The sequence below is a fragment of the Sander vitreus genome, chromosome 21 (assembly GCF_031162955.1).
Source record: "Sander vitreus isolate 19-12246 chromosome 21, sanVit1, whole genome shotgun sequence".
In the NCBI taxonomy this organism is placed as follows: Eukaryota; Metazoa; Chordata; class Actinopteri; order Perciformes; family Percidae; genus Sander; species Sander vitreus.
The window spans coordinates 21,736,172-21,879,299 of record NC_135875.1 but is presented as its reverse complement, the minus strand read 5'-3'; the positions used below and the strand labels follow the sequence as shown (position 1 = coordinate 21,879,299).

Genomic DNA, 143,128 nt, shown 5'->3' with positions numbered 1-143,128 from the left:
GGGGAATCTCGGAGTCCCCCTACAGTGGGAGCAGAGCGACTGCTGCTCATTAGCTAATGTTAGCTTTCTAATTTCACCCACCTAACATGCCTTCATCATACACTGGTTAGCGAAAATTTGCCAAACTAAATTGTCACTTATCTGCCGATAGCGATGTGCTTTCCTACGATGTGAAAAGAGCGTGTGAATTCAACATTAAGTTGTTACATTTGTAAGGTATTTATTGTGTAACCTCTCAGTTGAAGGTTAAGAGGAAGTTACAGTAAACAGAGAGCTTTTATTGTGACGGTAAAAACGGAAGTGAATAAAGTGTTGCTGACGGTTGACTGTTTTGGGGTGATCCAACAAGAGATTATGATCCTCAACCTGAGGTCCATGGTGAGATGAATCATGATATAACTGCTGGAAGAGTTGGTGACAGTGGCAAGAAAAAGTAATATTATCGAGGCCAATCATGTACTGGAGGTATACTGTCCATATTGACAAATCGACATCCACTACCCTGTCAGGACCATCTAGTAAGGATGACTTTCCAGTGATGTGATTGGTAAGTGGTTGGGCAGGTTTTGATCATATCCTTCGGTTGCATGGACGGGTCTTCAATACCCCTGATCACTGTGTCGTGTTTTTATCTTTCGTCGACTATTTGGGCTCACACCTAAACACACCTGAAGCATCTCAGTGGAAAAAACACGCTGCACCTCAAAAGCTATCGAAAGCACTCCCAGCACCTCAAAAGCGATCTAAAGCTCTCCCAGCTGTGCGTTTTCAGAAGAGCGCCTTGTTTTCTTTTAGCTGGGAAAAAGGCTTTGGCTCATGACAAGGTAAAGAAATTGCACCAGTGTGCTACTCATTAGTGTGCTCATCATTCTTATGTATGCGATATCTCTGAACGCCTAGAGAGAATCACTTTAAATATGGCATACACAACCACTGGAGTCACGGATGAAGTCATTTCGATTCTGGAGGTCAATGGTCAAGGTTACTGTGCCATTACGTCTCCAGAACTCCATATGTATCTCTCCCGAACTGGTGAATCTTCTGGACACATTTGGCACTATTTCAAGGCACTGGCCTCCTAAGCCAGGGATTGTGGGTTCAAGTCCCATCTGGGGTGATTTTCAGCAGAGTGGCGCAGCGGAAGCGTGCTGGGCCCATAACCCAGAGGTCGATGGATCGAAACCATCCTCTGCTAACTGTGTTTTGCTGGTAACACAATTGTAGTCACTATGAAAGGGCGATCCAACAAGAGATTATGATCCTCAACCTGAGGTCCATGGTGAGATGAATCATGATATAACTGCTGGAAGAGTTGGTTACAGTCGCAAGAAAAAGTAATATTATCGAGGCCAATCATGTACTGGAGGTTTACTGTCCATATTGACAAATCGACATCCACTACCCTGTCAGGACCATCTAGTAAGGATGACTTTCCAGTGATGTGATTGGTAAGTGGTTGGGCAGGTTTTGATCATATCCTTCGGTTGCATGGACGGGACTTCAATACCCCTGATCACTGTGTCGTGTTTTTATCTTTCGTCGACTATTTGGGCTCACACCTAAACACACCTGAAGCATCTCAGTGGAAAAAACACGCTGCACCTCAAAAGCTATCGAAAGCACTCCCAGCACCTCAAAAGCGATCTAAAGCTCTCCCAGCTGTGCGTTTTCAGAAGAGCGCCTTGTTTTCTTTTAGCTGGGAAAAAGGCTTTGGCTCATGACAAGGTAAAGAAATTGCACCAGTGTGCTACTCATTAGTGTGCTCACTTCAGTGATGTATTGAAGCACAACCTTTGAGCTAAAGTGAGCACAATAAACATTTGTTGACCAAATGTTTGTCTTTTATAGTTCTAGTTTTTTTCCTTTTCTTCTGGACACATTTGGCACTATTTCACAGCTTTTGTCTCTAGTTCTCCATTCTGTCAGGGCTTTACTCTGTCTCTCCGACCTCTTTCTTTGTCTCTTGTTAGGTCTCGGCGCCAGCGCTAGCCGTGGCCAGAAGTATTATGCTTATGGGTCGTCCGTCCATCTCTACATATGTACGCACTTCCCATTCTTGTGAACGCGCTAACACAGGACCCCCTGGAGTGAACTTCTTGAAATATTGCACAAAAGTCCACTTGAACTCGCAGACGAACTGATGAGATTTTGGAGGTCAAAGGTTTAATGTCAAGGTGCCTGTGCCCTCATGTCTGTCCATCTGATTCTTATGAATGCGATATCTCTGAACGCCTAGAGAGAATCACTTTAAATATGGCATACACAACCACTGGAGTAACAGATGAACTAAGAAGTATTATGCTTTTGGGTCGTCCGTCCATCTCTACATATGTACGCACTTCCCATTCTTGTGAACGCTCTAACACAGGACGCCCTGGAGGGAACTTCTTGAAATATTGCACAAAAGTCCACTTGAACTCGCAGATGAACTGATGAGATTTGGAGGTCAAAGGTTTAATGTCAAGGTGTCTGTGCCCTCATGTCTGTCCATTTGATTCTTATGAATGTTATATCTCTGAATGCCTAGAGGGAATCACTTTTCAATTTAAAATGAAAAATAAAATAAATATAACGATGTACATTACAGGGAGAGGCAGAAATCCTAATGGGCTAATTTTATGCCTCCACCTAAAAAGTATTTGATGAAATTGATACCTGAGATGCCACATGCTGTTACAGCTGTATCAAACATTGATTAGTTTGTAATATGTGTCATTTAGTTAACTGGATTTTTCAACCAGCGGTTCTTGCATTAATCTCTTAATCAAGCTATGCAGAATAAAGGCTCTACTGAGATAGTAGTAGCCTACAATACTTAAGACCTTTCCTTTACACTGGTGAGTGTCTTCACGGTCATCTCAAGGCAGCAGGTATCTGTTCCATCTGCAGTCTCTGACTGAAGTGATGCTGTGCACTGTCAACCACAATTACACACAGCACAGGTGGTTACATTTTGTGCAGCCCACATCAGACTTTTTGTCAAATAACCTCAGAAACCTCCCTGCCGAAAAACCTGCATACATGTATTAGATGATCCGTTTACAAAGAATGCAATCCCAGATTTGGATAAGGAGAAAACACATCATGGGTTATGGGCCCAGCGCGCTTCCACTGCGCCACTCTGCTATAAACATGGCATGGGACACAAACCCTGATTTAGGAGGCCAGTGGCATATCCATTCGGCCACAGAGGCTTTACTAAATAAAGATTCACCTCAGCATTAGCACCAAATAAAATCTATTAATAAAGCAACAATAAATAAATAATTAAAAAAGTCATAAGTTTTATTTGCAAAGTGCCCATTTTGACATTTGAGGTATAGATTATGTCCAGCTTTTATGTCTGAACAATGCATCAACTTGTTTTCTTATGACTAACTGAATGTAAACCAAAGGCGCAGTAAAGGTCAACCTTTCTTTTTGATGCTGCCTTTTTTACAGGTAATTCATGTAATTGTTCAGTTCTTCCCATTCTTGTATTTCATACCTGTCTTATTTTATTCAAGCTGTTTTTATCTTCTCTTAATGAATGTTGATTATTTTAACTGCTCTTGCTATGAAATTTGCTACACATATCGAAGGTCCACACATGATAAATACTAATGACTTAAGTGACCCTCTTACAGTTACTTTAGTGCCACCAGCAGGACAAATTACTGTATATATTATTGTTTTATTTAAAATAAAATAACTATAGCAAATAAAAAAAATGTATAGAGTAAAGTTACAATATTTGAAGTACTTGTAACCGGCAGGTTAAGTCGGCCTTTGTCACGCCCCCACACAATAGACCAATGCAGTGAGTTCCCAGATCAGTGCCACGGAAATAAAAAATGGTGGTAAACATGAGCTGCATCTCATAGACCTTAAATTGACTCCTCGAGTCCTCCACTTTAGGGTGACCTGTCCCCAGCTGGAGCTGTCCCTAGAAATGTCCCCGGTTTTCACTGTGACTGACAGACCCGAAATTGGAATGAAAGAAAGAAAACATTGACCAAACATCTAGTTTTCACGCAGGTTCAAGACAGCCAGAGCAAGCGCTGCTCAGAGCTCAACTTCGGTAAAGTTAGACAGATATTCACAGATTCAAACTTCCGGGATCAATTACTCTACAGCGAAATGTTATTAAATCATAAACGACGCATCTTTCCTACCGTAGTAAGGTAAACAACGAGCTACAAACTTATTCTCATCAAAACATTCTCCAACCTGGAGAAATAACATTGGTCTCTACAAGCAGCCGGCGGTGAGACAGCAGTAAGACAAGTGCTTAGGGACCGTCTACAAACTAGGCTACAACACCGAAAAGACAATCAACAATATGTATTCATTTAATGATTAAATAAGGTAGTGTCTCCAAACTTACCTAAATTGTTTTCACATTTCTGTACTAGACCATCATCTGATAAAATGATTGAAGGAAGATCTTTGCAACTTTTGAAAGTTTTTTCAAAAATTAAAAAAAAGCAAAAAGAAATCAGCCTATTGTGAAAAATGATGATAGGCTTACTGGCATATAGGTAAGGTTGTCACTAAGGTAGCCATATATAAAGATAGTAGACTTTTCATGAAGTGCATTTTGATGACTAGCCAGGGGTTATATCTGAACATCTTAGCATTCTCATAGGTTTGACTTCCTCTATCCACTGTAGAGTTAATCTTTTAGACACCTTAGCTTTCAATTCTGAAATAAAAAAAAGCACAGCTTTTCCTATTCTCTGGATTTGTAAAACCATCAGCATGGTTGTGTACAGAATAACTCTTATCATGCAGCACAATGTTCAATTAAGCTTGCAAATTAAATACATTCTTGCTTGAATGTACTTGTTTTAATATAGAAAAATCAACTATAGGCTGTGGTGAAACAGCTGGCATTAAAACAGTTGGACTTGTAACCCAATCACTGAAACCGAATTCCTTTGTTATATCTGAGATTTTATTGTAAAAGACTTCCTTTTTTGACTTTGCTGCTTTCGCAACATTCATTTATATCCATGTTTGACTTAGTAGATTTGCCAAATAATTGGGCCTTAACTGTTTTCTTTTTAGTTGAAGTGGCATTTCTCCAACGTCCACCTGAAGCGCTGACAAGGTCGCTGACTTAACGACCCTGCAGCAATAACCTCAATGCTTGAGCATGAATTCTAACCAGCCTTTTTAAAGATGTTCTAGCAGCTGCTCCCAAAACAGTTACATCCGTAATCTAGTACTCATCTAATTAAAGCAACATTCTTTACAGCAACTCAATCAGCTCCCCAAACAGTGTCGTTTAGACATCTCATGGTATTCAGTACTTTCATCTTCAACCTTATTGATATGAAGGCATTTTATCAAACCATGATCCCCAAAATGTAAAAGTTTTCTCCCCTTGTAATCTTTGATTATACAACTTCAGACAAATATCTTCATTGACTTTCTTTCTTGTAAAAAACAGAACTTCCTGGAATTTCTTTACAATATAGTCTATAATCCTCCCTTGTTTCCAAATTCCCTTTTTCAAGGGCTGAATCTCAACTAGCACTGACTGTCTGAAGAGGGAGCCAATTAGAGCTGATCAGCAACAGCTGTGCTACCTGCATGATGGTTTTTTAACCTGGCATGTGGCACAGAAAACAGTTTCTCTTGGTGACTGAAGTGATGGGAGCTGTTTGGGCCTTTGTTATTTGTGCGCTGACTGTTTGGATTACCGAAGGTTGTTGTCTTTCTTCTGTTTGAAGCGTGTATTCAAATTGGTAGGGGAGTATAGAAAATTTAAGAGTAAGGTTAATTACTCAGTTCCTGAAATGAAATTTAGCTGCAACAAGTTTGTGATATGTGCCATCAAACAGCAGAAACATTTGATTAACCGCAACTGCATTGTCTTTAGGCTCGAGTTTGCCAGTTGGTGGCACAAACGAAAGACGTTATAATGGGCTGCAGAGGAGACTGGTTAGAGGTAAGAACATTCATGACGGACTCTTTACAGAGCTACTTATGGACACTAATTTAATTTATGTTGTACTACAGATGCGTCTCCCAACGATATCTCCATGAAGAAGGCCTTTAAACTTCTTCAGTCAATGGAGTCCATGTTGACGCAAGATGCTAAAAAAGGTGAGCAGGTTCTCTGAAACCCTTTTGGAAAAAATGCTGCATATGTGTGTAGAGCTGAGGTTCTTTGTGGCACAATATAGTTGATTTAAGTTATCTGGCTTTTCTGATGGGGCTCCCAACACGTTTTTAATTAAAGCTACATTGACCATACAATGTAGGGTATACAGCTGCTGTCTGCTCAAATTATTCAGACATTCATATTTAAACAATGCAACAATTGATGCTTACGGGCCTCGGCCTATAGCCGCATCACCGTCAGGCCAATAATGACTTTACAGGACACTTTCTTGAGCAATATTGCAGTTAAACAACACTTAACAGAAAAATAAGTTAATAATTAGTTTATATTGTGGGGTTAATTTGCTCTCAAAAGCAACAGGATTTCTAGTCCCTGCCAAGCCAGCCAACTTAAGCTACGTTAGCTTTGTAGAGCTCGTCGGATATCCTAAACTGAATAAATATAGCCCATAAAAACACAACTGCTGTGCTAGCTCAATATTGTAACAGATTCTGTCATGTTCTAAACAAACTCCACTGGAATAATGTCCAGTGAAGTCTTTTGGGGCTATCCAAGTCTTGAAAGCAATCTTAAGTCTTTGCTTTATTTATATATTAACAAAGAGGGGGGGAAGCCTTAGTGGTAAATTCTCTTTGCAGTGTTAAAGTCTAAGGTAGTTTAACTTGACAATTGCTGAATATTTTCTTTCAGCGCAACTGGAAACCAATGAAGTAGAAGCTGAGGCATCTGTTGGCCAACTGGAACATGTAAAATGGCCCCTGAACAGACCCCAAGAGCTCAAAACCTATCTGACGTCCGGGGATCGTCCCTTCGCCAACCTGACGTCGGGTCCCTTCGCCAACCTGACGTCGGGTCCCTTCGCCAACCTGACGTCGGGTCCCTTCGCCAACCTGACGTCGGGTCCCTTCGCCAACCTGACGCCGGGTCCCTTCGCCAACCTGACGCCGGGTCCCTTCGCCAACCTGACGTCGGGTCCCTTCGCCAACCTGACGTCGGGTCCCTTCGCCAACCTGACGTCGGGTCCCTTCGCCAACCTGACGTCGGGTCCCTTCGCCAACCTGACGTCGGGTCCCTTCGCCAACCTGACGCCGGGTCCCTTCGCCAACCTGACGCCGGGTCCCTTCGCCAACCTGACGCCGGGTCCCTTCGCCAACCTGACGTCGGGTCCCTTCGCCAACCTGACGTCGGGTCCCTTCGCCAACCTGACGTCGGGTCCCTTCGCCAACCTGACGCCGGGTCCCTTCGCCAACCTGACGCCGGGTCCCTTCGCCAACCTGACGCCGGGTCCCTTCGCCAACCTGACGCCGGGTCCCTTCGCCAACCTGACGTCGGGTCCCTTCGCCAACCTGACGCCGGGTCCCTTCGCCAACCTGACGTCGGGTCCCTTCGCCAACCTGACGTCGGGTCCCTTCGCCAACCTGACGCCGGGTCCCTTCGCCAACCTGACGTCGGGTCCCTTCGCCAACCTGACGCCGGGTCCCTTCGCCAACCTGACGCCGGGTCCCTTCGCCAACCTGACGTCGGGTCCCTTCGCCAACCTGACGTCGGGTCCCTTCGCCAACCTGACGCCGGGTCCCTTCGCCAACCCTGACGTCGGGTCCCTTCGCCAACCTGACGTCGGGTCCCTTCGCCAACCTGACGTCGGGTCCCTTCGCCAACCTGACGTCGGGTCCCTTCGCCAACCTGACGTCGGGTCCCTTCGCCAACCTGACGTCGGGTCCCTTCGCCAACCTGACGTCGGGTCCCTTCGCCAACCTGACGATTTGAGGTTTCTGCATTTACCTACTTGTCTCATTTTTACAAATAAAAATGAATCTGCCAGAAACCGTTTCCCCTTGCCATTCCTTTTATGCAGACCTCCAAACTAAAACAATTGCAGGAAATCACCACTGTTGCTGCAGTAAGATTAGTCACAACAATCCACAAGGCACGAGTGGTGAGTTTCCACTAGTAGGCTTTTGTGTATTTCAGTTTGATACTTGTTTATACTCTAAACAAGTTTCAAACTGACATCCTACATAACACTGCTAGGACTGAATATAGTGTGTTGAGAAGCCAGTTGTGTGGGAAAACTGCTCAATTCCTTGATACCTTCATGATACTTTCAGTAGCGTCGGTAAGTCAAAATATGCAAATTCCATGACTAAGCCAAAACGAATTGTTGGTCCAGCTCTCAATACTTTGTCTTCCCTAGGTCTATGGCACTCAGCCCCAAACCCATGTGTTCCTATCAAATCCATAAAAACGGGTTATGAAGGTAAATGTTAATTCCTTGATCTAAGAAAAACCTGAGCTTAAACAGCTAACACATAATTCTTGCTTTGTGGTACAAGCTCAAAGCAAGAATTGTTTCAAATTTTAAATGTATAAGTGATCTGTATAAATATCCCTTTCACAAAGTATAACAATTGTGATCAGAATAGCGCTTAAAACCCACCATGTGTAACATCTGAGCTGACATAGTAGTAGCAGCAGTAGGATATGCTACTCCAAGACAGGAATAAAAGGATACAGGTCATCTGTTTTTTGTATAAAAGATTCATCATATGAATTGTAAATGCAAAAAGCGTAAAAACATTCAGCCAGCACAAGTTTTACTCTTGAACATGCATACAGTATATTACAGTACTTAAGTTCAGCATTAATAGCATCCATTAGGGAGTCCTGTTTTTGAGGTTGGTGCAACAGGAAACCACAGCTCAGTCTTTCAGTGCTTTAGATTGATACTGTCGAACAGGTTCAAACTGAAAAACGAGACAAAACTTTAGGGCTAAACGGTACCTACTAGCTTTTAATGTGTACCGAGTCCACAATATGAATTGGGTCCATGTTGAGTGCTTCATAATGCCATTTCTTTTCTGTGCCCATGGTGGTCAGTCATTGATACATCAGTATGGTAACAACTGCTGTTATTTTATACTGCAACAGTTAGTCAGTCTTCAGTTATTTGAGCCACCTGCAGCATTTCCTCTACAGTTAGTTTTTCTCTGGGTTTCCCAGTGGTTTCACCCCTTCTCATCTCAACAATGTCAAGCTTCTCCCAGTCGGAGAAAGTCACTGGTTTTACTCCTACAGGCAATACAAATCATTTAGCTAAAGTCATTTTTTTTTTTAACAGATTTGCATTTAAAGAGTTTTTAATTTAAAAAAACAGTACTCAGTCACTACTACTTCTTAACCTACACCTGACAATACCACATTAATCAGATAATCTGTGTGAAAAAACTAGGCAGGGCTGATCAAATATGAATCAAGATTTTGTTACTGCATTGCCTAATTACTTACATGTTTTCAGAAACATTTTAGTGTACTGTTTATTTAATTTATATTTATCTCAAACAATCAATGTTGCAAAAGGAAATTAAAAACACAAATAAAATTAACCAAATACCAAAAAAATAGCAGGCGGAAGCATACAGCTTATTAAGTCCTGCCCCTACTTCACAATATTATATTACAAAAAAAATAGATACGCAATCTTTCATGTCTTACAATAACTTACAACAATATACATCAATACCTTTACATTACAATTCCATTCCTATGTTTCGGTCTATTCCTTTCTGTATTCGTTAAGTATTGCTTTCTTTAATCTATTTTTGAACTGAATGATATAATAGCTCTGTTTGATGTCATTGTTCAGTCCATTCCATAAGGTCACCCAACACACACTGAAACACATGCTTTTAACCGCAGTTCGCACAAGAGGTTGTTTGAACATACAATGTCCTCTTAGATGATATCCCCCGTCTCTTTCATTAAACGTTGCGCGTACGTTACATGGTAAATTATCTTTAACTTTAAACATAAATTGTGCAGTTTTGAATGTAACAATGTCCATAAATTTCAGCAAATGTGAATTCAAAAACAGATGATTCCCAATACCCAGTGTGATTTATTATCCCTATTGCTCTTTTTTTTGCAATGTGCAAATATTTTGTAAGGTGTTTTTGTAGGTATTTCCCCATACTTCCACACAATATATCATATATATAGTAAAATAAGTGTGCAGTACAGAGTATGTAGTGTATTTTGGTTCAATATGTATCTAGTTTTGCTCAATATACCAATACTCCTGGCCATCTTCATGCACATATGTAATGTGGGGCTTCCAGCACAGTTTGTGGTCAAGTACAACACCCAGAAATTTACTTTCTAGACTCTTTCAATTATTTTGTTATCAATTACTATTTTAACATCTGTATTTATAGTACAATTTCCAAATATCATGAATTAAGTTTTGTTTTAAAGATAACTTATTTGAATCAAACCAAAGTTTAACTAATTTATTCATTTCATTTGTGACCATTTCTAGCATCTGCTGCAAGTCATCACGCAATAAAAATATTTGTGTCATCTGCAAAAACACTACATTTTAGTACATCTGATGCTTTGCAAATGTCATTTAGGTAAAGGATAAACGGTTTCGGGCTTAATACTGACTCCTGTGGAACGCCACAGGAAATACTAAGGCTCACTGACCACTGAAATGATTACCCATTTGAACAAACTGACTCCTGTTTTCAATATAGTTTTTTATCCAGTTATAGGCCACGCCTCTGATGCCATACCTTTTCCATTTTTTTCAGATTTCATGATCAACAGTATGAAAAGCTTTTTTTTAGATCAAAGAAAATTCCCACTGCATAGTTTTTGTTTTCAATACAATTTGTTAATCTTTCTACTAACTCAATTAGTGCCATAGACGTTGATCTACCGGATCTGAATCCATACTGACTGTCCATTAGTAAATTGTTTTTAATCAATGAAATTATCTAGCCTTGTGACAGTATTTTTGAGAACTGATAAAGCAAGGATATCGGTCCATAGTTATTGAAAATATGTGAGTCACCAGATTTATACATTGGGATGACTTTAGCTACTTTATATATATATATGTGTGTGTGTGTTAGTGGGTCTACAATCCTATTACTTTTTTTTTTACTAGAGACATATCAATGTCATCATTGATATGCATCATACTTTTACTTACGATCTCTATACTTTCTTTGTTTTCTACAGTTCCCCCCCAAAAAAATGAGTATTTTTTTTTCCCCCACATGGTCCATCACAGAGCATTTCATCCCTGTGTACTTTATATCTTTGGCCAGTTTAGGGCCCACATTAACAAAGAAATTGTTGAATCTGTCAGCCACCTCATTCATATTTGTCAACGTCATGTCATTATCCTTGAAGTCCTTTTGTAATAATGGTGTTTATTGTATTCCATATTCCTTTCACATTATAGTTGTTATTCTCCAGTAATTCATTATAATAATCCTTCTTACATACCCTCATTATGTTAGACAATTTGTTTGTATATTTCTTATATTTTAACTCAGATTCTTTGTTCTATATTTTATACATTTCCTATAAAGGGTATTCTTTTTTTTTACAGCCATTTTGATTTGCTTTGGACATCCAGGGTTTTTCTGAATATTTCCTTTTATTGCAATATTGTTTTATTGGACAGTTTGTATTATATAGAGTTGTAAATATGTCTCTCCTGTACTTAATCTCATTGCACTCCCTTGTCCCAATATAATTACAATCATGAGTCACAAAGATTGGCAGGTGGTCACTTATATCATTTATTAATATTCCACTTAAAGGGTTGCTTTCCATATTGTTTGTAAAAATATTATCTATCAGAGTGGCACCATTAGATATTATTCTGGTTGGTTTTGTGATTGTTGGAAAAAGACAATAAACTCTTCCATCAATTTGTGTTTGTTGTGATTTAATAAGTCAATGTTGAAATCCCAACAGATACAGTTGACTTTATGCTTCATTATGCTGTTATTATATTATGTATATTGTATCCATTTTTTCTGTAAATATTTTAATGTTGGATCCTGGTTTCCAATACACACAACTTACTATGACATTCTTCATTTTTTCCATACATAATTCAATTGAGCTCCATTATATCATCAATGACTACTGCCATGTTTTCAACAACCTTGTAAATGAGATATTTGTCAACAAAAAGCACCCCCCCCTACACATCTGCGCTCTCTATTGACATAATTAAGTTCATATCCCTGTAACTCAAAAATCCAATCCATGTTTCGGCTACAATATTAAACTGTCCTAAATATTCCTTTATACTCTGGAAATTAGAATACAGACTTCTGCTGTTAAAATGAATGATAGCCGTACTCATGTTTAATATTACTGTTGAACTGTTGCTCTGTGTAATAGCCACAGTTATTTATTTTATCGTAAAAGTTATTTTCAGGATCATTAGTCTGTTCAATGTCAGGCATACTTTGGTCAGCGTCAGACATCTAGTATAATGAAAACTAATCATATTGTTAGACATGACAAAAAGCTAATGCTTCAATAATGGAAGAGTAAAATAAGCTACATGATCCAACTCCTGGGAATTTGATCTAGGTACTTTCAAACTTTTCGAACTGCTCAATGCTTCTGATACACAGAACTTTAGCCTGCTCTGGTGTGACATTTATTTTAACAAACACCTTGCAGTTGGAGGACGAAGTAGCTTCAATGTTCCCTTGCTTCTTCAAGAACCTTGCCTTCTTGCAATTTCTGCATTTGTTTTGGTTAAATGCTCATTAATATAAACATTTGTGCCCTTCAATTTGCGGCCCTGCCTGAGCAGGTCAATGTTATGATTTCTGTTAGGAAAGCGGACAATGACAACGTGTTTATATTTCTGGTGCCTTGTTGGGATAATGTGGCATGCCTCAATATTGTGTCTGCTTATAGAGATATTTTGTCATGAAGGAAGGTTGTTACCTGAGCCTCAGTTGAATCATCACAGTCAGTGCTCTCCTCCTCTCGCACATCCCCATTCAGAGCATGAGTGTAAGACCGTGGCCTGATCTTCAATCCAGTAATCATCATTCATTCGAGTGTACTGCTCCAAGTCTGATACACAAGCTTCCAAGGAGTTAACCTTGTTCTGCAGTTCCTCATTCAACTTCTTGAGTTCTGTGATTTCCTTCATATTTATTATAGTACTAGTTGTTTGGCAAAAATCGAGGAAGGGATGAAGTGACCCTGCCCGGAGGAAGCCCGGGGCCCCCGTCTGGAGCCAGGCCCAGATGGAGGGCTCGTCAGCGAGCGTCTGGTGGCCGGGTTTGCCACGGAGCCCGGCCGGGCACAGCCTGAAAAAGCTACGTGGCGGACATCCCTCTATCCCATGGGCCCACCACCTGTGGGAGGAACCGCTGGGGTCGGGTGCGCTGCCACATGGGTGGCAGTGAAGGTCAGGGGCCTCGACGGACCAGACCCGGGCAGCAGAGGCTGGCTCTGGGGACATGGAATGTCACCTCTGTGGGGGGAAGGAGTCGGAACTTGTGCGGGAGGTGGAGCGCCACCGGTTAGATCTGGTGGGGCTTACCTCTACGCACAGTCTTGGTTCTGGAACCATACTCCTGGATAGGGGTTGGACTCTTTTCTTCTCCGGAGTTGCCCAGGGTGTGAGGCGCCGGGTGGGTGTGGGGATACTCACAAGCCCCCGGCTGAGCGCCGCTACGTTGGAGTTTAACCCGGTGGACGAGAGGGTCGCCTCCCTACGCCTGCGGGTTGTGGGTTGGAAAAACTCTGACTGTTGTTTGTGCATATGCACCAAACAAGAGTTCAGAGTATTCGGCCTTCTTGGAGACCTTGAGTGGAGTCCTGCATGGGGCTCCGATTGGGGACTCCATAGTTCTGCTGGGGGACTTCACCGTGCACGTGGGTAATGATGGAGACACATGGAGAGGCGTGATTGGGAGGAACGGCCTCCCTGATCTAAACCAGAGTGGTTGTTTGTTGTTGGACTTCTGTGCTAGTCATGGATTGTCTATAACGAACACCATGTTCGAACATAGATGCTCATATGCACTCCCTTGTCCCACTATAATTACAATCATGAGTCACAAAAGATTGGCAGGTGGTCACTTATATCATTTATTAATATTCCACTTAAAGGGTTGCTTTCCATATTGTTTGTAAAAATATTATCTATCAGAGTGGCACCATTAGATATTATTCTGGTTGGTTTTGTGATTGTTGGAAAAAGACAATAAACTCTTCCATCACTTTGTGTTTGTTGTGATTTAATAAGTCAATGTTGAAATCCCAACAGATACAGTTGACTTTATGCTTCATTATGCTGTTATTATATTATGTATATTGTATCCATTTTTTCTGTAAATATTTTAATGTTGGATCCTGGTTTCCAATACACACAACTTACTATGACATTCTTCATTTTTTCCATACATAATTCAATTGAGCTCCATTATATCATCAATGACTACTGCCATGTTTTCAACAACCTTGTAAATGAGATATTTGTCAACAAAAAGCCCCCCCCCCTACACATCTGCGCTCTCTATTGACATAATTAAGTTCATATCCCTGTAACTCAAAATCCAATCCATGTTTCGGCTACAATATTAAACTGTCCTAAATATTCCTTTATACTCTGGAAATTAGAATACAGACTTCTGCTGTTAAAATGAATGATAGCCGTACTCATGTTTAATATTACTGTTGAACTGTTGCTCTGTGTAATAGCCACAGTTATTTATTTTATCGTAAAAGTTATTTTCAGGATCATTAGTCTGTTCAATGTCAGGCATACTTTGGTCAGCGTCAGACATCTAGTATAATGAAAACTAATCATATTGTTAGACATGACAAAAAGCTAATGCTTCAATAATGGAAGAGTAAAATAAGCTACATGATCCAACTCCTGGGAATTTGATCTAGGTACTTTCAAACTTTTCGAACTGCTCAATGCTTCTGATACACAGAACTTTAGCCTGCTCTGGTGTGACATTTATTTTAACACACCCCTTGCAGTTGGAGGACGAAGTAGCTTCAATGTTCCCTTGCTTCTTCAAGAACCTTGCCTTCTTGCAATTTCTGCATTTGTTTTGGTTAAATGCTCATTAATATAAACATTTGTGCCCTTCAATTTGCGGCCCTGCCTGAGCAGGTCAATGTTATGATTTCTGTTAGGAAAGCGGACAATGACAACGTGTTTATATTTCTGGTGCCTTGTTGGGATAATGTGGCATGCCTCAATATTGTGTCTGCTTATAGAGATATTTTTGTCATGAAGGAAGGTTGTTACCTGAGCCTCAGTTGAATCATCACAGTCAGTGCTCTCCTCCTCTCGCACATCCCCATTCAGAGCATGAGTGTAAGACCGTGGCCTGATCTTCAATCCAGTAATCATCATTCATTCGAGTGTACTGCTCCAAGTCTGATACACAAGCTTCCAAGGAGTTAACCTTGTTCTGCAGTTCCTCATTCAACTTCTTGAGTTCTGTGATTTCCTTCATATTTATTATAGTACTAGTTGTTTGGCAAAAATCGAGGAAGGGATGAAGTGACCCTGCCCGGAGGAAGCCCGGGGCCCCCGTCTGGAGCCAGGCCCAGATGGAGGGCTCGTCAGCGAGCGTCTGGTGGCCGGGTTTGCCACGGAGCCCGGCCGGGCACAGCCTGAAAAAGCTACATGGCGGACATCCCTCCATCCCATGGGCCCACCACCTGTGGGAGGAACCGCTGGGGTCGGGTGCGCTGCCACATGGGTGGCAATGAAGGTCAGGGGCCTCGACAGACCAGACCCGGGCAGCAGAGGCTGGCTCTGGGGACATGGAATGTCACCTCTCTGTGGGGGAAGGAGTCGGAACTTGTGCGGGAGGTGGAGCGCTACCGGTTAGATCTGGTGGGGCTTACCTCTACGCACAGTCTTGGTTCTGGAACCATACTCCTGGATAGGGGTGGGACTCTTTTCTTCTCCGGAGTTGCCCAGGGTGTGAGGCGCCGGGCGGGTGTGGGGATACTCACAAGCCCCCGGCTGAGCGCCGCTACGTTGGAGTTTAACCCGGTGGACGAGAGGGTCGCCTCCCTACGCCTGCGGGTTGTGGGTTGGAAAACTCTGACTGTTGTTTGTGCATATGCACCAAACAAGAGTTCAGAGTATTCAGCCTTCTTGGAGACCTTGAGTGGAGTCCTGCATGGGGCTCCGATTGGGGACTCCATAGTTCTGCTGGGGGACTTCACCGTGCACGTGGGTAATGATGGAGACACATGGAGAGGCGTGATTGGGAGGAACGGCCTCCCTGATCTAAACCAGAGTGGTTGTTTGTTGTTGGACTTCTGTGCTAGTCATGGATTGTCTATAACGAACACCATGTTCGAACATAGGGATGCTCATAAGTGTACTTGGTACCAGAGCACCCTAGGCCAAAGGTCAATGATCGATTTTATAATCGTTTCATCTGATCTGAGGCCATATGTTTTGGCCACTCGGGTGAAGAGAGGGGTGGAGCTGTCAACCGATCACCATCTGGTGGTGAGTTGGGTCAGGGGGTGGGGGAAGACTCTGGACAGACCTGGTAGTGCGGGTAAATTGGGAACGTCTGGAGGAGGCCCCTGTCCGACAGACTTTCAACTCACACCTCCGGCGGAGCTTTTCGTGCATCCCTGTGGAGGCTGGGGGCATTGAACCCGAGTGGACAATGTTCAAAGTTTCCATTGCTGAAGCTGCGGTGAGGAGCTGTGGTCTTAGGGTCTTAGGTGCCTCAAGGGGCGGTAACCCACGAACACCGTGGTGGACACCGGTGGTCAGGGAAGCCGTCCGACTGAAGAAGGAGTCTTTCCGGGATATGTTATCCCAGACGACTCCGGAGGCAGTTGCAAGGTACCGAAGGGCCCGAAGGGCTGCAGCCTCTGCCGTGAAAGAGGCAAAGCAGCGTGTGTGGGAGAAGTTCGGAGAAGACATGGAGAAGGACTTTCGGTCGGCACCAAGGTACTTCTGGAAAACCGTTCGCCACCTCAGGAGGGGGAAGCTGTGTACAGTAAGGATGGGACGCTGTTGACCTCAACTGAGGAGGTAATAGGGCGGTGGAAGGAGCACTTTGAGGAACTCCTAAATACGACTAATACGCCCTCTATGGTAGAGGCAGAGCTGGAGGATGAGGGGGGATTGGCATCAATTTCCCTGGTGGAGGTTGCTGAGGTAGTTAAACAACTCCACAGTGGCAAAGCCCCAGGAATTGATGAGATCCGTCCAGAAATGCTTAAAGCTCTGGGTGTGGAGGGGTTGTCTTGGTTGACACGCCTCTTCAACATTGCGTGGAAGTCTGGGACGGTGCCTAAGGAGTGGCAGACCGGGGTGGTGGTTCCCCTTTTTAAAAAGGGGGACCAGAGGGTGTGTGCCAATTACAGGGGTATCACACTTCTCAGCCTCCCCGGTAAAGTCTACTCCAAGGTGTTGGAAAGGAGGGTTCGGTCGATAGTCGAATCTCAGGTTGAAGAGGAACAATGCGGATTCCGTCCTGGTCGTGGAACAACGGACCAGATCTTTACTCTCGCAAGGATCCTGGAGGGAGCCTGGGAGCATGCCCAACCAGTCTACATGTGTTTTGTGGATCTGGAGAAGGCGTATGACCGGGTGCCCCGGGAGATACTGTGGGAGGTGCTGCGGGAGTACAGGGTGAGAGGGACCCTTCGCCCTTCTCAGGGCCATCCAATCTCTGTACGACCAAAGCGAGAGCTGTGTCCGGGTTCTCGGCAGTAAGTCGGACTCGTTTCAGGTGAGAGTTGGCCTCCGCCAGGGCTGCGCTTTGTCACCAATCCTGTTTGTAGTATTTATGGACAGGATATCGAGGCGTAGTCGGGGTGGAGAGGGGTTGCAGTTCGGTGGGCTGGGGATCTCATCGCTGCTTTTTGCAGATGATATGGTCCTGATGGCATCATCGGCCTGTGACCTTCAGCACTCACTGGATCGGTTCGCAGCCGAGTGTGAAGCGGCTGGGATGAGGATCAGCACCTCTAAATCGGAGGCCATGGTTCTCAGCAGGAAACCGATGGAGTGCCTTCTCCAGGTAGGGAATGAGTCCTTACCCCAAGTGAAGGAGTTCAAGTACCTTGGGGTCTTGTTCGCGAGTGAGGGGACAATGGAGCGGGAGATTGGTCGGAGAATCGGCACAGCAGGTGCGGTATTACATTCAATTTATCGCACCGTTGTGACGAAAAGAGAGCTGAGCCAGAAGGCAAAGCTCTCAATCTACCGGTCAGTTTTTGTTCCTACCCTCACCTATGGTCATGAAGGCTGGGTCATGACCGAAAGAACAAGATCCAGGGTACAAGCGGCCGAAATGGGTTTCCTCAGGAGGGTAGCTGGCGTCTCCCTTAGAGATAGGGTGAGAAGCTCAGTTATCCGTGAGGAGCTCGGAGTAGAGCCGCTAAGTCGAAAGGAGCCAGTTGAGGTGGTTCGGGCATCTGGTAAGGATGCCCCCTGGGCGCCTCCCTAGGGAGGTGTTCCAGGCACGTCCAGCTGGGAGGAGGCCTGGGGGAGACCCAGGACTAGGTGGAGGGATTATATCTCTAACCTGGCCTGGGAACGCCTCGGGATCCCCCAGTCGGAGCTGGTTAATGTGGCCCGGGAAAGGGAAGTTTGGGGTCCCCTGCTGGAGCTGCTACCCCCGCGACCCGACCCCGGATAAGCGGATGAAGATGGATCGATGGATGGATAGTTGTTTGGCTATGGTCACCAATTCCTCACCCATCATCCTCTATGTCTTTTTTAATTTCTTTTGTGGCCAGCTTGTTACCTTAAACCCACTGGAACACTGAGCTGTTTAGGCCTGGCTGGTGGAAGCTGGCGGCTCCTGGATCCCAGGCCTGGTGGTAGATGGCTGCTCCTGGATCCAGGGCCTGTTGGTAGCTGGCTGCTCCTGGATCCCGGGCTTGGTGGTAGATGGCTGCTCCTGGATCCCAGGCCTGGTGGTAGCTGGCTGCTCCTGGATCCCGGGCCTGGTGGTAGATGGCTGCTCCTGGAACTTGGGCCTGCTCTGCACTGCTGTGCTGCTGCTCTGCACTGCTGTGGATCCCGGGCCTGGTGGCAGATGGCTGCTCCTGGATCCCGGGCTTGGTGGTAGATGGCTGCTCCTGGATCCCGGGCCTGGTGGTAGATGGCTGCTCCTGGATCCCGGGCAGTGTTGCCAACTTAGCAACTTTGTTGCTAGATTTAGCAACTTTTCAGACCCTCTTAGCGACTTTTTTTCACAAACGCGACTAGCAACAAATCTAGCGACTTTCCATCGAAAAGACAGCGACTTTCTGTAAAAAAAAGTCCAGTGAGCACGTGAGGTATTTCTCTCCTGTGGCTGCCAAAACAGTCACCTCTCTCTTCTGTTCTGTGACTGAGGAGCAGCCCCTCCCCTCTCTGCTCTCTCCTCATGTGCAGCAGCACTGCTCACAGTGCGCAGGCAGGTAGAAAGGGGAGAAGGGACAGGGTGTGGGGGCCGGTGTAGGTAGGAGAGACAGTGGGGCGCAACGGGAGATAGACGCCACTGAGCTGGCCTGGCCCTGGGCAAGCCAGCCTTCTTTGAGAATTCTTTTTCCCTCCCTTTGTAGAATTTCTGTTTTTACTTCAAAGATAGGCTACCTAAGTAATAATTATAAGGTAAAATAAATTCCTGTATTGAATTTTTGATTATTTAGCTAAAGATTTCTATTTCTTTCCATATCCTTGCTGACACAACCACTAAGCTTTATGCAAATTATTGCGTAATGATGTCACACATATGCAAATGAGTGTATGATGTCATCTAGCTACTTTTAGCAACTTTTGGAGCTGGTGCTAGCTACTTTGATTGGAAAAGAGTTGGCAACACTGATCCCGGGCCTAGTGGTAGCTGGCTGCTCCTGGATCCCGGGACTGGCGGTAGATGGCTGCTCCTAGATCCCGGACTTGGTGGTACCTAGCTGCTCCTGGATCCCAGGCCTGGTGGTAGTTGGCTGCTCCTGGATCCCGGGCCTGGTGGCAGATAACTGCTCCTGGATCCTGGGCCTGGTGGCAGGCTCCTGGAACTTGGGCCTGCTCTGCACTGCTGTGCTGCTGCTCTGCACTGCTGTTTAGCTGTAACATGAGAAGGTTTGCTCCTGCCAGTCAGTAGGCGGTGCTTGGTTTTGGTTGGTTTGGTGCCACCCTAATCCAAGGAAACATGCTGGGCGAAAAAGAAAAGAAAAAAAAGGACTCCGGGGAATAAGCTCCCCAGAGCTAGGTTAGTAACAAGCATTTCTGGGACATGGATGCACACAAATGGAAAGAGAGAGGAGAGAGAAACTCAGTGTGTCAAAGGAAGGAAGTCCCCCGGCAGTCTAAAACTATAACAGCATAATTAAGAGAGACAGGTTAAGGAGAGGAGCCTGGTCGGGCTAGAACTCCCACCAACCGGATCGGGCTGTACTGGCCTGCCTGCATAATTATTATAAGGGATAATAATTATAGAAATAAACTATAATTTATCGAAGTGGAGAGTTTTAAGTTTACTCTTAAATGTGGTGTCGTGCCTGCCCCACGAACATAGACTGGGAGCTGGTTCCACAGGAGAGGAGCCTGATAGCTGAAGGCTCTGGCTCCCATTCTACTTTTAGAAACTCTAGGATCCACAAGTAACTCTGCATTCTGGGAGTGCAGTGCTCTAGTGTGACAATAATGTACTATGAGCTCTTCAAGATATGATGGTGTTTGACCATTTAGAACTTTATAGGTCAGAAGAAGGATTATGAATTCAATCCTGGATTTTACAGGAAGCCAATGCAGAAAAGCTAATACAGGAAAAATATGATCTCTTTTCTTAGTTCTTGTCAGAACACGCGCTGCAGCATACTGCACACCAGCTCACAAAAACGTGTAAATGAAAGAAGGAAAAAAGGGGGTATGACTGTAAACTAAAGTGTATCTTATCCTTAAGGGTGGGCACAAATCATGTCTCTGTAATGAGATGCATCATGGTTGTTGGGCTGTGGTGGGTGTGGATCCTCAATGTCCTGTTGAAGAAGACCCTGCTCATCTTCATCAACCCGGTCACCAGAATCTAAACAGATGTTGTGTAGAATGCAACATGCTGTGACTGCTGCACTGATGTTTGCCACTTCCTTCATGTGCAGACACTTGAGCCTCCTGAATTTTGACTTTAGGATGCCAAATGCATGCTCAATGGACACACGAGCTGCATTGAGCTTTCTGTTGAAGCGCCTTTGCCTAACAGTAAGGTGCCCATTATCCCTGTAGGGCTTCATCAAATGTAGCGACAAAGGGTAGGCTGAATCAGCAATATGTGCATTCCCTCTGGTACTAGAGCCTGAGGATTCAATGAAATGAAATGTGACAGATGTGTGTCGACCAGGGAACAGAAGTGATGGAAATGGGTTGACATGGTGGATTTTGAAATGTTAAATCGGTCTGCAACACCTCTATATGACTCCTGGTTGGCTAGAGTCCACAGGCAGGCAAGAACAGCGTGGGTTACAGGCAACTTGGTATGCTGTTTGTTTGTGTAGAATGGTCCCAACGTCATCATAACATCCTATAGCAAAGAAGAAATAATGATCAAATTGAAGTAGTACAAATATCAGTGATAATAGCCTACTAAAATGCTAAAATCAGATAACCTACCTCTACTTGTCCTCTTGACAGTCTGAAATTATTTTTAAAGTCAGTCACATTGTACAAAGGTACGACTTCCTCAACAAAATGTGGTATTTTTGGAACCAACCTAGGAGATAATGAAGCTGATTTAATACTTTATATGAAATAATAATCAAACCCTGTCTTAAACAGCGTAACAATTAAAATTATTATATATTATATATAATATATCCCTTTTAAGTGTTTTAATTTGCCAAGAATGTAGGAACATTTCTAAACTCATTATCAGGCTACATCATCATTTAGGAGCATCATCAAAACTGATAAGTGTTTTTACTGAAGGCTATCAGAAAAATTAAACCACTAACGTTAGGTTAAATGAACTGTGGCCATGTGTGCATTGTTCTTTGAAATATTTAGCGTTAAATCACCTTCTCTGTTGAAGTCCATCTTCGTGGATAAGAAGGGGCATCTCTTCATATTCAATTTCCTCAGCCATCAAAAACGCATATGCGATTTCCTCAACCATGTCTGCAAACTACAGGTAGCCTACAGATTACCAAACAGGAAGTAAGCATGTTTGTGACTTCCTTTATATGCTTTGAAGGCTGATGGAAAACGTGTCCGACTTGACAGCGGATTTTTGTCCCCGCCCCCTGCTGCCGCCGCCTGCTCTCATCCACTTTACAGGCGAGGCGCAGTTCATCTCTAACGAGCCTATTGTTTGAATGTAGCGGAAGGGGTTGGCTCCCTACATCATAATTTGGTTGATTAAGTTGTTTATTTTCCTTTTTGTTATTTTGTTTATCCACACTATGTAGAAAGTCACATAACTGATTAGCGACTACCTTATCAAGGATCTTGGAGAGAAAGGGAAGGTTAGATATAAGTCTATAGTTGGCTAAGACCTCAGGATCGAGGGTGGTTTTTTTCAAAAGAGGTTTTATCACAGCTACTTTAAATGACTGCGGTACATAACCTGTTAATAAAGACATATTGATCATATCTAGTAATGAAGTGTTAACCACGGGTAATGCTTCTTTAAGTAGCCTCTTTGGGATGGGGTCTAATAGACAGGTAGATGGCTTAGCTGAAGAGACCTTTAACACTAATTGTTGAAGGTCTACAGGATAAAAGCAGTCTAAGTTTATGTCAGGTCTTGTCGTTCTTTCTAGCGGTCCTGTGTTTAAAGGTGAACCGTTAGAAGTTGAGGGCAAAAGGTAATGAATTTTATCTCTAAGTTTTATAATTTCATCATTAAAAAAGCTCATGAAGTCGTCACTACTCAGATATAGGAATAGATGGCTCAGTAGAGCTGTGACTCTCTGTCAGCCTGGCTACAGTGCCGAAAAGAAACCTTCGGGTTGTTCTTATTTTCTTCTATTAGTGATGAGTAATAGTCTGATCTGGCATTTCTCAGGGCCTTCCTATAGGTTTTCAGACTGTCTTGTCAATCTAAACGAAATTTTTCGAGTTTGGTGGAACGCCATTTACTTTCAAGTTTTTGTGAGGTTTGTTTTAATTTGTGAGTTTGCGAGTTATACCAAGGTGCTAGTTTCCTTTGCTTCATCATCTTCTTTTTGAGAGGAGCAACAGAGTCTAAAGTAGTCCGTAGCGAGGCCGTAGCACCGTCTACAAAATTATCAATTTGGGAGGGACTAAAGTTAACATAAAGGTCCTCTGTTATATTAAGGAACGGCATTGAATTAAATGCTGTTAATTTTGTATAGTTGAGAAGTAAGATTTCAAAAGTTATTAGAGAATGGTCTGATAATAAAGGATTCTGCGGAAATACTATTAAATCTTCAATTTCGATGCCATATGCCAGCACAAGGTCAAGGGTGTGGTTAAAACAGTGCGTGGCCTTATGCACACTCTGACTGAAACCAATTGAATCTAGTGAGTTGAAAGCAATACTGAGGCTATCGTTGTCGACGTCCACGTGGATATTAAAATCACCTACAATAAGTACTATAAGGACTATGCATGATAAAAAGTCAGAGAATTCAGATAGAAATTCAGAATATGGACCTGGAAACAACAACAAATATAATTGGCTGTAATGTTTTCCATGTTGGATGTTGAAGATTAAGAACAAGGCTTTCTAACGAGTAATAATTTAGTTTAGGTTTAGGATGAATTAACAGGCTTGAATCAAAGATGGCTGCAACTCCCCCTCCTTGGCCAGAGCCCCATGGAATTTGAGTATTAATATGACTGGGAGGAGTGGCTTCATTTAGACTAACATATTATTCATGGCACAGCCATGTTTCAGTAAGACAAAATAAATCAATTTGATTATCTGATATCAGATTGTTTACTAGTACTGCTTTATAAGACAGATATCTAATATTTCATAGTCCACATCAAATGTTCCTATTCTGTTCTATCATTGCAGTGTTAGTTTTAATTCCAATTAGGTTGTTAAGTAAAGCGCTGCTTTTTTTACTTGTGATTTAACTGATCTGAGTCGGGGGACAGACACCGTGGTTATGGGACTATGAGTGGGTGACTGCTCCAACGGAAGCACAGAGAAGCGCGTAACATTGCACGTCTGATTACTGATTTGAACCTTGGGTTGTCATGATTTATGACCGATAATAGACTCGGTCAGATTTCTTGATATGAGAGCGGCTCCGTCCAAAGTGGAATGAATGCTGTCTCTCCTAATCAGACCAGGCTTTCCCCAGAAGGCCCTCCAATTAGCTACATAGGCCACATCATTAGCTGGGCACCACCCCGACAACCAGCAGAGGAAGGATGACATGCAACTATACATGTCATCGCTGATCAGATTTGGCAGGGGTCCAGAGAAAACTACTGTGTCCGACATTGTCTTTGCATATGTACAAAGTGACTCAACATTAATTTTTAGTGATCTCTGATTTGTGTATAACACTGCATGAAAAGTGGGATTTTCGTCAGTAAGCGGCACTGTAGATTGTCATGGAAGTTCAGGTTTACAGCTGTAAACGGCAATTTACAGGCAACACCAAAAACTGCCGTTGTCGGAAATTGACGTGGCCCTCGCTTGGCAGTCGTCCCCCCATGACCCCCCTCCCCTAATTCTAGGGGAGGCTTTAACATTTTCATTTAAAATGAAAATGCTGTGAGCTATACAAATGCAAATCAGGGTAGCAGCAGGGGGAGTTTTACCCCAGGTGACATTAACTTAATTTTAAGAAAATCTCTGTTATAAATAGATTAGGCTCAGTATAGCCTAAGGCTGAATCCCATTTCTCTATCTTACCCCTACCCCTTACCCCTACTCCTTAGTTTACCCCTAGCCCTTGGCCCTCGAAAAACGAGGGGTAAGGGGTAGGGGTGAAAACATACCCCTATGAAATGAGACGCCACTTGGTTACATCATCATACATACTTAGGTCTGTTTGCAATAAATATTTGTATACACACTGCATGGTGTGTTGTATATTTGTTTCAGTTATCACTGTTTTGAATGTCATTGATGTTCAGAAACACTTTCTTTGTTAACAAAAATCTGTCTTTATTGCCCAATAAAGTAAACATTATTACAACTATTACAACCATGACTTACATGTCACACACATATAAAAAAAAGGCACTCAAATGTATAAAACTAAAAAAAGACACACAAGACCACAAACAAACAAAAAAACTACAGCTATTCTGAAATTCCAGACCCCAGTCTGATGCCTGTTGGCCAGTAACCTTTCCCTCCATACCCCATTTCTTTCATTAGTGTCCTGTATCATAAACCAACAACAATGTACAGGTGCATGAACAGGAATGAATTACACGTTTACAATAATACAGTACCAATACAATAATGAATGGCTACAACATGAACGCAGAAGCTTCTGCTCGTTTTCAGCCCAGAAAGTGGATCAGCTGCTGGGTTTCCTCCAGCGTCCCTGTGTGATACAGGACGGTATATGTAAAGCACGTATCGATGTCTCCAAAGCAAGTAGTGTTATAATCAAACGAAATCAAACGAAATTCGCTGCTAATGGAGTTTAGTTAACGCTGTAGACATGCATGGAGTCCATTCAAGGCAGAGAAATGCAGGACTGTTGTTCAAATAAGCAATGTAGCTAATGTTAACGTTAACTTTAGCATTAGCATAGCAAGCTAGCGATTTTTAAAAACGTTTAAATTACAAATATGGTTGCAAATATATATGTACAGGACTGTGTAGAGCACAAAACAAGACTGTCGTAATTTTTAAATCAATTCTTTAAGCTGAAAATACGACCGGGCAGTCATGTTCCTTGTTGCGCAATGAATCTGGATACCCCTTGCTGTTCAAGTAAGTTTGCGTCCTTACTTGGCGTTAAGGGGTATTTAGCCCTTCCCCTTAGCCCTACCCCTCGACCAAAATGAGTATTGGGACAGCACTTACTCTCGTGGGAGCGCGCAAAACTAAGGGGTAAGGGGAAGGGTTTAGACAGAGAAATGAGACGCAGCCTAATTGTAGACTCTTAGATTTTAGCTTGAATTGACTTATTTAATGAAAGTATGCTAGATTAATTACTGTGTATGTCATTAGCAATGGCCAATGTTATGTAAAAAAGATACACAAAGCAATTTATTTCAACAATTAGTTTTTATCAGGCTTTGCCATAAAGGTAAAATGTGCATTCCATGCAAACAACATCAATCACCTAGAGCTCATCCACTGTGCATAGTGGCATGACTACAGTGACCTTTCTTTGGTCTTGCTCATCCAAGATTGTCTGGTGGAATGGAGACAGAGGCACCACTGTACAGTTTTAGTAAGTCTTTCTGCTGAAACCAAAACACTGTGCTTCACATAAATCATATCAGCTTTGTCATTGCATGATCCCAACCATTTGTCTTCTTAAAATACTGGCAAATTCAGCACCATATTCACATGTCCATGGCATGTGAAGCTGTTGGCTCGGCTTCATAAACTTTTTTTGGACAATTGTCCTATTATTATTAAACTTTCCCAGTATTCCATTAAAACTCACTGTAATTCACCTCCACACCTCCTACAGTCTGTGCACTGTTCGCGCCTTGCTGGTTAATCTGCCTCCTCTTTGTCTTTCTCTATCACTCTGCCCCTACCCTTGCCCTCACTGCTTTGATTTGAAAAATAGTGAAGGGAGATGAATCCTCCGAGAGTTAGAGCAAAAGTTTCCAAAGTATGGGAGTATTTCAGGCCAACTGGTAAAAGAATTGTCTGTACAGTCTGTCAAACTTCACTTGCTTATCACGGAATTACAACCACGCACCTAAAAAGGAAACACACAGGAGTTGTTCAAGATGTGCGGAGCATTTTAATTTTTTCCCTCCACGTCACCTCCGGGACTCCGTAAAAATGCGCCCACAGAAAACTTTTGAGAAGTACAACGACTGTCTTTTGATGTTAAACAGGCTACTTAGACTTTGGCAGTAATGTTTTAAACCCCACCATGCACGCAAGTCTAAACGCAAGCAACACAGAGCTGTGTGCCTGCTTTCAGCGCGATTCATTATTAGGCAGAGCTAATAAACGGGACCAGTGTAAGTTGCTTTATAAAAGTGTATTTGTTTTGGTCTTGTAATTTACAGGAAGCAGTACGCCGTCTTCACAACTCAGAGACAAATTGTAGCGGAGCAAGGGTAAGATTTAAAGAATATGCTCATTCTGCTGTATAAGGAAATAGATACGTTAATAGACCGATCTTAACTGTACATTTTGTTTTCACAGACTAACCTTGCCTCATGACGAGGCCATGACCTACTGCTCGGAGCTATGTCTGTAAGTCCAGATTTACATGATGTTGACAATGACGGCATTGTGTGTAAGTTTTCCTGTTTTCTCATTCCTTGTTTAATTTTACTGTGACTTATGTTTTTTATTTTTATTCATACTACTCTCATTTAATTGTTTTCCAGCTGCCTGTAATTATGAGACAGTAAGCAGGAGCTTCAGGTAGAAACAACCAGATCTTGCATCGCAGGCAGAAGCTGTGAAGACTTCAGCTCAGGGTCCAGCGAGAAGAAAGAGGGTAAGATATATCCGTTTTGGTCAATGTGACTATTTTTATGTGCATCGCGCAGTACTGATTACTGATTATTGATCGTTTTTACAGCTGCTGGAAGCGAGACAGAGTGTGCTGGATGGATTGTGCGTCTGTTGTAGATACTATCCATAAGGTATGAAATAATACACGTCAAAGTAATGGTAGACGCAATGTTATGAGTGTTTATGTTGTTCTTTGTTTGACTGTAATAAGAAGAAAAAAAGGGAAAGTAGCCAGTTACATCACGTCCGTTGCGTAGCCTGTAGGGGGAGCTTTTGGCCAGTGTCTCAGTCATTAAACTACTGACTTGAGAGCTGAACAGTCGCTATTGTTTTAACTCAAGTTATTTCTTCCCCTATTCAGGGGCTTAACATTTTAGCTAGCTTTTCAAGTTGCTAAAGTAAACCCATTTGTCACTCAACCCTTCAAATTACCCAGACAGGTGACATTGGGTGCTAAAGTAGCAACTGTGGGCTGCGGGATATCTGAGCACAGCCGCCTGCTATCTGAGGAACGACAACGTTACCAGAAGAGCTAAAGCCGCTACGTGGAGCTAACGCTAACACGGCCTGCTACTGCCCCCGTCACCGCATGGAAAATGGAGTCATCGGAGCTAGAAAAACTGCAACTGGAGGCCGTACAAGCACTATGCACGCTGTCAAGAGAACATCTCGAGGATTTATGTGACTTTTTGACTATTGCTGGTCCAGAGTTTGAGTGTGTAAGTGGCAAGAACAGAACTGCACTCATTTCACTCATAAGCAACCACCTGCAAAGAGAAGAGTTGGAGGAACTGGAGGATAAAGGTATGGCTGAACTCCTGTGTTTGATGGATCAAATAAATAAGGGTCAGAGTGTCAGTGAGATAACTGGACCAGCTCAAAATGACAATGAACAGACAAAACAGGATAATAAGCAAGATAAACAGCAAAGTCAAGCAAAAGAGAAAATGGAGGAACAGGCTAAATTAGCTAAGGAAATTGAGACTTTGCAACTGAGATTATCGCTGCTGCAGAAACACAATGAGGGTGAAAAACCAGAAAATAAGGCACAGACAGCCACGACCTACAGTAGAATGTCAGTTCCTTATACTGCTCCCCCTCCAGTCACTCCTCAGTCATGGCATAAAGATCTTAAAATATCTGGCCAGATTGGTGAGCCTGGACAGAAAGATCGCCTTACCTTTTTCAGCTTAGCACGGCAGATAGAACATGGTCTAACCAAGGGCTTCTCAGATGTTGAAATAGTGGATACTGTGATAAGAGCCATCGCTCCTGGTATGTAACTCCGCAGCTACCTAGAGGGGAAAACTGACCTGACATTACCCACACTGAGACGGATCCTCAGGTGCCACTATCAGGAAAAAAGTGCAACAGACCTGTACAAACAATTAAGTTCTGAAGCACAAGCTGCAAAAGAGACCCCTCACAACTCCGTCATCCGTGCCCTGGATTTGAGACAGAAGATCTTATTTGCCTCACAAGAATCAGGGATTAAAATATGACCCAGGTCTGGTCCAAAATATGTTCCTTCACACAGTGTTGACTGGCTTGCAAAGTGATAACATAAAACGTGACCTTCAACCATACCTTGAACTGCCAAATGTCTCTGATGAACTGTTACTGGAAAAATTTAACACTTCCTGTGCCTATGAGAGTGAGCGACAAGACAAGAGAAGAATGTTGACACCACAACGCTCTACAGCCATCCATTCTGCCCAGGCCAGTGACAGTCTTACAGAAAAGACAGAGAAAAAAAACAGTGCAGCAGACTAGCAGTAAAGTACAGCCTGATATTCTATCTGAACTAAAAGAGATGCGGTCCAACATAGCTCTTTTGTGTGACATGAAAGCAGAAGTTTCTCAAATTAAAGAATGTATACAGAAACCACAGTGCTCACCTGTGCAGCATCCAAATCAAGTAGAAATGCCACAAAACCGTGTCATCCGGCAAATAACAGTCCCACCACCACCACAAGTGCCACCAGTAGGACAGTGGTCCACGCCAGGTTATGACAACCATACCCAGTACAGCCACATGTTCACCACCCAGCCCTTATTTCCTCCACCAGCCCCTCAGCGCAGAAGTAAATGTTTTGCTTGTCAGCAGAGCAATAATGAGGACTGTAAGCATTGCTTCAGGTGTGGCAGCAACGAACATTACTCAGCTGGCTGCAGGATGAGAGGACCAAGACAGTTTAGAGGGGGTTCTTTAAACGGACAAGGGTCGCTCCAGCGGGACAGGGAGTGACTCACCCCACAAAATTGTGCTACCCAGATTTTGTACTACTGACTTGAGAGCTGAACAGTCGCTATTGTTTTAACTCAAGTTATTTCTTCCCCTATTCAGGGGCTTAACACGTCCTTTTTGCAGCCAGCAGAAGTACAGGGCAACGCGCCACAGACGTCTGCAAAACGGACCGAATTAAGACAGAATGCCGCCAGTTAAATTTTTTTTACCAGTTTACCATTTGTTGTGTAGGCTGTGTTTGTTGTGTGCTAATAAAGCTCTTTTTTTGAATACACATCACATTCCTGGCAAATTTTCCTTTCCTCAATAAATTCATGTCCTTGATGGTGTAACGTGAGGGTTCGGTATGTGGTGGTGGATCACTCTTTATGAGAATAAACAGTAGGATGGAGACGGATGACTTTCTCAAGCGGTACTTTACTGAACACCCCTCACAACAACAACACTTCCTTGTTCGGCCCTTCCACGTGACTGAACTAACCAATCAGAAGCGAGAACTTAGACTGAGGTAAACGTGAGGGAATCAGAAAGGCACATTCAACAGAATATCCTGACTGTGTTAATATTTACATATATGTAAACATGTAAATATGTAACTAATAATTGTGTAACATAAATATGTAAATGATTAACTGACTAAACATTGTAAATACATTTCTAGTAAATTAACTCAAATATAAATTATATTAAATTCTGAGCCTTACACCTTTCAAATAGGAATTAACTCCACTTCTAAACCTTACAATGGTAATAGTCCATTGCTTAATAATGACATATATATATATATATCATATATGATTGGTTGGCAGTGATCTGCCAACCAATCAGGAGTGATTTTTCTTGATTAAAAGTAGTGACTTCAGCCAATACTGAGGAAATTCAAGCCAGGCCAGACGTTCTCATGCCAGGACAGGTTTCCCTGCTATTCATATGCTTATTAGAGCCATTAGCACCTCCGCCGGATTTCTCCACATACGTCATGGTTCGTTTCCGACAATATGTAGCACGGACGAACGTCGCCGTTCACAGCCTGTAAATTGTCAATACGGGGACGATAATCCTACTTTTCATGCAGTGTAAAAGGGTATCATTACCACCTACGTGAAGTATGATCTTACTGTATTTACGGCTATTTTTAGCCAGAAGCTTTAGATAGGATTCTACATCGCCCGCTCTGGCCCCAGGGACACACACGACTGCAGCCGCTGGAGCCGCCAACTTCACATTCTGCAGTATAGAGCTCCCAATAACCAGAGTTGGCTTCTCAGGGGAGAAACTGTTAGAAAGGCGAAGATATTGGTGGTTAGCCATAGGCTCCAGTTTAGAGCGACCCCCGCCATGTGCGCTCCCCGGTTTAGAGCTAGCGCTACACTTCCTTTGGACAGTCACCCACTCGCCTGGCTGCTCGGGGCAGCAAAGTAGTGTCCGTGAGACGGGAGCACCGGAAATGAGACAATACGCTTACCGTAAACGTCAGCACGTAGAAGGACCTGAAATTCCTATATATATATGTCTATATATACACGCTGTATATGTGTAAATATGTATATGTGTATATATGTGTATGTGTATATGTATATATATCACTGGATGTCAGGTTGGCGCTGGACGTTAGGTTGGATGACCCGTAGCTGGATGTCAGGTTGACGCTGGACTTCAGGTGGGCGGCTCCGTCGCTGGACGTCAGGTCGGATGCCCCGTCGCTGGAAGTCAGGTTGGCGCTGGACATCATCTTAGTACATTGTGATATGAGTTTATGATAGCCAGTCTAATGCTCTCTTTTGTCCAATAGGTTGTTACAGCAGTTTTTGTTTGGATTGATACCATTTGTTACAAAGATTTGGTGCACAATTAAATAATAACCGTTTTTTTTTGTCACTGCAGAAGTGATTCAAATTGTATTACTTGGTAATGCAAACTGTAGGTCAGTGGTAGTTCCCGTAGAGGAAAATAGCTAATTCATTTTAAAAGAGCTGCCAACTTTCCAATTTAGTTTGGAGTAAGATTTGATATCTGTGTCTTTACATTTTATGAGTAGACCTTCCGTGACATTACCCACCGCAGTGGTGAGGTCATCCCAACTCAACCCCCAGGAATTTAGTTTAAGTTTAAAGAGTTCAGCAACCATTATTTACAATTTTAAAGCAAAAAATACATGGAAATCCAAATAATAACCAATGATGAATATGTATGTTTGATCACCAGACTTGCCAAACTTCAGACATCATAAATCTATGAATGATGCTGATTTTTAATCACACTGAGTTCACTTAAAAAGTTGAAACTGCCAACTCACTGAATTCTGTGTGGTGGTTCATGATGCTTTTTGACAATTTCCATTTAGTTAGTTTGTTAGTTTTTATTTTGTTATTTATTTTATGTTTTTTCAATTTAAAATGAAAAATAAAACAAACATAACAATGTACAGTACAGGGAGAGGCAGAAAACCCAATGGGCAAATTTTATGCCTCCACCTAAAAAGTATTTGATGAAATTGATACCTGAGATGCATACAGCTGCATGAACAGTAACATGGATTTGCAAACATTGATTAGTTTGTAATATGTGTAATTTAGTTAATTGTTGTAACAATAACTTATTCTAGATCTCTAATAGATCCTTATCATCCCCCCGTTCCCCCCCTTGTTTGGACCTTTCATTTGGGAGAACAAGCAACACAGGCGCCGATTTGTTTTCCTCCGTGGTTGCTCACGGGCGCACGCCCTTTAAAAAAAAAATGTTTTTGTAATTGTTCAATTCTTCCAATGCACTGTATTATTCTTGTATTTCATACCTGTCTAATTCTATTCAAGCTGTTTTTATCTTCGCTTAACTGCTCTTTGATGTTTTATTTAAACACTTTTAATTGTCTTGTTGGTGAAATGTCCATCCATCCATCCATCCATCTTCTTCCGCTTATCCGGGGTCGGGTCGCGGGGGCAGCAGCTCCAGCAGGGGACCCTGACGCCGCCTCTGACTCCGATAGAAAGAGACAGGATGAGTGGGGAAAACTGTGGTAATTGTAGCCTGTGTGTGTGTGTCTCTCTCTCTCTGTCCGTCCGTTGGTCTCTCCGTGTGCCTGATCGCGTGTCTCGCTGTGAGAAGTCAAGACTATGAACCTACAGTGAGACCTCACCCGCTCAACACGGGTAGGAGAGACAAGACCGCCACCGCGGTAGCCTACTGACTCGAAGATCCAGCAGATTATAAGTCCCTTAAGACTCTCCAGCTGATCCAGAATGCTGCAGCGCGTGTTCTGACAAGAACTAAGAAAAGAGATCATATTTCTCCAGTATTAGCTTCTCTGCATTGGCTTCCTGTAAAATCCAGGATTTCATTTAAAATCCTTATTCTGACCTACAAAGCTTTAAATGGTCAAGCACCATCATATCTTGAAGAGCTCATAGTACATTATTGTCACACTAGAGCACTGCACTCCCAGAATGCAGAGTTACTTGTGGATCCTAGAGTCTCTAAAAGTAGAATGGGAGCCAGAGCCTTCAGCTATCAGGCTCCTCTCCTGTGGAACCAGCTCCCAGTCTATGTTCGTGGAGCAGGCACGACACCACATTTAAGAGTAAACTTAAAACTCTCCACTTCGATAAATCTTATAGTAAGGGAGTGAGGAGTTGCAGCGTCCCCCTAGCCCGGCCCACCTGCTTCTCGTCATAGGCATCAGATTTATTTACCATATAATCAATAATATAATCAGAGTAGAGGGAGGCAGGCCAGTACAGCCCGATCCGGTTGGTGGGAGTTCTAGTCCCGACCAGGCTCCTCTCCTTAACCTGTCTCTCTTAATTATGCTGTTATAGTTTTAGACTGCCGGGGGACTTCCTTCCTTTGACACACTGAGTTTCTCTCTCCTCTCTCTTTCTATTTGTGTGCATCCATGTCCCAGAAATGCTTGTTACTAACCTAGCTCTGGGGAGCTTATTCCCCAGAGTCCTTTTTTTTCTTTTCTTTTTCGCCCAGCATGTTTCCTTGGATTAAGGTGGCACCAAAATCATGGTTGCAGCTGTCGCCGTGGTCCTGCTGCACGCCCTGCTATGCCCTGCTACACCCTACTACGCTCTGCGATGCTCTGCAGTGCCCTGCTACGTCCTGCTACGCCCTGCTACGTCCTGCTATGTCCGGCTACGTCCTGCTACGCCCTGCTACGTCCTGCTATGCTCTGCTGTGCCCTGCTACGTTCTGTAACGCCCTGCAGTGCCTTGCTATGCCATGAACTACTACAGCTACTATTTCTAGTCATAGTTCCATCATCTTTATTGTGAATATTATTGCCACTATTCATCACACCCCCAACCGGCACCTTCAGACACCTACCAAGAGCCTGGGTCTGTCCGAGGTTTCTTCCTAAAAAGGAGTTTTCCTCGCCACTGTCACACTAAATGCTTGCTCTTGGGGGAATTGTTGGGTCCTTGTATGTTATAGAGTGTGGTCTAGACTTACTCTATCTGTAAAGTGTCTTGAGAGAACTCTTGTTATGATTTGATACTGTAAATAAAATTGAATTGAACTGCAATGAAATTTGCTACACATATCGAAGATCCACAGATGATAAATACTAATAACTTAAGTGACCCTCTTACGTTTACAAATGACTGTAGACATTATTGTTTTATTTAAAATAAAATAACTATAGCAAATAAAAAATGTATAGAGGAAGTTACAATATTTGAAGTACTTGTAAGGTTAAGTCGGCCTTTGTCACACCCACACAATAGACCAGTGCAGTGAGTTCCCAGATCAGTGCCCCGGAAATAAAAATGGTGGTAAACATGAGCTGCATCTCATAGCCCTTAAAGTGCCCATATTATGAAAAAAACACTTTTTCTGGGATTTGGGGTGTTCTTTTGTGTCTCTGGTGCTTCGACAGTCTCCGGGTGAGCTGTTCAAAATCGGCAAAATCGTTGTGACGTCACAAGCCGAAACGAGCTGGCTAACCGCAACCGTTAGCTCGTAGCATTAGCGTTAGCGTTAACATGCTACCTCATTCTCAATAGCAAAGCACTGCTACAACACACAAGTTCACCATAATCTACAAAAGAACTACTTACATGTGCACCCTCATTTAGAAGTCTCCCAGCTAATCCTGCCTTGTAACTGACCGAAGTTGGAGAAACAGCCTTTCTTTTACTGTCTATGGAGCTAGCTAGCTGACATGATCTACATCTGAGCTACTGCACATGTGCAATCAAAGATAGTACAGAAGAAGAAGAAAAGAGGTCTCACTCTGTAGCTAAAACAGAGACCAGCTGAAAAGAGGATCTGCAGCAGTGAGAGAGAGCTGTGCAGTACAACAAAATATGGTGTTTTTTGAAAATTAAACCATGTAAACCTATTCTGGTACAACCTTAAAATACAACTATGAACCTGAAAATGAGCATAATATGGGCACTTTAAATTGACTCCTCGAGCCCTCCACTTGCCTCCCTTCCTTGCGTCTTAGTCCCTCCCACCGAGGAGGCAGGGGAGAGATGCGAGAAAATCATGGGAGGAGAGAGGCAATGAGCAAATGTGTTGTAGAGCAGAGATCTTCAACAGGGGGTCTGGGACAGAGTAACTGCAGGGAGGCCACCAAATTATTGTTAATTTTTTGAAAGTTTTTCATTTCAGAAGAATACTGTGCATACTCTATAACGTGAGACAGGTGCGTCGGAGGGGGATAAGACTGTCTGACTTGTAAAAAAGAAAATGTAATAGTAGGAAATATTTCAGTACTAGACCATTATCTGGCTAAATGAATGAAGGAAGATCTTTGCAACTTTTGAAAGTTTTTTCAAAAATGTTAAATGTCTTAAGATGAATCCAACAAATTAGCAAAAAGAAATCTATTTGTGAAAAATTATGATAGGCTTACTGGCCTATAGGTAAGGTTGTCACTAAGGTAGCCATCCACAGATACAGTAAATCCTAAGGATTCAATGTGCCACATGTATGTTTAACTTTAAAACTTGATTTATAAAATCATACCAACAATTATTTTAATAGTATTCTATGCACTAAAAGGTATGTATAAAGGCTATAGACAGTCCACACGTTATTGTATGCCCAGTTTAATATGCAACTTTAATGTATACAATATACATAGTAGGGGTCCCTGCTCCATCTCACTCTCAGTAAAGGGGTCATTGGCTTAAAAAACGTTGAAGACCCCTGTTGTAGAGGGATTAGACGTCCTTTCCTCTGAAGCGTCACACCTCGCCTATAGCTCCTCAATGATCCCTTGGCAGAAATAAGAGGGGTCATTTTAAATTCCAGGCATTAGTGGTTTACAACAATTTCTTTTAATCTTGGTTAAATGTTTTGTATATATTTTTTGCTGATTTCTCAATACATTCTATTTCTATTCCTGAATTTACATCTCCCTTTTAATTGTGGACTTGCCTGCGGTTGAGGGAACTAGGAAATAGGAAAGTATTTAAAAGTAAGAAATTGGATTTGAACCCCAAGGTATGGTACTCTTTGGGTCCCAAAATCCAAAGGTGGCATTTTAGACATTTGACCATAATATAATTTAGTGGAGACCTCTTCAGCATTTGTTTAATGTTCATGTGTTTAATTCCTTCACGTTCCAGTCCATTCCCCAACAACAGTCTTTCATTTGAATATTCAGGGCATAAAAGAAAAACATGATCCACAGTCTCCATTTGATTGCAGGCACCACATGTCCCAGTGGGATGTTTTACAAAAAGGTGTAGAGATGCATTTAACTTTGTGTGTCCCAGTCATATTCTGCTAAACAGACACTGTTCTCTCCTGTTCTTCCCCAGTACACTATATGAGCTGGTACCCATGAAAATTAAACATCAATTCCCGGTCTAATGACTCTATATAAAGATAGTAGACTTTCATAAAGAATGTACTGGAATTTTGATGACTAGCCAGGGGTTGAATCTTAACATCTTAGCATTCTCATAGGTTTGACTTCCTCTATCCACTGTAGAGCCAATTAAATTACCATCATTTCAGCTGCATACGCAGATAAATGGTCAGTTAATCTTTTAGACAACTTAACTTTCAATTCTGGAATAAAAAAAGCACAGCTTTTCCTATTCTCTGAATTCTTAAAACCATCAGCATGGTTGTGTACACGTTAACTCTATCATGCAGCACAATGTTTACGTAAGCTTGCAAATTAAATACATTCTTGCTTGAATGTACTTGTTTTAATATAGAAAAATCAACTATAGGCTGTGGTTAAACAGCTGGCATTAAAACAGTTGGACTTGTAACCAAATCATTGAAACCTAATTCCTTTGCTATATCTGAGATATAAAACAGTTACATCCATAATCTAGTACTCATCTAATTAAAGCAACATTCTTTATAGCAACTCGATCAGCTCCCCAAACAGTGTCGTTTAGACATCTCATGGTATTCAGTACTTTCATTTTCAACCTTATTGATATGAATTATACCTCTGGTCATTTTATCAAACCACGATCCCCAAAATGTAAAAGTTTCCTCCCCTTGTAATCTTTGATTATACAACTTCAGACAAATATCTTCATTGACTTTCTTTCTTGTAAAAAACAACTTCCTGGACTTTCTTTACAATATAGTCTATAATCCTCCCTTGTTTCCAAATTCTCTTTTTCAAGGGCTGAATCTCAACTAGCACTGACTGTCTGAAGAGGGAGCCAATTAGCATTAACAGCTGTGCTACCTGCATGATGGTTTTTTAACCTGGCATGTGGCGCAGAAAACATTTTCTCTTGGTGACTGAAGTGATGGGAGCTGTTTGGGCCTTTGTTATTTGTGTGCTGACTGTTTGGATTACCAAAGGTTGTTATATTTCTTCGGTTTGAAGCTTGTATTCAAATTGGTAGTGGAGTATAGCAAATTTTAAGAGTAAGGTTAATTACTCAATTCCTGAAATGAAATTTAGCTGCAAAGAGTTTGTGATATGTGCCATCAAACCGCAGAAACATTTGATTTACCGCAACTGCATTGCCCTTAGGCTCGAGTTTGCCAGTTGGTGCCACAAATGAAAGACGTGATAATGGGCTGCAGAAGAGAATGATTAGAGGTAAGAACATTCGTGACAGAATCTTTACAGAGCTACTTATGGACACCAAGTTATTTTATTTTGTACTACAGATATGTCTCCCAATGATATCTCCATGAAGAAGGCCTTTAAACTTCTCCAGTCAATGGAGTCCATGTTGATGCAAGATGCTAAAGAAGGTGGGCAGGTTCTCTGAAACCCTATTGGAAAAATGCTGCAAGTGTGTGTAGAGCTGAGGTTCTTTGTGGCACAATGTAGTTAATGAAGTTTAAGTTATCTGGCTTTTGTGATGGGGATTCCAACATGTGTTTAATTAAAGCTACATTGACCATACAATGTACAGCTGCTGTCTGCTCAAATTATTCAGAAATTTATATATTTATATTTAAACAATACAACAATTGATGCTTACGGACCTCTGCCTATAGCCGCATCACTGTCGTGCCAGTAATTACTTTACATGACACCCTCTTATGCAATATTGCAATTATACAACAGTTACCAGAGAAATAAGTAAATTAAACGGTTTATATTGTGGGGCAATTTGCTCTCAAAAGCAACAGGATTTCTAGTCCCTGCCCAGCCAACCAACTTAAGCTACGTTAGCTTTGTAGAGATTGCCGGATATCCTAAACTGAATAAATATAGCACATAAAAACACAACTGCTGTTCTAACTCCATATTGTAACAGATTCTGTCATGTTCTAAACAAACTCCACTGGAATGATGTCCAATGAAGTCTTTTGGGGCTATCTAAGTCTTGAAAGCAATACTTAATACTTGCTTTATTAAAAAATAAAATAAAGCCTTAGCGGTAAATTGTCTTTGCAGTGTTAAAGTCTAGGGTAGTTGGACTTGACAATTGCTAAATATTTTCTTTCAGCCCAACTGGAAACCAATGAAGTAGACGCTGAGGCATCTGTTGGCCAACTGGAACGTGTAAAATGGCCCCTGAACGGCCCCAAAGAGCTCAAAACCTACCTGACGTCCGGCGATCAGCCAGCCAACCTGACGTCCGTTCCCTTGCTCAACCTGACGTCCGTTCCCTTGCTCAACCTGACGTCGGGCGATCAGCCAGCCAACCTGACGTCCGTTCCCTTGCTCAACCTGACGTCGGGCGATCAGCCAGCCAACCTGACGTCCGTTCCCTTGCTTAACCTGACGTCGGGCGATCAGCCAGCTAACCTGACGTCCGTTCCCTTGTCAACCTGACGTCGGGCGATCAGCCAGCCAACCTGACGTCCGTTCCCTTGCTCAACCTGACGTCCGGCGATCAGCCAGCCAACCTGACGTCCGTTCCCTTGCTCAACCTGACGTCGGGCGATCAGCCAGCCAGCGTCAGGTTCCCTTGCTCAACCTGACGTCGGGCGATCAGCCAGCCAACCTGACATCCGTTCCCTTGCTCAACCTGACGTCGGGCGATCAGCCAGCCAACCTGACGTCCGTTCCCTTGCTCAACCTGACGTCCGGCGATCAGCCAGCCAACCTGACATCCGTTCCCTTGCTCAACCTGACGTCGGGCGATCAGCCAGCCAACCTGACGTCCGTTCCCTTGCTCAACCTGACGTCCGTTCCCTTGCTCAACCTGACGTCGGGCGATCAGCCAGCCAACCTGACGTCCGTTCCCTTGCTCAACCTGACGTCAGTTCCCTTGCTCAACCTGACGTCGGGCGATCAGCCAGCCAACCTGACGTCAGGTCCCTTGCTCAATCTGACGTCGGGCGATCAGCCAGCCAACCTGACGTCCGTTCCCTTCCTCAACCTGACGTCTGGCGATCAGCCAGCCAACCTGACGTCCGTTCCCTTCCTCAACCTGACATCCGTTCCCTTCCTCAACCTGACGTCCGTTCCCTTCCTCAACCTGACGTCCGTTCCCTTGCTCAACCTGACGTCGGGCGATTAGCCAGCCAACCTGACGTCCGTTCCCTTGCTCAACCTGACGTCGGGCGATTAGCCAGCCAACCTGACGTCCGTTCCCTTGCTCAACCTGACGTCGGGCGATCAGCCAGCCAACCTGACGTCCGTTCCCTTGCTCAACCTGACGTCGGGCGATCAGCCAGCCAACCTGACGTCCGTTTGACATCTGTTTCTGCATGTACCTACTCATCTCGCTGCTTTATGTAAAACTCAACTGATTATATTTAACGTTGTTTCTGATAAATTACAAACTATAAAAAATGATCTGCCAGAAAGCACACTGTTTCCCTTTGCATTCCTTTATGCAGGCCTACAAATTAAGAAATTCCAGGTAAAGGATCACTCTCGGATCAACACTATTGTTGCTGCTGTTAAGATTAGTCAGATTAGTTTCAGTTTGAAACTTGTTTATACTGTAAGTAACACTGCTAGGACTGCACATAGTGTATGTTGAGAGTAGCCAGTTTTGTGGAAAACTGCTAAATTCCTTGAAGATACCTTCACGATAATCAGTGTCGATAAGTCAAAATAGTCAAATTCCATGACTAAGACGAAACTAATTGTTGGTCCAACACTCTATACTTTGTCTTCCCTGTCTATGGCACTCAGCCCCAAACCCATGTGTTCCTACTGAATCCATAAAAACAGGTTATGAAGGTGAACTGTAATTCCTTGATCTAAGAAAATTGTTGAAAACGTGAGTTTAAAGATACAAGTTAACCCCTGATTCTCACTTTGTGGTACAGGCTCAAAGCAAAAATCTTTGAATTACCAACCATGTCATCTTAAAACCGATTTGAAATGTATACAAGTGATCTGTATAAATATCCCTTTCACAGAAGGTGTAAAGGTGTCCAGAATTTCTTAAAACCCACCATGTCTAACATCTAAGCTGACATAGTAGTACATATTTAGAATACAGCAGTAGGAAATGCTACTCCAAGACAGGAATAAAAGGATACAGGTCACATTTTGTATGAAAGATATTCATATTAAGTGTAAAGACATTCAGCCAGCACATTGTTTTTCATTTTTTACTCTTTAACATACATAGTATATTCCAGTACTTAAGTTCAGCATTAATAGCATCCATTAGGGAGTCCTGGTTTTTGAGGTTAGTGCAACAGAAAACCACAGCTCAGTCTTTCAGTGCTTTAGATTGATACTGTCGAACAGGTTCAAACTGGACAAACACTTTAGGGGTAAACAATGGTACCTACTAGCTTTTAATGTGTACCGAGTCCATAATATGAATTAGGTCCATGTTGAGTGCTTCATAATGCCATTTCTTTTCTCATTGATACCATCAGTATAGTAACAGCTGCTGTTATTTTATACTGCAACAGTTAGTCAATGTGCAGAGTTCACCTGTGAACAGATTCTTGTCTTCAGTTATTTTTGAGCCACCTGCAGCATTTCCTCTACAGTCAGGAGTTTTTCTCTGGGTTTCCCAGTGGCTTCACCCCTTCTCATCTCCACAATGTCAATCTTCTCCCAGTCGGAGAAAGTCACTGGTTTCACTCCTACAGGCAATACAAATCACATTTAGCTAATGGCATTTTTTTAACAACAGATTTGCATTTAAAGATAGTTTTTAATTTAAAAAAAATCTGTGAAAAAAAACTAGGCAGGGCTGATCAAATATGAATCAAGATGTTACTGCATTGCCTAATTATTACCTTGCATGTTTTCAGAAACATATTTTAGTGTATTGTTTAGCTGTAACATGAGAAGGTTTGCTCCAGCCGGTCAGTAGGCGGTGCTTGGTTTTGGCTTGAATGTTTTTACGAAGCAGCCGAGTCACAAACTTTTGTATTTCACAGCTTAACAGCACACTAAACAATGTTTCTGATGATTTTTAGGCGAGAAAAAGGAAATTCAGTAACAGAATCTTGATTTATATGTGATCAGCGCAGCCTAGTAGTTTACAGTTTGACCGCAGTCATTGACTAGGGGGAGCACCAGGGGGAGGCAGAGGAACATGATTTTTTTTTCACAGATTATCATGTGCTACTGTAAGGATATAGTGACAGTTTCAGCAAATATGACTAAAAGTTATTTTTTTATAAACGTGACCTACTTGGACTGGTATAGTAGATAGGACCATAGTTGTGTGAACTTTTGATCATGTCGAACCAGTTAGGCTTCTCCATCACTAGGAAGGAGGCATGTTTTCAACGTGCACTGCACTAGTACACATAATATACGTGCAGTACACATTGAAAACATGCCTGTTCGCAAAAGACTGATTGCTTGGCCTCTGGTATTGCTGCGAGAACCGCTCATCCAAACAACTCCACACATGACACTGCACTTTCTTTTGGTTCTGAGCTATAAACCTGCCATGACATAGTTGTGTTCAATATCAATGCTAGAGTATACATGTCGTTTGCTAACAGCGAGCTATTTGGGACCCAAAGATTTTAGGACGCAAAAGCGTTCATTCTGAAAGTTACATTGCTGACGCTTGCATGTTTGCTACAATGTAAAAATCTCCGGTCTCTCTTTCTTCATCTGTTCTTGAAAGAACTGTAGCGAGCAACGGAGAGTAAGCTTTCCCAGCATGCCATTCCACGGTTTAACAGTTCATAGTGGTCCCCTCTCACAATACACCACACAGTGTTCATTACTAAATATGTCCTATAGAGCTCAAGAGCTCGCACACGACACTGCACTTCCATGCATACTCAGCAATACACCTGCCAAGTGTGAAGTCGATCGGATGAGCAGTTGTTGAGAAAATCGAAGGACAATAATACATACAAACAGAAACTCCTTTTATTTTAGATAGATGTAAAGTGTCACTTAAATAATGTTATGGAAATCTAAACAGACTGTGATTATATAAACTTCCAGGTCAGAAAATAGGCCTCAACAGAAAGCAGTGAAACAACCAAAGAGACAGTAGAGTACCTCTCTTTTCCAGCAGAGCACAGATGCTTTGTGAACCGGTCTTGGCAGCAGATACGTCCAATGTTCCAGAGTCCATGTCCTCCACCATGGATCGTGCAGTGTCAAAACTATTATTCATAGTGGTGGCTATCACCCCAGTGGGGCCTGTTTTTAGCCAGCCACTACAATATAGACCTAGAAAGAAAGATGAATTCATTCAGTTTTTTCTTAGCAAGGATTTAGCTTGCTAAGTGCTCTTGTTCTTTATGGTATTTACTGAGTACCTGCAGCTTGTTCAATACGGCCCATGTTGTTTGGAACGATGGCTTTGCGGGAGTCAAACGGCACTGATGGATCGATGGGGATGCTCTTGTAGCCAATACTGCTAATCACCAGGCCACAGGTCACGTCCTCCACTTCTCCAGTGAGCACTGCCCGGGCTCCCTCGCCTGAGCCCTGGTCATACACAGGGAACCGACTTTAACCAGGCCAGTGAACTAAGCAGCTTGACCATGAGGGACTTCTTAATTGCTAAAACAAAAATCCTGTTACCTCCAGCCTGTTGACCCCAAGTCGGATGCCAGCTGTCCTGTTGTGGTCAGGGTCGGCCAGGATTTCAATGGGGCTCCGGAAGAATCGAAGGCCCCAGAAGCGGGAGGCCTTGTTTCGCTTCTCCTTCTCTCCTGGGATCTCCAGGGCTGTCTTTAACATTAGCTCTGTCAGACGCTTTCTGGGCCTCGGCAAATCTGACACAGCACAGACACTTAAAATGAACATCTGTCAGCTTTGGTTTTTCTTACATTTAAAGTAGTTACATTCAGAATTACTGTGTATTTGTGTCTGATCTCTTCATGGCCAGAATGGACAGGAGGAACAATCACAGCGACCAATAACGAAGTAGAAATATACATACAGGTATGTAAGTATTGTTTAAAGGCAAACTTCAAATAAAACAAAGAACATTTTAGGTCAACTGTTTTTGCTTGTATTAGACTAAAAAGTCAAGTCTTCTTGACTAAGACTCATTTATTATCGACTAAAATAAATAGACCACAGACCAGAATGTAGTTCTGTTGTGCTCTTTTTAAGCAAGACTCAAATGTTTTGTGTTGAGTTTTTGTTGATAAAAATCTGAATTAAGTTGACTTCTCATTTCAGGACTAAGACTAAATCTGAAGTCATTGGAAAAATTAACTCTGAACTCTGTGTGTGTGTGTGTGCGATCACGTGGCCTCTGCCTTGTTGTACATAAACATGGAAAAAAACGTGTAGGTGTGTCTGAGAAAATGTTTGTCATAGAAAACACAGAACCTACACCTCCACACTAAAGAAATGCACAATGTTTAATTATTTTGTAAGTATGTTTAAATCCACTGGTCTTCATTGATACCTGTAAGTGCATGCTTTTTGATGTGCTGCTTTAACCACGCACCAGTAACCACTGCAGCGCTGCTAATATTATTACTTGTAGGTTTAGCAGCACTGAAAACAAGACAGACACAAACCACCAGTTTCGTTTAGCACCCGTCAGTTACTGCTTATCGTGTTTAACAGAGAGAAGATCAAGGTTGTTATAATTAGCCATGAACAGAGGCAAGGAGACTGTGCACTCTGACGATTGCAGCATCAATCAGCCCAATGTCATTTCTCTAGCAAGGACCAAGACGCTGTATGGTGTTGCATAATTCTGCAGTTTCTTACACAAGCAGAAAACTTTAGGAACTAGAAAACATCTGTTCACAGTTTCCATTTGCCTCACCATATATGGACTATAGGTCTCAATGTTGCGGCTTTTAACCAGAGCGTACATTTCTTCCTTCCTAGTGACATTTACAGCTGTCTCTGCATTAATCAAAGTCATATTTCTTTTAAACTCATACTTTCAACACAAAGTATTTACTAAGTATTTACTTAAGTACTTACTGTACTGCTAGTTTTACTCTTTTCTGTTGTATTGCATATAATAAACACGTTACTGTATGTAGCCTATTGTGTTGCCTTAAAATGTGAAATATTGTCATTCTTGGGCCCTGGTGTCAACTGAAAGATAACAAATCCAGTGCAAGTCTCCACACTAGTTCAAGAATAGAGCAGACTGATGAGACAGTAAAAAAAGAACATGCCATCCTTCAAAAAGAGGAAAAGTATTAAAGGTCCAATGTGTAGGAATGTCTCCTATCTAGCGTTGAGATCATATATCGCAATCAACTCTCTCGCACCACGCAGTTCAAAGTACGTATTACAGCTACGGTAGCCTTCACGCTTCAAAAAGCCGGTCTCTTGCTCTTTTCAATATTCTTTTTCTTTTTTCTGGGCGAAGAAGAAGACTCCTGTTCCTGAAATTTGGATTTTGAATACGTGTGGGTCCTCCATGTTTCCGTCTTCAAAGTTGTCGGGGCCGGGAAGCTACGATACCCGTTAGCAGCATTAGCAGCACCTGTGAGTTTATCATGTGACAGCGAAAACGCGAAAGGCGGAGCAGTATGTCCTGTATGTCCCTTACCGGCTAACGTATTTCAAGATGGCGCATGAATATGGAGCATCTACCGCAGTTCATGCAAACGCAAATGTAAACTTTCAAGCCAATAGGAATACTTGGAATTGATGGTGGTGGTAAATATTCATGAAAAAGGACAAGTTTGTGAACAGGCAACACAGATTTTGATAATGAACAACTAAACACGTTACACACTGGACCTTTAAGATAATATTTCATTTCTTACCTTTAAGAGCTTCTGTGACACCCTCAAAATCAGCCGCCACCATGTCAGGTCTGGTGTTGGGCAGGTTCACCATTTCTCTAAGCTCCTGTAGACAAGGAGAACATAGCAGGGATGGTTGGGCTGGACTAGAAAACCGTTTAAAGCTGGAAGAACATGTCTCTCTTAGTAAACATGTTTGGGGAGTTTAAAGGGTAATTCTGGTTTACCACAACTTGATCTTATTTTTATAGTGTTGGCCATCATTTATATTGCTTATGGTAACATTGTACTCACCACAGTAATTGCTGCGATATGGGATCATTTTGGTACAGATCTACAAATACGTCTAAGAGGCACAAGCAGTCATCCTGTTCTCTAAACTATTGCTTACCTACCACGGGTAATGGTACTCCATGGGGTACTTTGGCAGTTACAGGGGAGAGAGAGAGAGTGGAGTAGCTCAACTCATTTGAAAAAACAATCGAACGAACAAAAAAGTATATCTCTAATTAACCATCAGGTAAGTCTATACCATAAACAACAAACTACCAGATACAATAGGCCAACTGCACAGTACACACCTCCCACCAACCTGCCATTGTAACACCTTGCCAATGAGCGTCTATGAAAACTAGAGGACTACACATCAAAATAATTAGCTGAAAGTAATGGATGAATAGTTTTAATATTTAGATGAAAAGTAATGAAAAAAGCTGAAATAATAAAATAATAGGTTAGTTGCATTAAAATATTGGTAAGAATTCCTCTGGAAACTGTGAACAGCTACAGCAAGTACTAGGGGTGGGAATCACCAGAGGCCTCACGATACGATATGTCACGATACGATATGTCACGATACGATATTACTGCGATTTTAAAAATATTGCAATATTCTACGATATATTGCAATTTATTACCTTTTTTCCAACATCAAATTTTTAGATAAGTCCATACATACCCTTATCATCTCCTCTGTCTGACGCACCCACCGTTAGCCTAGCTTAGCACAGATCCTGGAGGTAACCGACTCCATCTAGCCTACTGCTCCCAATAAGTGACAAAATAACGCAAAATAACACGTTCCCGTTTACATGTTGTGATTTGTATAGTCACAGCGTGTACAAATAACAAGGTCACATGAGACACAGACATCGTCTAACTGTATACATACTGGGAACTATTCTCAGAAGGCAAAGCACTGCTACTTCTGCTACTTGGGCGGAGTGATTTGCTCGCAGCACCTGAGAAGCCTCTGAGTGAACTCCAGGCAAACTCTGTGCTCCTCAAAAACAGTAGAGATACTACTAAGAAACAGCCCAGTAAACTGTACAATCTAAATCAGGCATACAAATGGGCTCCAAACAATGATGAACAATGTATACACACTTTGAACTCAGTTACACAAAAAGAGTTGACAGACAAACTGAAATCTCTTAAATCAAGAAAAGCTTGTGGCACAGATTGTGTAAAAAATTAAATGCTGAAAAACAGTACCCCCGAGTTACAAATTGCAATTGTTAAACTGTTCAACATGGTGCTGACATCTGGCTGGATACAATGTGCCTGTTCCCAGCATTAGCACAACACTTTGCGATGGTTAGCTTATTACCTGTGACGATATACAGTATGCTAAATGTAACGTCTCTTTCACATTAGCAAGTGACTGACCTATCTGGGTGAGTTTTGAGATGCCTGATGAAGATCGATGTTGTGATCCGTCCAAATCCATCATTTATTTTGGTGCCACACACCTTGCATGTAGCTGTTGTTGTGGCTTACAGCCACTGTTCACAAAGTTATTGAAAGCAAAACTAATGACAAAAAGGCACAACTCCCGGAGGACTTGGTGTCGCCATCGTCAATGCATTTTTTGATATGTGAGTGCACGCACATAGGCATAGCGCATGCGTTACGTTGCACATTATGGCAAAGGGCAGGGGACATGCAGCTTGTCACGCGTTTTCCCAACGTATATGCGGCAATAAAAGAAAATAGAAATACATGAATGAATTTTGATTGAAAAAGCAATAATTGCATGGAAACAGGTTGTTGACGAGTCCGAGTCAAGCTCGAATCCGAGTCAAGTCTGAAGTCTTTTGGGTCGAGTCGCAAGTCAAGTCTGAAGTCAGCTGTTTGTGCAACTTAAGTGCGACTCGAGTCCGCATCTCTGGTGTGTTCCCAGTGTAAGGGAAATCTTACATGACAACATCAGATCATTCATAGGTCACAGGTCAGGGGACAAGAATATTCGGCCAGTCTCTAACAACCAAACCTCTTCATGTATAGCTGTTTGTCAATCTACAGATTCAGAGAGTTTACGTAGGCAGCTACATGATAAGGGAATGTTTTGTGTCAGGGCTGTCTCATTTGGAGGTCGGTGGGCCAGCCACACGATTTAGTATCTGTGTTAACGGCACCTGCAATATTTTTGTTCAAGGTTCAGCTAAGGTAATGTCTCCAGCATGACTTTAAATACACAATCAGGAAAACAGAAACTTCCAAGTACTTAATACAAGATTGTTGCCGACACAAACCTTGATTGTGCAAGCAACCTGTATGGGTCCTCTCCTGCCAACAACCAGCACCCTACGGACCTGGCTCTCTGCCAGAGCTTCCAGGGCTGGCTGGGTGATGTCAGTCTTCTGCGGGGGGGAAAGGTGATATTTTGCAATTCTGTCTCTTCATCAACAACATTTTCCTCCTGAAAACTGGATTTCTGTGGGGTTGTAAAGTTTATGTTTATTTTGCTTCAAATTTGGTGTTATTTCTGATGCTGTATGTCCACAATTATGTAGTATGTAAGTTTTGGTATTTGTCGTTAGTAATTTTCCTTAAATTTACTGTTGAGGAAGTAAAGGTTCTGCAAATGGCACCTTATTCCTTGTCTGTAAAGCATGGAGCCGTGTGACACATTTTTTACTTCTTCATATAAAAGATTTCACGTTTGCTCCTTTTGCTGATACGCATCTTTGTTTTATATTTGTTCTCATCTTTATCTTTGTGAACATGCACATTCCCCTCAGTGTATCTCACGAGGCTCAAGGCTGTGTGTATCTCACCTTTAAAATGTCAATGGGAGACAACAGGACTCTTGCGACATCCAAAGCCACGTTACCTTGTCCGAGAATGACGGCTGTTTCACAACTCAGGTCTGGACTCAGCTGAATGGAAAAGATAACAGAGCGAGATAGAGATTTGCTGATAAAGGAGTAGAACCAAGAAAAATATGACTGATTTGATAATCATAACACCTGGCATTATCCACTTGAGAAATATTCACTTGACTTACACCGTCTAAAGGCATACCTCTCGACAGCTGGGCAGCCCGTTGTACCAGCCCACAAAGTCTTTGGCAGAGTACACACCGGCCAGGTCTTCTCCTGGCACTCCCATACTCCTGTTTCCCTCTGCCCCGTAACTCTACCATAAAAACATACAAAAAGCAATGCATAAGGATGCTAAGGCTTATTTAAAGTGGCTATATGTAACTTTCAGTTTGTGTTGATTCTAGCGGCCGCTTTGGACAATCGCAGTAGTGTTTTTACCACACCTGTTGTTGTAAAGGTCTTCTCTTTCAACGTGACATCATGACTTTGTGTAAACATACACGCCACCTTCTAAAGCCAAGTGGAAACGTAACACGCAGGACACGATCCCCGGTCTCCTGGGTGACAGTCCTGTGTTTTACCCATCCTCCACCCCAACCAACCATCTCTATGCGGATTTTCAGGCTATCATACAACTCGCTACGGCGTAAATTGATACGCAATCGCAAGGTAATGGAGGTGTTGATAAACACGCTAAAAAAACAATTACGCGTCTTGATAACACACCAAAATGGCATACGAATTGGCGTGTCATACATACATACGCCACTTACTGAGATCAGTCTGTCTCTTTACTATGCTGTATTGCCCACTGTGGATTACTGAGTTAGCGTTACCGGGAGGTCATATAGTCGCGATCAATATTTGGCTCAAACAGAAAATCATTCATGTACAATAAAAGAATATGTTACAGATGTAACATATTCGTTGCATTTCAAGTGTTGCATACGGTAACTTAGCCTACTTTGGATGTCACCTGAGCTAAACCGGATATCACTGTCGGACGTAATTTCATGTAGGCTACTGACGTAAAACCACACCGCGCATTGTAAAGTTATTTTATGAATGAAATGGACATATTAAATACCGGATGGCCAATTCGGGGTCGGTTTTGAATCATTTACAATCCCGTCGTCTGTCACTTTTCCTTTTAGTTTTTAGTTGTTCTTCGTTTAATTTCCCTGTGATGGCCCTGCCCCAGTATCAGCCATAACTATAACTGATATCTTATCAAATACATTTAAAATACAATCAGGCCTATAAAGAAATCTCCTGCTACCTTTTACCTGGCTGGATACGCTAACACAGGCTTTTCTGGTGTTACAAAGAAATCTGTGACCCTTCAAAATGTGTTACTGTAGCGCCGTGTACCTGCCGCAAATCATTCTGTGACTTTGCAGGAAAAATCTGACCCGGGCAGAGGCATTAATAAAAACTATATAAATATAGGGTTTTATCACTGTTAGTTTTTTATGATCATTATATACACAATTACACAGTTTCAGAAACATTAAAAAGTTACATATAGTAACTTTAAGCCCTGTGTTTTAATGTTCTTACCAGTACGACTGCATGGTAGGCTTGCTGCAGCTCTTTGATGCTCACATCCTTCCCCACATTCACATTACCGTAGAAGCTACAGCGCGAATGTTTGGCCGTCTGTGTGAATGTGTTGATGACGTTCTGTGAAGGAAGGTTCAGAATTATTTTTAGTCAAAAAGGTAAGATAACAGGATTTGGATTTGTACAGTTAAGTCAGTTTAATGAAGAATACAAGTTTGTGTATCTTATTATAACACAAAGGACTTTGATTAAGACACATGTGTAACGTGAGGGTTCATTATGTGGTGGTTGGAGCACTCCGACAGCTGAATAGGGACAGATAACTTTCTTTGGCGGCACTTTGCTGTTCTCCACACTTCTTTGACCTCCACAACAACACTTCCTTGTTTCTCACGCACGTGTAGCTGAACTAACCAATCAGACGCTAGCAGAACTTAGACTGAGGTAAATGTGAGGAAAACCACAGAGGTAGATTCATAACTGCTGATGTAAATAATTAAACATGTAACAGGGTTTTTCCTGCATAGAGGAATTTTTGCCGCCCTCCAAAGACGTTTTAGCCGGCACCAAAGGAAAATCAGTGCCAACATGATAAGAACTAAGAGGAAAAATAGCGATTCAAATCCTCTTTGACTGTGTTTAATTCCAATTTACCAAACAACAGTTAAAAAGCAGAGCATAAAGTTAAATAGGAGCGCTAATCTCAGTTTCACCGTCCAGAGTCTGGCTGTGTCGGACACTCCCGGTGATTTAAACGGTGTTATTTAAATGTTAATATTATTTTTTTTAAGCAGTTTGTTGATTGGGGTTTCACTTACTCAAGCATTATCGAAATTTTTTGTTCATCAAATTGTCAGAAATAACAGGCAAATGCATAGATTTCTGTCAAATAAGGTCACACAGACTCATTAGTCCCTTTCCGACCGGTGGGATTTTTGCAGTTCCTAGAACATAAAGTTCCTAGAACGAATGTGTTCCAACTGGACCAATTTGGGGATTATTAAGTTCCTTTGACCGCAGTTCCTGTAACTCTTTCAGCTCCTACTTCAGGGCAGGGTCTTTCCCTTTTCCGCATCTTTTTAATATTGTATTAACTTCACTGTTTAGCATGCCTTCTACTCTTGTAAACAGGTCCTAAGTTTATCTTTGCACTCTAAAGTTTGCTGTGTTGTGTTTTACTTTGATATAAATCAAATATTTAATAGAAAAGTGGGTTACTACAGTTATTTGTACATGCACACATGAAGGTAGGCCTACCTGTTTGACAAAAAAAAGCAGCAGCAGGTTAAATGGCTGTGGTATCACAATAAAATATTGTGGTGGTTAGATGGCTGTGTTATAATAACAAAAGGTCTTTTGTGTTCACACAGCCATCTAATCACACCTGTTGACATTGTTTGAACATGTTTGTGTTATCATCACAAAAGGTCTACACTGGCATTCAGACAATTTTGTCTGAACTCCCTTACCCCTCCTACCAGTTCGTATGGCCACTTGGCAAGTGCAAATGCAAATGAGGAAAACAGGTTTGGGGGAGAGTAGTTAGTAGAAACCCTGATGTACTGTAAATGAAACTACTGACTGTGTGAACACAAATATGTAAATAGTTAACTGTATAAACATTGTTAATATATTTTTAGTTTACATGTAAACCTTACACAGGTTACACACACAGGATGTCTGAGACAGAGACATTGGTGGCCCCGCCCGGGACAAAAATCAATATAAATGCACTAATTGGGAGCTTTTAAAAATACATGGTACAGACAACTAAAGAAAATGTAAAATCGTGATTATTAGGCAAGTTCTGTAAGCATAATGATTTGTGTGTGTGTGTGTGTGTGTGTGTGTGTGTGTGTGTGTGTTTGAGTCAAAGCATTTGGACTGATGGCGCAGTGAGACTCTATATTGAAAGCACAGGTTTTCCTTCTTATTTTTGCAAAAAATATAAAATAACATAAAAGTAATAATTATAACATAAAATAAAGGTTCAGCTGTTGTAACCAACTGATTTAGACATATAGTGGCTTAAATATCAGTTTGCGTTTTTGTCTGACTTTGAATTAAATTATATAATTAAACAAGGATGTAAGTGTAATGATCGTTGCTGTCATCTCACCGCTCTCCTGTCATAGTGATACTTTGCAGTAAAACGTACACACAGCTTTCCCAGGAAAATCTGGAGAATCTGGTTTCTTTAATCCACTGCCCCGATTACGTAAACCAAGTTTCTCGTATCAGTGACTTTTAGGAATGCCACATCACACAGTTATAAACTACTATTATGTGGAATGACTAATGAACTAATGTAACTGGTGGAGCACCTCTTTAAGTGTCAGAAATAACAGGCAAATGCATATAGATTTCTGTCAAATAAGGTAACGCAGACTCATTGTCTTCACTGTATGCAAACCGATGCTTACTGACGTGCCGTCGCCCCCCCCAAAGACCCATTCTAAGGCAGGAAATTATTAAAAATTATTAGGCAAGTTCTGTAGGAATAATGATTTGTGTGTGTGTGTGTGTGTGTGTGTGTGTGTGTGTGTGTGTGTGTGTGTGTGTTAGAAAGCAAAATGTTGAACTATTGCTTTTGCAAAAAAAAACTCCTATACACTGTCTTAATTGCAAAATATATTAAGTTTTTAAGAGTTGCAAAGAAAACCTCCCACACACTGTCTTAAAGAAAAACTCTCACACACTGTCTTAAAGAAAACCTCTCACACACTGTCTTAAAGAAAACCTCTTTAAAGAAAACCTCCCACACACTGTTTTTAAATATGGCAATTAAAAGGGAGGAAAATCATTTCTCCCTGCATGTGAACCATCAGTCCCCACCAAAGTTGTTTTGTTTTTCATTTTCACTTTAATGCCTGCAAGATACTGTTATGGCAGACAGTTTCTGGGCTCAACTAACTCAGCTCAACTTATTGTCACGTTTTAACTGGCATACATGATCTGTTGGGTATTGTCCATTAATACGTGCCAGGGACTTTTTCTGGCAGGCTTACGGTTGTCAATTAAACTGCCTTCAAACGGTGAGACTTATCTTTCATCACATACTACTACAAGGACTGAAGTCATTTGACTTGAGTTTCTTTTTATTTAATATATAATAATAAGCCAACTATAGTAATAGACACACCAAGAACTGAGAGGAGAAATCATCACAGCACAGATCAAAGAGGACAAACTGATCATGTCAGCATTATGAAAGCACTCTCACTTTCTATTAAGGTCAGCCTGCACCACAGTGGACTACTTCAAAATGCTGACACCCCTGTCCGTACTGTAAATAACCAAATAGTGTCTGTTCTCTAAACACATCTATTTAGGATCAAGGACCTTGACTTCAGGATGATCAGGGGCCACCCCAAACCTGACCAGACCGAAGGGGACCGGCAGCCGCTCATAAAGGTCCACCTCAACATCTTGACGGGCCTGGGAGGACAAAAGGAGAGAGGCACAACATGTACAACAGAATCTTTTTGATTACAGTTGTTGGATATTTGCAGTGATTGGAAAGAAGTCTCCTTTTTAAGAACATGACCCTTTAGGCTGAGTTACAGGACTTGAAGGAATACGCCACCGTTTGTTGAAACAGGGTTATTCACCGTCTCCTCTATATTTATATAGGTGAGCAAACGCATTTTTGTCTCAGTGCATGCATTGTCTTAGTCCGGCAGCGCCCCTGCTAGCTTAGCTTAGCGTAGTGAATGGAATCCTTTGTTGCCGGTTAGCAAGCCGTGAGTAAAAGTGAGCCAACAACAAAAAACAAACAACCTAATTACTTCTTGTGGCCTGCGTATTCAACGAGTACAAATAGCAATGCAGATTAAGACTAGACGATTTCCTAGGCAGATATTGATTTGGGACTATATTGGGTGGAAGCACAGCCGAAGCACTGCTACTTAGGCGCAGAGATATCATGCAGCACCTGAAAACCCCCCAACTTCCGTCAACATACCGGCGTGAATATTAGCTGGCTATTTTTCCTACAGTAGACAGTGAATGGCAATGAACATGGTGGATTTAACAATGTAGCTATGGCTGAACTTTGGCCTACTTTAGCATATAAAAATTAGCTCACTAAGAACCTGTGAACCACAATCCCAAACTGGCAGTTTCATTTTCTGTATATTGAATTGTTTACCTAAAGTAAACTTCTTTGACTTTTATGCACATCATTGTCTTTTTTATATATATATATTAGTTTTTCTAAAATTATACTTTGAAAAAATCCCAATATATCGCCTAACGCACAGTATCAAAATATATTGCAATATATTGAATCGTGACCCATGTATCGTGATACGTATCGTATCGCCAGATTCTTGCCAATACCCAGCCCTAGTGTACAAAGTAACATATTATACCTTAACTTTTTATTTTTAGCCATGCTAGAAGTGTGGCTCTATGGATGGCAATGTCCACTTTGGTTCAGACTGAAACATCTTAACGTTTATCTCAAAACAACATAATGTTTAAGTACAGCCTGTTGATCTTGTTATCGAATAAACCCCTTTGAAGAGACAAAACACGATTAAAAAGAGAGAAAATGATTAAAGACAAATTAGGCCCAGACACCTCCATGTTAGCTTGTGATGTCAGAGGTGAGAGCCATGTGCAGGCAATCCTGGGCCAGACTCTGACTGTCGTACATTATGTTAATGTCAAGTCTGAAGAGGGCTTAAGAAAGATCTGGGAAAGGGATTGTAATTCAAGTTTGGGAGAATAAAACCATGGAAGTACATTTCAGGTGCTCAGTTTAAGATGCAGCAGGCACAATTACAAACTACTGAATCTATACACAGGTAGCCTATTGTTATACACCAGTTGAAGTTGAAAAATGGGACCTGTGAATGATAATTATTATTGGAAGTATTCCTTCAATTTTGTTATTTTTATTTGACTTAGCCATTTCATGTCCACAGATGTCTTCTGTTTCCTGTTCTTTACGGATTTAAAAAGGTGCCTTGTTGTATATTATGTTCTTTATGCATTGGAAAACTTTAAAAAAAAAACTTGAATTACTGATGACAAAAAAGACATCAAAGAGCCACACAGCTCCATTTAAATAACACCAGCTAATGCTTTACAATAAAATGTGTTGAGAAATAAAGCTCTTTCTTTCTTTCCAATAAAATATCTGTACACAACCTAGGCAATATTTAGGACAACTTGTCACACAGAGATCAATGTGTACTGTGTACTAGCCTGATGACTCAAAAAATACCAGCTTGGTCTACACAAAGCAGTCTGCAACTTATTTCCTGTCCTACTAATACGAGGCCTGCACGGTTACGTAATGCTCATGTAAGTATGAGCATTTTTTTAAAGGCATATATTGAAAACTTAAGCAAACAAGAGTCAATCAGTCAGGCTGGGTTTTCTAAGGAAGTGCAAACCTAATTCTCCGTTTCATTTTGACCTGGTTATTTGTTCAAAAGAAATGTTGATAATTGTGAAGCGGATGTGGTTACGTTAACTTAGGCTAGGATCACATAGGCTGACTGATACATTGGTAGCTACTATTGGGTGTATTAGGTCATTGTAGGCAATGTTTCAAATCAGTGAGCAGGACTGCTTTATGGCAATATTGTATGTTCATAAAATATTCACAATAAAATATTAAAGTACATTAGTTGTCAGGTGTCAGTATCTAATTTTCCAGATATTTAACTATATCACAATATAAAATTATACTTTGATAGACGGTGTTATCCATACCGCCCAATCCTAATGCCTATAGATATTTTCCAACATAACCAAAACCGGTAAATACCTTGATCAAACTCTGTGCCGTGTAGAATGCTGCTGGACCGCTTCCAACAATACACACCTTTGGGCTGCAAGTGGAAAAAGAAGCATTTCCACTGCCATTCGTACCTGCGGAATAAGCAGAGGGTGAATGAGAGATCATTGCAATTGCAGCAAACAAACAAAACATTTAAGGGGGCTGTGGGAAGAAGCTGTAGGATGAGGGGTCACATATATACTGATACTGTAATAGCGGTAGTTTTAAGGGAATTCTTCTTCTCTCTTTAGACTCCTGGTTTGCTCTTTGGTCTCCTAACAAGTCTTCATATTTGCTACTGTGCCTCACCATAATGTATTCAGAATCTGCCAAATAATTACACTTGTATGTTCTTGGTTGCTGCTTTATTGATGTTATTGTATGAATAAGAAAATAGAAAAACAATGATGCTTGTATGAACAACTGTGCAGTCTGTACCCAATGATGATCTGCAATAAACATATTTTCAAAAAAAAAAAAAAAAAAAACACAGCAGCAAACAGGAAAGACTTGTTGTAACATGTCCTACTTTGCAACATTCCCCCAGCAGTTCGCAGCTACTGTTAACTAAGTTACGGTACTGGTTCATTGAAAAACTGAGTAACTTTAAGGCATACAGTTGTGCAATATTACATTTTACTGATAAAAGTGCTGCTAGGTACTCTGCGTATATGCCGAACTGCCAAGCGAAGTCAAGTCAAGTGGTGTCTCGTAGTTTCAAGCAAGTATGCAGCTTTCTCGGAAGGCAACTTAAACACATTTATAAATGACTAACTTTTGTACTGGGTTTGGCACGTGTTGTACTGAATGTACTAGATATAATCAGCGTTAAATACCGCGGCGTTAACACACAACTTAACGTTATGGTTTCAAAGTGCCTCACCATCATGAAATCGGCTTATCCATGCATGCCTACTTCTTCCTTTAGTCCACAACTTCAACCCGGAAAACATCATTTTATGGCCGCTCATCTTCTTCCCTGGCTACAAACAAACTTTCTGGCTTGAAACAAATAAATAGTTAAACCCACTCTGTTGTTTTCCTGGTATTTAGTAACAAGCTCCACATTGCTGCCTCTGCTTTGAGCTTTGGACAGTCAGCAGAACTGAGAGCAAAGGCCAAGGTGAAAAACGTCCATCTTTCCTGGGCTACGTGTTCGCAAAGAAATAGCTTAACGTTAATGATGCTATCAGTTAATTACATGTACGCGTTTCGAACCGCGTTTCTTTATTTGTACCAATATTAACTGTATCATAGTTACAGTGGTATCATCAACAGACTGTTTTCAAGGCTGCACCATGTGTTACACCCGAGACAGTCCGTGGAACACCGACAATTCAGTACGAAGGTTCCACATACTGTAAACGGGGCTGCTTGGCCAACTCGCATTGACCGTCACACTTTTCACACGCAAAGGATAACTAGCTAATTTATAACTGATAACTTGGGCTCACTGGTGGAATGTAAGTACATTTACACAAGTACTGTACTTTAGTACAAATTTGAGGTACTTGTGCTATACTTGAGTCTTTTCCTTTCATGCCACTTTCTACTTCTACTCCACTACATTTCAGAGAGAAATATTGTACTTTTTACTCTACAGTTCATCTGACAGCTTTAGTTACTAGTTACTTTACAAATTAAGATTTGCACACAAAAGACATGCAGCTTATAAAATACGATGTTTTATTATGAATTAAACCACCCAACAATATATAGGCCGTCAAGTACAGCTGAAATGGTAAACACAGAACTGTTTGGATCGTTTCCAGTTTCGAAAATGTGAGGATGATTCCGTACGAGTACTTTTACTTTGAATACTTTAAGTACATTTTCCTGATGATACTTACATACTTTTACTTAAGTAACAGTTTCAATGCAAGACTTGTAACAGAGTATTTTTACAGTGTGGTATTAGTACTTTTACTTAAGTAAATTATCTGAATAGCCTACTTCTCCCACCACTGCTTGGGCTGCCCTAGATACCTATGCGCGCGACATCCTACGCGTTAATGTTCAGAATTAAAAGCTGAAACTTGAGTGGAAATATTATTACAGTAGAAAACAACATGAACCAAAATGAAAATAAACTAAATTCTAAAAAAGCATACTTTGTGTTGTTTTATTTAACATGTTTATGCTTCATGTTTTTATAGTAGTACATTTCAGGTGCTCAGTTTAAAATGCAGCAGGCACATTTACAAACTACTGGATTTATACACAGGTAGCCTAAACACCAGTTGAACTTGTGCCTGTGAATGATAATTATTATACATATACATGTGGCGCACTTGGGCAAAGGGTGAGACCAGAAGGAGCAGGGAGAAGTTTTAAGGGATTCACAAATTTCCGTGAAGCAGTGTAAACACGCCTGTTGATGTGTAGATGAAACCGTGTAAAACACGTTTGCCATGCGTGTGGGCAGGCAGGTTTGATGCTGGTTGAACAACATTTAACCAGCTGTGCGTAATTGTGTGTGTGTGGGTGTGTGGGTGTGTGGGTGGGGGGGTTGGGGTTAGAATTCAAGTTTCAGTTCATGGAGCTGTAACAGTATGTGGCATCTCAGGTATTTATTTCATCAAATAGAAATGATCAAAAAGCATCATGAACCACCAAGAATTCAGGGAGTTGGCAGTTTCAACTTTTTAAGTGAACTTAGGGTGATTAGATAGATAGATAGATAGATAGATAGATAGATAGATAGATACTTTAGTCATCCCGAGGGAAATTTTAGAATAAGCAGCATCAGAGGTTATGATGTCTGGAGTTTGGCAAGTCTGCTGATTTGCCTATCTATGTATTCATCATTGTCCATAATTGATTAATGATTTGGCATTTCATCTATAAATGCTTTGGAATTGTGAACCTGGCTGCTGAACCTTTGAAAATTCCTGGGGGTTGAGTTGGGATGACCTCACCACTGCGGTGGGTAATGTCAAAGAAGGCCTACTCATAAAATGTAAAGACACAGATATCAAATCTCAATCCAAACTAAATTTAAAGTTGGCAGCGCTGCTGGTCACCTTTAGATACTTTTTTTTAATGAATTAGTTCTTTTCCTCTATAGGAACCATTGACTGACAGCTTACATTACCAAATAAGTAGTCTCGCATTGCCAGACCTTCCTCCACAGCGCTGCGGAGGAGGGTCTGGCTAGTCGACACGACATTCCGGGATGGGAGAAAAACTTGCCCTGGTTTATTGGCATTTCTTTTAACCAATCACAATCACCTCTGCAAAATAGCTGTCTGGATTTCCCCCTGCAGAGATCTGAGGAGCAGTTAACCATACTCCTCATAAATCCACCGGAGTTTAAAATGCCAACACAAAGAAAGCGGAAGGGTTCCAGACATCCGGACGGAATTGCCGTCGGCACCTGAACTATCCCAGAAGTGGTACGTCGTGGTTACAGACTACCAAACGTACCAACTACTGTGCGTGAATTAATTTGTCATGTGATAATCCAGTTTGACAACAACTGGCATTGTGTCATTGAAAGTTGTCTCCATAAAATAGAAATCTGAGCATCAAGACATTAAGACTGAATGGTGCAATACTAAGAAATATAATGTGAATGCCAGTTTGAGGTGGATTTTCTTTTATTCAAGCATAAAGATGGTGTTTTTTTTATCGCTATTTCAAAGACTCTTCAAAGGAACTGCAAAACTATACTATACAAATATTGAGACTGAATGTACATAAATTCAGACAGAAACTGGTTCAAAAAGTTAAAACTATTCATGACACAAAGGAAACACGTAGAATAGGTATCCTGCAAAAGTCAACAGTTTAAGCCCCTGTAATGTGAAATACTATATAGAAGAAAAATAATGCTTGCGCTGCACTTTTTTTACTAACACTCTTCACACACATTGCACCTATACACCCAACATTAGCCAGGATGTGGTAGCTCATCGCTTTTCTGCAAACAAAACACAAATTTATATAAAAAAGGAAATGAGCAAGAAGTGAGACACCTTTCCTGGGTTTAGCACATTAGGCAAGTTACTGACTCAAAATATATCTTAACCATCTGTTACAAACCCTCTGTGCAATACATACATACAATACATTAACCGTATAGTTCATTAATCTGTTTAGACAACAACTGTTCTAAAGAATGGCCATGTCATATCATTATCATCACATTCTTAGCACTACAGAATGCCCCTGAAATCCAAAGTAGGACTATGTACAGATGTGACTAAGTAGGGACAATGTTGAACTCCCTGCTGAGGACAGACATGCTGAGGCCGGTTAACTCTGGGTGGTTTTACAGCTCTGGCCGGTCTGAAGTTCTTTTTAAACTGTAGAAACACAAAAAAAAAGCAATAAATTGAAAAACTGTGGCATTGTACTTGCATTATTATGTGAGCAGGTCCATAGTATGGTGGCCGAGACGGTTCAACACAAATACAAAAGCCACAATACAAAAACAAAAGCTACAACACAAACACAAAAGATACAACAATAAACGCAAAAGATACAACAACAAACGCAAAAGCTACAACACAAATACATAAGCGACAACGGAAGTGAGTGTGTTGTTGACAAACGGAGCCAGCGGATGAAGTAAAGTACTTGTATGTTTGAGAAGTAAGTGAAACATGGTTCCTTGCTAATTATGACTGTCGCTGCGTGTCACAAATAAGCAATGTTGTTCAATATCTTTGTATTTCATATGTACGTATACTCTGCCATTTAGGCTACGAAGGAAAGTGTGTGTGTGTGTGTGCCTATTTGTAGGGTAATACTGAGGACATGCAGCAAAACCATAGACTGTACAAATGGTAATATACAGTCTATGAACAAACCCTTTTACATGGCTAGTCCACAGTCTGAATTCTATTTATTTACTTATTTTATTTTCCAGTAGTAAGCACGAAGCAAGGTCATTCATAAAATTCTGGGTTTATTTCATTCTGACCAACTGTGTATCTGTTTACTGTAACCATAACCACACACACACACACACACACACACACACACACTTTCCAAACCAACCGTATCGAGGGAATTTGCCGCTGGGAGCTGATCAATAACCAGATAGATAAGGTTAACAAGTTGCAAGCATGTAACAGTGGGATGTAATATTTGTGTGATTTAAACAGCTTCACTAAACGTGACAAACTATAGACTTTAAACATAGCACTTGCGCGTTAAAGATAACGTTATACCTGTAGCTTCGTAGCCTAAATGGCAGAGTACGTACACATGAAAATAAAAAAAAAAGATATTGAACAACATTGCTTATTTGTGACGTCACATACACGTCACGACAGTTATCATAATTAGCCAGGAACCATGTTTCACTTTATTCTCGTATATACGCGTGAGAGAGGACAACAAACATGTTGACCGATGAGCTGTTGTCATCATAAGCCTTGGCTTTAAAAGCCCAACAAGGCCCAAACAAAAGAAGCACTGAATGCAAAACTTGAGACTTGTTTTTGACTGTAGCTCAGAGACTTGTGAGCATCTCTGACACACACACACACACACACACACACACACACACATACTCATACTCATACATGGTCACGTTATGCATGCATATGCAAGTGAAGTATGCATGTACTGCATGTGTGAATTTTGGCCCAGACGGCTTCTCATTTATAGTAGTACTTACTCGTTTACGTCTCACAATCACTCCAACGAAGAGGAACAAAAGGACAGTGAATGCTGTCACACTAAAGGCAATCAAGATGAGATCCCAAATGTGATCCCTGCATTGTTCCTGTGGATCTCTCTCTGTGGAAATCAATGACAACACCTTCGTTAAAGCATGTCATGTGAATGTACAGTGTGTGTGCATGTTTGAACTCAAATGATTGGTTCTTTTTACCTTTCACAATAATAATGGTGCCATTGCTGGGCAGTTTTTCAGAATTCGCCATATCTGATATGAAGTATAGCCAGCTACAGTAATACAAGCCTGTGTCCTCCTGCCCCAGCAGAGACAGCTGCAGGGTAAACCCGTAGCCCTCCCGGATCTGCTGGTCTGGAGCTACGTTAATTCGGCCTACAAATTCTGCAGCTGTAGTATTCTTGTCCACTAGTCCGTTCTTCAAGGACAAGAACACAATGTCCCTTTTGTCATGAAAGGCCCTCTGCAGGTACAAGCCCATGGGCTCAGGCAAGGATGTGAAGCATGTGATCTTAGCAGATGAGTTGACTCTCATTAGAGAGATGGACGAGGGATGTTGAGAAACTGTCAGGGAAAGAAGGATTGTTACTGACTGCCTCGCCTCAAGTCTCCATTTATGGAGATAACATTACATATATCAGTCACACAGGCAATATTTCGCTGCAGAAATAGTTGAAATACTTCTGATAATTTAAGATTTTGCTGATAAAATCATTTTTAATTTGGGGGGCCCTGGTAGCTCACCTGGTCGACCATGCACCCCACTGTACTGTACCAATGCTCAATTCTTACTGCAGCGTCCCAGGTTCGAGTATGACCCCCTTCTCTCCACCCCCTGTCTTCATCTGTCCTATCAATACAGGCCAAAAAGCCCAAAAAATTATCTTTAAAAAAAAAATACTTTTAATTAAGTACAACTTCTAATGAAGGACTTTTACTTGTAATTCATTGTTGCATTTGTACTTAAAGTAAATAATCAATAAAGAGTAATTTGACCACCATTGCTTTTAGATACATTGCTCATAGAGCAAAAACAGGATGAGGCTGCAAACAAATAGGAACAGATGACTCACACTCCCATTCAAAATATCTTCATTGTTTTGGATATTACTCACACGCACACTCACCTGTCCAGGTGCTGAGCATTATGTTAGCAGGCATGCAGAGTAAGCCCAACACACAGTTCCACCAGTGGGCCTTCATCCTGCAAGAGTGGCTGCAGACGGGGTACCCTTAGGCTACCCGACTGACTGATAGGTTTGACTGTCACGCGAACGCTTAAAAAGAGCAGTGTGGTTTACAAAGGAAATTTGACACTGACTGTTGTTACTTGGTTTTTACCAGCTGTGTGTGGGTGGGTGTTTGCGTGCTGTGCTGCTTTAGATCAAAGATGTGGAAACGCTTGTTATTGACAGAATTTTATTTCAAGAGATGTTCCATCACTTTTAACTGTTACATATAATATACACACAGTATATCTATCATACTATATCACAGTATATCCAGCATACTACATCAATCACTCCTTTCACAGTAGGGCAGTTGGCATGTTTTTATAATAGAGAATGAATTGAGTGACATGAAAGGCTTTGCATTGCACTTCTATAAAGACTTGCAAACGGACAAAAATCAATCAATCAAAATCACCTGATTTTTAATTCCCAGTATGGGTCAAGCTCATAGACTGTAAAAATAATGGCCAAAGCTTCCAGGCAGTGAAGCCAATGAAGAAGTGCCTTAAACCTGCATTTTTTGCAGTCTGTTTCTATGAAAGTCTACAGGGAAATGACCTTACTTCTCACTTCTGCTTTATTACCAAAGTAAACATTTCCATAATGAGTTTGTGGTCTCAATCACCAGTTTTAAGTCTTCTTCAAAACAGCATGATGTTCTGTTCATTTTGTAAATGATTAGGGACATCTACAGACTGCGAGACAGAAAGTTTTTATTAGAGGATAAAAAACGCCTTTGTGCGTTGGTTTTGGGGACTGCTCTGCTCGGGATACTGCTCACGATTATCCACGCCGAGATATGTCCCTTCGTTTACAAACCGGTAGGTTTAAGAAATAACCCAAACTAATGTCTTGACTTCAACATGTGAAGTCATGTATGTCATGATTGTAAAAAAAAAAAACAACAACAGTGGCTATCTGTACATCTTTGCCAAGCGCAAACCAGTACAGAAGGCATCAATAAATTGTTGGGGAGGGTCATGCCTCTTTTCCCAATCATTTTGGAGGGTCATAGACAAATGTATTGCTGGCGAAGGGAGGGTCAAGTCTATTTTGACTAAAGATCCCAAAACTCCTCCGGTAGCCCCTTAAATAAAAAACGAACAGTCCCTTAGGCCCGTTCAAGATGAACTGCGCCTCGCCTGTAAAGTGGACGAGAGCGGGAGGCAGCAGCCGCGGTAACGTCGGGCAGTTTGCAGCCGTTTTCAGCAGCCTGCAGGCTGAACAGGAAGTCAAAGAATACCTCACATCCTGTTAGGTCCGATTCCAATTTAATAAAATGTTATCAGACCCATATATCAGCTAGTACACAGTCTCCAGTGGTTTTTATTATGACAGAGTAGCTGTCAAAATGCTCTACATGCAATCTGTTGCCAATGTTAATAGCCAACAGACTGTGGATGTTTCTCTGACTTCTAAACGTAACTATCAGCCACACTGCATGTGTTTGGTGCAGAATAAGCCTTTAAATCAGACAAATGGCAATTCAAATCCCTCCAACTAAAAAACAATAAAAAGTTTATATGAAACGTCATCATGTTGAGTCGATTCAGAACCAATCAGTTGTTAGATCAGATGAGAGCCAGGCATTTCCCAGCATACCCTGGGTCCGCCTGGGTCTAGCAGTCGGTGAAAAGCAACTGCGCTGCCTGCCTCTCAAAAGTGCGACCGCCTTGATCCCGTGAGGTTATCGTCGCCCACGTGTGCATGACATCAGAGCAAGTCGGACACAATCTAACCGGCAAGCATTGCGGCGGGGATTGCGGCCTAGCTCATCTCGAACGGGCCTACTGTTCCATTTATTTAAAAATAGATGATAAAGCAGGTGATGTTTTAGGGGCGTGGCTACGCCAACCTGTCAATCAGGACAGAGGCTTAGCAATGCTAACCATGGCACTGTGTACATCCAAAAAGCTGTGAACTTATTTGAAGTGTTGTCTTTGTTTCTATCTTGAACTTTGACCCTCTCACTGTGTGATTTCACTTCATCAAATACCAACATTTTTGTCGCCTAAAGATGTCTGGTTCAGTGTTGTGCCAACCGAGCTAGCCAGCTACCGCTAGCTTTAGCTGTAACTTAAGGGAAAGTTTGCAGATTTTCTGTACTTCCGTACATGCAGATGAATGGTGGCAGTACCTGGAGGTCCGTGTTTAACAGCAGGTAAATCTGCACTGGATGACTCTATAGAAGGGTGAAAAATGAAAATGGCAGTCCACAAACCAATGGGTAATGTCACTGCTGCTACGTCCACTAATCTTACAGTCCATGGTCAAGCACCAAAAATGCTGGATCCTTCATTTCCCACAATAGCGTCTTTTATTAGCCTTCCCGCTGCCTGATGAATGCCCAAGTTTTTCAAAGACCATGCCAAAGCTTGTAACGCAGGCTTTCCATTATACGTTTTGTAGTCTCCAAGCCCGAGCTGAGATAACCCTGATGACATCAAGGGGGAACCAATTTTAAACATCAGTATGTTTACAGGTATTGAGGAGTACTACAACAAAAGTAAGTAAGTAAGTAAGTAAGTAAAATGTATTCATGAAGAGCTTTTTACAGATGAAATCACAAAGTGCTTTACAGTGACATAAAAAGACTACATATTACATATTAAAAACATTATACATAATTAAAATTACATAAAAAAACAAAAAAGTGCAGACAGGTCAGCTAAACACCTGTCTAAAAAGGTAGTTGTTTTTTTTTTTTTGTTTTTTTTTTAAAGGTTGACAGTATGGCAGAAAATAGCCAGGAGTGTTGTGGGAAAAACTTATGAACAAGAAATATTTTTAACATACCCACAGATGGTGAAACACAAATTTGAAAATTTGTCAGGCAACCAGTGTACTCTCTGGCTCAGTGTCTGTGCCACTGTGGGCTTCATGAGTCTGTTTCTTCTTGAAACGTTTCAATATTTTTCTGCCTCTATTAGTTCTAAACAGGAAATACAGCATGCCCGAAACAATGAAGATGATGAAAACGCCATAAAACATGGCTGGCATGGGTATTGACCTGGTTTTATCTGGCAAGAAAAAAAAATAAATACTTGGATTAAATCAAATTTGTCCTGTATGTGCAAATACAACTTTCAATTTATAGAAATGGATAATAATGATTCACACAAACACTCACTCATATAAAAACCGGAAGCTACTCACCATCATGGGTGCTGTTGGAATGCGCTCTGTCCTTAACCGGCTGGATAACTTGTACTTCTATAGGAGATGATTTACCCCAACCGCAGTTTGTTTTGATGGAAGCGGTGTAAGTTCCCTTTTTTGTGACATTTGAGATGGTGAGCGACACATAAGTCGCATTATCCCACCTGTTGTATTGCATCAAGCTACAGGGTATGATGTCAGTGTTATTCCAGGAATAACTTAAACATTTGCAGTCCTGTGGTTTGTCTATTTCAGAATATGTTATAGTGCAGTTTAGTGTCGCCATTTCTCCAGCTTCAACTTCCACTGTTTCGTTGCACTTTAGTGACACTGGATGGAAAAAAAAAAGGGCAATAAATGATTTCCTTTTTTAAACTTCATAATGTATTAACAATATAACATATTCGTTTCTGTTTAAAATCAATATGAACTACCTGGAATGGATGAGGCACTGTTTAGTATAAAACTGGCAGCATAGAGCAGAGTCAGATACCACCACTGGCAGGACATCCTGGAAGTTGGTCTTCAGAAACTAAAAGAAGGGGGGGGAGGATATTACATATTAGGGATATTTTACAGTTTCTCTCGATTGCTAAGATACAATTCTTAAAACCCTCACCCATTTTCTCAAAACTGTAAACACAAAACCAAATTCTCAAACTTTATTCACAAAACACCTGACTCTGCTGGCAAAATCAAACAATGCTCTCAGATCAGACACACAGCCAGTCAATAACTAAACACTACAGAGCATTCAGTAGACATTACCTCAAAAAATTCGAGAGAACAGTGTCCAGGGCATGTAGTTACAGAAAAAAAAAGTGTTTACTGTAATTCATGTAGTACAGTAACAATATCTTGTACACCACAATACAGTATTCCAACTGCAAAAGAAAACAAAATGAAAGCAAATGACAGCAGACTAAAATATATTGCTCCTGTGGCTTATGTTCTCTACGATTGGCTTGATCACTTCAGTAGAGATATGTGCATACAATTTTGAGTCGTGTGTAAACGATGACAACTGCGTTGTAGTTGTGTTTAACGTTTGCGGCCATTTTGATTGCTGCCGACCATTTTGCATCACAGTGTGAAATGTGTTTTTGCGAGTGAGAATGAGTTTAGAGTTTTGCCAAAAGAGAGATTGATTCAACAAATGGGTTTAGGCCGCTGAGCATTTGGATGACAGAATGGGGTTTAACAGTGTTTTTAGCAATTCAGAAAAACTGTAATGGAGGGCCCCTGTACTGTCTCTGAGCGAGGCTTACCTAATGTCGTACTGAGTTAAAGATCGAGGAAAGTGTCAGGTAAATAACTTTTAGATTGGTGCATTTTAATCCGCCTGTCTTTATTGTAATATTTGTTCAAATAACCTTAAAGTGCCCATATTATGAAAAAAAACACTTTTTCTGGGATTTGGGGTGTTCTTTTGTGTCTCTGGTGCTTCCACACGCATACCAACTTTGAAAAAAATCCATCCATGCTGTTCTGAGTGAGATACGGTTTCTGAATGTGTCCTGCCTTCAGTCTCTGGGTGAGCTGTTCAAAATCGGCACGGCTTGTGACGTCACAAGCCAAAACGAGCTGGCTAACCGCAACCGTTAGCTCGTAGCGTTAGCATGCTAACGCTAATGCTAACGCTAGCATGCTACCTAGTTCTCAATAGCAAAGCACTGCTACAACACACAACAAACACAAGTTCACCATAATATACAAAAGAACTACTTACATGTGCGCCCTCATTTAGAAGTCTCCCAGCTAATCCTGCCTTGTAACTGACCGAAGTTGGAGAAACAGCCTTTCTTTTACTGGCTATGGAGCTAGCTAGCTGACATGATCTACATCTGAGCTACTGCATGTGCGAGTGCAATCAAAGATAGAAGAAGAAAAGAGGTCTCACTCTGTAGCTAAACCAGAGAGCAGCTGAAAAGAGGATCTGCAGCAGTGAGAGAGAGCAGTACAGTACAACAAAAATATGGTGAAAGAAAAGGGAAAAAGCCAAAAAGCACAATATGAGCACTTTAAATGAGTTTATGACATCTTACAAACAGGTCACCTTGCTTCCTTGCACCTTTCTGATATTTTTTTGGGTCATATGCTTATCTGCATTCTTGCTGGAAAGTAGACTGATCTTTCTGACTTTTGTTTTTGCACTTTACAAATAAGGCCCAGACAGGATGATAAATGATTACAGAGCAGTTTGGAAAAGGACCAACTTTGATCCTAAACCATGCAGACTCCACACCCTCACAAACAACCATACAATTTCAAAGTAGTATAAAACATATAACAACAAATTATATTTCAAAGTGTTGACAGAGCAGAAACAAATGACAGCCTCGCTGAAAGAAAAGCCTCCAATGAATTGTGAGAAAACTGTCCCAGCTCCTCAACACATCTGAGTCATGGATTCCTCATAAAGGCTTCCGTTTCCAGGTAATAACTAAAATATATATATATATATTTTTTTTTTATAAACAATGTCTTTTATTGAAGTACATTACATTATATATCAGAGCATTTCTTTCATTTTATGAAAAAAGTTAAGTACTACTGATTCATGTTTGTAGCTTTAGTGAGAAGTCTGCAGCAGGTGATCCCATGAAGGAATGACCACTTTTAAACAGAGCTGAAAAAAATGAGTAGCTAAAAGGCTAAATTATATATTATATTATAATTAAATAATTAAAAGGTGAATTGTGAAAATTGTGGGGTGGCTCAACTAATGCAAAAAAGAAAAAGAAAGATTTTTTTTTTCCCCGAATCGGATCAAAGAAATATAATCACATATTTGTGATAAAAAATAAATAAATAATCCAATTAGACATAGGTGTGATGCTGATCTTAAATGTATTGTCACACACCTCCAACCGTCCTCAGTCGGTTGGATTTTGAACCTCAAAGCCATGAGTTGTCATTAAGAGTGCATAAAAACTAGTTATGCAGGCAGATTAGTGACGGTTTAGATGAAATAATAAATGTAACTTGAACTGTAGTTAAAAGTAGTGAGTACACATTTGAACTAATCAGCCAAAAGTAATGGATAAAACTGTTGAAATAAGACCTAAAATAAATGGCTGCTTACATGTTAAAACATCAACATAATAGTCCAATCATGTATCCAATATTAGTATATTTGGCGTATGTACCTTTACATACATATTTTGAATGGAGGACTTTTATTTTTTTTAACACATTGTTCTAGGTCTACTTTCACTTTACAAAACGTAATCATGTCTTCAACTACAACTATACTGACTGGAGCCCGTCAGCAAACTCTGCATGTTAACCTATTCGGATCGATTACACCATCACCCATAATACAAAATATGCAAACATAATGCTATGAATGAGCTTTTAAGTGACTCGTTAACTTCTTCAATTGCAGAACACCAAACAAACGCACTGGCGCACACTTACCTCAAGAGTGCTTCTTTCCGATGGGAGTATTGAAAAGTAAACTAACTTCCAACCTACCCACCATGCCTGGGGGAGTTTGTGTAGTTATTGTGAAACTTAACGCATTCCTGCAGAGATTGAATGACCAGAGGGAGGTGAAGGAAAAGTGAAAGCGATGAATGAAGAGAGCGATGGGTAAGAATGTTGCTCCCAAATAGTCACTGGATGAATGTACTGTAAGTTTGTATATTTGAGCAGCCTACAGATATCCCTCATGAAAAAAAAAAACAAACAGAATTCTCATTTTCGTGAATGTTAATTATTTGTTTGGGAACAAACAGTGTGGTATGTAAATCACTTTTTTTACACTTTGGAATTGAACATAAAACGTCTTACAGCGCGGCTGTCTGCACTGTGAAAGCAGCTCTGTGAAAATGAGCTCTTAGTAGCTCCATCGTTTACAAGCAGCTGTTCTAGCCTCTCCAGTGTTAACTTTGGTCTTGTTGCTTTGCCTGTCGCGTTGTCGTTTTAATTCTCTGTTTCGCTTCCCTGGCGAGTAACCTCCCCCTGGCATTCGTCACGGTGCCAATAGGTGTAAGAGGGCGAAATGCGGAGGTCTGTCCCTCTTTGGCTAATGTATTTTAAAGATGGAGGCGCTACATGGCGGCCGTCATTCGAGCGACTCGCTCGTATGTATTCTGACTGATTCTGAACGGCAGATTCTACGCTTACAAGAATATTTTTGATTAGTTGGTGGAAGTAATTACACATGAACGAGCACATATTTGTGAAAGAACAAAAGTTTTTTTTTTTTTTTGCTAAGAATCAACTCAAAAAATTAAACAATGTAGGTTTAAAAAATTGAACCAAAACCCAAGATGACGTCCTCAAATGTCTTGTTTTGTCCACAACTTAAATAAAGCCTTAAACTTAAACCCTTAGTAAATTGCTTCTTTTGTCCGACCAGCGATCCAAAATCCAAAGATATTAAATCACCAATGATAGAAAAAGACATGCAGCAAGTGCTTACAATTTGAGAAGCTGGAACAGGCACGTTCGCCAATTTTTTATTTAAAACTTAACACTTACATAAGAGTGACATGACACTGTCATGAACACATGAACTCTAACCCTAACTTGTGATGACAAAAACCGAATGACACTTACTAAAAGAAGCGTTATGTCATGAATGTTTATGACACGTTCATGACAGTGTCATGTCACTCTTATGTAGATACCTTCAAGTAAAGTGTAACCAAAAAAGATATAGCGAATTGATTATTAAAATGGTTAATTCAGTATTTTTTTGTTTTAGCGCTACACACACTGTACACATGCAGCACCTTTGAAGGTTTAATCCAGTCAAAAGACAAAAACAAATGTACTCACTTACGTCTAGTCGTATTGAGATATGTAAATAGTTTTGGGTCATTTTTGCTAAGGTTGTATCCAAATACAATGAACATTTGTTGGACCATCCGCAGACCTCCATTTCAGACGTTTTCATTAGAACTTTAACATTAAAAACTCTTAAGTGTGTTTTGTGGATTACCGGCAGGCAGCGGTGTTTAAAACTGTGAACTCCACAGGAGGCAGAGGCCGTTCAGTGAACAATGACCACCAATGAATCATCCACAGAGGCATTTAAATAAGACTTTGCTTGTCAGAATATTTTAGCGCCCAACATGTGACATGTATGTTTTGACAAACGTGTGTCAAACAAAGAACAAAACCAACATATAACTTAAAAATACTAGGTGTTGGAATGGGAATAAAGTGATAATACAAATCAAATCCTCTTGTACCATTTAAAAAAATAAATGACCATGATTCTTCACTGGGACGGATTAACCAAACAAACTAAACCAGTTCACACATAAGCAAACACTCACTTAGTGTTATTGAAAAGGCCTTTAAGCTCTTGAAACCACAGCAGCTTCATTGACTGTTAGGATAAGACGATCCCACTGTTGCATAGTTATTATTGATGTGTATGAGAACACATGGTCTTGTCTTTCAGCGAGGAACAGTGGGGACAACTTCAACACAAAGTACAACAAACATCTTTCATGATTGGACAGTTGAGATTCGGAATACATTAGACTCCTCAAATGAACATTCAGTATGCACAGGTTCAGTTCACGAGTTCCAGTTGTGTCAAAAGCTTCTTATGCGTTTCCTCGGTGGCTTATTGCTCTTTAAAGGCAGGGTTGGTAACTATTTCCTGTATACACTTTTTTATATATTGTTTGAAATTCTCTTTACACCCTGACAGCAGTACATAACTTATGGTCTCTGAATGAGGAGTGAAAAAGATCCGTCATCTTTAGCTACTGGGATCCTGTCGCCGCACTGCTAACAGTAGTCATGTTTGTTTTAAACATCCGGTATGATATTATTAGGTGTTTGCTAGTCTTGCTTTGCCAGACGTTCCTCCACAGCGCTGGGGAGGAAGGTCTGGCTAGTCCACACAGCATTCCGGGATGGGAGAAAAAACATTTCTTTAAACCAATCACAATCCGTCATGGGCGGCGCTAAGCACTGGACAGAGCCACGGTGCCGCTGCAAAATAGCCTCTGGAAGGACCTTGTTTTGGTGGAACAAAAGTTGTTTTAGTCGTGCGAGAGAAAACTCAGACTGGACAGATAGTCTAGCTAGCTGTCTGGATTTACCCTGCAGCGATCTGAGGAGCAGGTAACCACAGTCCTCGGAAATCAACCGGAGATTAAAATTCCAACACAATGGAAGCGGAAGGTGACGGACATCCGAGCTAAAAGAGCGTGATCCGGCGGAATTTCCGGCAGCACCGGAGCAATCCCGGAAGTGGAACGCCGTGGATATAGACTAGGTGTTTGCTTATGAGTGAGACGTGAAGTAGCTTTGAATAGTAAACTTGCGGTACTTTCTCCGCTCTGCTCTGAAGCGGCGCCAAGAGCAGGGGGAGGGGTTAGACGGAGCCCCAAATCTTGCTCGCTTACCAACATTACCAACGCTGCCTTTAAGGTGACACAAGTAGTTGCACTTGCTACAGACCTCCTCATTTCTCACAACAGCTCGCAGATCAAGCCACCACCTGATCCTGTACCTATGTTTTTTGTTAACTATTAGCCACAGCTCAGGTGACATCACTGCTTCGCTCTGCATATAACATAGACCTGTGTGCTTTTCTGGAATCTGGATCTTCATTTCTCCTCAGCCTCAGGGTTTGGCACAGGAGATCCACCAGTGTTAAATAGACAGACATCACCCCCCTGTGGCTTAATGGAAGAACTGCACCAATTGATGGGGGTGGGGGAGGGGGGTCCGAAGTGCAGCCTGGCCCTTGGCTTGTCCTTCATGGTGCCAGCATGAATGATGAGATGGTCCAAGCTGAATCTGAATCAACCAAAGACACCCCCCCCCCATCATGTCTTCAAAGTAAATCAGGCTGTTTCCCCTCACCACTGCATGTGTGGGGGCTGTGTGTGGATCGGACTTCTGTACTGGGTGTGCAGGAGTGTGCCGGCCTGCGGGGAGTCCTGGCCCTGCAGCCAGTCCTGATAGAGGGTGTGCAGGGTGGGGTTGACCTCCGGGAGACGGACCGGCAGGCTGCTGTAGGCCTCCTCCATCTGCTGGACCAGGGCTTTATCCAGCCGGCCTTCCGCGTCGCTGGCTGCCTGACCGCGGCCGCTCAAGCACCCTGCGACAGGGGAGACACAAAGAAGGGATTACACCAGCACGTCCCAGGTGAAAGTTGCAGGGTTCATGCGCATTTTAACCAATACTTTTTCATGACTTCTCCATGACTATGTATTCCTGAAAATGTCAGCCGACATTATACAATAAGAACTAAAATCTGTGTTAAAGTTTGCCCTAAAATGAATGACATTGGTTCATAGTGGGATTCCTAACATCGCTCCCCGAACAGAATGTTGAGGTTAGGACGACGTGAAATACATTTATTAATCACATATTGTTATGCGGTGTTAAAAAAGAAAATTCCATGACTTCTCCAAAACTTTCTGGGTCTTTTTGTGTTTCCAAAACCTTTCCAGGCCTGGAATGTGCATTTTTTAAATTCCATAACTTTTCCAGGTTTTTTCGAAACGTATGAACCCTGAAGTTAGTACTGGCAGGATTCAATTTTAAAACAATATTTGTTTTTAAATCATGTTGGTGGTTGTCGTGAAAATATCACATCAGACTTGAAAAAGAGAAATCCCCGCACTCGTATTTTTCAACAATGATCTTAAACAGATAATGCTCCGCCCCTTCTGTATAGCCGGGTGCGCGACAATGTCAATTTCATATCCATTTCAATAATACATATATGAACTTTATATCAATTTAGTAATATTTAGTGACTCCACAACTTCCACTTATAGTTCGTTGTGGTGTTACCTCCGGGGCAGGACAGCACCTCCACCAGCTGGTAAGGCACACGCCCCTTCCTCATTCGGTGAACCAGAGTCTGGATGTTCCTGAAGCCGTAAACAGCAGCAAACTGCAGCAGAGTTTCCCCGTCCCGCTCCAGAGTCACTTCCTGGAAGTCCCGGTTCCTACCAAAACCAACACGGTAAACAGAAGGGTAGTTTTCAGACAAAGAAATTGTAATTGGTGTCCACGTCTAAACGTTGCTCTGGACGTGCATGGACGCTACAGTATATCCCAGCAGAATAAGTCACAGTGTCTCCCACCTGAGGGTCTTGTATGTGATCTCATGGACGTCCAGACCAAAGAGCTCTTTGGCAGCATGTTTGAAGACGTGTTCCAGGAAGCCTTCGGAACCTCGGCCCTCGTGCCTCACCAGCGCCGCGTCTCCAGTCTCTCCCAGCCTGCAGTGACAAGAGCGCCTCCGCTGTCAACGGCTTCCACGACGACTCAGCAAAGATATGCAATTGTGAGTTGGATGCTATTTTAAACAATTGTACGGCGGATGGACAAAGTCATCATCATGTGCAGTAGCAAAGACTATAATGAGGTAGTGGACATTCAGAACATCACTTTAGAAAAACATATATTTGCTGTCTTTAGACATAGTGGAGTAATGGCGTCCTGAGCAGAGAAGGAAGTCACACTCCCTGTGTGCGTTTTGTAACCTGAGCGTCACTGTTCTTTGTTTTGACAGCCGGCCCGGCCGCACGTGAGTCATCTGGCCGCAAAGAGACTTTGCCTAAATGTACTCAAATTTATCTTCACGTATTGGGGAGCAGTCTGTGAGAGCCGTGTAGAGGCAATCCCAGCCCGCTGTTTTAGCAATTTTGAAAGGAGCAATGACAATACTATGATCAGAATATCTTTTTGTAGTCGAACATAAGTCTAAGCTTTACTGCACTACTTGGATAATAGCACAGTACCAATCACAGGACCTGTATACACCAACAATTGGCCTGTGTCAAAGAATATCAAGAGTGAGTGAAAAGCAGAGTCAAATTATTTGAATGTTAAAACCAACTTGCTCTATATAGTTGACAGTGAGCGAGAGTGGTATTCATATAATTATGAATTATTACGCCATTTAGAATATTGTTTCTCTGTAGTTACTTATCCCAACTTGCTAACTGCATCCTCTTTTGACCTGCCCAATAGCACCATGTCCAATGTTATTATTGAGTTTGAAAAAATTCTGGTAGTATGTTTTTTTTTATTATTATTATTATCTTTTTCTCATCAGAAATAACTGATAGGATGACAACTAGTCCAACTACTCACACATGGTCCAGTGGAACTGAGTCCAGCTCCTCCACTGAAACCTTCCTCTGCTCCATCAGGTAATAGATCTCCCCTGAAACATCAAACATCACGGTTACAATTTTGGATAACCTATGGTCGGATTGCAGGGACCCAGGTTCCATTCTGCCCAAGATTATTTGTTCTAGGGGATGGATCCATCCTAAGCGGAATGGCTGGGTCCAAACTAGTTTAATGATAGCCAGACAGTTTCTTTTAAGAGGATGGAGGAATGAAGGGGTGCTGTCAATTCAGGAGTGGGCTTGTGAGATGGCTAGGGTGGCAGCGTTTTGAAAGAGGTCATATAAACAGTTTGCCAGGTTGGATGCCAGGAAATGGGAACGCTGCATGAGCCTTCTGGAGGGCTCCTAAGAAGCTTTGGGCTGGGGAGAGACGTGTATGATGGGCTTATGGTGTTGTCATTTATACATGTTTATTTGGTTCATGGTGTGTGTCTATTTTTTGTTATTATGCTATTGTATGGTCTTAAATATTGTAGTTTGTGTGTCATCTTTTCTTGATTTTTGTCTGGGTGGGTGGTGATGACGGGTTATTTCCTGTTTCAAATTGTATGTTTTGTTAAAATAATAATAAAAAAAATAAAAAAATCACTGTTACCGTTTGTTGCCGTTATTATCAACTAGTACAACAACTACGATGGCGGCTAGGGAAAGCTAATAGTGCGTTCTCAACAACTCGGAAGCTGAAGCTGGGAATGACGTCACACCCGAGTTGAATGCGTTCCATATACAAGTCGGATTTTCGTTGTTTTCATTAGCTCTAGCCAGGTTAGCTACTGTTAGCAATGCCAGTTTATAACAACGGCATTACGCCGTTGTCGGTGCATACCAACAGCGTAACATGTCCACAGATAGAAGATGGACAGCGTTGCGTGTACGACTGATTTAGGTAGACACAAAAAGGACAGCTTTCATAACTGTTGATGCACGGAGCAGCCATGTTGGATTTTAGCTCGGGGTACTCGGTGGCTGTCAGAGTTCCGAGCTCGGAAATCCGAGGTCAGGGGGCGCGTTTCAGACTTTGACCTCCGACTTCCGAGTACAAATGGAATACACTATAAATGAATTGTCTTGCCTAATGTGCAGGATTTGTGTGATCCCTTGTGTGTTATGTAGTGTGGTGTACATCCAAATAGAATGATGCATGTTTACAGTTGATCTCTACTTTTAAACTATCCAATACAATGAAAAATGCAAAGATAGTTTAAAAACAACTTGCATGGGGTTTTCATGTCCGCACCCAATGTGAGGTACCAAATAAGCTGCAGTGTGAGGTGTGAGCTGCTGCTTGTCTCAAATGCATCTTGACACAAACAGATCTCAGGTCTCAGCAGGACAGAATTAAAGGGGATGTGAAACCTGTTGGCCTGGGTGATGTGTATAATGTGTACATTTGCATATTTAGCTTCAGTGTTTCCCCTGGGCGGATGGGTCGGGGCGGGGGGGGGGGGGAAGTTTCTAATCCACATCAATTACTCTTCACATTGGCACTTGGATCCAACACACAACACTTATTCAAAAAAGAGGTGGTTCGCCTGTTACTCCCGTTTATTCTTTATGAGCACTATAGCATTTAAAAGGCCATTTTTTAAAATAGAGTCTGGCGCAGTGCTCACTCCATACAAAACGCTACATTACATCACATCCAGCAAACATCAAAGAGAACAATGAGGGCATCACTCGAATAACTTGAATATTCTCCGGTCCAGCTCAGCTAAAACACCGAGATGGTCAGTACGTTAGCGTGGCATTCACTATGAGCCTGTTCATAGCCAATAGGCTACCGACAACGTTATCTTTGTTTCACCTGTCCAACTGACTGTAGCAGGTCAGATAACGCACTCGACTGTGCCGCTGTTACAGACGTGAACTAACCACGGACAGCTGCCACGTTTATGGACACGCAGCAGTGCGTAAACCGCAGCGCGATGCTGAATGAATATGAGGGGGAAAACAACGGATATTTGGCGTTATTTTGGCATTATTATTGCAATTATAGGGGAAACACCGAGCTTGTTAGGGCGCGGATGTGACGTTGGGTCTCCCATATTCTTTTCCAATGTCTGAGACTCTCTACTATATGAGGAAAAGAAAAAGTCAAGGCTCATTGATGTCTGGTAATATAAGATTGTATAATGACAAAATGTGTTGTTAATAAGACTTTCTGAGTGAGTATCTCACTACTGTATGTACGCTACTGCAATTTCAAAAACACCAAACTCTAGATAATTAAAGCAGTATTTAACATAATCTTAAATTTGTGTGACAACTTTGACAAGATCCTCATAAGCATGTGCTAATATGATTTGGCCCCAGGCAGTGGTGTGCGTAATATTAAGAAGAGTGAACCTGAGGTGAGGACACAGTCCACATCTCTGGTCTCCAGCAGGCTGTTGTAAAACTCCTCTCTGACAGCCTCCAGCTTCTTATCGAAGCAGGGAGCCACAAACACGTGGTAGACTTTCTCTGGACTCAGCTTCTGCTCGGAGACGAGGCACACGGAAAGACAACATATCACATATCAATTGTTTTGTGCCGAACCTGGTGTATGAAGCATTTTACACAACACAATTTTCTATAGGCTCAGCGTGCCTTCGTTTTCTTTTCACTGATCTAAATAACAGAACATCTGTTATACCATTACTGGTATACAGTCATACCATTGCATTGGGAGTGGTGTGTTATGAATAGTCCACTGGCAGTGTTCATTTTTAACTATTATATCACAACCTGTGACAGCCAGTTGGAAAATAAATCGTGTCCCCTTTATTCATCAATTCATCAACATCTGGACAGGACAGAGTTAACCTACTGTACAACTTCCATCCTTATTTAAGTGATACTGTATTTCTGTATTAAGTATTTCCCCTTGAGATTTCTGTTCTGCATTCAGCAGATGTGGGGCTGCTGGCTCTCAGTAATAACCTGACATTTTACAGATCTAAAATAAATTTCTTTTAGGTGAAGGTTCATGAATGTATTGGTACAGCTCGCTATTTTTCAATTTGCCCCGACTGTTTTAATCTGTAACCTCCAGCTTTTACCGATACTGACACGTAACACACTAACAACTGTAAAAAGGTTAATTTTGATTTTTACAACCTGGACCCTATTTTCCTATGCATTGGTGTCTAGTGACAAATATGGACAAAAAGCTTTGAAATTGGTCCAGTATTGAGAGAGCTGGGAGAGAACCGGGTTACAATGTAATCCTATAGGGGCAAATGTGCACCGTTAATTTCCGTCCTCTAAAAGTGCTGTCTTTGCCACTGACAGGCTCACATTGTTACTCTAAGTGTCTGATAACATTATGAAAAGGATCCCTTCAGATCAACTCTTGTTAAAGAGTAATATTCTTTCTGTTTAACTATAAACCGCTCCAAAATTGGCATCGCCAAATGCACCAAAGTCCACTGAAATGAACAATACTTTTAGCGTGTATAGAGCCAGCATATTTCCACATTTAAATGGGTGAATTAAGGGTTTATTTCAACCAAACCAGAGTGGTGATTGTTGGAACAGCGGATAGACAAACCAAGAAGGCTTAGTTTTATAGTTTTATTTAGTTCTGTCGACTTTGAATGAAGTGTGTTTACGATGACAAAATTAGTGTTTATTTAAACGGAGTTGGGTGGGTTTGGCGATAGCGATTTTGTCTAACTGCGTGTCAATCACTGCTCGTGCACACACATTCATTCTCCCGTGTGGGGGGAGGGGCTTATCAGAGATGGGGAATCAAGTCTGAGACTCGGACTCGAGTCGCACTTAAGTCACACAAGCAGCTGACTTCAGACTTGACTCGGACTCGACCCAAAAGACTTCAGACTCGAGCTTCGAGACTCGTCAACAACCTGTTTTCATGCAATTATTGCTTTTTAAATCTAAATTTATTCATGTATTTCTATTTTCTTTTATTGGCGCATATACGTTGGGGAAACGTATGACAAGCCGCATGTCCCCTGCCCTTTGCCATAATGTGCAACGTAACACGTGTTATGTCTTATGTGCGCGCACTCACATAAAAAAAATAAATAAAATAAAATATTGAAATGGCGACACAAAGTCCTCCCGGAGTTGTGCCTTTTGTCATTAGTTTTGCTTTCAATGACTTGGTAAACAGTGGCAGTAAGCCAACAGCTACGTGCAAGGTGTGTGGCACCAAGATAAATTATGCCGGATCAACAACGTCAAACTTCATCAGGCATCTCAAAACGCACCCAGATAGGTCAGTCACTCACACGCTAATGTGAAAGAGACGTTACATTTAGCATATATCGCCACAGGTAACAAGCTAACCATCGCAAAGTGTTGTGCTAATGCTGGGAACAGGCACATTGTATCTTTATAGTTGTATCCATATGATGTGACAGACTTAGGTTAATATCACCAGGTCCGAGGGCTAGAGGGATGTGTTAAGTAGACCCCATAAAGTTATCCTACAATTGATTTTGATACTGTACTGTATGGATGGTAGCTACAGGACATGCTTTAAATTCATAAGATTTAACAATACAGTGTTAGGGACAGATCAGATGGCCAGAGACTTGAGACTTGACTTGGACTCGTGGCAAAAGACTTGAGACTTGACTTGGACTCGAGCTCAAAGTGACTCGACTTGGACTTCCAAAAAATGACTTGTGAACATCTCTGGGGCTTATGATACCGTTTTGGGTTTTAGCAGAAAAGGGGGAGGGACTGAGAAGTTGTCGATGTTCAAATTTTTTGGCTAAGTCCTGGATCTTCGCAATCCTACCTACAGCACCTTTAAACGCAAAGGATCTTACTCTTTCACAAAAAGGTCTATCTCTGTTGGGATCCTTTCCATAATGTTGTTGGACACAGATTAATAATCTGAGCATGTCAGTGGCAAAACAAGCACTTTTAGAGAACGTAAATTGAAGGTGCGAAATTGCCGGTTAACGTCACATTGTAGATTGTTTCGCTTGCTTGATACTAGACCGAGTTCACAGACTGTCTGACCATCAGTCACGTAGACACAAAAACTTAGGAAAATAGGGTCCAGGTTGAACAAAAGTGCTGCCATGTGCAATGTCTAACCGTACCATCGACATACTAAATGCTCACCTGCTGTTTAGAGAAGTAGTCTTTGACCAGACAGCCCATGATCTGCTGAGGAGACCTGGCTGTGCAGATATGAGGGGTGACCAAACTGCCCAGGACACGCTCTGAATAGCGGATCCACCCTATAAACACACACACACACAAGCACACACACAAGCACACAAACATTGTTAAAATAACCTTTGTTGTCTGCACTTCGGACTCAAATGTTCCTCATTTGCAAATATTATTACTGGATGAACCATCAACCAACCATAACTGAGCTGAAACCATTTGTCAATTAATTGATTAGTTAATTCACAGAAAATGAATAGTCAACGATGTTGTTAGTTGATTAATCATCAAGTCATTTATAAGGCAAAACCAATCAAAAATGCCAAGACTTTTCAGCCTTCAGCTTCTCAATTATGAGGATGTACTGCCTTTCTCTGCTTTACATCATTATAAATGTAATATATACTTGGATTTTGACTTGTTAGTTGGGACAAAACAAGACATATTGGTTCTGGAAAAATGTGATGGGCATTTTTAACGGTTTCCTGACAATGTAAAGACTAAATAATTAGTCAGAAAACTAATCAACAGATTCATTAATAATGAAAATAATTGTCCGTTGCACGTGTCCCTACAATAATGCCAGACTCCTGTGTGTGTGTGTGTGTATATATATATATATATATATATAGAGCTATAGGTCGCCCCAGATTCCTGGAAAATGAATGAAGTAATTTTCTAATGATCCCACTTCCCCAGCAAAGTCCTCATCTGGAGTTGAACAATGCCCCACTTCACGACCAGACTGGCAACCCTTCAAACTGAATAAATGGAAGTCTTTGCATTTGTTCCTGAGGAAAAACCATTCCTATCTCTGAGGAAGGGAGTGGTGAAAGAAGAGCTTTCTATCTTCCCCGACCAGCACACCACTGCTATCTCTACTTCTTAAAAGGAGCTCCCCTTAGTCAGCACACAGCATGCAAATTAACAGCCAGGAGCCCGAGGAGCAGCAGGAGAAAGAGGCCAAAAAGTTGAAAATTGAGGCAAATAATAAGAGGCCAGTTGCGTTTGCTAGAAAACCAGCTGACAGGTAGGGATGGGTATCGAGAACGGGTACTATACTGGTAGCGGTTCCGGACTGGTCAGTGCCGAAGTATCGATAAGCCTCAAGACAAACGATACTGCTATTTTTATGTAACGCCGCCAGGCGTCCCGTCGGGTCTAAGTATCTGTGAAGGATTTTTAAACTAAAACGTGATAGGCTACACAACAAGTAGCAAACTCCTTTGAGGAATAACTCAGCGCATGTGTGTGTATTATACACAAGCAAGTGAGTGAGAGAGAGAGAAAAAGAGAGCACGCGTGTGTGAAGTTAGCAGTTAGCTGTGAATGTAGCAGTGCAGTGTTTGTGTGAGAGACAGCAGTAAATATGATGCACTAAGGTTACGCTGCTCAGCTGAATTTAGTGTCAGCTGTTCTGACACATGAAACTCATTTTTGATTGTGTATAGACATTTGCAGCAATTACTCCTCCCTCATTATATATACAGGAAACAATTTAACTTATTTCTGCAAAAAAGAATAATCAACTGTTGAATATTTCTATGTCTTCATTTTTCCCACCAAATTATAGATGGTAGTATCGATGAGAGTATCGATAATTAGCGAGCAAATCGAGGAATAAATGAGTGCCGAGGGAGAGGAGAATTAGAGAAAAGGGGTGAGGAGGAAGGGAGCTTTACCTGGGCAGGAGGAGGTGAACATGGGCAAGGCGTGGGAGTCGTGGTGCCTCCTGCGAAACCTCTGAATAAACTCCTTCTGACTCTCTAAGATGCTGAAGCCTGCTGCCAGAGTGGTGTCGAACACATAACGCACTCCTGCGGGGAAAAGCCAGAGAGATGAGAACAGACAGTGGCACAGGGAGAGAATGTCGAGCATTTATGATAGACGCCAATGAGTCGGTGGAAGTTTCTACACACCAGTCATGAGGAAATGTCTTTAATGGTTTCAGGAAGCTACATGTTTGACTTTGTTAAAGGGATTTTTTCTTTTTTTTTTCTTTATTTGGGATGGGCAAGTTAATACACTTATTAGAAACACATTAGTAGAAATAAAAACACACGTCCTTCCAGTTTTGTTTGTTTTGAGTCCAGAAAAAGTGCACCAGTCATACGGGGCCAACGGAAGTACAGTCATGGATCGTGGCTCAGATTACGTTCATCCTTTGTGTTGCACACTCGCCTCTATTAACTTAAATTTCACAGCAATTGTGATAGAACAACATCAGTAGGTACTCATTATCCTCTTAAGGACAGTACTGACAGTTAGCCCGGGAGAAACAGAGCCAGATGAGGTCCACATGTTCACTTAGAGAGAACTCTGATACAACTTAAGTATAGCTAGAACAGGTTACATGAAACGATGTACAGGAACCAGGGTGGCCGCCTGCTGCTGCTGTCATAGAAATGATCACCAAAAAACAGTCAGAAATTAAATAAGTCAATTACAAAACAATATTACCAGTGAGATCAAATAAAGTCTGTTCTCCTGGGGGCTATGAATGAAATCCAGTTGTTCCAAATTTGGTTAAATGTGTCCTTTTGGATTCTTAATTGGTAGGTTAATTTTTCCATCCTACATATCTCTAGAGTAGTTCCAATCCAATCATCCAGGGTAGGCTGGATCGGGCTTAAAAAGGTCCCATGGCATGAACATTTCACTTTAGGAGGTTTTTTAACATTAACATACGTTCCCCCAGCCTGCCTATGGTCCGGATTTATCGGGTAACGTCAGTAATTATGACTATGCTAATTTAGCTAACTCGAGCTATCAACAGTAACAGTCCGTGGTTAGGAAAGACGAGGATTACCACCATTTGCTATAAATCGACCTGTGATTAGGGATATCTGATACCACAGTCAGCTAATCTCACTCGGTGTCTACCGGCAGGGATACAGTAGTGCACAGAATCCCCATGGTAACCACACATTGATCGCCTGGCGTTTAATTGCGTAGCGGTGTCCTTCACATGAGGAGCGTAGTAGACTACGCAGCCGAAGTGTCGCTCCCCATGTGAAAAGCCCTTAATGCTTTTTTTAAATTAAAAAAAAATAAATAAAAAAGAACTAGACTAACGAAAGCTGCCAAAATAAACCTATTTCTGCTTGAATTAAGCTAATGACGTTATGAGGCACAACATGTGAAAGAACAAAGTAGCAATCATCCTAGATCTGATCTGGATAAATCCTACAGTGGACATGCAGAGAAATAATTCATCATTTCACAGGGGAAAAAGTATATAACAATAGCTCAATTAACTACATAAAAAAACACTTTATTACTGAGTAGATTTTACAAGATGTTTTGTACTGTGACAGATAAACAGCGATGCATATGAATCCCACTCGCTCACCTAAACTCTTGAGGAAGGCACAGAGTTTGTGGGCAGCCTCAGTGATGTCCAGGCCAAACTTGACAGCAAAGAAAGGCAGAGACTGTGGACACACCGACGCTACCAGGACCTTGTGCTTCGACACGTCACACTTCTGACAAGGACAAAGAAACAGTGGGGGCAATGTAGGGCATTGCTCAAAGTGCAACAAGACAACTTCCTTGACTTTCTCAGGTTTCAGAGGCCGTTGGTTGCGCATTCTACCTTATTGAGTGCCAGAACCCGCTCCACTTCCTCCAGACTCTGCTGGGAGATCTTCAGGCTCTCCTCCTCTGATAGACAGCCATCACAGGACAGGCAGGCACTCAGCAGCAACTGGGATCCTTCATGCTCCTTATAGGGGGGGAAATAGAGGAGTGTGTTAGGGGGAGGGATTTAAATGATTTCTATCGGAAAGGGGTACTCCAGTGATTTACTTGTGGACTTCCATAAAGAGTCCAGTCCTTACAAGAGATATATTTTATATCTAATAGAATGGCCAAAGCAACAGAGATGGAGATATCTTGACTGTTAGCAGGGACCAAAATGAACACTCGCCAAGCGCCAAATGCGGGTACATTTTACGTTTGGTGAGGAAATGTCAGAGGGCTGTCGGCCACAAGGCGGGGAAATGTTTGTACCAAAATAGTGATGTTTTTCAGTCTTCATTTTGGTGAAGCTGCAGCTACTTTCTTCTGTTCCTTTGCTGTTTGCACATCAGAGTTTTTCCACACACACACACATAAATAAATAAATAAATAAATAAGACAGACGTGCTTATAACTGTATGTTACTACAGCTTTCACAACTGTTGATGCACGGAGCAGCCATGTTGGATTTTTAGCTCGGGGTACTCGGTGGCTGTCCGAGTTCCGAGCTCGGAAATCCGAGGTCAGGGGGCGCGTTTCAGACTTTGACCTCGGAAAATCCAACTTCCGAGTACAAATGGAACGCACTACTAGTAGTAGCATGCTGACCAAACCAGCCTAATATTCATATTCATTACAGTTCAATTGTATGAAACAATTAACAATATCCACTTTATATAATGCATAATGTTATACATGGGGAACCACTGTGATAGAAGACCTCTCTACCTCATGAGCCACCTCCAATACTTGATTTGTTTTTAGGGTCTGAATGAATTCATCAGCCAGAAATCATGTGATATTACATTTGCAATTAACACTTAAAACAAGCTTTTTACATGATCCATCATTTCCCCATTGCCAGGTATGACCACCTGTCGGTGCTGTGTGAGCTGATGCATGTGGCTCTTCCATCGCTAGCAGCCTGTCTCCAGACACTCGACCATGGGCAGTTCAGTGCTGAGGCCCAGAGCAGAGTAACTGAGAGACTGGGTATCCCCTCAGTGGAGGTAGAGACCATTGGGAGGTATGGTCCAACATTGTTTTATTAAAGTACCCTACACTGTCACTGTATCGTGTGTACCTCTACGTTAACCGGATTGTGTTCCATGTGGCCTTTAGGACTTCTGCAGACGACTCGCTGTTCCCAGGAAGGAAGCTGGCTGAGTTAACTGTGGAGCTCAATTCACTGCTGAACTCGGAGGACATACGTTTTTTTGAAAACAACATGTGAGTTATGGGCAGTGATCTTGTTTTTGATTTATATCAAGATCCTATTTTCAATGTCTCATCTCACCTGAAAAGAATAGTTTGACTTGAGAAATGAGAAGATCGAAACCACTCTCATGTCTGTATGCTAAATATGAAGATACAGCCAGCAGCTAGTTAGCTTAGCTTAGCATAAAGACTAAAAACGGGGGTAAACAGCTGGTCTCGAGCATGCCTTCATTATACTGTTACTGTAAGTTTGTTACTTTTTAAGCAGCAACAATTTAAGTAGGGATAGACCGATTATCGGCCCTGGCTGATTATCGTGGAGTTTTTTTGGCAGTTTGCAGATTATCTAACATTTTATTTGCCTCATAACCGATAAAGTAAATGAATTGAAAAGTGCACTACTTTGGCTCCGCTACAGCTCTGTGTCTGTCCCTCTGCTTCAGTTTCACTCACCACTGAGTCTGACTTAATATCCCACAACGCTATCTGACTATCTTTTACTGTGTATTATGTTGAAAGTTTCTAATTTATTAAATAATTGCTTAAAGCATTTAAAGATGCAGTAGGTAAACCTTATAAAACTAACTTTCTGTCATATTTGCTGAAACTGACCCTATGTACGAGTAGAACTACATGAAGCAGGTCATTTAAAAACAAATCCGGCTCCTCTGGCTCCACCTACAGCCTGTAGTGTGATTTGCAAAAATTCACCGCTCCCTGTTCAGATGCACCAATCAGGGCCAGGGGGGTGTCTAACTGCGTGTCAATCACTGCTCATGCACACACATTCATTCTCCCTTGTGGGGGGAGGGGCTTAGGAGACCGTTTTGGGCTTTAGCGGAAAGGGGGGGAGGGACTGAGAAGTTGTCCATGTTCAAAGTCCTGGATCTTCACAATCCTACCTACAGCACCTTTAAGCAAAGTTTTGTGTTGAGGTTTGTAACGTTCCAAAATCTTAGTCCTAAAGTTTTTCATTTTCACTGTTAATGCATATATGGTTTCAGGTTACGGTTATCGGTTTCAAGTATCGGTATTGGCCTTGAAAGACCAGTATCGGTCGATCCCTAAAAGCAGTATATTTTAAGAAGTAGTAAGAAATTGTTTAACATTTTGGGAAATACAGGACAACAAAAAAATCCAGCACATAAAAGCACAACGTTTTTTAGACATTGTTTTAACAATCGAGATATCACGTGTCAATTGCTGAGCTTTAGAGGTGCTGGCAGATTTTGTTTCCTTTGGACGGAGCCAGGCTAGCTGTTTCCCCCTGCGTCCACTCTTTGTGCTAAGCTAAGCTACAGCTTTATTTAGCATACAGACATGAGTGGTATCAATCTTTTTTTTTTTTTTTTTTTTTAAGATTTCTTTATTTAAAAGGGACAACGCACATTAATCAACATGAGCACAGACTCCAACATGTAAATGTGCCAGATTTAGCCATGCAGGCTAATTTTCATCTGCAGTCCCTAGCAGGTTGATGGCTTAAATCCCATCTTCTCATCTAACTCTCAGCAAGATAGAGAATATAGAGGGTATTTCCCAATATGTAGATTTCTACAACCTTTGCAGAAATAGACAACATTTTTATACTTACTCCTGTATACAAATAACAGCTGATCAACTGTATGCCTGTGCTACTGTAGGTATGTAAGAGGATGGTTCAGCCCCTACCAACGACAGAGGAAAATGGTATCTCCTCTCATCACCATGCAGATCCACAGCCAAGCATCAACGTGAGAATAATGTGTTCTATTACAGCTACACCTTGTGCACACCGGGGTTATTATAGTAAACTAAATAATGTCAATTCTATTTATATAGCGCCTGTCACGTAAACCCAAAGAGCTTCACATTAAACAAAATACCACATATACATTAAAACAAAGCATGAATGGAAATAATAATACACAACGAGACAATCAACAAAACCAAGTAAGACAGTGCAACCATACAATTTCTCTCTCTCTCTCACACACACACACACATATTTTGCCAGTTAAAAATATGCTTGCCCGGTGGGTTTTTTTTCCATTAACCTGCCAACTTGGTCATTGGGTTTAAAAATTAATTTCGGACACTGACTGTTCCTACACTTTACATAATGCAACTTGATACCATCTTTGCGTCCATGCCTGGTAAATGCACAAATAGTTTGAACTGCAAACAGTTGTAAAGAAGGTTTCTTTTACAAACTAGAGAGTTAAAATAACCTGGGGGGTATTTTCCAGACTTTACAAAGCTCCTCCCGAGCATCACATGACATTATACAACTGTTTTCACAGTCAAAGTAGTAGTCATCATGACGAGAAGCCTAATATGATTAAAATAAACTGTATGAAATAGGTGGAGTACCCATTTAATAAACAACCAGAAGAGGATCGCCTAAGCCAGACCAATCGATTATACATTAAACCTGGGAGTTAACAGCCATTACCTGTCCGTTGACTTCATCTCTCTCCTGGTGGGAGTTGGCACCTTCGTCACTCTGTTTCTTGCTGCACTGTGCGGAAGATCAATAAATATTAAATTCCTGATTGACAGCAAGACAACATTTTGTTCAGAATCAGCATGTATAAGACTGTAAGACAAGATTTATAAAGCAATGCAGTGATACTGATCCAGAAATGTACCTGTTTGGTGCAGTTCTCACACTTCTCTCTTCGCTTTGGCACGTTGACCTCTGACATTTTCCTTGGTGGTTATCTGTAAATTGAGGTTAATATCACAGCACCATTAGCTTCCCATTGTTGATCATTTCCTCACAGCATGTTCCTCTTGAAGCTCTGGCATGATGACTGTGTCTGCATGCCTGCTGCTGTGTGATGTGATGTCAACTCCACCCTCCTCTGACTGTCCCGCTATCCTATCACAGGCAGCCCTCTTATCATAAACACAACAGCTCTGTAATGGTGGGAAACTGGCAATGAACACAAACTAGTACCCTGTAATTACATTTAAATGTCTCGTGTTAATTGTATACACAGTGCCAACAAAAACAGCCACAAAAGCTATTAAAATACATTACACACAGGAGCTATCATCCTGTGAAAACCCTCATATATTATGAATACAACATGTCACACTCCCATGATGTAAAATACGAAAAATGCTGATTCTGGGGGGGTATTTATTATAGCTCGTGCTCACTTCAGCCCCGACTAACGTTAGTTCAAAACCAGTGTTGAAAACATTAATCATTTGTGACGTTAGCTAACTAGCTAGCTACGTCAAATTGTATGTAGCTAGCTAACTTAAATTGCGTTATGCGATTCATGCTATTGCGTTACGGCTCTTTTTTGGATGATAGGTAACGTTAACGTCAATAGTCACTGTGTTTGTTTAACTGTGTGTTGGCTTAACAGTGTGGCAGGCCCTGTGCTCTGTGCTATCATTGCAAGGTCGAACTCACCGGACGGTTTCTATTTCACTGCTCTTTCAGACAAAGGGATAAAAATGCAGAGGACAGTCAGAAGAGCAGCACTTGTATATATATAAAAAAAAGACAGCAGCGCTGATACAGCACAGCAGGTGAACTCAGCAGTTAGCTACTCAGCACTCTTTTACTTTCAAGTCAAGTCGTCTGTGAGCGGTGTCACCGCCACTGTTCGCTTAAACCTGCGCGGTTATTTCATCATACCGGTAACGTTATACAAACTAGCTAGTGCTTTCAAAGGCGTCGGGGCTTCTAACTAGTATTCAAGCCAGTCATGTCTATGTACGTCCGACTCCATTGTGTACGGTACCCCGGTATATCCAAGACGCATGCGCAAACGTAATAGCGATCTGCTCCGGAAGCGGGTTTTTTTTTTTGCCGAAATTGCCTGTTGAAGGCATGGGTGGGGACCAGAGCAGGGTCGTTTATAGCAGAAATCGCAAAAAAGAGACGAAAATGGTCAAAAGAGTTAAACGATTAAGCCTACTTCGATCCAATCCATTGTGTTGCAGGAAAACCAAAGGCATGCGTAGTAGGAAGAATGCACAGCCAAATTCTTTCCCAAAATTGTTGCATTTAGTTCTTTTATTTTGAAGGCGGCGAGAAAGTGAACCTGTCCAATCAGAGCAGACGGATCCAGGAAGGAAGTATCCCCTATGCAGAACAGTTCTTGCAATAATTTGAAAAGAACTTCCTTATAATTCAGTGCATGTGTTTCCTCGTACAAATGCTTAATCTGCAAGGCGAAAAATTACAGAAAGAAAAAAGAGTTTAAGGTAAGCGATACAAAATGTCTTGTAGTTGGTATCTTTATACAGTTCTGGTGAGACAGTGATGTTTGGGGAATTGTTTTCCATCATATCCAATTACCATCATCAGCAGGAGCATCTTTCTTGTCTTGTTGGGTTTTCAGATCGAATTAAAGGGTCTGTTCACCCAAATCGAAAACATGTTTAATGTTTTTCTCTCTATACCTCTTGTGATATGAAGCCATGCAGTTTGGGTTTCATGTGCTGAGATATTTAGACATCCACCTCTGAGACGTCTTCCCCCACCCAAATACTGTGGAAGTGGTTTGACTTCTGGAAATGTCAAAACAGCAATGTGTCTCTCCAGTAACAATAGTTTCTCCTGGTTGGGACTATTTCTTCAGGTAGGAAAGAGTTCCAATAGAAATTGTGCTTGCCAGCAACATCTCGGGTTTATCCTGTGTAACTGGAACATTGTTTCTGGACAGACCATGGCTGGATCAACCTGCAAGTAAATCCCACTCTCTGTGCATTGTATAGGCCTTACAGTTTTTCCTAAGGTAGAACACTGCCTGTGCCCAGTTCAATTTGATTAAACCCATTTAGAAATATGCAACAAACAAGCTCAAAACTGAAATAATGAAGATCTTAAAAGTAGATTTGAGGCTCTGCCTTAAAGTGTCTCCTCAAGACTCCCCGGTGATGAAACAGAACCCACATTAAGGCAACGAGTATGCCATTTATTGTGCTTTAATGGTGCATATTCCTTAACAATAGTCTTTTTATGGTAGACATTTTGATGCGTCATATTAGGAACGGTGGATTACTGGTACACTAAATTACAACAGAGTCATTGTTAGTGTTATTAGAAACCCATGTTTTTCCTAGTAATACCGGATGAGCAAGGCCTATTTCAGTACTATTTATTTTAAGAAAAAAAACAAAACGGAATATACAGCAAAATACATCAGATTGATGCATTTTGACTAGAGATGTTCGATACCGATACCAGTATCGGTATCGGCTCCGATACTGCCTAAAACGCTGGTATCGGTATCGGGAAGTACTGGAGTTTATGCACCGATCCGATACCACGTAATAAAGCCCTAAAGAAAATGTACGTTAAATTAGTTTATTTATGTTCTTTTTCCGTTATAACTGACTGTCAAACTGCATAATAACAGAAAGTTCTGTGGCATTCATGTTTCACAAAGAGTTTAACCTGAGCCAGACCGATAACAAAGATAGAAATCATATCACATCCCTACAGGGATAGTAGTATACAGTTGTTAAAACATAATAAAATATATGACACACTGGTACCGGATCGGCACTCGGTATCGGCCGATACGCAAGTTCAGGTATCGGAATCGGTATCGGGAAGCAAAAAAAATGGTATCGGGCCATCTCTAATTAATTAATTTTAATCTCTAATGTCTTAAAATGCCTCTTCAGAGCACGGCCTCAAGTTATGGTAATAAAGCAATTAGTGCTATTAGAAACTCCTGTTGCTCCTATAACAAATCAAAACATCTGCTGTGGAAAAAAAAGGCCTATTGGAATAGCACAAACATATACATTAAGGCTGGAGCTTTTAGGGTCCCTGGAGTATAGTTTAGGCTTAGAATAGGCTTTTTGTATGTATGAAGTAGAATATTGATATTTTTAACCTCTATTCAGATGGGATACATGACAGTAGAGGAGCACAGCTCCACCCTGCTCCACCTGAAGAGATCTCCGGGCATTCGTTCTTGGTCTCTTCTTGTCGGTAAGTGTTCATACAATCTGTACAATCAAATATAAAATACACATCCCAAACTAAGCCGTCCACTATCCCGTCAATATGTTCAAACTCTGTAATTAAATTCCTTAAATGATTAAATGATTCTTTGCACTATTGGACTATTGGACTTATTTGCACTACCAGCATGACACACACTCTCATAGAGCACCTTAACATAGAGCACAATACAATTGCCCTGTCACTGCAAGCGTCTCATGCTCATACAGTACATCCCTTAGTACATTCATGTGGATTTTTTATTTAGTTTATTTAGTATCTTTTTTTTTTTTATTGTCCATATTATTCATGTGGATTTGTTTGTTATTTGTTATTTTATCATCCTGTTATGATGTATGTGTATGTTGTGTGTGATGTCTTTAAGCTACTGGGCCCTTGAATTTCCCCTTGGGGATCAATAAAGTATCTATCTATCTATCTATCTATCTCTCTAAAACATCTCCTCTGCTCTCTGTCTGTATTGTCTCTAATAATAAGCCTCTCATTTTAATTGCAGGTATAGCTTCTGTTGGGCTGGCAGCTGCCTACTACAGCTCAGGTACACAAACTGGATTTACCTAATCTGTCGATCAATTTGCAACTTCCGAGTTACATCAGTGTACACATTAACTTTCCACATTTGCTTACTGCAACTCACAACGCTTTCCATTCTTATTTTATTTCATTTAATGTGTTGTGTGCATCACGCAGACAGCATCTTGTGGAAGCTTTTCTACGTGACCGGCTGTCTGTTTGTAGCCATGCAGAACATGGAGGAATGGGAGGAGGCTGTGTTTGACAAAACCAAGAACCTGATTGAGCTCAAGACGTTTAGCTTGTACGCTCTAGTCCTGACGTTGTGGAAGAAGGGTCAGGAGAGAGGTCAGTAACACCACAGAGCAGGTTACTCCGTACAGTAGTATCCACTGGCTGTTTGACAGTGGAGAATCATAGATTTTAATTTTTTATTTTTATTTTTTTTTTATTTCTCTCTCTCAGTTGTGTTGGATCTGACACAACTGTGTGACATCTGCGTCCAGGAAGAGAAGGTTCGCTATTTGGGGAAGGGCTACGTGCTGATGCTGCGGCTGGCTGCCGGCTTCTCCTACCCCCTGACTCAGAGTGCCACACTGGGGGGACGCAGGTAGGTCTGCTGCTAACATCTCTAACACATGTAAGTTATCATTCTTAAGATTGTAGTTATTTCGCATCCAGCACCACAGTCCTGAATTTACTCAGTAATAACTAGGGCTGGGTACCGAATGCAATCCTTTTTAGGCACGGACCAAATTGCCTCTGAAGTATCTGGTATAGAAAAAATGCCTCGTCATTCAATACCCAATTTAAATACCTTAAGGAGTAAATCTCATCACCGTCAGTGAGCCAATAAGCATGCAGCATGCTTCTACCAAGATCTAATAATGCTCGTGATTGGCTGTCTAACGTTACACGTCGTAGAGGCAGGCAGGAAAAACTGAGACAGGGCTCACTTATGGCTTTTTTTCACTGCCAGTACCAGCTCTACTCGGCTTGGCTCGACTCGGCCACGGTGCCCCGTCCTCCTTTTTCCATAGCAGATTTAGTAGCGCCTTATGCGTGAGGCGAGCGCGGCTGGTCGTCATAGCGGCACCGCAGTAAACTGCCGTGACCTAACGCGACACGCACACAGAACGTGGAAGGTGTGTTGTTGTTGCCACAGCCAGAAGACACATTTTGTTTCAAATGAAGCTGGAGGCAGCAAAAATAAACACAGCTGGCTAAACTATTTAAAAACGGCGGGTTTGTTCAGGACACCCCCGTCTGTCGCTTTCACGTCACCTTTTGGTATCGGCTCAGCTCGCTTGGAACCTCGACGGAGGTGGTACTAAAAAAAATAACCTGTTAGCAGGTACCAGGGACTTTTTTTTTGTAATGGAAAACCAAAAAAGGCGAGTAGAGTAGAGTTGAGGCGAGTCGAGCAGGTACCACGTAATGGAAAAACGTTTCGTTTAGGAACTGGTATGGAAGTCACATATTACTGGTATTGAACATTTTTGAACGATACCCATTCCTAGTAATAACCATTCAATGTATTTGCATTTTTATAATTCTCCTACCTAATGTGGAAAACAACATTCGATCATGCGTTTAATATTATGCAATGACGTTGCCAATTGTCCTCTTTATTAAAACAACATGAAGTGATGAATTCTTTCAGAGCATGGTGCGTTTGCCTTGCGTAGTAAACCGATACAGAAGTTGCTCTCCTTCTGTTGCATTTCTTGTTTTGCTGTCGCCAGTGTCTGGGACCTCCTATTATTAAAATTATAAAGAAATATTTTATCGTTAACAATGCGTCAAATTATGAAGTGTAATGTAAAAAGTATCTCTCATAACAGACCCACAGATAAACCACCTAGCTCTTCAGTTCAGCCTCTTCGAGTTCATGGTTTTTACTATTTTATTTCACTCTCTCACAGCTCTCATTAGCCTTGTTTTTGTTTTTTTGTCAGTCAAAAAGCTCTAATCAACCCACTGTACGCTACCTGCCCCGCACCAAACAACATAGTGGCGCGTTTAGCAAATAAAGACAGTTATTTTTTTTAGAAGTTGGTGGAGACCAAAATAGAGTTAAAAGGAGTGTGAATATTGAACATTCGTCAGGTGGCCGGAAACACAAGTCAAAATGAATGCTAATGTTGCTTCGCGTGTGCTCTACATGTTTGCTAACCATTTCAGCTTTTATAAGGCGCATTTCAATTTCAATGTTGCTTGTGGCTTGGTACAATCAATGAATGCAGTTTTGAAGTATATCTAAAATGATATATTAAGTATTAATAGAATTAATATATTATGTGGATCCCTCACAGTGCAACAGCTACTCATCGTCATCCACAGAAAAAAAGACTGTACCGTGAACGGTCATGAATGTATTTACAGTTTTTGCCCACAGATGTCATTATGAGTTGTTTAGTCTATATCGACGACGTTCCACTTCCGGGATTGTTCAGGTGCCACCAGAAATTCCGCCGAATGTCCTTTATTTCAGCCGGATGTCCGTCACCTTCCGCTTCCTTTGTGTTGGCGTTCCAAACTCTGGTGGATTTCTGAGGACTGTGGTTAACTGCTCCTCAGATCTCTGCAGGGTAAATCCAGACAGCTAGCTAGTCTATCTGTCCAATCTGAGTTTTCTGTTAAAAAACGACTAAAACAACTTTTGAATGTACACACGTTCCACCAAAACAAGTTCCTTCCCGAGGCTATTTTGCAGAGGCACCGTACCTGCGTCCGGAGCTTAGCACCGCCCAAGGCGATTGTGATTGGTTTTAAAGAAACGCCAATAAACCAGAGCACGTTTTTCTCCCATCCCAACGCTGTGTGGACTAACCAGACCCTCCTCAGCAGCGCTGTGGAGGAAGTTCTGGCAAAGCGAGAATATCAGTTGTTACTTATTTGATTTTTTTTTTTTTTTATGATTATTAAAGCCAAACGATATTTGGAAGAAAAAAAGCTAAACTAATGTGCTTTGTATAACTAACTAACACAAGATAATGCAGTATATCCCTGTTCTCCTTCTCTTCTGTCTGCTACCTGTCAGTGATGTGGAGGCGTTGGCTGCATTGCTGAAGCGCTTCCTGGGGCTGGAGGAGCTGCAGCAACGGGGGCAGCAGGACGAAGAGGCAGAGTACGGAGAGGAGGAAGATTCTTTGGACAACAGCAGTGATTCAGATGATCAAGCAGACAAACTCTGATCTCCGTGTGACTTGCAACCTTCATTCATTTAGGGGCATTATGGTATTGCTTTGGCATTACAGAGGGTGCCTATTATAAGTGACGCCTTCACTACATGTTATACTTTTAGCATTTGCATGAAACACCAAGAAGATAGCCTCTTTCAGTTTCTCCTCACAGACTTCCTTATTCCTTCCATCATATATTGTTTTTGTATGTCAGTTGGGGTTTCGGCAGCCTTTCATATGAACTGGGATGAAGAAATCATCCAATTAAATGTTCCATGGTTTAGTTAAAGATTTCTTTAAACAGTTCCAGGGAATATGGAAAAAGAGACTTGTATTGTACTGTAAATGCAGCCCACTGGTAATGAATACCAATGCCTTAGCTTTTTTTTAATTACTATTTTGGGAATACACTCCAGATTACAGTTTTTCAGTGCCTTCCTACTAATAAGTGTTTGTGTTTAGGTCAATGGAAAGTGCTTTCCCCAGTTTTTTTTGGACCACCCAGTCGATAATCACCTTTGGCGTGTTTATTCATACCCAGTCCGCAATCCGGATGAATGCATGTGCAAACTGCAGTTAAGCATGAATGATTTTTCATGGCTCAATCAAGAGTTAATTGTACGTGAAATGCGTTGAGCCGTTGCTGTTCTGTCTTTTAACATTAACAGACTTTTTTTTCTTTTTCTTTTTTTTCTTTTTTTTGTTGAACCAAAGACTAAATCTCAGGCAAACACTTTGTGCTTGGACAAACTAGTTCTTTCTGAAAAAAGTGGATGAGTCAGGACTGTTAAATGGCTGATGGTGAATGTCGTCGTGTTCTCTGCTTGAAAGAAAATGAGATTTTTTTTTGTCGGTTGACTTTATTGTCTTTGTTTCACTTTGATACATTTGAATTAATTATATAAAATTGTTTTATATGCAAACCCAAAGCCTCCTTTTAATAGTGCTTCCTTTCTATGCTACAATTAGTGCAATTTACATATGACAGTGTCATGTCACTCTTATGTAAGATACCTTCAAGTAAAGTGTTACCCAGTTTTCTCTTGGGTAAGCGCAAAATTGCATATAAAATCACGCAAAAACATAATTAAGAGACCAGTATCGGAATTGATCAAAAAAAAGCTGTTGGATTCGGAGCTGGCAAAATATTCTACGGCACCATCTGATTCAGGCAGGCGCTGATATCCTCTGTTGTCCTCTGTAAAGGAGCCACTACAGGGCTGACGTGTTCCTCCATCCACTCCTGGGCTGTTGAATCTGGATAAAGACGCACCATCTCCTCTCTCACTGCCTCCGCCTTCTCTTGTAGCGTAGCCAAATACCTGAGGGGACGAAATCAGACTGGGTTCCTGTTAAAGGCTAAACAGAGTTCGGGAAACACATCTCAGGAAGGCAGAGCAGCGTGCATCGAGGTTATTATAGTTTTGACTTTTTAAACCCTCGTGCTGTCCTCCGGTCAAATTTGACCCGTTCTTTTATACTTCTATATCAGAAACATGGGTTTCTGATATAGAAGTTCAATGCAAAATGAAGTTCAATTGCAAGTACTCGATTACTACTTTCATTGAATTGTGGGTATTCAATTCCATAGCATTTGAAAAAGTTGAAATAGGTAGACGTTTATTGATCCTTTCGGAAATTCATCTTGCACCATACAGCTCATCAGACAGACAGACAGACAGACAGACAGACAACAGACCATAGACAACAGACAACAACAGGACCACTAAATCCTCCCTCCCCCCCGCCCAACAACAATATACAACACCAAGTATCGCTCTATATTATAAAATAGTAAAGTGCAGTGTCATTAGCACCAGTGGGCTATCAATAGTAAGGTGCCACATCATCAGTGACATTTTAATACTATACCAAAGTGCAGTATTATAACACGGAAAGGATCAAGTTCTTTCCCCTAACTTATTCAGTAGTGTAATGCTGGTAGGAATAAATGATTTGCGAGCCTGTTTGGTTTGTAAGGACGGCACCCTATATCTTCTGCCTGATGGCAGTACCTCATACGCCTGGAATAGAGGATGTAGCCCGTCACCGCAAATTGCTCGTCCTTTCCTCACCACCCTGGATTCGCAGATCGTGGTCAGAGAATTGAACTGATGTCCAGCAATCTTGCTGGCTTTTTTTTTTTTTTTTTATTTGTCACTGACAAAGACAAATATCAGGCAATGGAGAAGAAAGTTAAAATACTTTCTACAAATACTCTCAACAATCATGTCTTTTTCTACTCTGAACGGTCTCAACTTCAGCATAAAATACAGTCGCTGCAGACCCTTTTTATAGATCATGGCATCAGTGTTGGTATTCCATGATAGCTTAGCATTTATTATTGTTCCTAAGTATTTATACTCCCCTACCACTTCAATCCCTTGCCCGTTTATAGTCATCTGCTGGTGGTTTCAAAACCTGATGAAACTTGGACATACACACGTGTGTGATTCTCTACCAACATACGTTCCTCTAATATTAGTCAAAATCATTCATCGTTAAAAAAATGAGGTATAATCTCCTATAAATGAGATTTATTGACCATGAATTCCAAAAATGTGTGTAAAACTATTGGTAATAAGTTGGTGTTAGTGAAAAAAAGTGACAAAAACATTGAAAAAAGTGCGAAAAAAAAGTGACAAAAACGTCAGAAAATGTGTCAAAAATATTTTTTTTAAAAAAACAGTTTAAAAAAAAAAAAAAAAGTGTTAATTTTGACACAGAAGGACAAGTGCATAGTCGACCAGAAGGCAACACAAGGGTTAATTAGTTTTCATCTTATTTTTGACTTATCAATTTCAGTTTAGTACGTTTTTAGAATGTGTTTGCTAGTTTTCGTTTAGCTCAGTTTTTTTTTTGGTGTGGAAAAGTTTTAGTTTTTAAATATTTAGTTTTAGTTTGTTTTTGTCCGAGCCAGGTATAATGTCTCAGTATGTAGCTACAGGACATATACGTACATAATACATGGTTGGAGAATAGCCATGAGGTTTAATGTGCTACATTAGGGTCCGATGTGAAGCAATTACAGCACAGCGCCATCTATAAAGTCAGTTCAGTTTCTGTGGTTCAATGACACAAGAGTTGATGGAAATTCATGTTGTCTCCTTTTTTTTTCCCGGTAGTGAAATATTATAGCTAAAAAAAACAAAAACTGAAATTATTTACGTTCACTTTTATTTCATTAGTTGTTGTTTTTTTAACCTGGCAATATAGTTCCAGTTTATTTTTTTCTTGAAGGTTTTACTTTTTCAGTTTACTAAAAATATTTTTCACTGCTTATTAAATACAGACAAGACTGAGATCCTCGTTGTTGGTCCTAAAAATGATAGACATACGATTTATTCACACCTAGATTCACTGTCTCTGAAATACAGTGAGCAAGCCAGAAACCTTGGTATTATTTTGGATACTGATCTCAATTTTGAAAATCACATCACCAATGTCACCAAAACAGCATTTTATCACTAAAAAAATATATCAAAAGTTAGAGCATTCATTTCTCAAAATGACTGCACAGAATGGTGCATGCATTCATCTCAAGCAAGGGGGTAAGCGAGCATCTGAAAAGCGTACCTCCTATGGAGAGGTTCATAGGCTAACAAGCCATCACCTGCCGTTAGCATTCCATTGACTGCCATTCATTTTAGCGTTACTTTGACAGCAAATAACTTTACATCTGAAGGGTTTAAAGATTCTATTTGTCCATTGTTCATTTCTAAAGAAACACGACAATGTATCAAAGGCTCCATTACCTTGTACCTCACGTTATGGCTCCGTAGCAGACGTTTTTGTAAAAATAGGCTAACGATTGTGTGATAACCACGCGACTTACTGTCGCACAGTAGAGAAATTACCGTATAGTACAGGAGAAGCTCGCAGGCAGTTTCGACTTACATTAGCTGTTTAAGTTTTTTTTTAATTAATGAATTAATTAATTAATGAATTAATTACTAATGTTAACTAGCATTTTAGTGATCAATAATTAGCCTGTGCCTAGGTTATCTCCTTACATATACCTACGCTCTCCGTCTCTGCAAGATTGGGAATGATTGAGATTTCTCTTGGCACAGCTATCAGAAGACTTACAACTTTTCAGACAGGTTGCTCACGTCACATTTACGTCTTCAAGCTCAGTTTGAGGCTGCGCGGTAACGCTCAGCCATCACCGGAAAAGTGCTTCTAATATCCTTCACTGGTCTCCGTGGAAGTCTACGGTGTGGCTTTGTCCATTTATTTAACTGTCTATGATCGCAAGCTGGTTAGACTACTGTAACGCTTTATTTGCAGGATTATCCAAACAATCATTAGGACGCCTCCAACTCATTCAAAATGCAGCAGCCAGAGTCCTTGCACGTACATTTGAACACATTACCGCGGTACTAAAATCACTTCATTGGCTCCCGGTACAACACAGAATCACTTTTAAAAATCCTGCTAACAGTCTATAAAGCACGTAATGGTTTAGCTCCTCAGTATATCTCTGACTTGCTCACTGTTCACAACCCCATCAGGCCTCTCAGGTCATCAGGCAAAGGCCTTTCTAGCCGTACCCAGAATCAGACCCAGGTCCGGTGAGGGGGCCATCAGTTACTGCGGTCATGCTCTCTGAACAAACTGCCTCATGACCTGAGGCAGCACGACGTCTAGTTCTTAACATAGGTAGCCTAAAACGGCGACCTGAGGGGAGCAGATTAAACTCCCCTAATCACCCACTCTTTGGGGAGTTTAATCTGCTCCCCTCAGGTCGCCGTTTTAGGCTACCTATGTTAAGAACTAGTAGTGCCAGGGATTCTTTTATTCCTGTGGCTATTAGGAACCTGAATTCACTTGATTGACATCTCTTGGAATTTCTATACAGTATGCAATTAGTTATTTATGTATTCCTGTCCATGTTCATTACGACAGATTTACCTGTGTACTGTCCAATTGGATTCTGTCATTGGTTTTGGTGGAAGGAGTGTCTCCATCGATGTGCGTCCTGTGTTGTGTTTACAATGTTGTTGGCATCTGGTGGTGCTTTTTTGGTGTGTTTTAGACATCCTGCTGCACACTAAATTTCCTTCTCTAAGGATAAATAAGGTGAAACTTGAACTTGAACAACTGTGTCCACATTCAAAAGCAAACTCAAAACTTTTTATTCAGACGTCTGGGTAGCTCACCTGGTAGATCGGGCGCCCATATATAGAGGTTTACTCCTCGACTCAGCGGCCGCGGGTTCGACTCTGACTTGCGGTCCTTTGCTGCATGTCATTCCCCCCTCTCTCTCTCCCCTTTCAAGTCTAAGCTGTCCTATAGAAATTAAAAAAGCCTAAAAATGCCCCCAACAAAATAATCTAGGCATTTGTTTAATTACAGTGTGTGTGTGTGTGTGTGTGAGAGAGAGAAATTGTATGGTTGCACTGTCTTGCTTGGTTTTGTTGATTGTCTTGTTGTGTATTATTATTTCCATTCATGCTTTGTTTTAATGTATATGTGGTATTTTGTTTAATGTGAAGCTCTATGGGTTTACATGTAATGACAGGTGCTATATAAATAAAATTGACATTGACATTGACATTATTTAAGTTTTAGTTTACTATAATAACCCCGGTGTGCACAAGGTGTAGCTGTAATAGAACACATTATTCTCACGTTGATGCTTGGCTGTGGATCTGCATGGTGATGAGAGGAGATACCATTTTCCTCTGTCGTTGGTAGGGGCTGAACCATCCTCTTACATACCTACAGTAGCACAGGCATACAGTTGATCAGCTGTTATTTGTATACAGGAGTAAGTATAAAAATGTTGTCTATTTCTGCAAAGGTTGTAGAAATCTACATATTGGGAAATACCCTCTATATTCTCTATCTTGCTGAGAGTTAGATGAGAAGATGGGATTTAAGCCATCAACCTGCTAGGGACTGCAGATGAAAATTAGCCTGCATGGCTAAATCTGGCACATTTACATGTTGGAGTCTGTGCTCATGTTGATTAATGTGCGTTGTCCCTTTTTAAATAAAGAAATCTTAAAGAAGAGATTGATACCACTCATGTCTGTATGCTAAATAAAGCTGTAGCTTAGCTTAGCACAAAGAGTGGACGCAGGGGGAAACAGCTAGCCTGGCTCCGTCCAAAGGAAACAAAATCTGCCAGCACCTCTAAAGCTCAGCAATTGACACGTGATATCTCGATTGTTAAAACAATGTCTAAAAAACGTTGTGCTTTTATGTGCTGGATTTTTTTGTTGTCCTGTATTTCCCAAAATGTTAAACAATTTCTTACTTATTCTTAAAAATACTGCTTTTAGGGATCGACCGATACTGGTCTTTCAAGGCCAATACCGATACTGATTATTGAAACCGATAACCGTAACCTGAAACCATATATGCATTAACAGTGAAAATGAAAAACTTTGGGACTAAGATTTTGGAACGTTACAAACCTCAACACAAAACTTTGCTTAAAGGTGCTGTAGGTAGGATTGTGAAGATCCAGGACTTAGCCAAAAAATTTGAACATGGACAACTTCTCAGTCCCTCCCCCCCTTTCCGCTAAAGCCCAAAACGGTCTCCTAAGCCCCTCCCCCCACAAGGGAGAATGAATGTGTGTGCATGAGCAGTGATTGACACGCAGTTAGACACCCCCCCCCCCTGGCCCTGATTGGTGCATCTGAACAGGGAATGGTGGATTTTTGCAAATCGCACTACAGGCTGTAGGTGGAGCCAGAGGAGCCAGATTTGTTTTTAAATGACCTGCTTCATGTAGTTCTACTCGTACATAGGGTCAGTTTCAGCAAATATGACAGAAAGTTAGTTTTATAAGTCTTACCTACTGCATCTTTAAATGCTTTAAGCAATTATTTAATAAATTAGAAATAGCGTTGTGGGATATTAAGTCAGACTCAGTGGTGAGTGAAACTGAAGCAGAGGGACAGACACAGAGCTGTAGCGGAGCCAAAGTAGCGCACTTTTCAATTCATTTACTTTATCGGTTATGAGGCAAATAAAATGTTAGATAATCTGCAAACTGCCAAAAAACTCCACGATAATCAGCCAGGGCCGATAATCGGTCTATCCCTACTTAAATTGTTGCTGCTTAAAAAGTAACAAACTTACAGTAACAGTATAATGAAGGCATGCTCGAGACCAGCGGTTTACCCCCGTTTTTAGTCTTTATGCTAAGCTAAGCTAACTAGCTGCTGGCTGTATCTTCATATTTAGCATACAGACATGAGAGTGGTTTTGATCTTGTCATTTCTCAAGTCAAACTATTCTTTTCAGGTGAGATGAGACATTGAAAATAGGATCTTGATATAAATCAAAAACAAGATCACTGCCCATAACTCACATGTTGTTTTCAAAAAAACGTATGTCCTCTGAGTTCAGCAGTGAATTGAGCTCCACAGTTAACTCAGCCAGCTTCCTTCCTGGGAACAGCGAGTCGTCTGCAGAAGTCCTAAAGGCCACATGGAACACAATCCGGTTAACGTAGAGGTACACACGATACAGTGACAGTGTAGGGTACTTTAATAAAACAATGTTGGACCATACCTCCCAATGGTCTCTACCTCCACTGAGGGGATACCCAGTCTCTCAGTTACTCTGCTCTGGGCCTCAGCACTGAACTGCCCATGGTCGAGTGTCTGGAGACAGACTGCTAGCGATGGAAGAGCCACATGCATCAGCTCACACAGCACCGACAGGTGGTCATACCTGGCAATGGGGAAATGATGGATCATGTAAAAAGCTTGTTTTAAGTGTTAATTGCAAATGTAATATCACATGATTTCTGGCTGATGAATTCATTCAGACCCTAAAAACAAATCAAGTATTGGAGGTGGCTCATGAGGTAGAGAGGTCTTCTATCACAGTGGTTCCCCATGTATAACATTATGCATTATATAAAGTGGATATTGTTAATTGTTTCATACAATTGAACTGTAATGAATATGAATATTAGGCTGGTTTGGTCAGCATGCTACTACTAGTAGTGCGTTCCATTTGTACTCAGAAGTTGGATTTTCCGAGGTCAAAGTCTGAAACGCGCCCCCTGACCTCGGATTTCCGAGCTCGGAACTCGGACAGCCACCGAGTACCCCGAGCTAAAAATCCAACATGGCTGCTCCGTGCATCAACAGTTGTGAAAGCTGTAGTAACATACAGTTATAAGCACGTCTGTCTTATTTGTGTCTCACTAAATCAGTCGTACATGAAGTGCTGTCCAACTTCTATCTGTGGACATGTTGGTATGCACAAAAAAACAGCATAATGCCGTCGTTATAAACTGGCAATGGCTAACCTGGCGAGAGCTAATGAAAACAACGAAAATCTGACTTGTAAAGGCATTCAACTCGGGTGTGACGTCATTCCCAACTTTGGCTTCTGAGTTCCGAGGTAAATGGAACGCACTGTAGCTTCTAAGCAGTGTTGTAGTCAAGACCACCTAAACCGAGACCAAGTCATCACCAAGACCAGGGTGTATTGAGACCGAGTGAAGACCAAGACCAAGGCAGGGCGAGACCGAGTCAAGACCAGACCAGTGCCAGACAGCCAGAGCTTCTCCTGTCTCCCTTTCTTGGGAGTGTGTGTTAAGGTGGGCAGGTAGAGGGGGTTAACAGAAACAAATTTCAAACTAGAAATGAGTCAAGTTATTTGTTGCATTTGAAGCAGGAAGTTTTACATCCAATCACAGTAATGATGTTAACACATACAATCAGACAATGCAAAGGCAATTTAGTGATATCCCTGCAGTTGTGGTCTTAACCGGTCTTGAAATAAAATCCAGAGTCCTCTTTATCCGAGAGGAGACAAAAAGTGGTCTTGAGACCGGTCTTAAGACCAAGACCGATCTCGAGTACTACAACACTGCTTCTATGCTTCTACTACTTGGAGTGAAGCTGAATGTTTCAACACTTCATTTATTCATTACTTTTAGCTAACTATTTCAACTGTTAGCCAATACGTTTAGCTAGTTATTACTAACATTTATTTATTACTTTTAGCAAACATTCTGTGCTGGTTTGCTAACTAGTTTTCACACCCTCTTACATAACTGGTGTTTAGGTATTACAGTTGACAGTTAATATGTGGATATATTCTTCCAATCAAATCAAAATTTCATTTATATTTTTTCAAATTAGTTGAGCTACACTATAATCTTTCCCATGTACCCCTGGTTGGGAATCACTGGTCTACCAATCGGAAGGTCGGTCAATCCCTGGCCAAGTGTCCTTGGGCAAGATACCGAACCCCAAATTGCTCCCAATGCTGTGCTATCGGTGTGTGAATGTGCATGAATGTTTATCTGATGAGCAGATGGCACCTTGTATGGCAGCCTCAGCCACCAGTGTATTAATGTGTGTGTGAATGGCGCCTGTTAGGGGTGGGGGGGGGGGGGAATCGATACAGCATAGTATCACGATATTTTCCGTGGCATTACTGTATTGATACACAGTCAATCTTTTTTTATATAAATTTCATATGGGAATTTAAATTTATGGTACGAGAATGATAAAAAATGTAAGCGAACAAACCGAAATCTTTTCAGATAAAACAGATGTTGACAAAGCTTTCCTTCGGAGACATAATTTGAAGTTGGAAAAAAGGTAATAAATTGCAATATAACGCAATATGTTTAAAATCACAATAATATCATATTAAGTATATATATATAGGATATAAGTATCGTGATAATATCATGTCATGAGGCCTCTGGTAATTCCCACATCTAGTGCCTGTAGTGTGTAAAGCACTTTGCGTGTTTGTTTTTTATAGCTATAAAAGCCATATATAAAAATGCAGGCCATTTACCAAAGGCCAGCTTTATTATAGACTCATGTGCTCTTTATCAACACTGCTCTGCTTCACAATCATACAGTACACAGATACAACCATCTTAACAATCATACAGTACACAGATACAACCATCTTCACAATCATACAGTACACAGATATAATCATCAAAAAGTCATACAGTACACAGAATCTAAAAGAAAATGAAAAATCCTCAAATACTTACCTTTGCCAGCCTGTGATGGCGATGCCCTGCAGGTTCACAGCAACAGATAGAGAAGCAGCCACCTTCAGCCACTGAACATGATTATCCACATGTCTCTGTGTGCTGGGCACACAGGTGTAAACACTGGTGGAGCCTTTAAAGGAGCTGGCAGCCCACAGCTCGGACATACCGGCACTGCAGTACTTCTCCAGCAGAGACACTGGACAACACAGTTTGAGAAGAAACATCACAACTAACAAAGCTCTGCGCATGTTGCACACTATTTGTCAATGTATAAGAGCCTGTTTGAATACTAATTCCCACTGTATACAGTACCTACCAGTTGTGTCCACATCCAGATTAGGGGTGTAGTCCCACAACATGGGCTGGACGAGTCCCACTAGGCCACTAGCTGTCACATGCATGAAAAAAAAAGGAAAAGATTTATAATAAAAACAGTCAAATCAAAACACATTGGAGTGCACAGATACCAAAACTGGCAGTGGGTCTAAAATAGGATCTGAAAATCACCAGGAATCCTTCAGATGGTCCCAGATGCTCTTTTGGAGTAATGCTCTTTGTATTTCTTCCTCACCTTTTAGCGTGTCCTGGCTCATGCCTCTCATCATATCATCCCACATTATGATGGTCATGTGTGGCCATGCCTCCTTGATGGCCTGGGCCACCTTGGTTACATGACTCAGGAAAAGTTGCTCCACTGTACGTCCAGGTGAGGCCAACCACAGTTTGGACTCCTCCCCCTCGCCGAGCATGTACACCTTGAGGAATTTTAGACGAGGACATGAAATGGATTGTGATACTTTCTACTAGGGCTGAACGATTTGGGAAAACAGCTACATATTGCACCTTCTACGATCATGTTAGATAAAGTAATACAAAATAAATGAAAAGATCCACTGAAAGTAGGACATTTATGTGATGTAACATTATTCCAGCATTTATCTTACGAAAAAAAAACAGTAAATAAAATAATGAAAAGAGAAATACAACATGTTAAATCAAATGTTACACCAAACATTCAACTAAATATTTCACATTCGATTAATCAAGGTCTTCACGATTAGCTAATCGCAATCTTTCAAAAACCAGATTTGGAATGGCAAACGATTAGTCCTACTTTCTACCATAACTAGTTAATTTGTTGCCAAAAAAATAAATAAATCCATACCTCATCTGCTCCGATGTGCAGTGTATTTAAGCCTGGATGCAGCTCCACCACCTGCCTCAGCATCTCCATCACCAGCCTAAACCCTTCCTCTTTGTGGGGATTCAGGGTGCCCACACAGTGTGCCATCTCTCTCAGGCTCCACATTGGCCGATGCTTCAACACAAACTACAATAGAGAAGCGACAGCCACCGCTAAACTACAAACACCATCTGACAATTGGGCATTTGTAGCCAATACTAAGCAGTTCCAAACAGGAGCGCAGGATGTTTGCCTCACCTCCATGTGACCAAACGTCTGCACAAGTGGGATGACCTCCATGCCCTTAGATTTGGCAAATTCCTGCATCGATAATACCTCCTCTCGGCTGGGAACAGAGCATACAGTAAACAGACATAACTCATTGAACTTACTGAACCAAAGCATTTTATGGCACAACAGAATTGAACATTGATTGATTGATCTCTGTCCCACACAGGAAGGGTTATACTTTTATTACAGGATCTCACAGCATGATGAGGTATATAAAAAAAGTACATACAATTCCAGCCAGCCTATTAATCAGGAATGGAATACTAGGCAGTGTCCAGTGTAGGGATGTCCCGAACGGATCGGGAAGTAGCGGATCGGAGCCGATATTTTTTTTAAGTGATCGGGAATCGGCAGTCACCCCGATCACCTTCCTCTGATCATTTACGTCAGTAAATTCTACGCTATTCTAAGTAGAAGTTGATTTTGTATGTGAGTTTTTCAAAAAAATGCTAGCTGCAGTAAGTTAAGTCAGCTTACGGACATCTTTTAGTTACTTTACTTTTGTAAACCAAAAAAAACGGCGTGTAGCTCTATTATCTAGACAAATACAAGGTATCGGATCGTGACTTGGTATCTGCAGATATTCAATATTTTGAAAATCGGATCGGGACATATGGCTGATCAGGACATCCCTACTCCGGTGTTTAAATCCCAAACTGCACCTGTAAGCAGGCTGTGCTGTGGCCTGCAGCAGCTTCAGCCCCCCCTCATAAGGAAACATGTCCTCATACTCCACCAGCAGGCCATCCACTCCCAGCTGAGAGAACAGCTCGATCAGCTGAGGAGATGAAATGCATAGTGAACAGCAAACATGAATGAAAAAACATGAAATGTTGGAACAGTGACAGAAGAGTAGCCTAAATATGTGCTGCAGCAGAACACCCAGGAAGCTTCTGTGTGCTTACCTTGTGAAGGTATTCTACCCTCGGGGGGGCGCCTTTCAAATCTAGGTGAACTAGTTTCTTTCCTTTAGGCCATGGAGACTTCATTCTGTCTGTTACGGACTGCAGGCATGAATAGACATTAAGAACAGTAGTTACAGGTTCAGGGTTTTGTTTTTGAATCTCAATGCACATTAGATCATTTGTTTGACTCACCAGGACAGTGGAGACAAAGCCAGAACCTGAGATGGGATATTGGAGAGGACTGGCGCTCTAACAGGACCAGGCTATCTATGAGGAGGATGCTGAACACTTTTTCTGCGAAGAAACGTCTACAGCTCCCAGTCGTTTCAGGAGGCAGTATCGGTAATCGATTGATTTAGTCTCCGCGGGCAGAGCAATGGATGGGCGAATGGACGCTACATGCTGTAAGAGTTAAACGTTTGTGAAGCTGAGCTGAGCCTGAGGACGCAAATACAGGATAAGGATATAGCTGTATCGTAGCCTAAATGTTGTGTTTTAGCAGCGTGGTCCAATAAAAAGGTTGCTTTCTTTTCCGGAGAGCCAGTAGTTTGGCGGATACGCGTCCACCAGGAAGTGGAGAGAGGGATTAAAAGGTGGTGGTACGATATGGTTAGTCAAGGCAAGAATAACCGTGTATGACAGTATTCTGTAAATGCTATAGTAGCAGACGTTTCGGGTAAAAATGGCGCTACTGCGAATGAGAAATGCACAGGGTTCCAATGCTACAGAGATAGAGAAGAAAATTAAAAGGTAAGCGAGTGAAACGATGCATATATAGTGTCCTGCATGCGCCAGTCACTGTCACCAGTCATAGCTCATATCTTGATAGAAAGTGTCAAACTAATACGCTACTATGATTAGCTATACTTGCAAATGTAGCCTAGTCTTCAGAGAGAAGAAAACGTATAACGTTACATGCTAATGCTTTAAGTGTTTTTGTTTGTGATAATGACTTGGAGTTGCTAGTTTGCCTAACTTTTATTTACCACTTTATCACTGCTGCTTATATCTCACATGGCTGGGTATCGCCAATCATTTTCAGAATCGATTCGAATCTGATTCACAAGGTCCCAATTCGATTACATTTCCGATTCAATATCAATAGTAGTGCTGGGACGATGTAGCTAAAACAGAGAGCTCAACACACAGGGTGAAAAGAGGAGCTGCAGCAATGTATAGTACAACAAAAATATATATATTTTTTTTTAAATTTTTTTTTTAATTAAACCATGTAAACCTATTCTGATATAACCTCTAAATACAATTATGAACCTGAAAATGAGCATAATATGAGCACTTTAAGCATTTGTGATTCTAGAAGTATTGCGATTTTCTTTTCCTTCTTTAACGAAAACAAAAGTGGAATAATGCCCTTCTAAAGACAGTATAGCCTATCATGAGACATTTCTAAAAACTAATTGTTTTCTAAAAAGAATGCACATCATATGTCAGTCTGACGTTTATTTCATTTATAAAGAAATACATATAACGGACCTTCTGCATTTCCTGCTTTTGGTCTGTTTTGCTGGAAACGGATATGATGTAGTCGCCGTCACAATACCGTAACAGAGAATATTTAATAAAAAATGTCGATTCCGGGGAAAAGAATCAATTTAAAAAAGTGTTGATGAATCGACGATTTTCGATTTTTTTTTATTTTTATTTATTTCTCCCCCACCCCTATCAGTTAGGTTAGGGACCAGGGTGGGAAATTAACTTTTTTGCCCAATTTTACCAGCCACTTATATTTTTTACCAGCCACTTTTTTCCGGAATTCAAATTTATCAAAGAAAGCGCACTAGCATATTTTGAATCGCTTCAATACATTATTTTTTATTATTAATACATATTTTTATTAATATAGGCAAATAAAAAGTGATGTGAAAAAAAGCCTGCGAGACCAGGGTAAAATTGTGTTTGGTCATATTCTACAGTAATTTAATGTACAAAAAAAATATTGACTCATCTCTCAGTAACATCGCATTAATCAGTCCCTCCAGGATTTCGCGGCCTTGTTTTGAGATTGTTGCGGCCCAAAATGCCTGATTTTGCGGGAGCTTTTGTAAAAAAAAAAAAAATTCTGTTGCACGACTTAAACAACTTTTGAACGTACACACGTTCCACAAAAACAAGTTCCTTACCGAAGCTGTTTTGCAGAGGCACCGTCATTGTGTCCGGCACTTAACACCACCCAAGACCATTGTGATTGGTTTAAAGAAACGCCAATAAACCAGAACACGTTTTTCTCCCATCCCAGAATGCTGTGGGGACTCGCCAGACCCTCCTTCGCAGCGCTGTGGAGGAAGGTCTGGCAAGAGGGTCTGAACTAAATGATTTTGCGGATAAAAGTTGCGATGTCTTTTGTGTTTTTGTTGCAGTGAAGTTGCGGGAGACAGTGTGTATAGTTCTTTTAAAAATAAAAAGGAAACTTATTTTGGGGAGAATAAAACTACTCTGGGCTGAGATTTCCTAGTAACCTTACCAAAAAGGCTCAGGATGCTGCAAACGTTGTTATAATATGAAAATGGCTGGTGGATTTAAAACAAAAAATAATAATTTATTGAATGAATCAAATTTGAACATATGTGTCAGTGGCTTGTTGATATTTACATTGTTAGTTAATTTCCTATCCCGGCCTGGGACACACATTCATACGGTTTGATAAAGCACTTATTGGACTTTAACTTATCATTGCACTTACAATAACGAGCGTAGCTGTCCTCAATTTAGGTAATCCTGTACGTCTCATCTGTTTTTTCCTGCATCCACCGTGTGTGGGGGTGGGGGTGGGGGTATGGGTCTGGGTGTGTGTGGAACTGAGCAGCAGAGAGCCGACAGGATTAAAACAGCAGCAGCTTTCAGCGACTGAAAAATCGTTACATTGATGTTTAATACAGGTTGGCAGGACGGTCTGAAATGTTTTGCACGGTCTTTCGCTGTACGTTTTGTCAATGCGCCACTTGTTCGAAAAGTAGGCTACCTTCTCTTTTTCTTTACTTCGCCCTCAACAGTTTGTACATTCATAGCTAATGCTGACTCCGCAGCGGGCCTCTTAACACCGGGGAGATGTCGCCACGTTTTTTAACCGATCGTATTTTTTTTTTCCGTCTGTACCTCAGCTCAGCTACATGGTGTCACGGACTAGCGCTGAAAACTACTTGACAAAAGTCTGGAGTTGACGGAAATATGCGTGGTCAAAGCCCCTGCTGTTTCATTTCCTATAAGTTCTTCGCAATAAAAGTCCTCCGTTATTTTGGTATTGAAATGTTTTTATTATGAAGCAGCAGAATCCGGAAATGTTGGGCATTCATTAGCAGTAACGTAACGCGACTCCTATAAGCATTGTGAATTGTTTCTTAGCAACAGCATTCTTTGACAGAAGCTGTCCAATCCGTTACGAGGAATGTTTTACAATCCAGCCGCCACTGTGGCTGGTATACGAGGCAAAGTCACCCGCCACTTTGAAAAAGTACCCGCCATTGGCTGGTGGCCGGTGCTAATTTCCCACCCTGTTAGGGACATTTTTGTTACAATACCAATTTTGCCTGGATATAAAAGAGATTCTCCGAGAACTTATGCTGTAACTTGTACAAGCAAGAAGCAAACCTCAAATGTTTTATAAAGCACCAGGTTTATGCTTACGTTAAGAATTGACCCCCCTAAAGTTTAAGTAGTTTTCACGTAACAGGACAAACATTATATAATATGTATTACATAATTAACATATTAATAGATCGATTTGGGGATTTTATTAATATCAGATCACTCAAACACATCTCACATTGTCCTATACAACAAAATAAATGCTAAAGTTAAATTAACAAATAGATATTCTATATCGACAATGTTCCACTTCCAGGATTGTTCAGGTACTGCTGGAAATTCCTCCTGATGTGCCTCTTTGTCACACGGATGTCCGTCACCTTCCGCTTTCTTTGTGTTGGCATTCTAAACTCCATTTCTGAGGACTATGGTTAACTGCTCTTCAGTCTCGCATTGCCAGACCTTCCTCCACCGTGCTGCGGAGGAGGAAGAAACGTGCTCTGGTTTATTGGCATTTCTTTAAACCAATCACAATCGTCATGTGGCTAAGCGCCACACGGAGCAACGGTGCCTCTGCAAAATAGCCTCGGGAAGGAACTTGTTTTGGTGGAACATGTGTACGTTCAAAAGTTGTTTTTAGTTGTGCGACAGAAAACTCAGATTGGACAGATAGTCTAGCCAGCTGTCTGGATTTACCCTGCAGAGATCTGAGGAGAAGTTAACCACAGTCCTCCCATCCCAGAATGCTGTGGGGACTCGCCAGACCCTCCGCAGCGCTGTGGAGGAAGGTCTGGCAAGAGGGTCTGAACTAAATGAATAGATAATACATGTAAAAAAATGCTGAAAAAATAGATTCATGTGGAGCTTTGTTTCTGTCTTGGTCAGAGGTAATGCACTGCGGCAGGGATCTGCATGGAGGGGGTCCCGATGGCTTGTGGCCTTGCTGCTGGTGGTTCTGTCTGTGTGCGGGGCGGCCATGTGGCTGTACGTAACCTCTCTGGACAGTGACGTCACAGAAACACTAGTCCGCCAGGGTGAGCTGGTGTCTCCCCAGCCCAGAGTCTACACCGTCCAGTGCTCGGAAGACTACGAGAACTACAAACGCTATCCAGGTGACGCTCTGGTCCTCTTGCATTGTACTGTGTCAGACTGTTGATTGGCTCACACCTCTCTGCTGTGTAAACACATACTGGGACGGAATAAAGCCAAGCCTACTTGATGAATACCATGCTCCAGTGTAGGGCTTTCAGTATTCTTCTGAAATATAAATCATAAAAATAAAATAAAAATAAATTAAAAAAAGATATCGTAATATGGCTTAAGTGTTGTCTTTTACTGCTTTTAAAGGCTGCATTACAGTAAAGTGATGTACTTTTCTGAACTCACCAGACTGTTCTAGCTGTTCTGTTATTTGCCTTTTCCCCACTTAGACATTATGTCCACGTTACTGATGATTATTTATCTAAAATCTAAGTGTGAAGATATTTCGTTAAAGCACCAATTGTCAACCCTAGAATATCGCCGCAATATCGATGTCAAGGTATTTGGTCAAGAATATCGTGATATCTGATTTTCTCCATATCGCCCTACTTTCAACTAACAAAACTTTTTTTACTGTCCAATTAATTGTCTCAGAAATACAATTGATATAATACAACAATTTCATTGTCTCTTTCAGTCAACTTTAAAAAAATGTATTCATGCATTTCTTTTTCAAACAAAATAAAGTCTGGAATAAATCCCAGGATACATCTTTTGTTTATATCACTGTTTTGTGACCCAGATAATGTAGTAACACAAATACACAGCCATAAGGAAAGGGGCTTTTCCTCCGCTGCTCTCCCCGTGAATATGCCCCATGCAACGTGGAGAGGCGGGGGGGAGGCAGGGAGATCCTCCCACACCGTGCAGCGGACTCTAAAGGAGACTTTTAGCGTCAATAACGACGACAATGGCACCTGACCAAACGTCCGTATTTTTTCGAGATGGGAGTGAGAATGTGTTGGAATGCCACAAAGCTTCTTAATCTTTTTATTTTGGTGCCGTCACGCATCTTGGAGCTTGGGAGTGAGAAAAAAAAACATGAATAATAGGCTATATTGTTTTACAGATATGCTTACAGTGTGTATTGAAGTCACTTACTTCTTTTTCTAGTTTTTGTCCAGTCATGTTTGTTCTGTATGAACATTTATTGTAGAAAGATATTTAGAATTATAGCTTATATAGATTTGTGGATATGGTTGTAAAACATATTCTCTCAATATGAATAAGGGTTTAAATTAAGCCTAGTCCTTAGGGTAAATTGCCCCGGAAATTGCTGTTGTAGTCTTTATGTTAATTCAAGAGTATTTGGTTTTGTTTCAGACTTGTATGTGTTGGAAGGGTTACGGATAGCGCTGAAACGATTCCTCGAATAGCTCGAATAATCCAATTTACAAAAAATCCTCGATGCTTCGTTAAATCAATGTTACCAACGTTGTATTGCTGACGGACGGTGTTTCCACACGGATCATTATTATTGTCGCACACCAGACGCTGCTCAGTCTGCTGGCGACACATGCCAGAGCCAGTAAATAGTGGGGGGCTAAGAGAAGAGACAGGCTGGAGGAAACGACAGAAAGTGTCCAAAGTTTGGAATCCGTTCAAACGTAATTAAAACGAGAACTCTGTACAGTGCGTCTACTGCAAAACCGAACTAGCTTACCACAATAACAGCACGACGTCAATGCTTCAGCATCTCAACAGAAAACATTGAGTCTAACTTAATCATCCATTCCACGAAGCGGACCCGACAAAAGTAAATCACAGAGTCGTATGGACGATGAAACTACACCAAACACAACAACTAGCAAAATCAAAGACAAGAAAATACATAGCAGTGACCACAGTCACTGATCTAAAGAGCCGACTTGTTGACTATCCCTTCGGAGAAACGGCTGACTGTTGCGCACCATTTTCTCTCTCTCTCTCTCTCTCTCTCTCTCTCTCTCTCTCTCTCTTCACGGAGAAACAGCTGATCAACGATCTACTAGCATAAGTGTAACAGAGCTGTGTAGCATTGTAATCAAAAGTATTTCTTATCCGATTCATCGATGGAATAATTGCTAGAATACTCGATTACGAAAATAGTTACGGAAATGTTGCAGGCTTGATCTTGATTTCTGTCATGACTTTTACTTCTTTATTATCTTACTACAACCAAAGTACACTTGATTCCCCAGACACTTCAAAATCATTGAAACACAAATGAGAGTAAAAAAGGAGAACAAATTGGAAATGTCTTATTAAACATGTTGGCTGTTAAGAGTTAGTTTAGAGACTAAAGAAAACACAGCGGGAGCCTCAATCTTTGAGCTGTAAATCATAATTGCCAAGAGGCTGGAGGGAAGCCCTTCATTTTTGTGGCATTAATGAGCAGAACTCCAATAAACTCCCTACGTTGCACTTTGTTTCTCTGCTATAGAGCCCAAAGCCGCCAAAACCAAAAACGCATTCCACTATTATTTTCCAAATCCTCTCTCATGTCTCTCTCCCAGGATGCACCCCTGTGAAGTGTGGCCGTGCAGTCACAGACGGCGTGGTGACGAGGGAGGAAGCCCAGGTTCTCAGGAGGTAAACACTGTCCTACAAAGTGCAGCGTGTCTCTTTTTCTTTCTCCCCTTCTTCCCTAGTGGTTTCTCCATTCACATACTTCTATCTTTGTAGTGCAGCTGGACAGGGGCGATTCCGGGATTTTCTAAGTACAGCACAGAGGGGGGACCAATAATCAGTCGGGGGGGGGGTCATTTTATCAGAATACTGCATTGAAAATCTGCTTGGAAATATTGGATAGGATAGAAAAACAATGTATTTCTGCTAAATAAAACACAGGGGAGGGGGGAAATCATATTCCAGGGGAGGGGATAATCATATTTCCCCCTTCTAGCCCCGCCCCTGCAGCTGGATCATTCTGAATGCTTTCTGTCTCTGACCCACAGGCTGGCGGAGAGAGGGCTGGCGCTGGCTGGGTCAGAGGGAGGAGTGAGTATATCGCCAGTATCATTGTTGGAATAATTTCACAGGAAGGCGGGGATGGATTCATCCCTGATTTTGTGTTTGCTTGCCTGAATGGTCAAGCAATTACTCAGAAAGAAATCAAATTAGGCTACATCTGATATTGTGTACGTGATGCAGGGTTGGGTACGGAAACCCTGTGTCAATATGGCACCTGTGACTAAACGAGCGGTACCTACCAGACCGAATGACAACGCAGATTTCGGTGCCTCACTTCGGTGCCACTTAAATGCCTGCGCTGCAGACCGGTGCTCCGAAACGTATGTTACAGGCAACGGAAGCATCACTGCACGTGACTCTAGTTAGCATTACAGTTAGCAGCAAGTACCGTTAGCAGGAATATAGAATACCGCCAGATTTATCCTTTTAAAAGGAGAGTAAAATTAAGTGATCACCATACACAAGTACGGTTAGTAATCTGTTGTAGCGACTCTCAATAAACAACAATTAGCTGCTGAGAGCGCTAATGCAGGGAGGTCTGTCCAACCATGTCCAAACAAAGAGCACGAGTCCTTAACTGCGATCTTTTTTTGTTTATTACAAACACAACTGAAACGGATGATCGACAGGTACGCATGCTAGCCCCAGTGACGTACACACACACACCTGCACACTAGGGCCGCAACGATTATTTTCATTGTCGATTTTAATCTGTTGACTATTTTCACCATTAATCAATTAGCTGTTTGGTCTATAACATCTCACACCATGATGAAAAATGTCGATCCGTGTTTTCAAAAACTTTTCCTTCTTAAAGGACAATTCCGGGCGCCGCATCGTCGACTCACGAACACCGTGTTTGAGCTACGTTACTGGTTACTGGTCGCGCGGCGTTCGCCGTTCGACTGGTCATGACTGTTTTCCAAGATGGCGCCCGCATGTAAACATGAACGCTACTGTCTTAATAATCTATCTTTTTAATAAACTGTCTGTACACTTACAAAGTCCTCAATGCTTCGGTTTACATGTAGGGCCCCTCGCTATGCTACCGTGGAAGTGTGGTGCTATTTGGAGCCTTGCTAGTGGTATAGAAATAGCGATTTACCATCTGCCCCGAAAGCTACCCATTTGCGGTAGCTTGTTTCAAGCTAGAGACACATTCGATTAGCATGAAAACAGATCCCAGAGAACGGTCGACTCGGTACACATATGTTATTAACCCCTAGGTTCACTTTGCGCCGGAATTGTCCTTTTTAAAGAAGCACTCAAACCGATTAATCATTTACTAAAATAGTTCGGAAATAATTTAATAGTTGACAGCTCGATTAATCTTTGCAGCTCACACACACACACACACACACACACACACACACCAGTGATGTAGTGACAGGCGTGTCACTACACATTTTTTGCTCTTACACAATTTGTCGTTTACCGACTGCAGCATACAACATCACTGGTACAATTCTTCAAACACAAAGTATTGTGTGCAAAAAGTGTTTTTCGTTCCCACGAACGGGTCACATTCTCGACGTAAAAAAATAGCATCAAGTTATTGTCAGAACTACCAGCTATGATTGGCCACCTGTATAGTACACACCAACAACAAACGTGAGTCAAATATTTCCACCCGTATCAGCCTAGACAGCTCATATTTGCCCACATTTTAGCCAAGTGCAGTATGCTCCATACTCCTCACTGCTGTAATGAACCTCTCTTGACACTAGAGGGCAGGCTGGCACTATAAGCAGAGCTGCAGCTTGCTGAGTCGCTCTGGCAGATACAACGTGGAGTCATATACGTCTGGATGTCCCAGGCATGCCCTACCCCCTGCTCTCTGTTCCCAGCAGGCCAGGCCCTCAGCCAATAGAGGAACTGTTTATGGAGTGTTAAGACACTTGAAGGGAGGGGAAGCAACAGAGGGGGGGGGGCTTCAGAGAAAACAACTTATTTTTTAACTTGTGGAAAACAGAGCAGTGTCCCAAAGGAGTTGACAAGAAATAACAAGTAAAGGGCAGAGCGAGAACGCCACAAAAAGGCCACAGAGGGAACAGCGCTAAACTTTGGAAAACAATGACTGTGCCGTGCACTTTAAACAGCCGGCATGTATTTGTGCAACTGATTTGTGATTTAGCATTTTCATTTTGACCCCTGCAGGCTTCCATACTGGACCTGCACTCTGGAGCGCTGTCCATGGGTAAACAGTTTGTCAACATCTACAGGTGAGAAAGTACATGTTGTCTCTGTGTTCCTACACTATTTTTAAGACTGCAGGAATGACATCCGGCGTAATATCTTAACATTTGCAGAAATATCTTCACCAAAATATGCAGTTAGTCATCAATCTTACTGATGCCGGTCCTTGAGCACTGTCTTCTCCAGATCCAGTGATCCGTACGAACGCTCATTCATCACTGTCAGCAGAACCCAGTTTTATTTGGATCATCTGCTTAACCCTTATACTAACCCTAACCCTCCCTCACTTAGCCCCCCCCCCTCCCCCAAAAAATCTCTCCTCCGTCCCACTGGGCAGGTGGCTGACACCGGATCCTCCGGGACCATTTGGCAGATTTTAATCCGGAAGCGATGACGGTAGCACTCTCACCCTGTTTCCCGCCCTTCACCCCTCATTGGGGACTTGCTCATGTGAAGCAGCCAGACGTTTACTGTCTGCTGTGTTTGGATGGCTGGGTGGCACACCCATCTGGGTAATGGTGCACTGTGGCGTGTTGTGAAACGTTAATTTATATAACAGATCCCATCTCCTCTGCTCTCTCTTCTCCCCCCTGTGATGTGTCTGTGCTCGTGTTTGTGTCTGTGTGCCCATGTGTCTCTGATTGGCTTTGTCTGCGTCCGGAACTGTCTGCCCGGAAATGTGCGGCGGGATGTGGCTGCAGGTATTTCGGAGATCAGGTCAGCGATGTGTTCACACAAGAGGATTTCCAGCTTTACAGGTGACTAAGGAACCCTAATAAAAAATCAGACATGCATTTATTGCTCCAAAATTGTGGCATCAACTCTAATGATAATACTTTTTAAACAACAATACCAAACATAACTCCTTATTATAATGCCTTTGGTAGCATGTAATCGATATAAGAAAAAAATAAAATAAAAAATAAATAAAAAATAAAATATATATGCCCATCATGTTTGCACACCTCTTGGATTGTTGAATATAAGCAAAATACATCATAACAGTGAAAAAACACACCGGAGGCGTAAGTATATAGCCTGCGTAGCCTAGATACGTACCTGATCCAGCGCCTGGCCATTCATACTGGGTGCTTATTTCTCCGCGCCAGTCACAAAGCGATTCTTCTCCTCTCAGCTCTCTCTCTCTCTCTCTCTCTTTCTTTTTCTCTCTCTCTTTCTTTTGTTCTTTCTCTCTCTCTCTTTCTCTTTCTTTCTCTCTCATAGAAAGAGAGTCTGTGTGTCTCTCTGTCCGTCTGTCGCTCTCTCTCTCTCTCTCTGTGTGCCTGATCGCGTGTCTTGCTGTGAGAAGTCAGCCAAGATTCCTGGATGTGATCACCTGCCTGGCTTGACACATACGCTCGCATCTCACGCAAGAAATAGAGGAGACGCCGAAACAGTCGCTGCAGCGCGCGGGCCGACGCGCCCGGTATAAACGGGACAGATTCAGGGGCGGATCTACAGGGGGGCAAGGGGGGAGACAGCTATTACGTTAGCCAAAAGTCAAATCACTCCCTCGTGACTTGTAAGAGCATTCTGCCCTTTTATTAGTTTTGATTTTAGTAAAGACAAGAACCGCATAACACCAAATATTACAAACTGGCATGTTTGAATTCATAACGTTTACACAGGGTCGCCGTTTCGGTCGGCGGCGTTACACAGTGCTTGCTGAGACCGATCATTTGTATGTGATTAGTTAAGGAGTACTATAAAATCCAATATCATGGCAAAAAGGCTGCAGAAATTAAACCAGGTGACATCCTTTACTGTCAAACTGGGAAAATAACAAATACAATGGGATTAAGAAGGCTAGTCTAAACATAACTGTTGTGTGCATGTAAAAAGGCTACTTATTAGCCACAGGGCCCTACAGTGTAATGTAGGATAACCAGAGCTTTTCACATCTTGACTTTTGCAGGCCAGAGTAGCTGGAGATATTAGCTGAAGCCTAAAAGTGGGGATATTGCCAGCCAAGAAAATTCTGAGTAGTGCACAGGAGGAAGAGAAGGAGGGAAATGAAGAAGGAGAAGGCAATAAACTGGAGAGACCAGGCGGGTCAGAGCAGGAGAAGACCACAGAAGGAGATGCAGAAATAAGTGAAAGAGAAAAGGGAAATGAAAAATTGACTGTGAGGGATGAAGAGGGGGCTGCAGATTCAGAGAGAGGGACAGAGGCAGAGATTGATCAGGAGGAGGCAGATGAAGATGAGGCCATATGGCCATATGGTGTGTTTATATTCTCCTTCCATAGAAATTGCAGTCCAGTAGCATAGCATTTGTTTTTGGCTATTTCCATTCGGTTGTATATGTTACAGTGCTGCTCATAAGTTTATGAACCCATGCTAAAGTTGACTAAAAAGAGGAATTAAAAAAAATAAAAAATAAATCATCTTTTGGAAATTGATCTTAATGCCTTAATTAAAAATATTAGGAAAAATCCAACCTTTAAGGACACCAATTTCCTTTGTGAATGAATAATGTATCGTCAATAAATAAATGTTTGTCCTTAAAATTCAGGGGGCATAAGTATACACACCCCTATGTTAAATTCCCATAGAGGCAGGCAGATTTTTATTTTTAAAGGCCAGTTATTTCATGGATCCAGGATACTATGCATCCTGATAAAGTTCCCTTGGCCTTTAGAATTAAAATAGCCCCCCGACATCATCACATACCCTTCACCATACCTAGAGATTGGCATGGTTTTATTTCAGTTAGCCTAATAGCTGGTTTGGTTTGCATGAGAGATGATCTTATGGAAAGTACCCCATGCCAATCTCTAGGTATGGTGTGGTATGTGATGATGTGGGGCTATTTTAATTCCAAAGGCCAAGGGAACATTATCAGGATGCATAGTATCCTGGATCCATGAAATAACTGGCCTTTAAAAATGAAAATCTGCCTGCTTCTATGGGAAATTAACACAGGGGTGTACTCACTTATGCCCCCTGAATTTTAAGGAAGAACATTTATTTATTTACGATACATTATTCATTCACAAAGGAAATTGGTGTCCTTAAAGATTTGTAAAGATTTATAAATATACATGGATTATCTAATGATGTTTTACAGTTTCTCATAGCATTTGTTTGACCTTTTTGTTTGATCATAATTACTGATAAAATAAGACACATTCTGTTCTATTTGTCTGTATCAGTAAATACGATCAAGCCATTTAATTCAATTTCAGCTAAATTCTATTTTATTCATAGTATCAAATCGTAACAAGGCTTCCCAAGACACTTTACAGATAGAGTAGGTCTAGACCACACTCTATAATTTACAAAGACCCAACAATTCCCCAAGAGCAAGCATTTGGTGCAACAGTGGCGAGGAAAAACTTCAGACAGACCCAGGCTCTTGGTGGGCAGCCATCTGCCGCTGCCGGTTGGTACACAGAGACGGATACAGATATAGAGAATTATGATTCATAATAATTATAGCAGTTGGTATGATGAACGGTGGCAATTATAGTAACAATAAAGATAATGGAACTATGACTAGAAATAATAGTTGAAGCAGTTCAGGGCATAGCAGGGTGTTGCAGGGCATAGCAGTGCGTTTACATATGGGGGTTCCCATGTACCGTCGTCCCCTGCCACCCTGCCAAGATCTCTGGCTACCCCTTTGCCACCCCATGTAAAATTTTCTAGATCCGCAACTGGACAGATTGGATAACATTGGCGCCGAAATAAAAATAGCGACGGTTACGCGCCCAGTGTGTTTTCGCTGTGAGAACCCAAATGAAAATGAATTGAGTGTTGCCACAATTTATTTGCTGATAGCCACTGAAGTCCTAAAGTGTTTATATCGATATCGGTCTTAACAAACGCTCAGCTGCTGAAGTTGAGACCTCCTCTTGACGAGTGTTGTTCACTGCATCGCGGTCATAAATCATACTTCCTACAGTAATTAAGTCAGATATTTCATTCTGACATGTTGGTCTGTTTTTCACTGTCAGAAATGTCCGAGGGCGAATCCAGGCAGTTATTGCTGAGACGTTTGGTTTGGACCCGACTCTGATGTACCTCACCAAGCCCACCTTCTTCTCCAGAATCAACAGCACAACAGCCAAGACCCAACACGACGAGTACTGGCACCCGCACATAGATAAGGTAACGCACAAAACAGAGTCCTCCTACCTCGGATAACTTTTGACCTTGGCTAACCGATCTGGTACATTTGGGTTCCACAGGGGCTAGTCTTTACTTCATCAAACATATAATGTATTGGCTTGATGTGTGCCTGAGTCTAAGTTTTAGAATTGGTACTGGAAACAACAAATCCCTAAGGACATGGTGTTGGTTAGTTACAATGCGTTGGTAACAAATAACTGGCGAATCGCAAACATTACATGGAGCATACAGTTAGCTGGTTTTACGGCAACAATGCCAGCTGCCTTAAACAAACAGATGTGTGTTCCAGGCTCAGGATTATCATTTTTACAGTTTGTACATGACGTTAATACGACTTGGAAACTCGCTCACCTTGAATTCTTTGAAGAGATCGCGGTGCCGTTTCAGGTGCTTCGCCAAATTTCGAGGTGTTTCCTCCCTTTGTTTGAAAGACACCGTTGTATGTCCGTTGTCTAGAGGTGGAAAGTAACTAACTACAATTACTCACGTTACTGTAATTTAGTAGTTTATTTGTGTACTTTTACTTTTTAAAGTAGTTTTTAAAATCTGTAATTTTTACTTTTACTTACAGTGCTAAGCATAAGTGAGTACACCCATGCTAAAGTTGACTAAAAAGAGAATAAAAAAAAAATCATCTTTTGGAAATTGATCTTAATGCCTTAATTAAAAAAATTAGGAAAAATCCAACCTTAAAGGACACCAATTCTCTTTGTGAATGAATAACATTTAGTATCGTAAATAAATACATGTTCTTCCTTAAAATACAGGGGGCATAAGTATACACCCCCCTATGTTAAATTCCCATAGAGGCAGCAGTGTTTCCCACAGATTAGAAAGCAATTTGTGGTGCGAAAATAAGTATTTAACCCCACCCCACATAATACTTATTTTCGTAACAATAAAGTATCAAAAATTGAGGAGGACGCGCCATTGGACGATGTACTCCTTTCCTACTCTTTTTCAATGGCTAACGAATCTATCTCTTTCTCTCCCAGTGACCCTGTCTTTCTGCTTGAGCAGCACTGGTTGAAGCCTGAAAATATTGTAAACAAATTAATAACATAACTAGTTACACCGGTCGGACTGTTGAGCTCCGTTTCAGACTGATACCTCCGGTTCACGCTGGTCCTCATCCTCAACACGTGCCTTTTTCAGTGTAAGAGTAAAAAAAATGACATAACATTATTTATAATAAGTGTATTTGATTCACAGCTGCTACATATAGTGTTTTGACCTCGACAACCCAACTGCATTTTACCGCAAACTTGCAACTAGTTAACTTTCTTAAGCAGGCGCAATTGCTTGTTTGCTAAGAGTCGGGTCGGCACTCCAACATTAGCACACTGACAACATACGTATTCAGAATGTAAAATATTTTTTATAGGACTTTTTTAATGTGTGATTGTGTAAAGGTGTTCCCGAGATCCTTTCGTGAACTTGATGATTTTTTTTATTCCTCTTTTTAGTCAACTTTAGCATGGGTGTATTCACTTATGGTTAGCACTGTAGGTATGTTTTGTTTCAAGTTTTGTACTTTGCTACATTTTAAATCACATCCGTTAATGAGTTAAAAAAAATAATGTTTTGGCATAGTTTTTTTCTAAAGGTTTTTATCTCTTTGAATTTTAATTTGCTTTAAAAAGGTTTTGTCCCTAAGACTTTTTTGTCTTTGTGCCCTTATCAAATCGCAAAAGACTGCAATTTGATTAAAAAAGGATAATAAGTATAAATAAAATATTAAGTTTAAAAACATCAAAAAGTATACTTAGGGCAGTGGTGGCCTAAGCGAGCTTGTGACCGGGAGGTCGCCGGTTCAATTCCCAGACCGACAGGATAAAAAATCTGGGTGGGGAAAGTGAAAGAACAGCGCTTGTCCCTCCCTCATTACCACCACTGAGGTGCCCTTGAGCAAGGCCCTTAACCTCCAACCGCTCCAGTGGAGCTGCTCAGTGGCCAGCAGATCAGACTGTGGTTGTACCGGGCAGCTTCCAGGTATGAATGTGGAACTGTGTGAATGTGATCAGGGCGTTCCTGCAAAAGAGAGGCTATCTCTCAGTGAACCTTCCCTGAATAAATAAAGGTTAAAAAAAAACCTAGAGGCAAAGTCACCTCACTCTCTACGATGGCACTTTGGATCGTGTTTGATTTTAACAGCTAAAAACACTTTTGCCTTAGTTTCAAACCAACCCTTTCTTTAACCTGCTGCCAATGAGACGTGAAATCAGATTAGCAGCAGAAAATGGATGAATGCATTTTAATCATTTTCAAAATGTTATCTTGAAATTCATTTTAGATGGTTTGCCTAAATACTGATCTTTGAAAAATGGGCAGTACAGTCAGTTAAGACATTTAAAGCCACAGAGATTCACTGAAAACGTACGTACATGTAACCTGTGCCCGGAAAATCCTCTTTGGCTTTCTCACATTCACCTTAACAATCAGTTCAGACATTGAACTGCTGCTCATTTCAGATATTGCTGAACCAAGAAATAGCTATTCTTCAATAATTTCTTAAAATAAGTGTAATTCGCCTTCAGGCCATATCCTTAATCCTATAGCCCATGCCTCTGTTCTGTTATGTAAAGTGTTCACGTCACACATCGAGTGCTTCACTTTGCACTTTGATCATTGTCATGAGACGATAAAGTTGCTCAGGATTTGAGAGAAGACCTTGAGGCAAGTTTCAAACAAATGAAGATGTCTGTCAGGGGATAAAACGTTTCAATGCTCTACAACTTATTTAGTTAAAAAGTGGAAACTGTAATAGTTGGTAACTTGTAAATTGATAGGAATTCCTCTGATTGGGAGTACATTTGCTATTATTTATTGTTATTGTTTTACCAAAGCTATAAGAAATAGTGTTTTGTAGATACCTCATCCATATTAATGTGTCACCTCATCCTCTCCCTCTGGCCCTCGACAGCTGGAGAAATCTAATCTGTAAGGACCCATGTCTCTTCCCCATCTGTCTCTGCCGCCATTTTGGGGCTAATTGACTAACCCAACCCTCATTTAAATGTAAATGGTCTCTGGTGGTGAATTATCTCCCCATCGATCATATTACTGAAACGGTGTCAAAGCAAAGTCGTTGTTTGACAGCACGGAAAGAGTTTTTATATCTCATTCATGGCAGGGATAACATTCCTTTGTAACGAAACTGAATTCTAGTGGCAGACACTAATGTCAAATGTATTTTCATTCATGACCTTGGCTTGTCAAGCTGCTGAAATGAACTTGTAGACCAGCTTGATAATAGAGTAATCTAAGTAATACATTTTGGGTGCGCCAACCCTTTAAAGCTGCACTAATCAATATTTTTTTTATCTCAGTTCTATGCTATTTTAGCCTCTTTTAGCACATTATTTTGCTTGTTTGGCTCACAAACCCTGCTCTTATTGACTTCCTTCTCAACCTCAAAAGGCAACTGTTTTCACCCCAAAAAGCTACCTGCCCAGAACCAAACAGTAGAAAGACAAAGTTAGCGACTAGCTAGTAAACATAGTGGCGCATTTAGCAGCTAAAGAGCCAGATATTTTTCACAGGAGTTGGTGGAAACCAAAACGGAGCTAAAAAATAAATCAGACCTTGTTGCTGGATGTGTTGATCGGTAATCGTTAGCTAACGCGTTCACTGACAAATTTATATGGCCCCAAGTGGGCAAAAAAAAAATCTGTTAATGCCAGCACGCACCGCTTTCCCCTTATTCGCCTCACCCAGGGAGGAAAGGGCCGATTGTCCCCTCCGACTCGAGTGGCGCGCCTCATACTTCTAACATAAGTTAGCTGACACAACATGGCTTTACAGTGCTAACATCTAAACCAACCATAAAAGTAGGGGGTTGTTGGTGGTGCTGCCTTCTCCCGAAGGTAGCGTTACGGCACGAGCCAGGCCAAAGCCCAAGGTGGGAGTGGGTGAGCAGGTGCGGGATGGCAAGTGACAGGGTTAGGGTTAGGGCTAGGGTTAGGGTTAGGTGGACCTATCCCCTAAGCTCTCCACGGGCTCTGCCCTGACTGCAATGACTCAGACTACAACTTTGACTTCATGTGAAGTTATATTAAAATGATTTAAAAGACCAAACCAATTCATTTGCTCATAACAATGTTTTAATTACGTTTTGTGGCTGGCAGGTGCACCCTATATTGGCCAGGTGCCAATCATTAATGCTGCTTTAACATTAGCATGCTGTACACTGTGGGCTAATCAAGCACCCTTAGTTGACAAAATATCATACTACCTTTTTAATATGAGTACACATGATAACGCTATGCAGCTTCTCAGCCATTATGACTTCTCTATACTTTATTTTCTCCATAGTTGTTGATGACATGACTCCAAATTGCTGCCTTGCCTTGTAAATTAAAATCCAGTTCACTGTTAAACATGCCTGCAACAAATGGTATACAACTCATCAGATCTCAGTTATCAAGGAGAAGGCAGTTACAGGTTAATGGGGCAGGTAGAGACAGTCGTCTAGACAGATACACGCAGATAATTTATATAAATGAATTGTCATGTAATGTGAAAAGTTGCATATTGAAATTCTAGAACTATATTATTATTCATAATTATAGAAGTTGGAAACAATTATGAGTGTTCTCTAGCCTGGATTGGTTTGAAGTTTCAGCGATTCATCAAATTCCCAGCAGTTCACTTTGTTTTTCTTTCTTCTTTCTTTCTTTTCTTTCTTGAGGTAAGATCAAGTGAAAGCGACCCCAGTCGTAAATGATGTTATATTCCACTTCTGGTTCCTTGTCAACTCCCTCTTTGATGTTACATTAAGGCTACACACTGGATGTTTGATCTCAGTTGGCCCTCATGGATCTGAGCATCTCTTATTGGTGCTGTTGTAACTTGTGCAGCAATTTATTTAGCATTAATTAATTTGGCTACATCTTAAGGCCTGCCTTGAGACTACAATCCATTTAGTTGCATAAATATTTGCACCAGTGCGACTTGCAAGTATGCCTACATATTATATATTCATACCTGCAAACTCGCCTTTTGGCGACAATCACCGTTTTAAGTTCCCAGTTTGTGCTACTTTATACTTCTTCACTACATCTCAGATAAAATAGTACTTTTTACCCCACTACGTTTGTGTGACAGCATTAATTACTAGTTACCTTGCAGATTCAGATGAACAATACAAAATATAATCAATAAATTAATTATGATATGATTGTCTCCGAGCGAGAAATTCACTAGCTTCTACGGGTGGGAATCACCAGAGGCCTTACGGTACGATATCATCGGGACACTTATTTCATGATACGATATTATTGCGATTTTCAACATATTGCAATATTCTGTGATATATTGCAATTTATTACCTTTTTTCCAACTTCAAATTGTTCCCAATTTCACATTATCTCCCCAAAAGGAAACTTTGTCAACATCTGTTTTATCTAAAAAGAAAAATGTTCCCTGTTTGTTCATCTCACACAATTTTATTGCGGCTAAATGGGATTGTCAAGCAGACAAACTGACCAACACATATATAATAAAAGATCGATACTTGGCATCTGTGTATCGATACAGTATTGCCACAGAAAATATCCCGATACTATACTGTATTGATTTTTTTTTCTCCCCACCCCTGCTAGCTAATCAGCACTATTTAAAGTAATATACAAAATATATTTAAAAAATAAAATTGGCTCCACATTTACCAGCTGCAACATTAAAGTGATTAACACATTAATAATAATAATAAAACTCTCCTATATTTAATTATTCCCCAAGGTCTAATGAGGAGAGCAGTTGAGATGGGGAGTCCGCAGCAAGTGAGCCCATGAGAAAAGACCATCGTTACTCTTTCCAATAAGAATGTTTGACAGTGTCCACAAACATGGTTGAGTTACTGCAGTTAGTGCAGCACATTGTTCACATGAAGCACCCTTACAGTATAAAGAATGAAGTCTTCTGGGACATGCTGTTTGAAGTGATCATAAAGCTGATGCTGGGTAACATTTCACAGAATACATTTGGGGAACTAAAAGAAAACCGACTGTCAGAAGTTAAACTGATTCACAGCGGTCACACTGTTTCGTTTCATGGGAGCTACATTTCTGTATCTATGCACCAGCAATTTAGTATTGTACTTCGGTAAATGTAGTTGTTTGTAAGTTTATTTGATTAGGACAATGCACATTAATCAACATTTCTGTAACTGTGTCAGTGTTAGCCGGTCAGCTAATTTTCAACTGTAGTCCTAATTACCTAACATGCATGTCTTTCTGGAGGAAAGCCACGCAAACACGGGGAGAACATGCAAACTCCACACAGAAAGGCCCAGAACAACCTGGATTCGAACCCAGAACCTTCTTGCTGTGAGGCAGAAGCGCTAACCACTGAGCCTCCGTGCTGCCTAGTGAATTGGGGCAGGTGAGATAGCGATATCCTGACTGTTCCAAAAGCCTTGGATTCTACACATCCCATAATTCAATTAGAGAGGGTCTCTTAATTCAACAAACTTTGATATGGTGCTCAATTTAAATTTGTAACCACGGCGGCATGGCTTAAGGGATGTCAGTCTGACGGTAGGTCGGTTGTTCCACCACTTTGGTCGAAACTGAAATATTTCAACATTAGAGGACAATTCCGGCGCAAAATGAACCTAGGGGTTAATAACATATGCGTACCGAGTCGACCATTCTCTGGGACATGTTTTCATGCTAATCGAATGTGTCTCTAGCTTGAAACAAGCTAGCACAAACCGGTGATAGCTTATAATGCTAGCCTTCGGGGCTATTTCTACACCACTAACAAAGCTCAGAATATCACCACACTTCAACGGTAGCATAATGAGGGTCCCTACATATTAAACCGTGTTGTTGTTGAAAAAAAAAAAAAAAAAGAGAGAGTATAAACCCTCTGCCCCGAAGGCTAGCGTTATAAGCTATCACCGGTTTGCGCTAGCTTGTTTCAAGCTAGACACACATTTAGCATGAAAACATATCCCAGAGAACTGTCAACTCGGTACACATCTGTTATTAACCCCTAGGTTCATTTTGCGCTGGAATTGTCCTTTAATCAGATGGATTGTTATGAAATGTGGTTTATTTTACAAATTTATATTCTGCTGAGGATGAAGTGTACTGACTCTTCTGACATCCTTGGCTTTTAGTGAACTGTCTTGACAACTGTTAAGTTTAACCTGGAAAAACCAATGGCAACCCCACCAACCTTGGCAGTACTAAATAAACTTGAAACTTACTTCGTTTTGGATGCAAATTAGCATAATTAAGACGGTGAAACTGGAAAATATTATACCTGCTAAACATCTGCATTTTAGATTAAATGCAGATACTGCCTTCCTCTCTCACTGTCTGTCAGGTGACTTATGGCTCTTTTGACTACACCTCACTCCTGTACCTGTCTGACTACGGCACTGACTTCACTGGAGGAAGATTTATCTTCATGGACCAAAATAACAACCGGACAGTGGAACCACGGGCAGGTACCACGCTTTTCCTACTTGAGCTTCAAAGACAGTGATGTTTGATCTGCTGTAAGGCAGGATATTGTAAATCAGTAGTAACACCTGGTAACCCCTGGCTTTGTCTATATATGCCTATTAACTGACACTTGAAGTAAGTGATGTGCGATAAAGGATTTTATTATTACAGCTATTCTTAAAATGATATTGCTGTACTCAGCTGCATTATGAATCTGGAGGTGGTTTTAGTGGGGGGTAATCCTTTTGGAAGTGGGTAATCAGCAGCACAGACTGCTGCTCAGTGAAGGTGCAGAGGATTAGGCTTTACCTCGCATATACATGTAGTACCCAGATGGTTAGACATAAAAGCATCTTGATCCCATAGGAAATCCAGCGGTCTGTGGCTAAGTGAGGGATATTTTAACGTTGCCTGCGTAAAAACCACATAACCTGTTTAGGGTTTCAGGACTTCAGAGACAAGTGTGAGGCATTTAAAAACAGGGGAATTGGATCAATTCTCTGGGGAGCCTGTGGACAAATCAGGACAGTTTCCGAGCTGCTCCCTTTAAAAGGAATGTACCAGAATGAGTTTGCCAACTTGTTTCAGACAACTAATTGAATCGGCAGGTTCATTTTCAGCGCTTTTGCTCTGCTGTTTTGACTGTGTACTTCTTTGTAAACTTTTCAACTTCCATTCCCCATATTCATTTGCACTATTTTGTGGCATAAGGCATCCACCATAGCTCTCCATCTCACTCTTTTCTGGACACGGGCTTTTGCTTCCAATCAGCTTACTTTTAATGTTCTCTAAATCTTGTAGCATATAACTACTCAGGTATTTTTTTGGCCTACCCTGTTTCCTCTTTCCCTGTGGATTGTAGTCCAGGGCTTGTCTCGTGATGTTTTTTGTGTCCTTTCTTACGATGTGACCTATCCATTTCCACTATCTTCTTTTGACTGTGTCTTACTATGTGGTAGTCCTCCACAGTTCCTCATTCATGGTTTTGGTGGACCACCATAGCTTTAGGATATAACGTAGGCTTTTGTTGAAACCTGTATCTTGCCAGTGAGTGCCCCGGGGGTTTTCCACGTCTCAGAACCATAGAGCAGGACAGCAGGACATTGAACTGGAAAGTCACTATACGTCACTATATTTTCTATATTTTTCAGGCCAAAAATGAAACGACAAGCTATATAATTTGTAAAAAGGCTGTAAGATGTAGTGGTAACACAACAAATTTATACAAGCATATGAAAATTCTGTCCTGGGTTTTAAGTTATTAATAATCTAATGGAAAAATCACAAAAACACTTAAAGGTCATGAAAATTCATTCAGGTTTAGCAATTTGATGATGAATCCCCCTTAATAGTAGATAATGATGAGCCTGATCGTGTGCCTGGCCCATCATACCAGACTCTCTCTCTCTCTCTCTCTCTCTCTCTCTCTCTCTCTCTCTGTGCTGTGTGTGCCTGATTGCCTGATTGCGTGTCTCGCTGTGAGAAGTCAAGACAGCCAAAATCACCATGAACCTTGCTGTTTTAATTTGAAATGTGTTTATTTTTGTAAAGTATCCGGCTGCACTGTGGTCTTCCTGTATGTGATTACCTGCCTGGTTTGACACATACGCTCGCGTATCACGCTACGAGGACGCTACGCGCCCTGTGTGGCCGGAGAGATTGGATAACATTGCCGGCGAAATAAAAATAGCTGCGCTACGCTGCCTTACTTACGCTTACGCGTGACGTGTGTTCCCGCTGTAAGACAGCAACGTAAATATCTGGAGAGCTGATGAAATTCGGGAACTTCTTGGGCCGACGCCGAAATCGTCAGACAAATCAAGGAATGGCAAGAGACTTGTTTGTTTATGACCAAATTATGAATGCTCCGTGAAACCGTGTAATCTGCATCATAGCCTGTCTGCTGCACGCTCTACCCAGCACCACCCTTCGTCTAATCAAATCCAAGCAAATCAGAACGCATCTGACACGAAGAATCCTCTGTTGTGTGCTACATGTGTGAAAGTGAAACTCTGGACTATGTTGGGACATGATTCCTGGCACATAGTCCCAAGTTCCCATGTGAAAACGGCTATTGATTATCTCATGACTGTTTGCAAACTATGACTTTTTTATGTAGCAGTTTCTACTGCGTTTGTGAAAAAGTGGAAGCTTTACACTGTCAAGATACTGTTGCCTGGCCTCTGTAAACTGTGTAGCTCCTGAATGAGCGAAGGCTTAGTCAATCTGTTCAATATAGAAAACATCTCCTGAGGGCGTTCCCTCTTCCTGACGGCGTCACTTCCACCATATCGTATTTGACAGTAAACCCTCCTTTGTCGTCTCTGTTCACCTTGTCCCTTCTTTCACTTCCTTCCCTTATCTCACCCATTAACCATCATCTCCTGCCCTCTAAACCAATTCCTCTGCCACTTTTAATGAAGAGCAATTCAAAAAAGCAATCCTTCTCTTTCCTCGCGCACAATTCTCCCCCCACCCCACCCCCCGTCATCTCGACTCTGCATTGAACTCCCCATGTGCCGGTCAGACACAAGCCTCTAACCCGTCAGTGAGCAGCAGTGAAGCATCCTGGGCCACTGACAGTAACCCATGATGGAACGGTTGAGTGACGCTGACTGAAGGTCATATGGTAATAAAGAGTGAGTGTGGCTTGCTTGCCGCCTCGTCTCCTGTGACAGCCATCTTGTGAAGTGAGAATAACCTCCAGACAACAGAGAGAATGGTGACAGTGTGATCTTAAACCCAGTGCAACCTGCTAGGTGAAGAAGAGAAAGAGGAGATGGAGGAAGTGACGGGACAAAAGAGAAGAAGGGCGACTACTCTCTCACTAAGGCCCTCCCTCATAGATTTTCTAATTCTTAGTGACCCATGCTCGAGAATATAAATATGACAGACCTGTAAAAGCCACTGGTAAAACCCAACCCCTGTCATTACTCCTGTCACTGTGATTTTTATTTAGAGAGGTGCATCAAGTAGGAGACACAGCAAAACCCCATGCATAATGCATCAATAGCCCATCAAAAAACCCACCTCACCTCATTGAAAAAACTCTTTGCTGGGTAGTTGACTGACAGGTTTTGACTTGGTGTGAGTCTGATCCCTTATATCTGGTTCGCCGAGATAATCATGGCTCTTTGAGGTTGACAGCGATCATAACGTGTAATTATAGCAGGCTGACAATCGCGATTCGGCTGTCAGAGAGAGCAAAAGTTGAGAATGCAATGACAGTGAGCATCAGGGGGGCTGAAGTGGAAGTGTTTTTGAAGTTGCGGAGGAAGGAAGGAAGGAGGATGAAAAAAAGAGTGGAGGATTAGAAGACAGGGAGATAGATGACTGATAGACTTGCTGAATGTGTCCCCTATAGGGCAAGTTGAGAGACCGTATGGAGGGTGGGCACAGACAGAAAATGGCTGGGAGATAGATCAAGTAGATACGTGATAGAGAGAGAGGGTGTTAGGGCTGGGAAAGGCAGATACAAATGGAGCAATGGAAGGACAGACAGTAAAAAAGGCACGTCTGCCAGAGGAGCAAATAGAGGTTAACCTGCCGGCTTAGACAACCACAGGGGACATAGATAATCTCAGCTGGGTTGCTTCCTTAAAACCCCCATCTTGACCTTGGTGGCTGCACTTCAGCAAACATAGAGACTGAATGCAAGGAAAATGTCTGGAGCGATTCTTAGCACATGGCACAGGGCTAATTCCCGTTTTATAAGGTGCTAAACAGTGCTGTGCTCGGGGCGTAATTTAAACTCTGTGGTCAAAGTTTGTAACGCAGTTTTCGGTCTCCAAACCCAAGCCTTGATAACCCATTATGACATCATCAGCCAGTTATCTTTTGTCAGACTCAACCATGCTTGTATTAAGAAAACTGGATACCACGTAGGGCTGGGCAATATATTGATATTATATTGATATCGTGATATGAGACTAGATATCGTCTTAGATTGTGGATATCGTCGTATTGTGATATGACATAAGTCTTGTCTTTTGGTAGGTTCAGAATATGACATCACTTTACTGTAATGCAGCCTTTAAAACCAGTAGACTGTTCTAGCTGTGCTATTATTTGCCTTTTCCCCACTTAGACATTATGTCCACGTTACTGATGATTATTTATCTAAAATCTAAGTGTGAAGATATTTTGTTAAAGCATCAATTGTCAACCTAGAATATCGCCACAATATTGATATTGAGGCATTTAGTCAAGAATATCATGATATCTGATTTTCTCCCTATCGCCCAGCCCTAATACCACGTTCCAAGATGGTGCTCCATTAATTCCAATGTAAGTTGCGTGCCAGGTACATATGGCTGTGTACCAAACTTTGATAGTTTTAAGGCACTGACCGATTTACCTCCCATCATATCAAGTATCTAAAAATGCCTTGTCATTCAATACCAAATTTCAATACCTTAGGAGTAAATCTTATCAGCGTCAATGAGCCAATAAGCATGCAGTATGCTTCTGCAAAGATCTAATAATGTCTACACATCGTAGAGGCGTGCAGGAAAAACTCACGCACACAGAGCTCCTCTGTGTCGTTTTACATTTTCAGAGGCTTGACTACAGTGTGCGTCACATGTGTAAAGGAGCTAATTTGTACCGTAATGTTGTCATTTGTTTTTGTTAAAGCTAAAGTGAACGCTGCTTCTCTGCGGTGACGTAAAATGCGTCACTCGAGCTGCTGCGCGCGAATGTCGCCCGGCTACACCATTTTGTAAACCTAGCCATACTGAGAAATACAGAGAGATTTTTGTGGAGCTGATAGGCTTAATTAGCTTTATATCAACTCATTTGGCAATGGCTTCAATGTAACGGACGTTCATTAATATAAAGTAGTTGCGCACTATAGCTTTAAAATGGATTTTATAAAATTGGTATAGAAAAAATATTGTTCAGGAACCAGTATCAAAGTTACTGTATTGGTGTCGCTACCAGTATCAAAACTCTTTGAACAATACCCAGCCCTACTGGTATATGTGCTGGAAAAGTTAATTTGCCTTCTGTGGTCTTCCACATAGTGCATGCACAATGAGGGACTTTCTCTGACCAAACTAGTAAAGAGCATGCGTTTTAAGGCGCTGACACACCAAGCCGATAATCAGCCGTTGGACAGTCTGGCGAGGTCAGTGACTCGAGTCTGTTCGGTGTGTTCTGTACCGTCGTCCGTCCGAGGGGCCGTCGGCCTTCATTTTGGCCGATTTGACATGTATAATCGGCGGGGCGGGCACTGCCGGCAGTCGGACTCAAATGACCCATCTGATTGGTAGAGTGCTAACCCGGAAACGGGGAGCGGAATGAGCGTGACTAGAGTCTCTCAAAATCTGACAAATCTTTTAAACTGACCTTTGTTGATCTGAAATGAAGACAGATTCAGCAACTGCATGGCCCATTACTCGCTTAAAATGTTTTCAGAAACGTGTTTCGGTGAACTATTTTAGTACAATATGAGAACGTATTCTGAACAAGCCGCCATGACAGTCTGTCTTTGAATTTCCAGAGAAACCAGACCCACGTGACGCGTTCGTCCAATCAGCTGCCGGTTTTCATTTTTGGACGACAATACAGATTAGCGCCGTCTACTGTTATGGAGACGTATTGCATCTCGTCGCTTGGGTGTGTTCCAAGGCACTTTTTTGACCAACTCGGGGAGACTGATCAGTCCGACTGCCTTTTTTGCCGTCTGGTCGGCCGTCTGGTCAGTGTGTCTGCAGCTTTAGAGACTCCCTCTGGCCGAGCCGGCCAAGCGACTTTCTGTTGGCTCCCCATGCACGACTCGTTTAAAATGTACCTACATCAAAGCCACATATAATTGCTATTGTCGTGTGATAGCACCGGCAGTGTTTTTAACTGAAGGTACATTTTAAATTGTATTTATTTTTTAATAATGATAGGGGAGTGGGTCTTTGTTTCGGGGTAGGTGGCTCATCTCCATGACTGTATAAAACACTGAAAACCCCAGAAATCGTAAACGAGTGGCCTCCCCGCTAAAAGTAGCCGCAATGCTGCTCTACAGGCTGATGAAATGGTGCAGTGGGAAACAAATGTTGTTTCCTCTTTTCTCCAGGGTGTTTAAATGGTAGTTGTGGGCAGAGTCACAAAGTAATCCAGGTAATTGCATTTGGGAACGTATTTTTCACATAGATCAATCTGGAATTAATTCAGCTTTGTCCCATGTCATTAACCTTTAACTTCCATCCCATCCTCCCTAGAGACACCATACAGCCTGTGTGATTCATCCTCCACTAATTCATTATGAGGCTGTGGGAGTAATCAATACATTTGTTGGAAAGTGTGTTGATGTGTCGTGTGCCTTGCAACTGTGCCGGCAGTGTTTATGGGCATTTCACTCTAGCAGCAAATCATGGTAGTGGCATCAGATGAGTCACATAACTGTTTAGCATCTTGTTAGCATTACACACCCATCCCCTTTGGGTCTCTAACGTTTGGCTATTATTAAAAGCAAAAATCGACTACAGGCGTGAATTGAAGAGCAAGAGTTGGTGTTGAACAGATGACAAAGATAATTAGTTGCTCATTGATAACAACTAGCTTGTCAGTAAATTCACAAGCTAACTATGATTGCTGACCATGATTATGAAGTGTTTCTGCAATGCTTTACCCCAACAACATGTCAGTCAATCAGTGTTTTAAATGCATTCAAGTGCAGGCATATACACCAATTCCGTGTGTGCTTCCGAGCAATGGTCAATAGGGCTGAATGATTAATTGCATTGCGATAATATCGCGATATGTTAAGACGCAATTTCCTAATCGCAAAGGCTGTGATTTGGTCACGTGACTCGCAAGAGCAAATCAGTCTGCGCCCGCAGAGAAAGCATCAACTTAGCATGCTAACGCTACGCCGTACCTTGAGCAGATTTCTGTCATTCAAACAACTCTGATTTGTAGTTTAAAACTTTTATAGCCATTTTAATCAAATGAAGGGTTTTATTCAGGCTCGAGTCCATACATGCAGTTTATGGATACAGGCACGCAGAACTGAAGGCTCGGTTAGCAACGATTAGCTCTGATTAGCGGTTAGCTCCAGTTAGCTAGCTCTGTTATAAAGATATGGAGTGGAGGAGACTGCCACGGGGAGGGGTAACAACTAGACTCTGATAAATGACGTTCGGGGAGCTTTCACAGCACTGGCTGCGTTGTTTCAACAGTTTTATTAGTACAGTTACACCCACGGCAAGACCAGCAGCAGCATGCCACTGCTAACGTAACGATAGCCTCTCTGTCTCGGAGTGTGAGTGCAATGTTGACGCTGTCATGCACACGGCACGCAACTTCATGAGGGAGGGAGGGCCTGGAGGCAGCGCTGTAAAAAAAAATAACACCGTCGTATATACTGTATATACTATATTTTTACTTATTTAACTGTCTAGTAAAATTCAAAGACAGTGTTTAAAAAGTGCAATCCACGTTTACATATGTTTATTACAGTAAATGATAATTAAATGTAAATACTACTAAGTGTGGTAAAGCCACATATTTGTTTTTATATTTCTGCAATCTGCACTTTAGTTTGTGTGATTTGTTTCTGACTTTCATATGAATGTTTACACCAGGCTTGGTCAGCGCTAAATATACGACTGTGACTGAAGTAGTTAAATAAAAGATGTCATTCATATAAATTCATGCATCACCTAATTTCATCATCACATCCAGGCCTGGCCTCCAGGAAAGAACAGTTTGTTTAATCTATCTAATCTTGTATTGTTCATACAATTGTCTTTGTTGAATAATACAGAAGACAAAGAGCTTAAAAAATAATCGCATATTGAATCGCAATATTTTTGTCAAAAATCGTTCAGCCCTAATGGTCAATGTTGAGTGTAAAACCTAATTTTAATATTTAGTAGCTGTGTGGGCCTATGTTTTCATGGTAACTGACTGCATTTTATTGCGTGCCCTTGTGTGCTTTCTTTGAGGACATTAGCTAGCCTATTATAACTGGTCTGGCTTGTTAATAGGCTGGCCCCTTGTTGCCTATACTGTTATGTTCTTTATGGGTGTACAGCAGTTGTGTCAGATTGTGTTGAATTGTGCACTTGGCCTATGTTGTTCATGTAAGCCTTTTTACTAAATAATTTCAGTGGAATTGATTATTTACTTTCTTTGTGTTTCAGGGTGTGTATAGTTAGGTAAACGTTTGATCTCCAATAATTATTTTATGTGTGTGGGTTGTCGCTGTCCGAATATCCAGTAGCAACTAGTAATGTAGACATTGGTTATTGCAAGTTTATCTTATTATTCAATTGTTTTGAGCACCCATTAGCATTAACTCCACTCCAACTGCACTAAATTTGGAGTGCAGGTATTTTCTTCATCAACTTCTTGTTGTTAAATTTGATTTGATATGTTTTTAACTGGAATATGGTTGCCACTAGAGTCCGGATCGGGCCGAACTTTTCTGTCCGAGCCCGGCCCGCGTCCGACAGAGCCGTGACCGAACCCGGCCCGAGCCCGACAGGCATTAAGAAATTTGTGTCCGAGCCCGACACAGTTAAAATCTAATTTTTTTTCCTCATAGCCTACTAATGACACATATAGGCTACGTTTTTGTGTGGAAAGCCCGCTTTTATTAAGCAACTGTAGGAAGGCATTCGGAAATGTCAACAGATGAGCGCATCAGCGCACACGGGACAACAAGCCCACGTTAATAAGCTGTTTAATTTAAAATGTTCAATGTGCTAACCTTTCCTGCTTGCTTCGTTTCCGACCGTTACGGAATAATCAACCCACATCGTCGTATGGTTTGGAGGACTTGTTTTTTATTTTCTAATTTGTAGTCTTCTGCCCCAATCAACGCTGACACAAGTGACATCACTTGAGGCAACTCACCAGATTTCACATAGCTTCCTGTCCTTCCACTTTTTTTCACATATGCATTAGTACTCCCCAGAGGGAAATTTGTAATCGGATGAGTAACCCGCAGTAAATACAGTGCGAATTCTCGAATGCCTCCTGATGCTTACACAGCTGAGTACAGCAACAGTTTGGAGAGCGGAACAAGCCTGGAAAATAAATTGCCTTTGAGCAATTCATGAAATCACATATTTGTTTGTGCCTACCATTTAGCTTGCAAACAAAAACTTACTGTGAACAAATTTGATGCATTATTCATTAATGGAGCAGTCAGTGGCACACAGCAGAAATTGCGTTGCCTTTAATTAGGAAATAAACCTGGCATGGCTGATATTGTCAGCTGATTCAAGCTTATTACAGACATATCAAAATCTGCATACAGTATATGTTGGAACATTGTGAGGTACTCCTGCTGGTCAGTCACTACGTTAGTGCACAGCAGGGCTGAGGTGTGACTCTTTTAAAGCTTCAAACTTTTAAAGATATGTATTTCTCCAGAGGTATCTCCAGGTACTTGCTAATAGAAGTCTAAATGCTGCATGGCCAAGTACAATTCAATTTAATTTATAGTATCAAATCATAACAATCTCAAGAGTTATCTCAAGACACTTTACAGAGAGTAGGTCTAGACCACACTCTCCAATTTACAAAGACCCAACATTTTTAGCCAGAAACCTAAAAGTTCATGTTTTTGTTACATTGTATACTTTTCATTCGGTTAGTTTTGGTTTCACACGTCAGTGCACTGAAGTGCACGTGGTTTTTTTATAACACGACGATAAATTTGGGCTGTTCGGGCCGACCGTGGTCCGGGGCAGGTTTCACACCAGAAATCTTGATTCTAATCAAACTGAAACGTCTGAAAGTCCGGACCAAACGAGGCAGTGTAAAAGATCCCTAAAAAAACGGAAATATTAGATAAACAGTGATATTAGATTGTTTGTTTAAAAACTACAATCCTTATCTAGACATATGAAGTGAGCCACATGATATACTGTTGAGCAAGGCTCTGTTCTAAGGCTGGATTTGTAATGAGTAGCGTTATTACAAATGTCCATGGGATTTTGAATGAGGTTTTCTTACTTCTGAGAGAGAAGCTCATAGAATTTGAAATAGATCAATAAAAGAATGTATATTAGATTTGACCTGTTTTAATTAACTTTGGATATCCTTCATGACAATTAAGCAGGTAACATCCAGCTAGTTCCACTATCTTTAATGTTACTATAACTACCACTGTTCATCATTCCAGTCGCTCTAATTATGAATCATATTTCTCTATATCTGTATCAGTGTCTGTGTCCAAACTGGCAGCGATAGATGCTGCCCACAAAGAGCCTGGATCTGTCCAAGGTTTCTGCCTAAAAGGACGTTTTTCCTCATCACCGTTGCCCCAAATGCTTGCTTGTGGGAAAAGTGTTGGGTCTTTGTAAATTATAGTGTGGTCTAGACCCACTCTGTCTGTAAAGTGTCTTGGGATAACTCTGTCATTGTGTTGCCACTAATCTGCTCTGCTGACTGTACTGAATGTGTTCGGCCCCTTCACAGTAAACACTGGGAACGTTTATATCCACAAGTGCACAGGATTATTTTTCAAAGATTATTTCATTGTGCAGTTATCTAAAGCTGTGTGGCTAATTTGAGCACTTGAAAATGCCCTTCTTTTCAAAAACATAAAACAAGCAGACTTGTCACTTGCCACTTATTGTCTTGCTGTTCACACTCTTTGTTTTTTTTTGTTTTTTTGCAGATTCACTCTCCATCTTTTTATTTCCCATTCTTTGGGTTTTCAATGTAGATTCCATTGTTTAACTGCGAGCACTGATTTCCCTTGACGTGCTCAGCTAGTGCCCTGCCAGGGGGATTTATACACACACACACACACACACACACACACACAAACACAAACCCAAGTCGTCAGTATTTCTTGGAGGGAAAACAGAGCAAACTAATTGGGGCACAATGATTCCAATTTATTCATATTCACATAATGAGATAACTCCTTCAAAAGGCGAATAACCTGGAAGTTTTGTAACAAAACAAGTCTGAAAACTTTTAAAATGTAAATCTCTTCATTATGGGACACAACTGCAGACTAGCTACGTAATTTAATGCAAATGTCTATCTAAGACAGACGAGGTTGTGTTTAGAAAGAACCAGACTGGCTGGCTGTTAAATGGCAATAGCTCATTTGTTGGCCCAGTGAAGCAAAGCCTCTGATAAATGAAGAGAATTTACCCAGAGGAAACCTCTCCAAACTCACACTGTGTGTCGGTCCAAGAAAAGAAAAAAAGTTGTATAAATGTTTTAAATCAGACAATGCATTTCAGTGTTTGCTAAAATACAATCCTTGAAAAAAGTGTGTCCTTATTGTCCCTTCACCCCCTAAGTGTCCCATCCTATCATCAAATTTCCTTCGGTTCCACAAGCAATACTGCATAGTAAACTTTGAATCAACAATTCAACATTTTGGGGAATAAGCTTATTTACTTTCTTTCCAAGATTTAGATGAGAGTATTATTACCGCTTCCATGTCTGTGCATTGAATGCAGAGCTCAGCATATAGACTGGAACAAGGTAAACAGCTAGCTTGGCTCTGTTCAAAGTAAAAAGACTTGTAAGCTCACTAATTAACACGATGTGTCTTTGTCATTTAACCTATACATGAAGAGAAATGTACGTGTGACAATTTGGGATTTTAGGGAAAATTACATATTGAAGCTAACCGCAATTTAGCTGAAGTCTGGACATGTTTCGCCTAGCTTAGCACAAAGACAGGAGGAAAGGGGAAACCATTAGCCCAGCCCCCCATAACCCCATACGTGGTCGGTTGCATATGAGCTATTTAATTCCTCCTAAAATAACTTTGGATAACATAAATATAATGTATGTTCAATGTATTGGCTAAACAAAAAGATACATGCTAATTAGTCCGCTTTAGAGGTGTTGTTTGGCAGAGCCAAGCTAGCGGTTTCCCCCTGCCTCTGGTCTTATCGCTAAGCTAGGCTAACCACGCCCTGACTCAGACTCCGTACTTTCCTCACAGACAAGGGATTTATTATCAATATTCATCTCACTTTCGGAAAGAAATCGAGTAAGTACTGTATATTTCCCAAAATGTCAACTTATTTCTTTAAAAAAAAAAAAAAATGCATTGTGTAAATGAGTGGGCTGTAGAGGTGTATTTTTTGAATAAGCTAGCTGTTTCCCCTGCTTCCAGTCTTTATACCATGCGAGGTAAACTGTTTCCTGTGAGTAATGCAGACATAATATTGATATAGAATCTCAGCCTTGGACAGATTCCCCGAAAGGTTGAGCTATTCCATTAATTCTCTCCCCTAAAAAAGTCTCTCATTCCCTCCTTGCCCAGGCCGAGTCTCTTTCTTCTCTTCTGGCACGGAGAACCTCCACCGCGTGGAGAAGGTGGCGTGGGGGACTCGCTACGCCATCACCGTGTCCTTCACCTGCGACCCGGCACACGCCATCGCTGACCCTGCCATTCCCGGAGGCACCCACGGGTGATGGCGCTGCTCACTGGCTTGAACAAGCCCTGCAAAAAGGGGGATCAGAGGGGAGAGACAAGAAAGAAAGGAGGGGAAGGAAGAAGTGAGATTTTACTCGTAACATTGGTATCCTGTAGCTGCACGGTCAATATCTGTATTTTTTTTTCTTTTTTTGTATATATTGACTTGCTGCCCTCTAACTGATTGTGCTACAAAAAAAAAGCACATGCATTCACCCTCTCTTCTGCAGAGGTGTTTTCTTATCTCTTACTTTGTTACTGACCTTTTTGTTTTTATCCAATTTTCTACAGCAGTTTTTTTTTAATCACACCATCGTAATTGCTAGAATTAGGCATTTTTGTTCACCTCACACATTTTCCACAATCAGTTCGTCTTGATTATTTGGGACACAGCTTGAGCAGCGTTTGCCTCTCGTCTGAAACGGTGTCAAAGACCCTAAAGTGGGATTGTGTGTCGCGGTGTGTGTTTTTCATTTTACGAAGAGCTGTCAATTCCTCGAAGAAGAGATAAACATCTGGTGAGTCACCTCCTGAATCAAGCTTTGATCACAAAATCCCCACTCATACTCGCCCCCACTAATGACCCAGGAGGTGTTATCTTCTAAGAAGAACTCTCTCCTTGACCAGGAGCGGTTGCTCTTTCTAGTATGTTACCATTTACTTCAACGTGGTCGGTGATGTTGGTTTGAAATAAAATACGGACACAACCTGAAAAGTACTCGTCTCTTTGCCTCATTTTGATCACACAAAGCTTTCAGTATGTTATATATTTTCACTCGCTTCAGTTGCAAGATGAATACTTTTCATTTACCAATATCATTCCTGTGTATACCTGAATGAACAATTCAACAGTTTGGGGAATAAGCTTACTTTCTTTCCAAGATTGAGATGTGAATATTATTACCGCTTTCATGTCTGTGCTTTGAATGCAGAGCTTAGCATATAGACTGGAAAGAAAACGAAAACAAGCTAGCTTGGCTCTGTTCAAAGTTTTTAAAAATACACTCGCACCTCTACAGCTCACTAATTAAAACTATGTTTGTTAGTCGTTAACCTGTTTAAGACATTAAGAGAAATGTAAGTAGGGCTGGGTATTGTCGATACCAATACCAATACGGTGACTTCGATACCGGTTCCTGAACGATACTTTTTTCGAAACCTCGTTACGAGATGAATACTTTTCATTACATTTACCAATATAGTTCCTATGTATATACCTCTATTGATTGCTACTAGAGTGTTACCTGCACTTCCTTTGTGATTAATTGCATGGTTGGTCAAAGCTATTTAAATCTTTACTTTTAACAGGGATAAATGTTAATCGTAGTTCATTTGGTGTATGAAGTATGGTTTTGATCATCTGGTTATCAGATGAGTTTGTTGTTACTGGGGGGGGTACTATATGAATTTCAAATGAAATGGCATAAATGTCAAATTTCAGCAGCTGTTAAGGTTCCAGTTCCAAAATTTTCAGTTTGCTCTTTTCATGACATACGTACAGCCATTTTCCAGTAATCCTAACTAAACTAAATCAAACTGTTGACTCCAAGTCACTAAGGTCAGAAAGGACACTAATCTTTTCATGAAAATGAAAGGTAAGAACAGAATCTACACACACCTGAGAGCACTCTATTCCATTTAACATATAATTTATATGCAAACCCTGCTTCTACATTTTAGAAATGTGAAAGTACGTAGTGGGCGGTCGGAGGGAACTCGGATGGGTTGTTGAGGAGAGTGATGGCCTTAAGGAAAAAACTGTACAGGTGTCTGTTGAACCTGATGGGAGCTTTCCAAAGACTTAGTGAGCCAGTTGACATGGGTCAGCCACTATCCTACTAGCCCACTTTCTCGGATGTTCATCTGTCAGAGCAGTCTGAGGAAGAACGTGGTCTGGTTAGCTAGCTTAATGAATTGAGATTAGTGTCTCCCATCTTAGTATGTTTCACATACATAGTGACTTGACTTGATAAAAGTATTGATTAGTGCAGCTTTTAAACTACATTAGCACACAATACTAATGTAACTCTGATAAAAAAAAAAATGCTAACTTGATATATACTGCCACCAAATTTGATCAAGTACAATTGTAGAGTATGATTTGCAGTTAAGGATCAAACACACTGCTGGACCACTTCCTTGCTGTGTTTGTAACATAATTCCTACATTTACGTGGACTCAAGGTGAACAAAGCATGCAAAACTGCAATTGACAGCTACTGTATCTATAGCACAATATTGCTCTTTTCAGCTCCTGAGGGACCTATTATTGCATTCCTTTATTAGTGTTGAGAGAAGCACAATGAT

The 143,128-nt window shown here is 41.3% G+C and overlaps 7 protein-coding genes, 1 long non-coding RNA gene and 1 other non-coding gene across 18 annotated transcripts; 5 read left to right on the top strand and 4 right to left on the bottom strand.

Moving 5' to 3' along the window:
* The first annotated feature begins 1,123 nt into the window (after positions 1-1,123).
* Positions 1,124-1,195, top strand: trnam-cau (transfer RNA methionine (anticodon CAU)). The gene has a single exon. It is a non-coding gene; the product is annotated as a tRNA-Met (tRNA).
* Positions 1,196-5,629: 4,434 nt separating this feature from the next.
* Positions 5,630-6,824, top strand: LOC144535998 (uncharacterized). Its single transcript, XR_013503715.1, has 4 exons — positions 5,630-5,692; positions 5,867-5,935; positions 6,007-6,093; positions 6,803-6,824. It is a non-coding gene; the product is annotated as an uncharacterized LOC144535998 (long non-coding RNA).
* Positions 6,825-40,739: 33,915 nt separating this feature from the next.
* Positions 40,740-57,923, bottom strand: fdxr (ferredoxin reductase). 3 transcript variants are annotated; one of them, XM_078279091.1, is made up of 12 exons: positions 56,661-57,923; positions 55,766-55,869; positions 53,326-53,421; positions 49,981-50,103; positions 48,620-48,733; positions 48,373-48,474; positions 47,848-47,955; positions 45,335-45,419; positions 43,164-43,357; positions 42,896-43,067; positions 42,633-42,806; positions 40,740-41,242 (listed from the first exon to the last, which is right to left on the bottom strand). In XM_078279091.1, exons 1-12 carry the CDS (start codon positions 56,746-56,748, stop codon positions 41,112-41,114), a joined length of 1,491 nt encoding a protein of 496 aa, XP_078135217.1. In that variant the 5' UTR covers positions 56,749-57,923; the 3' UTR covers positions 40,740-41,111. The 3 variants fall into 3 exon arrangements, with proteins under 3 accessions (XP_078135217.1, XP_078135219.1, XP_078135218.1); XM_078279093.1 differs by lacking the exon at positions 56,661-57,923 and adding an exon at positions 55,966-56,626 and having other exon boundaries at positions 55,766-55,842; XM_078279092.1 differs by lacking the exon at positions 53,326-53,421.
* Position 57,924: 1 nt separating this feature from the next.
* On the bottom strand, positions 57,925-70,180 carry LOC144536141 (uncharacterized). 4 transcript variants are annotated; one of them, XM_078279104.1, is made up of 8 exons: positions 69,236-70,180; positions 66,250-66,347; positions 65,813-66,145; positions 65,453-65,676; positions 62,540-65,090; positions 61,623-61,988; positions 61,407-61,528; positions 57,925-60,084 (listed from the first exon to the last, which is right to left on the bottom strand). In XM_078279104.1, exons 5-8 carry the CDS (start codon positions 62,625-62,627, stop codon positions 59,935-59,937), a joined length of 726 nt encoding a protein of 241 aa, XP_078135230.1. In that variant the 5' UTR covers positions 62,628-65,090; positions 65,453-65,676; positions 65,813-66,145; positions 66,250-66,347; positions 69,236-70,180; the 3' UTR covers positions 57,925-59,934. The 4 variants fall into 4 exon arrangements, with proteins under 4 accessions (XP_078135230.1, XP_078135228.1, XP_078135231.1 ...); XM_078279102.1 differs by having other exon boundaries at positions 62,540-65,676; XM_078279105.1 differs by having other exon boundaries at positions 62,552-65,676.
* Positions 70,181-70,554: 374 nt separating this feature from the next.
* narf (nuclear prelamin A recognition factor) lies at positions 70,555-88,489 on the bottom strand. The gene is made up of 12 exons (XM_078279095.1): positions 88,445-88,489; positions 87,666-87,738; positions 87,470-87,535; positions 83,675-83,803; positions 83,432-83,564; positions 81,762-81,896; positions 80,029-80,147; positions 77,293-77,422; positions 74,906-74,978; positions 73,891-74,028; positions 73,595-73,752; positions 70,555-72,893 (listed from the first exon to the last, which is right to left on the bottom strand). The coding sequence occupies exons 2-12, from the start codon at positions 87,720-87,722 to the stop codon at positions 72,652-72,654; spliced, it is 1,380 nt and encodes a 459-aa protein (XP_078135221.1). The 5' UTR covers positions 87,723-87,738; positions 88,445-88,489; the 3' UTR covers positions 70,555-72,651.
* Positions 84,428-86,818, top strand: LOC144536267 (hexosaminidase D-like). The gene is made up of 3 exons (XM_078279308.1): positions 84,428-84,844; positions 84,940-85,047; positions 86,679-86,818. The coding sequence occupies exons 1-3, from the start codon at positions 84,657-84,659 to the stop codon at positions 86,770-86,772; spliced, it is 390 nt and encodes a 129-aa protein (XP_078135434.1). The 5' UTR covers positions 84,428-84,656; the 3' UTR covers positions 86,773-86,818.
* A 454-nt stretch (positions 88,490-88,943) lies between the features above and the next one.
* Positions 88,944-95,639, top strand: cybc1 (cytochrome b-245 chaperone 1). Of its 2 annotated transcripts, none has more exons than XM_078279107.1 (6): positions 88,944-89,244; positions 90,898-90,985; positions 91,515-91,556; positions 91,757-91,879; positions 91,997-92,141; positions 94,575-95,639. In XM_078279107.1, the coding sequence occupies exons 2-6, from the start codon at positions 90,898-90,900 to the stop codon at positions 94,726-94,728; spliced, it is 552 nt and encodes a 183-aa protein (XP_078135233.1). In that variant the 5' UTR covers positions 88,944-89,244; the 3' UTR covers positions 94,729-95,639. The 2 variants fall into 2 exon arrangements, with proteins under 2 accessions (XP_078135233.1, XP_078135232.1); XM_078279106.1 differs by having other exon boundaries at positions 88,953-89,244; positions 91,709-91,879.
* hexd (hexosaminidase d) lies at positions 95,152-107,383 on the bottom strand. Its single transcript, XM_078279094.1, has 12 exons — positions 107,291-107,383; positions 107,099-107,197; positions 106,856-106,971; positions 106,161-106,248; positions 105,885-106,049; positions 105,291-105,474; positions 105,036-105,107; positions 104,717-104,915; positions 102,250-102,411; positions 102,047-102,154; positions 100,351-100,440; positions 95,152-96,038 (listed from the first exon to the last, which is right to left on the bottom strand). The coding sequence occupies exons 2-12, from the start codon at positions 107,180-107,182 to the stop codon at positions 95,867-95,869; spliced, it is 1,440 nt and encodes a 479-aa protein (XP_078135220.1). The 5' UTR covers positions 107,183-107,197; positions 107,291-107,383; the 3' UTR covers positions 95,152-95,866.
* An 18-nt stretch (positions 107,384-107,401) lies between these two features.
* Positions 107,402-141,540, top strand: ogfod3 (2-oxoglutarate and iron dependent oxygenase domain containing 3). Of its 4 annotated transcripts, none has more exons than XM_078279100.1 (9): positions 107,402-107,502; positions 111,527-111,753; positions 114,178-114,253; positions 114,619-114,661; positions 116,792-116,856; positions 117,532-117,588; positions 120,788-120,941; positions 128,298-128,421; positions 140,670-140,910. In XM_078279100.1, the coding sequence occupies exons 1-9, from the start codon at positions 107,498-107,500 to the stop codon at positions 140,819-140,821; spliced, it is 903 nt and encodes a 300-aa protein (XP_078135226.1). In that variant the 5' UTR covers positions 107,402-107,497; the 3' UTR covers positions 140,822-140,910. The 4 variants fall into 4 exon arrangements, with proteins under 4 accessions (XP_078135226.1, XP_078135222.1, XP_078135227.1 ...); XM_078279096.1 differs by lacking the exon at positions 107,402-107,502 and adding an exon at positions 107,763-107,848; XM_078279101.1 differs by lacking the exons at positions 107,402-107,502; positions 140,670-140,910 and adding exons at positions 107,763-107,848; positions 127,210-127,346 and having other exon boundaries at positions 128,298-128,387.
* Positions 141,541-143,128: the final 1,588 nt, after the last annotated feature.

What these genes read in the sequence shown, in the direction of transcription:
- hexd (XM_078279094.1), bottom strand. Translation starts at nt 107,182, where the DNA reads ATGAAGTCTCCATGGCCTAAAGGAAAGAAACTAGTTCACCTAGATTTG. An exon ending in GAGCCAGGACACGCTAAAAG is followed by an intron (nt 105,108 to 105,290) that starts GTGAGGAAGAAA and finishes TGCATGTGACAG; the next exon opens with CTAGTGGCCTAGTGGGACTC. An exon ending in ATCCACAGCCAAGCATCAAC is followed by an intron (nt 96,039 to 100,350) that starts GTGAGAATAATG and finishes TCGTCCCCTCAG; the next exon opens with GTATTTGGCTACGCTACAAG.
- fdxr (XM_078279093.1), bottom strand. Translation starts at nt 56,299, where the DNA reads ATGTTACAACAAGTCTTTCCTGTTTGCTGCTGTGTTTTTTTTTTTTTT. An exon ending in CGGCACAGAGTTTGATCAAG is followed by an intron (nt 53,422 to 55,765) that starts GTATTTACCGGT and finishes TTGTCCTCCCAG; the next exon opens with GCCCGTCAAGATGTTGAGGT. An exon ending in CCTACCATGCAGTCGTACTG is followed by an intron (nt 48,734 to 49,980) that starts GTAAGAACATTA and finishes TTTTTATGGTAG; the next exon opens with AGTTACGGGGCAGAGGGAAA.
- cybc1 (XM_078279106.1), top strand. Translation starts at nt 90,898, where the DNA reads ATGGGATACATGACAGTAGAGGAGCACAGCTCCACCCTGCTCCACCTG. An exon ending in AGCTGCCTACTACAGCTCAG is followed by an intron (nt 91,557 to 91,708) that starts GTACACAAACTG and finishes TGCATCACGCAG; the next exon opens with ACAGCATCTTGTGGAAGCTT. An exon ending in GAAGAAGGGTCAGGAGAGAG is followed by an intron (nt 91,880 to 91,996) that starts GTCAGTAACACC and finishes TCTCTCTCTCAG; the next exon opens with TTGTGTTGGATCTGACACAA.
- ogfod3 (XM_078279096.1), top strand. Translation starts at nt 107,781, where the DNA reads ATGGCGCTACTGCGAATGAGAAATGCACAGGGTTCCAATGCTACAGAG. An exon ending in GAGGATTTCCAGCTTTACAG is followed by an intron (nt 117,589 to 120,787) that starts GTGACTAAGGAA and finishes TTTCACTGTCAG; the next exon opens with AAATGTCCGAGGGCGAATCC. An exon ending in GGCACCCGCACATAGATAAG is followed by an intron (nt 120,942 to 128,297) that starts GTAACGCACAAA and finishes ACTGTCTGTCAG; the next exon opens with GTGACTTATGGCTCTTTTGA.
- narf (XM_078279095.1), bottom strand. Translation starts at nt 87,722, where the DNA reads ATGTCAGAGGTCAACGTGCCAAAGCGAAGAGAGAAGTGTGAGAACTGC. An exon ending in GGGTTCTGGCACTCAATAAG is followed by an intron (nt 83,565 to 83,674) that starts GTAGAATGCGCA and finishes TGTCCTTGTCAG; the next exon opens with AAGTGTGACGTGTCGAAGCA. An exon ending in TCAGTTCCACTGGACCATGT is followed by an intron (nt 74,029 to 74,905) that starts GTGAGTAGTTGG and finishes TTGTCACTGCAG; the next exon opens with GCTGGGAGAGACTGGAGACG.
- LOC144536141 (XM_078279102.1), bottom strand. Translation starts at nt 62,627, where the DNA reads ATGAAGGCCCACTGGTGGAACTGTGTGTTGGGCTTACTCTGCATGCCT. An exon ending in CACCATTATTATTGTGAAAG is followed by an intron (nt 61,529 to 61,622) that starts GTAAAAAGAACC and finishes TGATTTCCACAG; the next exon opens with AGAGAGATCCACAGGAACAA. An exon ending in TGATTGTGAGACGTAAACGA is followed by an intron (nt 60,085 to 61,406) that starts GTAAGTACTACT and finishes GTGTTTCTACAG; the next exon opens with TTTAAAAAGAACTTCAGACC.
- LOC144536267 (XM_078279308.1), top strand. Translation starts at nt 84,657, where the DNA reads ATGATCCATCATTTCCCCATTGCCAGGTATGACCACCTGTCGGTGCTG. An exon ending in GAGGTAGAGACCATTGGGAG is followed by an intron (nt 84,845 to 84,939) that starts GTATGGTCCAAC and finishes TGTGGCCTTTAG; the next exon opens with GACTTCTGCAGACGACTCGC. An exon ending in CGTTTTTTTGAAAACAACAT is followed by an intron (nt 85,048 to 86,678) that starts GTGAGTTATGGG and finishes GTGCTACTGTAG; the next exon opens with GTATGTAAGAGGATGGTTCA.